Source organism: Spodoptera frugiperda, unplaced genomic scaffold (assembly GCF_023101765.2).
Source record: "Spodoptera frugiperda isolate SF20-4 unplaced genomic scaffold, AGI-APGP_CSIRO_Sfru_2.0 tig00001864_1, whole genome shotgun sequence".
NCBI classification, from domain to species: domain Eukaryota; kingdom Metazoa; phylum Arthropoda; class Insecta; order Lepidoptera; family Noctuidae; genus Spodoptera; species Spodoptera frugiperda.
In genome coordinates, this window is record NW_026095738.1 from 13919 (window position 1) to 138374 (window position 124456).

The following is a 124456-nucleotide window of genomic DNA, read 5'->3' on the forward strand; positions in this document are numbered from 1 at the left end:
ACATCTGACGTTTCCAATGTAGGTAAATATGTCAAAAAACATAAACATTGTTTACGAAGAATATTTGCTTTGTGTAATAGTTACAATTTGGGCCTTGTAATTTCCATTGGGATAATAAATCCCAAGCCATTGATTGGTGGTTTTCCATGATATATGTATTATGATAAAACCAGCAGAGATCCATAACTGGATATGCCAAACATACAATGTTAAACTTAAAGTTGAACCGAATCAAAATTCTTGAAAAATTCCACCTTTCTATGTGGTAGTTTTATAGACAAATGTCTAGAGCATAAAATGAATCTTAAATACTGAAAGGATTACCTTTTTCAGTATTAGTAAGTAATACCAAGTTTACAAAGATACTTTTGTACAGTAGGTACCGTAGTATTAAAGTATAGACATTTCCTATATTCTCGTAAGGCAAAGAATATCAACATAGCAGCATGTAGCCAGCAATTAACAATGTGTATGGCATGGCCCCTCTTTAGGAAAACAAATGGTGCTGTAATGTCATATTGAATAAAAATCTCCAGAATAGAAAACAATTCTTTGTTACCATGTGTTTTATCCTCACTCACACCTATGGAAAAAACACTTCAATGCATGAGTTTAGGACCAGTTCATAGATCTGTAGTTAAAAATAATAAGTAATAGCATAATAGTAATGCTCTTTAGGAATTATGTATAATTGTCTAAAGTACTACTTGATCTGGGATGTAAGATACTGGTAAACAATCATTTATCTACAGGTACGCATGGTAGTGCGGCACCTTAGCTTTAATAATTTTCCTTCAGGAGTAAAATTATTTTGCTTTTATGAGTATCTTGTGGTATATTTGTCGGAACAGGAATATCATTGAAGGTAATTCATACCAATAAACCAACTAAGTATGGTTGGGGGACTTATAGTCAAACTCCATAGTTCAGACAATTAATGTGATTTACCTGTGAAAGCGAAGATCTGGACCACAGCGACATGAGTAATACTGGAAGTTCTACAGAGGATTCCTTGAAGTTGTTGATCTTAATGTTTTAAACCCAGTTCAGTTTGGGCTTCTACTCACTCACGCACCATACTTGATATGAACTTTTCTTGGATGTGGTGACAGGCTTAAGTAATAAATTGTTATATTAGGTTGTTCTCCAATTTACATTCAGACTTACATTATATTTAAAAAATATATTATATATGTATATATAACACTCCCTTTTATGTTCCGAAGTTTGACCTTTATTTCTATATTAAGGGGTCTCATGGTATTAGGTTCTCATGGAACAATCTACATGATATGTCTGACTGTGTTATAAAGTACCATAATAGGTATGTTAAATACTTAAGCCGGCAGTAGCTATTGCTCCTAGGATCATTTAATATTTAAGATCCAATAGGATTAATATTTACAATCCCATTTCGATTCAGTAAAGCCCTTAGTTCCTTGTTTTTAAAAAAGTTGGGAAGAATTAGATTATAATACAGGGCAATTAAGCTTAACCTCTTGTCTGCGGGTATATGAGACAACAATAGAATACACATTGTGTCTCGCACTGATGAGTGCTTCACAACATATGACGGGTTAATCATTCAATAAGAATGACAGTGGCTTCTGTCCACATGCAACTTTAAGGGCAAATGACTAGCCAAAGGAACATCTTTATTCCCAATAAAATAGGCAGTGATAGCTCTGGAGCATAATTACAGATCAGAGTGAGACTGTGGAAATGGTTTCCATATTGATCAACTTCAGTGCCATGCCACGGTGAGCAATTCTGCAGGACTGCAGTTAGCTTTATGTTCTTCTGTGGCAACGAGAACTGATAATAAGTTCCAAACTGCTACTTCAATGGTCCCCGGCTTATCTCTCGTAAAAGCTCTAGGATTGCAGTAGGAAGTATTTGACTGAAACTGAATGTGACTTAAACCAACGGCTAACCTCTCGTGAAAGCTCTTGTGGTTTGCTTCATAGTCAAGTGACCAACGGCTAACCTCACGTGAAAGCTCTTGTGGTCAGTTTCATTGTCAAGGAACCAGCGGCTGACCTCTCGTGAAAGCTCTTGTGGTTCATTCTATAGTCGAGTAACCAACGGCCGACCTCTCGTGAAGGCTCTAATGGTCCGATCTATAGTAAACGTGTAACGCATGACTCACCTCTCGTAGGTGCTCTTATGTTACATTTCAAGTGTGTATATTAAATACACAATCAGTCTCATGGCTAGTGCTTCTGAAAGCTAGTATTGGAAAAGGCTTCCTTATTTGGTGTAGGTACCTACACGAAAAAACTTGCACAACTGATGACAATGAATGCGTCCTCTCGCCGGTCTCGCCCGTGGATTCGACTCCTGCACACGCTCCATCAACTTTTCTATCTGCTTACGGCTTTTTTGTCCCATTTGAGTGGGAAAATCATTAAATTTTATTGAAAATTTTTCAGGTACGAAGTGACAGCTCGTGCACAAAAAAGCACAATGATGTTGCCAGTGTGGTAAGAGATGACCACAGAGTATAAATATTTTTTATGAATGTGTTCATCTTTAAATATTGTGACAGCGTGCCCTAATAAGTGCGTACTACCTAGTATAATTAGCGAGGATGATGCTAGCAAATATTAAAATAAAAAGTCTGTCTGTCGGTCAGTCCTCTCGTTGCTCTATTTGCTCGTCCCAAAGTGTAGATCCCTATGGCGAAGAACGAGCAAGAAACTCAATAGGTTACTCTTTTACAATCAGGTTTACAATACAATACTTGGTTACATTGTTTCGGTGGTTCAATTATGTTGAGAACAATGTAACACCAATATTCAGTCAAAGAGATCGAAAAATATATGTTGTTAGACTACATGCTACCTATACAATTTTTTTTTGAGATAATTAACAAAAACTTTTTTTTATGTATGTTAATCGATATCTCCGGCAGTTATAGACCGATTTGAGAAATTCTTTTTGTGTTTGAAAGAGTACGATGTCAGTGTGGTCCCATATAATTTTTTTAAAGTCTGACCATAAATGTAGAAGATAATCCAGGGAACTCCTCAAAAATGGACAGAATGTGCTCTGCGTTTGAGTTTAAGTGATGTATATTAGCTTATCTTTCTGAGTAACCATAAAATTCAGGACAGATGGTAGCATATCTGGTATAGAATGATGGGTAGCTTGATGTGCTGTCTGATTTACATGTATATGTAGGTACCTAATCTGTTTGTGTTTGACAAATGCATATCTCTGGCAGTTATAGTCCAATTTGTGAAATTCTTTTTGTGTTTGAAAGAGTACGATGGCAGTGTGGTTCCATATAATTGTTTTTAAAGTCTGACCATAAATGTGGAAGATAATCCATTGAACTCCTTAAAAATGAGCAGAATGAGCTCTGCGTTTACGTTGAAGTGATGCATACTAGCTTATCTTTCTCAGTAGCCATAAAATTCAGGACAGATAGTAGCATATCTGGTATAGAATGATGGGTAGCTTGATGCGCAAGGAGTCGTTGCAAGGATCCGGCGAGTAGGGGTTGCTCGCCGCCCGACCAGATCCAGACCCGTGCGTGCGGCGCGTCGCGTTCCGCGCGCGCCTCAAAGAGCCATTAGACCACCACAGATGGAGCCCAGTAGGGCTGATGCCTGATCCAGAGCTGCGGACTACCTAGCGGGTTTACCGGGGCTCTGGTTCGAAAAGCAGGAGTAGGAACGGGGTGGTTTTTAGTCAGTAAGAGTCTGACACTCCCTCTCGCCTCGCCCAAGACGAGAGAAGTCATTGGATGATTTTCCACCCTCAAAAAAAAAAGCTTGATGTGCTGTCTGAGTTACATGACTGTATACCTATGTGGGTATCTAATCTGTTTGTGTGTTTGAAAACTGACTATGTATGTAGCTTATGAACAGGTTACTGTCAGCTGTCGGCTCAGCAGATCATAAGTAAGGGTATCAGGTTAATATACATTTGAAAATAATGTAATTATGCGTCAATATGGATAGATATTAATATTATTCATTTAAACGGCGCTGTCTCATATGAGCAGCGCGTTTAATAGGTCGACCCATACTCAAATAAGTTATTCACTAAAAATCAAGAAATAAAAAACATTTTTAACAAAAAAAAACCGACTTCAAAAAATAAATATTCCAAAACAAATTATTATGCACTAAAAAGTAAAAGAAATAATTGCGTATTTTTCAACAACTTAATAAATCAACTAACTTTACTAACTCATCACACACATTATAATGTAAGTAGGTACAATTATTGTTATTTTTGGAGTCGGTGTCAGCCTAGGAAACGCCAACAACTAGCACGGCACGGGCGGAGTGGTGGTTAAGTACCTACTTACAACTGGTGTAAAACTGTAATGTTTTGTTGTGAAAATAGGTAAATAACAAACCTATCTTAGTTGGCTGACACCGACTCCAGAAATAACAATAATTGTACCTACTTACATTATAATGTGTGTGATGAGTTAGTAAAGTTAGTTGATTTATTAAGTTGTTGAAAAATACGCAATTATTTCTTTTACTTTTTAGTGCATAATAATTTGTTTTTAACCCTACATCCAGTACCAACACATATTTTTATCGTGCAAATATTTTAATCGCCAAGAGGCCCCTGGTGGCTATTTGTATCCGCAATACTAAAATAAATCGAAATAAAGTATTTTCACAAACTATTCATACAACTTTCTCTTCAATCTACACAAATATTCTTCGCTCGTAAAACATAAATAGATTGGTTAAAGTTTCTTTTTTATCATGTGTAAATTACACTTGCGAAATAACTAAGATTCATATTTTCATTATTATAGATCTAAGATTATTTATTTATCTTTAAAAAAGTGTAATTTGTTTTTTTATTAATTAAATAATAAATTAAAGAATTAATGTCACATATAATTCTTATACACATTAGGGAACGAATGGCCTCACATAAAAACCCCAAAAATTACACCACCAAATAAATCGTATGTGCATATTAAATAATCATAATCGTCCACTAACCATTCATTTATAAACCTAATACCATAAAAAAGCACTCACCTTAATTTTTAAACGGACTAATTTAATAACTGACACACTGACACTAACTCAGAAACACTAATTATACATTTCAACCGCACTCACGATAAAATTTTTCACGTTAAAAACAAATACGTTAACACTGTAAGAACACTATTTATTTTTCAAAGATTTTTGTAATTTATCACACACACATAACACTATTTTAAGTTTTACTTTTTAGTTTCCACTGCGAGTGATATATTTTCGTAGTACCTCCGTGAGAAGCGACACGACCTCCTCCGCGCGCGGTCTGAAAGGAACTGACTATAGCTCGCGTGAATTTGTGTTTGTAGGTAGGTAGGTATCATCGCGAAATATGCCTGCATAAATAAATAGTGGACCGGCAGAAATATGATCATGAATACTCATTAAAATATGCAGTATCCATACATCATGGATGTTCTATACCGTATGCCCTGTTAAAGGAATAATGATGGAGTTTCTTGCTCGTTCTTCTCCATAGGACTCTACATTATGGAACGAGCCCCTAGCTTCACTGACGGACAGTCTTACGTAGTCATATTGTCACGCCCTTTATCCCCGAAGGGTTAGGCAGAGGTGCACATTACGGCACGTAATGCCACTGTATAATGTATATCCACTTTTCACCATTTGTGTTATAAGTCCCACGTAATAGGGGTGAGTGTATTGAAACCTATTGAGTCTGACGTAGTATTTTATTTATTAACTTTCCCAAAGTTTTATGGTATAGCTCAGTTGGCGTTAGTCAAACGAGATCACATCACCTGATGGTTAGCAATCGGCTGCGCCCATGGACACCCGCAACTCTAGAGGAGTTACCATTGTGTTGATGGCCCTTTAGGGGTTAAGATATTTGGGGATTGGGATAAGGGGTCCGGTAACCTCACTCACATGGTGAAACACAACACAATCGTGTATTGTTTGGTTGAAATAAATTCTTTGAAAAAAATATGCAAGATAGTATTTAACGTAGCCTAGCCGTATAATTTTTTCGTGTGTCACAAGTGCATTTACAAACATACAACTTCTTATACACCTTGGATAGTCCATCCGACTGCACGGTTAGCGCGGTGGCTGGGCAACCGCGCAACGTATAGCTGGTTCAATTCCCGCACGGAGCAACTCTTTGTTTGATCTACAAATTGTTGTTCCGGGTCTGAGTGTGATGTGTATGTGAAATTGTATATTTGTAAAACGCAGCCACGAACAGTAAATCCTAGTGTGGAGCAAGGATTAAAAAAATATCAAGGTAGGTTATAGGCTACAAAACATCACGCTACGATCAATAGGAGCCGAGCAGAGCGGGTGAAACCGCAAGAGATTAGCTATGTAATACAAGACATTGTTAAAGGGCCTAAATAAATAACCGAACTGATTCAAAAATCTCTGAATCAATCAATCAATAGATTTTTTAAAGAATGACAATACTGCTAATGTGTAGAATCAGTCAAGTAGCTTGATTTCAATACCTAACCATATGGTACTCAGTTCTTCAATGATTTTAAATAATCCGGAGCTGCGGACTACCCAGCGGATTTACCGGGGCTCCGGCTCGAAGAGCAGGAATAGAAATCTCGCGTCGCCCAAGGCGGTAGAAGTTATTGGATGGTTTTCCCCCTTAAAAAAACTGATCCCTATCAATAGGCTATTTTAAATAAGAACAACATACTTAGGTTATAGGTACACCTAATCTCATGACAAAATTTACATAATTTTAATTGAACAGCATGTATGGTCAAGCAAAGTAAAAGTTTATACAAAATTTCAGCTCAATCAGTTGAAGATATCTGCTCCAAAATGTAGTTGCAAAATTTCACTTCACACTACTAGCTTCCGCCCGCGACTCCGTCCGCGCGGATGTCGGCCTTCGCGTGGATGTTTTATTTCTCCATTTTGAGTAACTGTGACATTGACATCTTATAAAGATTTTTATTTCTACGTATTTTTCCAGGATAAAAAGTATCCTATTTTATGCCCAGGATAATAACAGACAGACAGACAAACAAACAAAAATTAATCCCATATTAGATAATATCCTATACCATCCACTTTACACACAGACACACATACACACAATGCAAGTTGAATAAAAGCTTGTTAGTCCGGTCAAATTAGACCAAAAAATTAGGGTGAAATTACATAAATTCGCAACAAGCTGAATTTTGGTACAATTGTTCAAAACACGATTATAAACAATAGCTGAAAGTTCCCCATCATTCCCGTGTGTGGAATTTTTTTTATTCAAGGTCAAATGTAAAAAAATGAGTTTTTCGCGATTTTCAGCAAAACGGTAAGTTTTATCAGAAAAATACCTCAGACTAAAATTGTAGATCATTAAATTATCTATAAAAAATATATCAATACTTTTTCTTCATTGTTTCAAAGTGGAAAAATGAGTGTCCCCCCGACACTCATTTTTCCACTTTGGAAGCGTCTAACTTTCAAACGGTTGATTTCGACGAAAAATGGTTTTAGGAACCTTAATGTCTTTTTTAAAGACCTATCCATAGACACCAATCACGGATATGTTAGCTGAAAAAAAAAATTTTTTGAATCAGTTCCATGTATGGAGTGCCCACCTTTAATTTTTAAATTTATTAATTTTTATTCAAAATTCGAATAGCGGTTATTCAAATACACCAACCTACAGAGTTTCAACTATGTAGACCCAACAGTTTCGGAAATAAATGGCTATGACCTACGGACGGATGGACAGACAGACATGATGAACCTATAAGGGTTCCGTTTTTTTGCCATTTGGCTACGGAACCCTAAAAACGCACTAAGTACACTACCGTGGCGTGGAAACGTGTGCATTTTATGACAATTGCAACTGTTACAACTTTTTACACTGCGATATCTCCGAAACGGTGTCTCGTGAGAAAAAAAGTATTGATATATTTTTTATAGATAATTTAATGATCTACAATTTTTTTAGTCTGAGGTATTTTTCTGATAAAACTTACCGTTTTGCTGAAAATCGCGAAAAACTCATTTTTTTGACATTTAAACTTGAATATTTTTTTTCCACACACGGGAATGATGGGGAACTTTCAGCTATTGTTTATAATCGTGTTTTGAACAATTGTACCAAAATTCAGCTTGTTGCGAATTTATGTAGCACCGAATGTCTAATTTGACCGGACTATGTGTAAATAAATAAATAAATTCTGTTGTTAATATCTGAACAACAAGGTTTATGAATAAAGAGCCGGCAGCCATCTTGCTTACATTATAACGCAGTCAGCCACACTTGGCACAATTAAACTTTTCACATTGGGCTACAGGTCAGCATGGACCGTTTAATGAACAAACTTCAGGAATCTTGTACATTGGCGTTGATTCAAGTTAACAACGTCTACTACGTGTCAAACTCTCTGTGACAGCAATAGCAATAGTATAGCAATTATATCTGTCACAATTATAACAATGTTGACTTTTCAAAGTAGTTAGTAAGTATAATTATGGTTTAATTGGAATAAATGATTTGACTTTGACTTTGAACATACGTTATCACGGTGTTCTATGAAATTGACGATGATATAACATATTCATTGCATCGCATCTGCATAGCATAGCCTATATTTGTTTATATTTTATTTTCATACAGTTGTGTATGGCCTCTTCATCAACAACATTGTGAGAGTCCACTCAGGACTACAGGGCTCCTCTACCGAAGAAAGGGTTTGTAATCCCCAGTTCTCCACCCTTAGCAATCGGCTTGGAGATTGCAGTTTAAAAGGATTAGGTTTATCAGAGACCGGTTCTGTCCGATCTTTGTTATTGTTGTCCCTCAGTCACTCTCACGATACCCGCAGGAAGGGATGGCAACAATATTGTATTATACTCTACCTAAACACATATTTAAAATAAGAAGAATTCTTTTAATTCGATATTGCAAGTATTTACTTCGTTTTGACAATGACAGAAACGATCTCAATGGCCATTATAATACGTAATAAGTGCCGGTAAGTTACACAAACTCATTTGGGCATCGCTGTTTGGAGTTAGTGAGAGGCTCTGTAGCTAGTTCACACATTCGACATGGTTCACGCTTGATTTCACTACAATTAATCGTCTCGAGAATGTTTTGAAACGGTAATTATAGTTGTAGCTTTAAGCTTTAGGTACCATCTAGTTCAGCTACCTTTTCGAGTTTGTCAGTGTTGACATTTCAAGTTCTTACACTCTTACTAAAATCTACAAACTTTTACCAGTCAAGGAGTAGTGTTTTGCGGAGATGTAAATCAAAATGACTAGAAAACCGAACGCTATTTTTCTCATTTTCAATTTCTTTTGCTTACATTCTTACGAAAATCTACAAAAACTAATCTTTGAATGCTCCTTAAACGGCTCTAAAATATGTAAAACTACCATCATTAACAGCCCGCTAACTGTATCAGGCCCCTACCGAACTGTATCTCCTCTATCTGTATCTTAATCTCCACGCTCTTGCCAGGCGGGTTGGAGATTGCCGTTTAAAAGTTTTTTTTTTCTATCAAATCAGGAATCTCTTATAACATCGGCAGGAAACACATTAAAAAACATACATTTACTTACCTACGTTACTCGAATAACACATAGATGTTTGCTGAAAATGATTTTTAAAAGGGTATTTAAGGTACATGTGGATGTGTGGTGAGCTGTATAGGAAACGGAAGACATAAAGTGCGGTGAGCGCGCGATACCACTGGTAATGTGATCGCGGAGGCTAGATGCGAACGCAGGCATTAATATATTCTGAATGAACCTCATGATAACAGTTTTGGTAACGGGTTCGACCTATTTTTTATGCAATGTGCTGATAATAATCCCCTAACGACTTACCTTTGCTTTTATGGGTACTCGTACTTTAACTTTTGTATGAAATGGGCAATGGGGCGGCTAAGGAGCAGACCTGATGGTGAGTAACCGCACATGGACTGCGAAGTACTGTTGTTTACGTTGGCTGGAGAGCGCAGACGACTCTTGCGATGTTGCGCAAGAGTAAGTGAAGTATTATTATAACTTTCGTGAGACTTACTAAATTAATTATTATGTTATCGGCTTACTCTCGTAACTGTTTGACGAGGAACTCGACTAGTTTCAAGCCATGCTAGAGGCTCATATTCATGAGCAGCATTCCGCGACACACGACGCGGCGATTGTCGCGCTGCTACTGGACAATCGCCGCGTGGCTGGCATGGCTTGAGACTAGTCGAGTTCCTCGTCAAACAGATTTCGTGAGTAAACCGATAACATAATAATTAGTTAAGTAAAGTAGTTTGCACGGCAAAGGCCTCCCTCCTACCGTCTACCGTTTAACGTCGTTTCATTCCTCTCTATGCAGAGATTTCGTGATTTCGTAATAATTAAGTTTCATTAAGCATTGCATTTTCAACCCTGAGCTCTGAGCGTTAAAGACTAAATTACATTGCATACATTCGTTAAAAAACCTCTCATGCCTACATTCTTGATCCTCAAAATATGGAAGTACGTGCTTCCATGATTTGAATTGTACGTAGAACTCATTACTTCCATGCCTCAAATTCAATGCAACTACCGCCACCTTTTAGCAAACTATAAAACTATAAGTTCTATATAATATAATGTAGATGGCGCTGTACATTTGAAATACCTATGGGTAAAATGTGTGCCAATGGAGGGTTAAAGTAAAAGCGCCCTCTAGCAGAAAAAGCAGTGGTAGTTTTATTAAAGCATATAGTTCATAATATATATGTTTATAACAATAGATGGAGCTATTCATAAAAAGAAATAAAGACTTAGGAACGATTTTCCTTTTATTTAGGCTTAGGTAATACTAAAAAAAGCGACCACTTTTTCATATTTGGTTGATAGTCATCCAGTGCTGGTAGTCAGCCGTAACTTGATCATATGATAGGTATTAAGGTAAAATCGGTTGCGAAATCAAGTCAGCAATGACTTTTTTATAATATTAAGGTACTTACATATTTCTACCTAATAAGTACTTGGTTTAATAAAGTCTATCTAGATCTAAAGTATTTTTTTCTTTGAATTTTGAGACCAACTGTCGTTATCTGGACCAAGACTTCTAGGGTATCATCATCAACAGCCCGTAAGACCACTGCTGCAATGCATCATGTAGGTACATTATACCATTTATTTATACCCACATACCTACTTAAAGTACTTTGTATAGTCATCTACTGTTATTAAACACGAGTTAGGAAACCACAGCATGGATGGCAAGGTGTCTCGGGTTCGATTCCTGTGTCGGGCAAAGTATTGCTGGAAATTTGCCCGGTGTGTGGCAATAGGCTCACCACCTATTTAGATATTACACGGAACTTACAACATAAATTGTGAAAAGTGAGTGTACATTATACAGTGCCATTACGTGCCATAATGTGCACCTCTGCCTATTCCTTCGGGGATAAAAGGCGTGACAATACATATGAGTTTTTTTAGAATCCCAGTGACCAAAAATCTTACTGAAGAGTTTGTTTGAACGCGCTCATCTCCGGAACCACTGGTTCGATTTCAATAATTCTTACATTGCATAGTACATTTATCGCGGAAGGCTATGATACCAATAGAAATCGAGCAGCGGGTGAAACCGCGCAGAAGTAGCTAGTATAAGATAAAAACTTTTACTTCACATCTTTTAAATTCAATACTGATACTTAGGTACAGGTGGATAGTTCAATAATCTGTTGAAAATCAGAACCTTGGATTCCCTGCTCAACAGTCGCGATTGCGAACAATTGACGAACGAGGGAGAGTCACGGAGCTTTAAATTATACTCGGCGAGCAAGAGGGTACTTAGCTCGGCACCCGACTAAAACCAGACCCGTGCGTGCGGCGCGTGGTGTTCTGCGCGCGCCTCAAAGAGCCATCAGGCCACCACAGATGGGGCCCAGTAAGGCTGATGCCTGATCCGGAGCTACGGACTACCTACAGGGTTTACCGGAGCTCCGGCTCGAATGGCAGAAGCAGGAACGAAGTGGTTTTTAGTCAGTAAGAGTGACACTCCGTCTCGCCTCGGCCAAGGCAGGAGACTGTATGATTTTCCTCCCGTAAAAGTCTTTTTTTATTAAAAAGAGGAGCTTTTTAGTGAAGCAAGTCATGGTCTACATTAACAGAATAGTAGGAGAATGTTAGCAACGAACTTATTAAAGTTTTCAATAACTACGCTGTAATTAACCTCAGGATGCTCGATGAAACGCAAAGTTTTCTGTAGTCATAAAACTTTATACGATAACGCGTGCTGGCAACATTTAAATTTGCATAGTTGTAAAGTGGCATTAACGCCGCCATGACAGCAGGGCTTATCGAATGCGGCCGGATGGTTTATAACTTCCGTTTCCGAGCAAAATGGCGGATTCACGTCTCTGCTTGGCAGTGTTAGCGTGGACGCTAGATTTTTGGCGGGCTTACAATTTTGGTGTAAAATATGATTATGTTTAGTACTTATTATTCATTCAATAAAATATGAATATTGGCATATCGTCTATACTTTCATGGTCATACTCGTACATTACGTACGCTTTCCAAAGGTCCGGGACCTGGTGGTCCCGTGCAAGGAAAAGAACATTTTTATCATAATAATACGTACGCCAGACAATGATAATCGAAGTCGCCATCCCCCATGACAAGAACCTCGTGAAAAATGAGAAGTATAAACAAATAAAATATCTTGACTTGGCTCACGAGGTTGTCGACATGTGGAATGTGGATTCGGCTACCATTGTGTCGATAGTCGTGTCGGCCAATAGGCTGATCCCTAAAAGCCTTAACATTTACATTAGGCGATTGGATCAAGGGCAAGGCAGTTCTTCTGGAAACGGCACGCATTGTAAGGAGGTTTTTGTCTCTGGAGCCTTAACCAAGACAAGTTCCCGCTATTGGTCGGCTCCTATTTGTATCATTTATTTATTAAGAAAGGTACAGGGTATAACTTATAATCTACAATTCTACAGAATAGTCCAATATTGCATTATTTACGGTTAAAGTTAAAATATTATAAAAAAAATTGAAATATGTATTATTTTATTTTGTAAGTAGTATTTTAGTATATATATATGGTTATCATAATAATATTTGATAATAAAACTCGCTTGGCTAGGCTAAAAAGAGTCTGATGCGGTGACAGCTGGAACTAACAAATCAATGGCAATATTGGCAATATTAGTTTACAAGTACATTCTATACCAACAGTACGTTAGATAGCCGCTTTTCATTAAAATTAAGAACTAATATTGCTTAATTAACTATTTAAAATTAAACAATACAAGTTGTTAATATGATACTAGATAGTGACCTCCACTACAAATAGATAGTATGGCTCTTTTTTGTGTGTGAGGGGTTAAAACTGTCGGCTGACCTACATATTATTTTAAAAAGCAATTTTATTTGAATATATTTACGGATTAAGATTTTTGTTATGGATAGAAATTTTCATGAGTTGGTAGAATAGCCCTCTATCCTATCTGATTTTTTATTGTCTATGACTATTGACTAGCAAACTAACAAACTAACCATAGACCAAACTGACGCTGACTAGAGATGGGTTGTAACAGGTTAAACACTATATCTGTTATAACTGTTACTGTTACATAAAAATAACAGATCCAAATATCTGTTACTAAATAACAGCCTGTTATTATTGTACGGACGATAAAACGTCTTCTTTATCTAGTACTCTTTAAAACCGAAAATCGTATAGAAAATAGATATAAAAGAGCATTTTTATTAAAAAACAAAATTTTCAAATAAAAAAAAAATATATAAATTGTAATTATTTTGAAACAACAAAATTTTCTCTATGGCAGTTTTAACTGAAATTGCCATAGAGAAAATAAAATAAATTATACGTATTTTTTAAAATGGTCACTGGTCAGGCCTTATAACACTTGACAGGTAATGCAACTAAATATAGAAGTCACTTTTTCCTTACTATTTGTTCTTGCAAGACCACCGACTATATTTTAGGACTAATAAATACTAGGTGCTTCTCTTTTAGCATCGTTTAATCGCTTTAGTAAGAGTGAGATGTAAACATGTTCCGAAATAAATAATAGGTGTGTCTCTTTTCGCAAAGGTCATTCATTAATGAGGAAAAGAGAGAGATTGAATACGCATGTACAACAAAGTAACAGCCGTACGTAGTAACCTATGGTATTGGTAACAACTAACAGTCGGTTTGTGTAAGGACTACTAAGGACTGTTACAATGAATAATAGTAAGTAATAGCCGTGGTAACAGGATTTGAGGGTCTGTTATTAAATTAACAGATAAAATATGTTGGCAGTAACAGTTGTTGTTAGTTATTTGTAGATATCTGTTACTTTTATCGGTTACGATAAATATGCCTCACTCCTAACGCTGACATTGACAGCGACACTAAAATAACGAGAGTGCGCATTGGAAAGTAATTTTTTAATTACATATTCGTATTTTGAATAGTAAACAATTGATTTTCTTCAATCATTTATTTTTAGTTCTAATAATTATTATAAAAAATGCCTCGCAAACCGTGTTACTGGACACGAAAACTAGAATTAGATTTGGTCGATTTTGTTCACCAAAGAGAATATATATGGCGGCCTGCTGGAAACACGAATCATCATATTCAGCAAAAATACAAAGCTTATGCTGAATTTGCAGCGATATTGGGACGTGGATTCACAGGTACACTTTTATATCTATATTTTTTATACTATATTTATTATTTTTATAGGATTTATATCTACAGATTTCTCGCCATGATGTACCATAAACATATTAGATCAAAATATCTATGAAAATGTGCTTAAAAATATTAAAAGAATTTAAAGCACATCTCATCGTCTAATTCCTACTCATCCTAAAGTGTTTTTACATTAATTGCCATAGATTTTGACATGCCTGCACATTTCGATGTTTTTCAAACTCAAATTATTTATTGCATTCATGTGTAGATTTACCTAGATGCTACATAATTAGGGGCATTTGTCTCAACATGGAACCTGGTTAGGGTATGGCAAACAACCATGTATTGCATTCTCATTGTATGCTGACATAAAAATGATATGTTTATGTTTTTTCTATTAACTTTTAAATCTCTATTCAAGATTAAGATCATCTTAGTTAGAATAATGCTTGTGAAGTGTGGGAAGAAGAAGAAGGTTTGTTGATAAAAATAAATTAAGATTGTAATTTGGATTATAACTTAAACCTTATGGGCGGAATAGCGTTTCAGGGTTAGGATTAGGTTAGGTTCATAATATTTGCTTTAGTTTAGTAATAATAAAATTCTAAATCAAATTCAATGTATATATTTCTAACAATCTATGTATATTTGATAAATTATTATATCCATCACACAATGACATAGTATTTCTCTTATTTTCAGCTCGTTCTGTCCGAGATCGGTGGGTGAACATTAGGAGTACCTTCAACCATAACCATAGAAGAGTTGAACGATCCAAACTTAAAGCAAAGACTGCTTCAGACATATATGTCCCGTGCTGGCCACTGTGGAAGCCATTACAGTTTCTCAAAGACGTTTGTAAGAAAGAAGATGGCAATTTTGAGGTAAATAGCTGGTTTTACAGTAATTATGTATAAATATTTACAGGGTTATCTGTAAACACTGGAATACTTAAACTTCATATGAAAATTAAATTAGGTAGTAAAAACTTAAAAACATTTTAAAAGAATGGTTTAACTACTGTTCATTCTGTTGTATTTCACAGAATAAATCTTGTTGGTACCAGAATTACCATCCATTTATTATTACAAAATTAGAGTTTTGCTAGCTAGGGAATTGATGGCAAATTCATGTTTAGAGATTCCAGTTAGTTTCAAGACTATTTTTTTTTTATTTATATCTGCCATCAGCAATCTAGTAATAATCAGATGGTTTATGGAGAGTAATAGGCATTTGTGGTGGCATTTCATTGCATAGTATGGTTCACCCAGTTGCAATATCTGCCAATGCTTCAGCCGTGTGATGTTGTCCCTCTTGGTAGGCCTCTTGCCAGTTCATTAGTGTGGTCTTATATTTCATATTTCCTAACTCTTTCTACATGGAGAACTAAGGGGGAGGCCTTTGTTCAGCAGTGGATGTCTCTCGGCTGATGATGATGATGATGAACTTTCTCTCCAACAGTTGGTTTCTTTAAGTACTTATGAATCTCAATATTTTTCCAAGACAATTTAATTAGAAGTGCATAAGAAGATTTATATTGTTTTTTTTTTCAGTTCTATGAGTCAACATCCAGTGACATGAAACAGCTGACAGAAAATGTAAACGTTAAAGAGGAACAACAATCTGAATTTGAGAATGACATGGTTCTTAATATCCGTCAGCGAAGCCAACGAACGGACAGACCTCGGCATAAAACAAGAATACTCAATAAATCAAATAGAAAAACGAAATGTAAACAAATAATTGATGACCTTCTGTTAGCTATGAAGCCTCTAGCATCGGATCCATTATTGGAACAAAGCTATTGGTTCTTTGGGAAGCATGTGACAGAACAACTAAATAGTATGAGAAGAATTGATGCTGAGAGTGCTGCGAATGAAATAGTAAATCTGTTAAATGAATGACAACAAGATTTCTAATCTCTGAGGACTTGTTGTGGCTTGGTTACTACAACCTCACGTCACGATTCGTTGTTTGTTTGTATCTTGAGGAGGAGCTGTGGTAAACTGACGACATTTTTTAAGGGTGGAAAATCATAAAATGACTTGGACAATGAAGCAAGTCGAAAGGAAGTGTCAGACTCTTACTGACTACAAACCACCCTGGTTCCTACTCTTGCTTTTCGTGCCAGAGCCCCGATAACCCGCAAGGCAGTCCACGGCTGTTTGATCTGTGGTGGTCTGATGGCTCTTTGAAGTGCGCACGGAACGCAACGCGTCGTGATTGATGATCTAGATTGTTGTTTTTAGGTTGTTTATGTCTGGTTCATCCAAAAATATTGTCTCAGCTGTTGTACAAAAACGAAATAATCTACTTACTAAGGAAGTTGGCTTGAAAATACAATAAATTGACTGAATAGAATAGCTAAGTTTATGTAGTATTAGCTCTTATTTTGTCAGTGTCTTTTTGACTAGTATTTTTTTTTAACTTATATTCCTGTAACTTGGCAATCTGTGAATATGTCACAATAGGCTATTTGGATGTCGGTTACATGGCTTTGTAATATCAGTAGGAATAATAATTTATATTATTCCCGTCATTTGCTGTCGAAAGTTTTTGACTAGTAACATAAAAGTTATTGTTTGAAAAGAGGTCAATCAAAGTCTTGGTTAGTGTTGTTAAAATTCTGTTATATTTTCTCGTAATCTCCGTAAAACAGTTTAATTCCTGCATATGGTGTATTTTGAGGAGAGTAGCTGGTTTTTTTGGGAGGAGATTTAAACATTAGTGAACATCGTTTTTGACAATCACTATTGACATAGTTACGACATAGGTAGTAGTAGTCCTTTAAAAACTTTGCCATTTGGTATTGAGAAACTGTTTACATTTAGTGTGTCAAATAAACGTCGATTAAAAGGGTCAAGTCGACTAGTTGACTGCATTCTACTGACAGATCGCCTCTTGCTGTCAAATGTTCAGTTACAACCGCAACACTGTGGCTGAACAATTGAGTTGCCGACTTGACCTTCATTTTATTTTAATTTTTTCGGGATTAACATGCTCTTCTGTGAGCTTGTTTAATAGTCTCAGTTCTCCATATGATTTATCGGCATCATGCACCATTTTGAAGTAGTCACACTTCACGATTTTCTCCTTATTTAATTAAAGGTACTACCTTTAATCAAATGAGGAGTATCATAAAGTGGAACTACAATGTGCCCTTTAAAATGCATCACCTCGTGACGACATTCTTTGTCTTGGCGTAAATAAGATGCTCTAGTTTCCACAGCTAGTTCGGTTATTGCACCGACATTAACCGGACTCTGATCACAAACAGTTTTCAGTTCAGTGGTTTGATGCTGTTCTTATTAAATCTTGAATATGTATTTTGCAAGAAGTTGTGATTAGTATTAAACAATGTTTTGAAAAATCGTAACATTTTTGGTCTGTACCACTCAACATAGCGGTGGCTTTAGCATTTTGCAATAAAATGGTTCGGTTATGTTGTTTGTTGATGACCTACTTTCTTCATTGGGTATGTAATTAGTATCTGAACCATATTCGCCATCCCAATCATAATTCTCGATCAGGATCCTGGAGGCATTCCATCTTCATATTCGCTTTCCTTATTCACACCCTTCATGATACACGCCGGTGCACAGTGTGATTTATGAAAATCTAGCGGGACAAAATTATTTTGCACCATTTTTAAGTGTTATTACGTAGTAAAATATATATGAATAAATAAAAAATAATAATTGATATTTTAACAATAGAAAGTATTTTCACAACTATACATCGAAAAGTAAATACAATAACCCTTCTTAATCAAACAAACTTTTTTGTTGAGCAATTTGAAATCTGGTCACGGCTTTTAGGTAAGTGGGTTCTGTAGATTTCGAAAAACAACTCCTTTTTTTATAAAGAGGGGGGGGGGAATGGGGGTTTTGAGGTGGGAAATTATTTCCCAGTATCTGGTATTTCAAAGCAAAATATAATTAAGTGGGAAATTATTTCCCATTATCTGGTACAGCTCTCGACTTTTGATATATTTTTAGAGATTGTCTAAGCTGAAATGACGCGCCCCACTACTTAATTAGTTTATTTAGATGTGTGAGTGCAAATATTAATGACGACACTTCATCTGTATGGGAGCGTCGATTGTTCAGTGAACTACGATCTGCACGTGAACAAGACGGTCGACTAGTCGGGCGATAAATCCGACCACGCTCGCTCTATGGAGCAGCGCCGTCATATTGTATGAAACAAAACGTCCTCTCCTCTAGAACGTTTAAGATACTAAACTAGGTGGGCAACAAATCTGAGAAAAACGGTTTTTAGCAAGTACGGTCTACAAAGAAATTCTAAAACTTAACCGAAATAATTTGTATACGTATTTTAATGTAATGCTTTATTTTAATAGGTTTCAGTATAGGCATATTAAAATAAAATAATAATTTGTGAATTATTTATTTACTTTACAATTATAAGTAATTACAGTTATGATAGAAATTAAAGTACATGTTTATAATTCTAAAAGTATCACTATTCACTCATCTCAACAGAGTCGCTTTCGTCTGAATCAGAGTCATTAACATTAATAATAAATTCATTATCCATATCAAAGTATCGCGAATATTGTTTTTCTGTGTCTTCAACATGTTTGCTGTGCCGACACGTGTTTGCTCACATTGTACGATCAATCATTTCAAGTCGTTCATTTATTAGTGCCATAATGGAAGTTAAATTTTGAGCAACATTTTTACTAGCCACGTAGTTTTTTAATATCCCCCATATTTTTTCAATGGGATTAAGTTCTGGGTGGTAAGGGGGTAATCGTAGAATTTCAAACCCTTTCGATTCAATTAGTTCATCGATAACAAATCTTTTGAATTTATTTTTGTTTTTCAAAATTAAATCGTAAAGCTGTATTTTTTTCATCGTTTCGTCAAACGGAATATTTTTTTCGGCAAGCCATGTTTGCATTTCATTCTTGTTTGAGTTCGAGTTAGGCGCTTTTTCTAGTAAAGCATTGTGGTAAGAAGCGTTATCCACAACGATGACAGAATTTTCTGGGAGATTAGGCAGCAATTGTGTGCTAAGCCACTTTTTATAATTATTCAGATTCATGTTGTCGTGATAATCTCCACTTGTTGAGTTTGCTTTATACACTAAGCTAGCATTTGGGACAAATCCTTCACACCCACCAGCGTGGACAATAATGACCCGCATACCTTTAGATATTTTTTTTGTACTGGTGATACTCCTTTCGCTAGTTTCCAGCACTTGTTCTGAATATGTGTTGTGTGAACGTAACTTTCATCCGTGAAAACGATATATCGGCCATCATCACGGTATTTTTTTAAGCGCCTCAAATATTGGAACCGCAGCATTTGTATGTCGTGCTTTTCGACTAGAGCTTTACGGTTGTCATCTATTTTTGACCACTCGTAGCCTGATTCCTTCAAAATAATGCGCAGTGTTTCTATACAACCAGTAAAGCCAATTCTTTCTATTAATATCTGTTTAAGCTTTCTTAATGTTGGTACTTCATTAAATTCTGTATGGAATGAAGCTATTGTTCTTCGAAGCACACCTATATCAAAATCATCCAGCTCTGACTTAGGACGCGCCCTTTTTGGTTTTGAGGGAGATTTAAAAATTTTCTGCGATACATCCGTTGACGTTCCAGCTTGTTTTTCTTCTTTTAAAATTTGCGTAATCGTGGATTCACTAACACCAACGGCTTGGGCAGTTCGCCACCTAGCATCAGTAAGTTTTTCCACTCCATTTTCCGCTTCAAATTTCATTCTTGCGTATACTTTTGCAATAATTTCTTTTGCCTGTAAAAAAATAAACAGCATTTATTTTATTTTTCAATTCAGTATATAACAAAAAAAAATCAGTCTCATATAATTTAGTAAAATAAATAAAAGAGTGTTACGTAACTTTATATGTTAAATATTTTTTTCAAGAAATATTTTATTTACCTGGCTCCGAAGATGTTTTTTTGTCGACATGCTGACGGTACTTTTGGGATCGAACGATGCGTGCTCCTACGTTTGAAGCCTAACCGGCAACTGAAAGACCAATTACGATTGCATGTTTAGGTGTATTGCGTCCATATTTGAAATTTGCTTGTGTGCGTAAATACGAAGGTGGGGCGCATCATTTCAGCTTAGAAAAACTCTACTACAAGTTCTATACATGTTAGTTGCTCCTACTTTGCTGGTTTCTTTTTTTATCGTATATAATAAAAAAACACAAACAATGTAACATGAGTGAATAAAGTTATAAAATGAAACAACAACGCCGAGAATAATATATAGATTTAATATAAACTGAAATTTATTTACTAGGAATAATAATATTATTGAGGTGGAACAGTATGAAAGGTTTTGAAGCAGTTCTTAGCACACAAAGCTACTTCACAGGTATTTTTGTTCATTAAACATTAAACATTGTATTTTTGTTCTCTGTTCTTTCTGTTTCGTACTACAAAATCGACACCTTTTGTAAGTATTAGTCTCTTCTGGCAGGTGTATGCACATTCAATAAATGAATTTCGTCTGGTACGCCAAACCTACCTCCTTTCTTATCTTTTTTAAAAAGTACACCTGTTTGTGCTTGACCTTTCCGTTTTGTGTGATTGTCTATTAGGGCACGTGCTAAGCGTAACCTAAATTCTCGGTGTCCGTGAAGGGTCGCAACATGTGTGTAGTTGTAGGTAATGAATGCATTTATTATTGATGCATCGAACAAATAAGAAGAAAAGTCTCATCCAGTATTTTCTTGATTTACGGCTTATTGGATACGATGATCTAAAATGATCGAATAGATCAACTCCGCCCATGCTAATTGTATAGGAAGCAATTGCTTTCGGGCAAAGAATGTCTACTCTAGAGCCGTCCTTTTGGATCCTCTTGTAGGTTGTGAATTGTGAAGATTGAAGAATTAGAAGATAGATATTAAAAGTCTCTCACGGTAGAAATATATAATTTATTTTTATATACAGAAGTCACAAGAGTTCAGCACAACACAAGTATAGTTTACAGAAGGAGTGAAATATTAGATGAGAACGGATAGATGAAAACGATAGTTAGGAAAACATATATAAAAGCGCGACGAAATTGAATCGGAGTAAAACTCTTTAATTAAATCCGAGTAAGTAGAAGTCTAACACAAACGCAACTCGCCGATGGCCTACGTGCGACGCTTGACACCTGTCACTTTTTATTTTCTTTTATTAAATCAAGTCAATTGACAGGAGTCGCAACTCCAAAGAGTTTAATAAGAATAGGTCGCCACATCACCCCTTCCAGAGACCGTCAAGGGCGGTAATAGTCGGGAAATTTAACACGGCGGCCTGACCGCGTCGCTTTGACGACGCCATCGCCAGGATCAGGCAAGTTCCGGTTATCCGTGTTTGGAGTGTTTTGATGAATGTTTGTGGTAGGTGGTGTGTATGGTGTGTCTGGGTCACGTAGTATGAAGGCCGGCTTAAGGCGGTCTATCGATACGGTAACCTCTTTACCGTTTACCACGATCTTGTATACCTTGTCCCCTCGCTCGATGACCTTGTGAGGGCCAGAGTATGCTGGTTTGAAACCACCAGCAGTGCAGTCCCTAAGGAAAACGTGTGATGAGGTAGGTAAATTTTTAAATATAAAAAACTTGTTTTTGTTGTGCCTGGCAGCTGGTGATGGTCGCAGTTGCCTAACCAAACTTCTGAGCCTGGACAAATAGTCTGCTGTGTCGACAGTCTCATCCGTCTGCGGGTCAAAAAATTCACCTGGAAGGCGCAGTGGTTGACCGTAGACTAGTTCGGCGACAGAGGCTTGTGCGTCTTCTTTATAAGCGCTGCGAACGCCTAGTAAGACTAGTGGAAGAGATTCCACCCAACTGACACTGGCGTGGCAGGTTATAGCAGCCTTGAGTTGACGGTGGAATCTCTCCACCAATCCGTTACAGGCTGGATGGTAGGCTGTGGTTTTGCGGTGTCGGAACCCAGCAATACCAGACAAACATTTAAAGAGCTCTGATTCGAACTGCCTACCTCTATCGGTTACGATATCGGATGGGCAGCCGAAACGGGCTATACACTAGGGTGGGTCACCAATGTATGGAGAAAAAAAAATGTTCTTTTTTTAAAAAGTAATAGCAATAAAAATGTGTATTATGGTAGTAGGAACTGCTGTAGAAAATTTCATGGTAATCAGATGGCATCTTCTGCCTCCGGATTGACCTCAAAGTTTTGAAAAATGGAAAAAAAAATGTAATTTTTAAACTTTTTATTTTATTTTATTCTTCTAATATAGGATTAATATAAATAATAAAACTTAATATTTAATCAATATTTTAATGAATTATTAACAAATCAACATAGAATAATAAGTTTTTTCAGTTATGAAGCAATTTTTACTTTACGCAAAAATCCTTTTTGCTATCAAATTTTGGCATAAGTTTACGAGATTCGATCTTGGCCTTTATGAATCCTTCACGAGCTGATTTTGAGCACAGAGTTCCTGAAGCTTCAGTTACAGTTTTAACTGACCTTTCAACGGCTTGGGTGTGACAAGGTAAGCGCAAAAAATCTATTTTGTTGTCTTCTCCTCGAGAAACAAGGGTTTCTAGTTCTTCGGTAGAGATTTGCATCAGGATAGGTGGTTCTGTAATTTTATTCTGCCAGTTAATAAGGTCGTAATAAACGTTTGCATCCATGTTTATTTCCGGGACCTGGAATAGCCTCAGTTTTTGGGGTTTGTCACGACGTGCTTTCAAAATACGACGTAGTGCCAATTCTCTTATATGTTTTTCATTATCTGATAACATTGTTAGTAGTAAGTTTTCAGGGTGGCCAAAGTAGCTGTTACGTTGTAGCACTGGATCAATTACAGATTTTAGGTCTGTCGTTAAGTAACGAGACCTCGAGATTAACGCCCATAAATGTTTTCCTCCATCTTTACAACTTGGATGACATTTAATGTCAAACCAAGTCGGAGCATATACTTTCACAACGTAAGTTGCTAAAGTGACAAGTTTATCAGATGGATTTGAAGACGCAACATAAAGGCGAAGAATTCTGTTAGCACGTGTCAGCCATCTAGCATGAGACATCTTTCCAGGTGATTTGTAAACTAAATCTTCAGGATATTCGCCAGATATAACAGCCGATGTTATTCTGTACAAATACAATTGGTCAGTACTGAGATCTTTCGTATCTACCGGTGGCATTTCACCTAGAATATTTCGAAATTTGACAACAGGTTTCTCTTCACAATTTTCTAAAGCTTTTCCGATCTCTCCAGCAAACGTTCTTGGGCCAGATGTCAAACCATCAACAAATGAAAATAAATGTCTAAATGGCAATTCATTCATATGCAGCAAACAAATCAACCACTGTAAAGGCCTGTTAAATCTTTTTTCTATTAATCGAATTATACCACCAAATTTTCCAACATTAACATTAGTACCATCACATCCAATAGCCACCAGTTGGTCCAGAAATACATTTTCAGTTAAAAGACAATTGTAGATTTCTCTTTCTATAAATTTTGCAGTTCCAGCCGTGGGAGTGATGTGGCCCAAATATATGCTACCTGGTTCTTTAATTAATGAAATGTGTTCCTCAACAATTATTGCCTTATATGATTTTCCAGCTTTTTTATTAATAATTAATGTTTTGTCTTTTCTTCCGTCAAAGTAAAGCGCAGGTATCTGACGAATATTCTGTTTCTCAATTATGTGTGTTCTACTTTTACTCCTCTCTCTTCTCAATTTATTTTTATCAATTATCGGCATGTTGTTTTCATGAAGAACAACAGAAGCTATAGCTGCAGCTGCTCTGTCTGAAACCCCATATCGATCGCAGGTTTGGGATAATGTGGAATAGTTCATCTCAGCAGGAGGCGTCGGTTTCGCCTTCAGTTTTCTTAATTTGGCTGGTTGAAAATCATCGTTGTCACTAGATGTATTACTTACAGATGATGTAATGCTACTGGTATCTGCATGAGCCATGGAAGCTGAGGTACTAGGAGCCATACGATTACTTTTTGATACCTCCCTTTTCTTCTGTCTTCTTAGACGTTTTTGATTTTTCCTCGTTGTTAAAACGTCTATGTTTCCTATTATCATATTTCTTGCAGTCCTTTGGTCAGTGAGAAAAATTTGCTCACTTAATGGAACTTTTTTTGCTTTAGGGCAAGTACATTTTGTAAAATCTGAGCACTTGCATGAAGAAATATCAAACAAACGTTTACTGGAAGCAAGAAAGTGTTCTAAACGCTTTTTAGGTATTTTAGGGTGTGATTTTAAAATGTCTTTGAATTTAATATGATAAGCTTTCAGCATTTGTTGCACTCTTACATTAGATAAAATAGGTAATGATGCTTTCCTCCATATGTTTTCAATTTTTGCAGTGACAATATCTGCAACTTCTTGAAAATTTGGTTCCTTTTTAGTATTTTTAGAGTTTTTTATTTCAAATCTTGTCCACTCGTAACATTTGATTACTTCTTCGTAGGTCGGAAGCATATTATCTTTCAAATCACTTGTATCACCAAATATTGAACACTTAAAAGATTTTCGAGTACGATTCATTTTGAAAGTCACAGAAACACACCTTGTTGTTTGATAAACCACAGCTCAATTAAACGACTAAACGAATCACTTGGCGGGTACTTAAACAAAGTTTTTATATAGAACTACTCACGAATGTTGACGTTTTCGGTGTCGTTTGTAATAGTAGACATCAGTATAATATAAACAAAAGTAATTTGGAGTGTTACAATGGTCTATTTATTATTTTAAGATTTATTTGAAACATCAGCCTTTAAATCAAAAATATCGAAACTTCAATCCTAATCCGGAGGCAGTTATACTATACCGATTGCAATAATATTTTATATACGTTATACCAACACCAAATGGCAACTAATTATTGCTATTAGAAATCAAATTTCGAAAAAAGTGTTTTTTGACCCACCCTACTATCCACCCACTCAGTAGAGCCTTTGCCACTGTTTCAGCAGTTATGTCTGCTATCGGTATTGCCTCAGGCCATCGCGTAAAGCGATCGACGGCGGTGAGACAATATCGGTATCCTTGACACAGAGGCAATGGACCTACGAGGTCAATGTGGATGAAGGCAAACCTTGATGAAGGTAGTTTGAAGTTGCCTATTGGAGCAGAGACGTGACGTGTGATTTTCGCACGTTGACATTCCATGCAGTAACGAACCCACTCGCGACAGTCCTTCTTAACTCCAGGCCAAACGTAGCGGTCTGCGACCAGCCTTGCAGATGCCTTGGAACCTGGGTGACTCAAGGAGTGCAGGCTTGTAAAGACTGACCTGCGCAATTCCTTGGGCACAAAAGGTCTCGGCGTTGAGGTGCTGACGTCGCAGTATAGTTGGCAAGTTGCACCTGGAATCTTAACTTGCTGCAGGCGTAAGGAAGTCTCACCAGCTAGGAGTTGCTTCAGTTCAGGGTCCTCAAGTTGAGCAGCGGCGATCCTCTCGGCGTGCACAGGTTGAGTAATCTCCTCCACGCGTGAAAGGGTGTCCGCCACGACATTGTTCTTCCCTGAAATGTGTCGAATGTCGGTTGTGAACTGGGCAATAAAGTCCAGGTGACGTGATTGCCGGGGAGAACTGTTTTCTTTACGAGAGTGGTAGGCATATGTGATAGGCTTGTGGTCAGTGTAAATGACGAAATGACGAGCCTCTAACATATGTCTAAAGTACTTAACACTCTCGTAAATGGCGAGCAACTCTCGGTCGTAAGGAGAGTACTTTACCTGTGCTGGAGTCAACTTGCGCGAGAAGAATGCGAGTGGCTCCCATGCTCCCTCGTTCAGCTGCTGCAGGACTGCTCCGATAGCTTTGTCTGACGCATCCGTGACCAACGCCATCTTTGCGTTGCAGTCGGGATGGGCCAGTAATGCTGCTTGACACAGGCTGTTCTTGCAGTTCTGAAAAGCTGTATCTTCAGCTGGTGTAAAATTCACAGGGTGTGAACCCTTTACTGAGCCAGTAAGAAGAGCGTTCAGGAGTGCTTGATGAGTAGCTGCCTCAGGAATGAACCTACGGTAAAAATTGAGCATCCCAAGGAATCTCCGCAGCTCTCTTACGGTCTTAGTAGCGGGAAAGTTTTGCACGGCTTCGACCTTGGAAGGCAGGGGCTTGGTACCCTTGGCTGAAATATGATAGCCTAAAAAATTTACCTCCGACACACCGAAGACACACTTTGAGCTGTTGATGACCATACCGTACTCCTTGAGCCTGGTGAAAAGCTGACGCAGGTGAACTTCGTGGGTCTTATGATCTTTTGAGAAGACCAGGAAGTCATCCAAATATGCGTACGTAAAGTCCAGACCCTGAGCATTTCATCCACGAAGCGCTGAAACGTCTGTGCGGCATTTCGAAGTCCGAAAGTCATGTACGGAAATTCGAAAAGACCGAACGGCGTTGTGATCGCAGTCTTCGGGATGTCGTCTGGATGGACTGGAATTTGGTTGTACGCTTTCACCAGGTCAATTTGTGAAAAGACAGTACAGCCAGACAGGCTGTGAGCGAAGTCATGAATATGTCGGATAGGGTACTGGTCTGCGATGGTCCGCGCGTTCAGCATCCTATAATCGCCGCAGGGGCGCCAACCGTCGTTTTTCTTAGGTGCTAGATGAAGGGGTGAAGACCAGGGCGATTCTGACGGACGACAAGTTCCACACTTGAGCATGGCGTCAAATTCATCCCTGGCGATTTTTAGTTTGTCAGGGGCCAGTCTGCGGGGTGAACAGGCTACTGGTGGTCCAGGAGTAGTGCGGATGTGATGTACTGTCTGGTGCTTGGGTGTGCGGTGTATGCCAGGTGGACGAGTGATGTCGGGAAATTCCCGTAGTATGTGTGTGTATGCGGAATCACCAAGACTTACTTTAACCGACGACACGTCATCAGAGCGACGCGCAGGCAAAGCCGGGGTGGAGAGTGTAGTATAGTTGTCGATGAGGCGTTGGTTCCTGCAATCGACAGCTAAATTATAAAAACATAAAAAATCCACGCCTATTATCGCCTTTGTTACGTCAGCAACAATAAATCGCCAGACAAAGTCACGGCGCAAACCTAAATTGAGCGTTATGTTAATAAAGCCGTATGTTTGTATCGGCGTTCCGTTAGCGGCACATAACTGGTAATCAGTCTTCTGTAATGGTCGTGAAATCGCCGATCGGGGGTAGACACAGAGGTTGCTGCCAGTGTCGACCAAAAACTGCACCTTGGACCTTTGATCGGTGACGAATAAGCGACCAGCACTTGGACAATCATCGGTCGCCATTACTGATTGCCCCGCACATTTCCCGAATTGGGATAGTCGCACGGCTTCACGCATTTCCTCGCTCGCTCCCCAAAGTTTTGATGGTACCAGCAGAGCGGGGACATTTTGTAGCTGGAAGCCGATCTGGTGTTGGACCTTGAATGCTGACGCGTACGACTACTGGATCTACCTCTTGGCCGGGACAATCGCTCCACTCTTTGCGCTAACATTGCCACTTGTTTTGTCAGCGCAGCAATCTCGGATTGCGCGCTGTTACCTGAAGGGTTTGGAGAGGTTGCAGTTGTAGTGATGGCTGCCGTAGACGCCACCTGTGTGCCGACGACGTCATGAATCCGGTCCGCCAACTCAGCCAGCTCAGCCAGATCTCTCTTCGACTGCGACGCCACAATGGCTTGAGTGCCAGCGGGGAGACGGCTCGTCCAGATGGTCCTCAGGAACTCCTCTGGAACACCTGGACCAGCCAGGTGGAGGAGGTGCCGGTAGAACTGCGACGGCTTCCTGTCGCCTAGCTCCTCGTGCATGAGAAGCTGCATCACCTTCTTCTCCCGCGACGCCGAAAGTCTGTTGATGAGCTCACTTTTAAGTTTGGTGTATTTTTCGGTCGCTGGAGGGTTGGCGATTATGTCTTCTACTTCGTCTGCATATTGTGGGTCTAGGTGCCCGATTATGTAGAAGAATTTTGTTTCGTCCACCTTGATATTAGCCAGGACGAACTGGGCCTCCATCTGGTGGAACCATAGACCAGGCTTCTCGGGATTGAAAGGAGGTACGCGTACTCCGACACGAAAATTTTCTGCTGCAAGCGCGCCGCCATCTTGCGTCGCGTGACCTTTTTCTCAGTCATCGTGTTCTTTCGGAGTCACCAATGTAGGTTGTGAATTGTGAAGATTGAAGAATTAGAAGATAGATATTAAAAGTCTCTCACGGTAGAAATATATAATTTATTTTTATATACAGAAGTCACAAGAGTTCAGCACAACACAAGTATAGTTTACAGAAGGAGTGAAATATTAGATGAGAACGGATAGATGAAAACGATAGTTAGGAAAACATATATAAAAGCGCGACGAAATTGAATCGGAGTAAAACTCTTTAATTAAATCCGAGTAAGTAGAAGTCTAACACAAACGCGACTCGCCGATGGCCTACGTGCGACCCTTGACACCTGTCACTTTTTATTTTCTTTTATTAAATTAGTCAATTGACAGGGGTCGCAACTCCAATGAGTTTAATAAGAATAGGTCGCCACACTCTTTACAAGCATTGTATCTAGTGGCTGATAGGCTGTCGTAAGTATAGCAACTTCTTTTGTGTCAAACCATTTAATGGCTGTGATTGGCTTTGCAGTAACAACTGCAAACTGATGTTTTTCCAATCGCAATGGTTTTGGTTGTTGTTTCTTTATTATATCAAGTAGATCTTTTCTATTGCATCGGGTTGTTGTACATTCGTCACAAAGTAAATTCGCCACGAAAAAAAGTATGTGTAAATTTGCCACAATTCTAATTTATACAATAAATTTCCAATATATTTATTTTGTTTATTGTAAATTCGTAACAAAGGTTCGCACCGATAGCAAAAAAAAAACAAACATGAAGTAGAATAAAATGGTGTATATTTTTGAGAATCACATCAACTTTAATAATTTACCTTACATCTACATAACAACAATCACAGTTCTCGAGTGAACGATTTGCCTAAAACCCTAAAACTTAACAATTATAAGATAAACAATAGAAAGACATTAAATCATAGCAATAATCATCTTTTTTTTTAATTTACCACAACATTTATAGAGAATCACAGATCTCGACTTACTGACTTGTCTACAACAATATAAATAAATATAATAACCTAACATCTACGTAAAAATCATACTTCTGAAGTGGCTGGTATGCCCGTAACATTACAAATAATAAGAAAAACAGTTAAAGTCTTTAATTAACCTAAAACCTAAATAAAAATCACAGATTTTAAATGGCTGATTAACGAACAACATTACAATTATAAGAAAAATAATTACATCACAGTTATAATCACTTTTTTCTTAATCTAAGTAAAAATCAAAGATTCTGAGTGGCTGACTATCTATAACTATATAAGAATAATAAGACTTATAAGTATATAAACTATGTAAAAAAATGTTACATGTTTTTAAAATGCTGCAAAACAGAAAGTTTTTTAAGAACTTCAGCCAAAGACATGTTATCGTAATTGTCCAAAATAGTTTTCAATTCTTTATCATATGCTATGGATCGACGTGTTCTCATCTTTAAGGATATATCAAATTTGAATTTTTTTAATTTCCAATCTATATATTAAGCCTCCTTTTTTAGTATATCAAGAAATTGAAGCATTTTAGGTTATCTTTTCCCCACTTTATTGTTCAAACGTTTATGCCACGCTTCTGCTAGGCTTATTGTCCTATGACGAGCCCCATGTACATTCCACATAAACTGTATACTTGTATTTTCTAACCACTGGGACACAAAATAATTATTAAATTTTGTAACTGCTTCGCTCTGTGGAGCATTTTCCATTATGTGCAACCAAGCGTCTTCAATGTCCTGTTCCTTTATATGTGCTAATGCAGCACACATGGCTAAGTGACTTTTCTCTTCTATGTCATTCAGTTGTAGGGCATGTGCTTTTCTGGCAAGAGCTTGTTTGAAATGAAAGTTACATCCTTGTAATTTAACATGAGGAAACACTTGTTTTATGACGTTTATCACGGCAATTTCAAAGTCGACGACCATTGTAAGCGGTATCCAGTTGGTTAAATTTTGCATTAGTGATATAAAAAGTCGTTTGTAAGACTTTTCCTCCTTATTAGGCATAAGAACGTAGATAAGAGGCACTATTTTCGAAAATTTGTCGTCACTGTTCACGTCTCCGTGTATACAATATAGTTGGTAAAATGGTGTACAGCAGCTTGCAAATGTGCCATCCAAGAAGAATGTTTCTAGATTTGGTATAAATTCACGAGCAGTCTCAGTGCAGAATATCGAGTCGCTGTGGCAAAAACACTGGTCCCAGTATTTGGCCGTTATAAATTCCCGCCCAAACGTTGACGGACCATCGGGTTTGGTGCCCAGGTTGTTGGCAGGCGTATGGGTTCGTCTGTGACCACACGTGAGCGTTCCTTCTGTTCCACATACCGTTCCTTGTGAATGTCGCCTCGCCTGTCCAGATGACATGCTCAATGAACCTACTCCGTTGCTGATGGTCCACTAGCCAACGGCAATAATTAAGAGGACGCTCACGTTCACCGGGAACCAACGCATGTACTTTATGTACCTTGTACGGGCGCATTATCTCCGAGTCACTTTTATCACCGTCATCATTGTTGTCGTCAGACATTACTCAAAACTCTTTATGAATGAAATATCTAACGGGATATACGTAGGTTGGTCAAAAAGTTCGCGGAATGGAGGGAAAAATTAAGAAATTAAACACAAAATATTTTTTCCTATTCAATACATATATTCTCTCTTGACTCTAATACATTTATCAGATCGGTGAATTCATTTATTAATACCCTCGAAAAAAAATGTTTTGTCTTTGTCGTCAAAATAGGTCGAAATTGCGGTTTTAACGTCTTCATTTCTACCGTTGAAGCTGTTTCTTCAATTTTGGACATAGATAATAATAGCACGGGGCTGAATCTGGCCTATAGGGAGGATATTTCAAGGTTTCAAAGCCCACTATTTGTGCAGCAGCCATCGCAACTTATGCCTTGTGCACGGGTGCATTGTCGTGTAAAAGAAGCACTTCTTTGGACAATTTTCCCCACCTTTTCTCCCTCACAGCGTGTCGCAGTCGTTCCAGCAATGTAGCGTAGTGTAAACGCCGGTACTGAGTTTCACGTTGAGTTTGACGGGGTGGAAGAATAATACGCGCTTGAGTTTGCAAAGCAGTAACTGAACTACTTATTTAATTTTCAATAACTTAAAATAAAATTTATTTCATTACAATTTACGCGCCAAAGCAGCCATCTTGTTTTTTTTTATTTTTTTGTTGTCATAGACAACTGTCAGCTGCCATTCGACCTGTTTGGTAACACAGGCATTTATTGCAGAATTAAAAAATTACAAAAATCTAAATAAGATGCGTGCGGGTTCACAATCAATGGGCGAGTGCCGCGGCGCGGGCGTCGTCGTCGCTCGCAGCTGATGTAGTCCGTGTCGTAAGCGTGTGTGCGTGAGACATCGGTGAACGCACACATGCTAGGCGTTAACACGTAGTTACCTCCAGTTATGTTGACACCCTTTTCTTTGTAGTCAATAAGAAGGATTGCCTCTGTATCCCAGAAAACAGTGGCTATGAGTTTCCAGCCGACGAAGACACATTGAATTTCTTGGGGGTGGTGTACCCTTTTTGTGCCACTGCATCGAGTCGTATTTGGACTCAGACTCATAATGATGAACCCAAGTTTCATCTCTTTCCGCGCGCGCCTCAAAGAGCCATCAGACCACCACAGATGGGGCCCAGTAGGGCTGATGCCTGATCCGGAGCTGCGGACTACCTAGCGGGTTTACCGGGGCTCCGGCTCGAAAAGCAGGAGAAGGAACGGGGTGGTTTTTAGTCAGTAAGAGTCTGACACTCCCTCTCGCCTCGCCCAAGGCGGGAGAAGTCATTGGATGATTTTCCCCCTCAAAAAAAAAAAAAAAAGTTTCATCTCTTGTCATATTTCGGCCTAAAACTTCATCCATGTTTTCACCACAGGTTTTCAAAAACTCGCGACAACACTCAACTCGCCGTTGCTTTTGGTTTGGCGTGAGCATTCTTGCGCACACCTTTGACATGCCAAGATAGTCGTGTAGGATGTTCAAAATGCTTGTAGCTGATACTCCGATCATTTCTGCAAGCTGCCTCGTCTTCAAACGGGCATCTTCCAATATATTTTTTTCTAGTTTTTCGACGTTTTCCACCGTGGTCGACTCGACAGGGCGTCCTGGCCTAGGATCGTCTTCAATCGAATGCCCGCCTTGCTTGAAGAAGTTGTGCCAGTTGTAAATCATGGTTTTACAAGGGCAAGCGTCCCCATAAACAGAAAACATCTCTTTCCAAAAATTTGAGAAGGTTTTCCTTGCTTGGTAAGGAACTTTATGACTGCACGAAATTCAATTTTCACAAAGTTTCAAATTTTCTTCCGGATTGACTTGTTGATTGACATGTATCTCAGTGAATAATTACCAGTTTTTAATAAAATTTCATATTTATACCTTCAATGAGTGCAAGTTACCTTTTCCCCCTCCGTACCCCCCATTCCGCGAACTTTTTGACCCACCCTCGTAGATGTACGTGCGCGCGTCATGACGTCTCGCTAATCACTGAATCGATTTGAATTATAATTGTAAATACAATTAATTTTTTCTTATATTATTACCGCGTAGCATGGTGCAGATGACACATGTCAAAGTGCAAGCCGGTAACCTAAAATCTACTCACTATTGTTATGATAATCCTGTTTGACAGTATACGAAAAATCGGACACTCCTCTTGCTTCCTTTGCCTGCTACTGTTTTATTCGTGGTTAATTACGTTTCTCAGTTCTTTTATCTTTAATAAATTAATTAATAGAGAATCAAACTAAATGCATGAACGTGTGAAGGCTTCTTAGTAGTGAAGCAAAACGGACTAAATTGATACCTACTATCGCTACCTAACGGTACTTGACGTTAGGGATAAAACTATCTCCGTGTCACTTATACGGCATGTTGGTATGTTACTTAAAGTAAGCAAAATGTTTTGATTTGTAGTTCGTTTAGAAAGATGATTTAATGATTAGATAATAATTAAATGATTAAATAATAAATCAGAATACTGAAGTGAAAAAGCTTAAAAACAAAAAACTAACTTACGTAAAATAATAAAACAAAATGTTAGCAGTGCAGGCATAATGCATGTTTATCATTATTGTCACCTCTGTTTTATTTTAGGCGTGTCGGCTTGGCGCTTGAAGTTTGCGTATGTAGTAGTGTAGGGCTTGCCCACGCACACATAGCCTGTACCGCTGTGCCTACTACGTGCTACAAAGTATTGCGCGGTCGAGTTAGTTGACCCGTGGCTTCGCAGCTGATTGAATTAATTTACATTGCGTTTTGAAAAATAATTACTGAATATGGTTTTTTATTGCGATTCTATTTCTTTGTATCAAAGGCTAGTGACCTAAAAAATCCGGAAAAAAAAGTGTAAAAAATTGATTGTTTTTCGCGTTTTTTTTTTGGTGCCTTCGTATCAGTAATCACCAGCACTATCGCCTGTTTTTGTTTTTGGGAGCGTTTCCCTTACACCCAGTATGTTTGCTGTTTTCAATATTCTGTATCATTTGTAACACTTGAAGTTTTCTGTATTGTGTTTTTAAAGCTTTTATCACTCCTTGGTCCATGGGCTGTAAAAGTGACATTGGGCGGTAAAAACACAAGCTTTATGCATTTTAGATTGGAGACTATAGGGTGAGCGGGACAGTTGTCTACTAGGAGAAGAATTTTATTTCCTCGAGACTTTAATTGAATTTATGTGGCCATTTCTCCTTTTTGTACGGGTGAGATGGCCATATCAAATGTTCTCTAACTAACTTTAAAATAAAAGAGTAAAAAAAAAAAATATGCTGTAGATTTAACGAAAAATGCTTTGAAATAATATACTGATGACTTGTTGTAGAAGAACCGATGAAGAGGTTTTGATGTCTAGTCATGTGCATGGTTGCCCCAGTTGCTTATTTTTCAACATTTCCATTCTCAAAGAATGTTCTCTTTTCATATGCAATGTTTCTAACATCAACTTCTTTCTCTCTAAATCTGCATACTGGATTTTTTTTTTAAATATAATTTTTTCAACGCTTCAGCCGATCTTGGTTTTATAATTTTTCTTTGCTTGTGACATAATAAATATCAAAGCTAAGTACATACAGACATAGTATAAAGAGGGGGAAGTAGGTTATCTCTACCCCAATCCGTGATATAATTGCCTACTCTGCCGTCCTTACGTAAAGTGCAATAACTAGATTTTAGCTCATTTCTAGAAAAACGCGGGAAATGTTTATTTTTTTGTTTTGTTTGTGTCTCCGACACGTTATATGCTATCGTTTCAAAAGGTTTATTGTAAGATAGCTAGAAACGTAAATAATAATTTGTAGTACCTAATTTTTGTAAATCGTTTTAGTTAATTATAAAAAAGGCAATACATACTGTTTGCTTAGTATAATTCATATGTTAAATAAATGGTTACTAGTCAATACCGCAATAAGTAGCCCTCTTGTTGCACTTATGGTTAGGAAATCAAGATAATGCATTTTTGTGTAGCAATTAATATTTATTTTATAAAATTTGCCCTAACAAAAAGTGCAACAAGAAGGTTACTTAATGCGGTTTTTATTAGTGAGCAGAAAGTTCTAAACGTCAAATGACCTAGAAAATTTTGACTACTTACTATGTAGTCAAAATTTTAAAACTTGGAAGGATCTCAAGAAAACTTGTATTTAGTTGGAGTTGATTTAATAAAAGACAAAGAGTATTAATATTAAATGGTTTTATTAAAAAAAATAAAACTAAATCAGTGGGTATTGCTTCGCTACCTTCTTTAAAAAACAACAAACACTTATCAAAAATATAATCATCAGTTAAATCTTCAGACTAGTTTCATTTTAAGGCACAATTTGAGATCAATGTTTTCATCAGTCTAACGATACAAGGAACTAAAAAAATATAATTATTAATAAATATTTTCAGTCAAGTTTTAAATCTAAGGACGATTCAGGTAAGTTATACCAAAAGTCCTTCCTGTTTTCAGGCATCAAAGGTACTAATTCTGCTATAATCTTATCTTTACGTTCTTTTGTTATTCCTCTCGGTCTACTCTTATTTGCAATATTGGGAAAGCATCTGTTTCGAACTATTTTCACTTGGAGAAAATCTAGTTCTTTCCGATCAGACACATGACTTTCTTTGTACTTAATTGTAAATGCACCTCTTTCGGCTCTGACTGCCATAATGTCTTTAAGATAGACTCTGGGTACCATATTGCGGACTCTGCTGAGACGAATAATCTTCATAACAGTAAAAATCTGTTACTGACATCACTTTTACAGTGCATCTTTTTGAATTGGCCAATTTTACAACATTCACAAAGTCATCAAAATCATATACTTTATTTTCTTTTTTAATACCATTTCCACTTAGTGGTGAAAATTGTCAGCCGACATGAAAGTATGACCGGGTTCAAAATATTTTATTGTAATTGATTCAGCAGCGATCAGATTACTATTCACTATATTTATTAAGAAACACATGAAGGCCCAGTTATTGTTTTGGGCAGCGCAGTTGTCTGCCCATACAACGAGATTTTTATATCACGTTTATGCATGAAAAAGGATCGAAATGAAGACATAATATCCGCCTGACTTCGACCGCTGACAGATTCGTTCCATAACACGGCATACGGAATATTCACACCCTTAGAACCTCCCAGTGGTACGAAACTTTCGTTGAATGCGATTATTCTCGGACAAAATATTGCAGTTTTAAACTGATCCATTCGTGGCAACATAATATTTTTTTATAGATCAACAGAGAAGTATATGCAGTCTAAATAAGTAATGCCCAAATACTCAAACGCTACTCAATTTTAAGACGCTCTCAAATGAAGGTTCTGTCACTATCAATTCTTTATAAAATGACAGAGATGCACGATATTTAAGTACAACTTAAAATTGAGTAGCGTTTGAGTATTCTGGCGTTAGGCTTTGTTCTTTGTCTCGTTGATATTCTTCTCTGGACTCTGTGTATCGGGACTTATGTTTATTAATTATATTGAATACACTGCTCACAGTCTTCTTGAGAACATTCTCTATATAATTTAAAAAGAGCACATTACTCTAAATGTTCATTTCTTTTACAACCTTTCGATATGTTTCCATTCATTCACGTTACTCTGACCCAACAAGCGTTTTAGAAAACAATTGGATAAAAATCTTACATTATTATAGCGGCTATGTAGCAGAGACCAACACTCATTATAATTGTCTGAAGAGACAGTAATATGTCTAACAAGTTGTTCTGCTTCTCTCGATAACAAGCCCTTTAAATAATGCATTTTTTCTAAACAACTATTATTGTGAATTAATGAGGTGAACAAATCTTTGAATGTAGTCCATTCCGCATAATTTCCGGAAAACTTTCAAATATTTATCTTAAGTAGGGTCAGGTGGCCAACAGTGAAACACAAAAAGTTTAGACGCTCAGAAGTCCATTCTATGTGACTGTAACAAAGATCTTTTTTGATAGATTACTTTGTGTCAAATATACTTTAAATCTGTATATCAAATTGAGCATTAAACTTATTAGAATAGAGAGAATTCATATTTTTTTTAAATTCGGGAAATGGTTCACTGTGTACAAACCTAAGTACACACTGAACCGGGGGGTAGGTCTACAGTGAACCATAGTGTATACAGTGAACCACCGCATATAAGTAGTATTTTGATGTTTAAAAAAATAATAAAAATTGACAATATGAAATGAACTTTATTCACCAAAGTGTCTAACACTATAAGGGTATACAAAGTAGGCGTTATAAAAGTATAAAGTGTCATATTTTTATTTATTTCTTCTTATTTAGATTTTTGTAGTCAACATTAGTTTTATTTATAACAATATCAAATAAAATTATAACAATCAACGAGTTTTTTAGACTTGAGCAAGTTCTAATAATTATTATAAAACTTACTCTATGAGATCCATCGTAAAATAAACTTAATTTTAAACAGTCTTCAATTATTTTAATCAATATAAAACTTTTTATTCTAAAAGAAAATAATTAACAAAAAACTAAAGCAATGCTGAGGGTGACAAAATCAATATGGAAAGTTCAATAGTGCTAGGTTAACTGCAAATTTATATGTTGTTTGGCGACGGCTACTACCATCGATTTTGGGGGTAGGCAATATAAATTTAATATCATTCTTCGTGACCCTGGCCATATCTGGTTCAAGAGGCTCAGCGAATTTGTAGTAAACTTTGCTCTTCAATTTTAAATAGGAGACATAATAGTCATAGCCTGGTTCATTAGACTCTTCTAGAATTTTTCCAACATAATAATATTTCTTCTTCTTTTCTGTTTCTATTAAAATAATAACAAAATCACCCACATTCGGGTTTCTTAGTAGAGGTTGCGAAATAACTTCATCGTCCAGTATCATTTCATCGTCTTCACTGTCACTAATAAAGTAGGTCCCTCCAGAAGAAGAGCCGCTCATATTAAAAGTTTCTTCAGTACTACTGGTATCATAATTTGTTATTTTTTCTACTTTTACTGGTTTTCTTACTTTTTGTATTTTATTCGGTTTTTTTTCTTTGAACAGGTCACTTTTCTTTACTTTCTTCACTTGTTTATTTCTCTTTTCTGCTATTCTATCCTTTTCAGGGGTATCAGTAGCTATCATGCTTTTCCCCAAAGGCCTGCGTCTTTTGTTCTGTCGAGGTCCTGCTTTCAGAGGATCTCTTAACATTTTTGGTGTTATAAAACATTTTACATCTTTAAAAGTTGAGGCTTGGGGTCCCAAGATTTCTTTTGGAATTTGTTGGGATAGCACTTCTTTAATGTTTGCATCCGCTTCCGGTTGTGGATTATTATTAACAATGGTTATCACCGATGAAGCTCGAACTTCAATGGCTTCTTCAATTTCTTGTGATGGTATTGATAATAAAATTGAAGGTGAGATTGGCTCATTTATTTCGTCTTCTATGTCTGTTGTAGAATTGTTTTCCTTGTCTGGTTCTGGTCTGTCAGTGACTGAGCTCGGCAAAAAATCCTCTTCTGTAAAAACGGAATTGTCATATGGAAAGATCCCACATTTCTTAAAGGCGTTGGTGATATTTATTGGCGTCATTGCCTTCAGATATGCCTCTCCTACACACTTAGCTATGTGGTAGATAGTAAGTGTTTGGCCTGGATTTTGAAGCAGCCACGAATCGACCGCGGCGTTATAATAAGTTTTAAAGGGTCCATTTAGGCCAACGTCTAAGGGCTGAAGTTTTGCAGTAGTGTGCGGTGGGACAGTAAGAATTGTAACTCCAGAAGATTTAGCAAGGTCAAGAGCTTCCAGTGAAAGGTGGCTTTCGTGATTATCAAGTATTAACAGGGCGGGATTTTGTTTTGATGCACAGGTGTGTTTTACAAAATGCTGCATAACTTCTACGAATATCTCTGCATTCATCCAGCCAGTAGACGCAGCTAGACCAAGTGTGCCAGGAGGCGCATCATGAAGCATATGCGATTTAAAGTTTTTCCTGGGAAAAACCATGGCTGGAGGCAAAGCCTGGCCGGATGCGGAAACTATACAGCACGTGGTTACTAATACGCCCCTTTCACCACTTGTAACTTTACAAACATTGCTTCTCTTTGGTGCTAAGACTTTCTGCGGGCGTTGCACCGTTGTAGTTGAAGTTTCGTCGAGATTGTAAAGACGAGTTCCGTTCCCAAATCCTGGGTATCGCTCCATGGCTATTTTTAAGTTCGCAAAAAATCGATTTATTGAACGCGGTAGCCCGTGCCAAGCTGCATGCTTCGGGCTTTCTTAAGCTTAACTCACTGTGTCGTTTTTTAAAAGACCTCAACCAATCAACTCCAGCTATTTTGTTTTTCACCCAAGAGGGCGGAACCTTAAGGTTATTGGCCGTCGCCACTTGATATGCCAATTGCCGAGTGTCTTTTGCAGTAAGCCCATAGAACATAAGGGCGCATTCGCTGATATAGTTTTTTAAAATTGTTTCCTGTTCATGTGTGAACACCGCATTCACTTCGTAATTTGGAACAAATCCTGCTTCGTCATTTAATTCGTGCCTTTTCACATATCTTCTGAGTGTAGAATATTTTAAATTACATTCAACCGCAGCCTTGTGAATGCTCCTACCATCTTTTACAAGTTGGATAGCTTTCTGCATATCTTGTGCACTATGTCCCCCAATTTTTCTTTCTAGCTTCTTTGTTCGACCCATTCTGAAACAAAGTAAAGGTAATTAGCAACCAAAAATACTTCAATAGCATAGGTACACAGTGAACCGTAGTTTTGGTCCACTGTGTACTACTTACGTTTTTATACTTTTAAGGTTATATTTTTAAGTAATCGGTTCAATACAAAGTAATATCAGTATTTCTAAACGTTGCATAAATAGTTCCTTTGCAAGTGTGTATTAAGTAGTAAATTCAAAACAACAACGAGAATGTTCTAGAAAAAAAAAATGTACTTACATGCCTTTCAACTTTTTTTGGCGCGAAACACAAAACACCTCACAGCGCGACTGTTTTCGGCGGAAGCGCGCCGTCGAACTGGGGAATAACTATCGTGGCTACAAACAGGTTTAAACATGTTCGTAGCACGGAATGGCAACGTCGCGTTTACGAGATATGAGTGGTGGGTCACTGTGTCCCACTGGTTCACTGTTGGCCACCTGACCCTAATCTAACATTTGAAACTGCATGGTCTACCTACATGACTTTTTAAGTTTTTATCTGACTGGTTATGGCTAAATGTGTTTAGTATTTCTTTCAGTTGCGCTTTATATATTATATACATTTCCTCGGTGGAGTCATAGACATCGTTACAAAAATATTTGTCGGAATCGTCTTGACCCTCATTTAACAATATGCTCCTATGTGTAGACATAAATTCTTTCTACAAATTTTCTAGAGCTTCTAACCTAGTCTCCACATAAGGCCTAGAAATTCTGTCTTTAGGAGTTTTTTTGAAATTAGTTGAGCTTTTTCAATGCGTATTCTATTATTATGCTGCAATTTATATAAAGCCTCCATTTTGACTTTAACCAGTCAGATGCTACAAATTAAACTTTAAAAACTCAACTTTTAATGAAAGTCTACCAAAGTCAAATAAAATGTTTCCTGACGAAAGTTTTCTACGTTGCAAAGATAACACATAAAAGTACTCACGATTTTGTGTTCTACACCTCACTGAATCGGCCACTTCACACTCACTCACTGCGTCACCGTCAGCGTCAGCTGTTGACAGCAGGTGGAAACTCCGCAATCACTGGTGAACTAGACCACCTGCCCAGTGCCTCACTAAGCGGTAATGTCTAGCTTGCTCCACTCCTCACTCCGTGGTACTCGAGCTTCACCCTGCGCCGCCTCTATGGTCTGGTACTTCGATCACGCCCTGCGCCACCTGGTACTGGTCCGCTCCCTGCACCAACTGGTGCTGTTCCACGTCAACTCCACTGCTGCAGCACTCACTTCAAACACACCAGCTTGGGTGTGCGAAAAAATATGTGCTGTAGATTTAACGAAAAATGGGAGGAGGAAAAAGAGGTTTTAATGTCTAATCATGTGCATGGTTGCCCCATAATCAATGTATTACGCAGAACTTGTTGTTAGGCCTCATACGCACTGGCGACCATAGACGCGGCCAGGCCGCCGCGGCCATGGTCGCCGTTGCGTAGGCAAGCGCGACATGTGGACGGCCGAAAAATTTGCAGTCGACTTCCAAGGGTGTGTCAAGATGGACGTGCAGAAGATAATCACGCTAACTGTGCTTGTGTATTTACTACGAAAACGAAAACGGAAGATTTCACGTAAAAGACAGTTTTGGGTGCATCCATTACTTTGCGAGAGAAAGACTAAAGGATTATATTATACTTATTTTTTGGATTTAAAAATGTATGAGAAGAGATTCTTTAATTACATGAGAATGTCAACGAATACTTTTAACCTGTTACTGAATACAATAAAACCAAAAATTACTGGAACTGGTAACAACTATCGGAAATGCATTCCAGCAGAAGAAAAATTAGTAATAACAATAAGGTAAGCTTTTTCTTTTTTAAATACAGAATGTTTAAAAAATACGTGATATATTTTAAAGGGTGTTTCGGAATGGAGTATTGTGTACAGGAAAAATAAAAATAATGTGATAGGGCCTTTTTTTACTTAAACTGCTAAATGGATTTTTTTGTAAATTTGAATTATACAAGACTCGTTTCTGAATCGCCCTAAACCACCACTGTTGTGTTTTTCACAACAACCTGTAAAATTCATTGACCAAGGTTTTGCCACTTTAAAAAATTTATGAACTATTGTTCAGTAGTATTCTATTTTACGACTTTGAAAAGGAGAGGAAAAGGGCTTGCTTATAACATGTTTTTAAATATTAAAAAACTGAAGTAGATAGTCAAATTATTTGTATTTTCATAACTTAAAAAATGGCAATTGTGAACAATTAATCATTGAAATTGGGAAATAGGTCTATCATTTCTGAATTTTGAGAAATATCAGAATAATGAGTATGATTATCGCTGTAATTTGAATCATCTGATATCCTGTTGGTAGTAGAATAACCTGAATAACTCGGTCGATTAGGGTCATATTCTTGGTCGTTAAGAGTATTGAAATTACTTGAATAGTTTATGCGCGCTGTTGTAGGTGTACAGTTCGGTTGGTATTTTTCTATAATTTCCAATGATTTCCATTTTCGCTTTGGTCTTCATTGCAGCAGGGATTGTTTGAAATCTTTCGAGGAGGGATAAAAGAAAGTCTGTCACAATTTGAATCATTCTGTGTAGTCGCTATGGTCTTTTGCAGAACTGAAATTAGAGGGTCTGTATCGGATTCTTCGTTTGGCATTTTTTTCTTCCTTTTTGTTCTAAGCGACTTTGATGCAGACTGTTGAGTCTCAAGATCAGAAGATCTTGCACTTTTATTTTCTTGACTTGCCTCTTCGAGACTATTTTCTGTTGCGTTTGTGTCCAGCACTGATTTCAAAAACAGTAATTGGTTGAAATAGGTGTATTGTGATTTACGTTTTGCAGCAGAACCACTTTTGACATCTTTAAGACGGCGCAGCTCTCTTGTGAAACAGTCTCTAAGGTTTTTCCATCTTTTTTGGAGAGTAATGCCTGTAAATCAATAAATAAATGTATTACATATTACAAAACTAATATTATGTTTATTAATGTGAATTTTATTTTCAGGTATTTGGCTACTGGGTGTTCTTTATCTCATATAAGTCATGAATACCGTATAGGGCTTCCTACAGTATCGGAAATAGTATTTGATGTTTGTGAAGCAATATGGGAGATATTAAAACCAATTGTGATGCCACAATTGACCAGAGATAAGTGGATTCAAACGGCTGAAGGTTTTCAAAAATACGCCCAATTTCCTAATTGCATTGGAGCCATCGACGGCAAGCACATTAGAGTTATCAAACCACAACATTCGGGATCTCTTTATTACAATTACAAGAATTATTTTTCAATCGTGTTACTTGCAATATGTGATGTAAATTATAAATTTCTTTACGTAGATATTGGAGCATACGGCAAATGCAGTGATTCGTCAATTTACAAAGACTCTGTATTTTATCATAGGCTTTTAAATAATGATCTCGATATTCCGAGCAATAACCCCATCAAAGAAAATGGCCAATCAATGCCGTTCGTTTTAGTGGGTGATGAGGCGTTTTCACTATCGGAACATATGATGCGACCGTATGCTGGGAGAAACTTGAATAATGTAAAGACTAATTTTAATTATCGACTATCCCGTGCCCGCCGCTATATTGAATGTACATTTGGAATATTAGCCAATAAATGGCAGATTCTTCACCGACCCCTAAACGTCAAGAAAGAATTTGCAGTTGTGATTATAAAAGCTCTATGTGTGCTTCATAATTTTGTGCGAGAAAGAGACGGATATGATTTCAAGGACACGTTAACTGTACCAGAGACTTTATTTGAAATACCTGCATGTTTACCTAATAGAGCAAATAGAACATCAACCGAATATCGAGATATATTCGCAAACTACTTCAGTACCGACGGTCGCTTGCCCTGGCACAATTTGTAAATATATGGGAGCGTACCTACGACGGCTGGTCAGTTTGTGCGTTGAGGCACTTTCTCGCCGCGAGCCGCCATTGCGCGCCGTAAACAAAATGGCGTCAAACGCACATGCTGTATGAGTAATCTTTTCAAAAAGTTATTCCAATCATTACGAAAACCTGGGAAATTTTAGCAAATAATTGTCAAAACTCATGTGCAAAGCGAAAAATAGTAGAAATAAAATAGTTATACTTTTGACAATTACCTATTTGCTAAAATTTCTTAGATTTTGAATGAACGGAACAACTTTAAAAAAAACACTCATGTCACATCGACACCAGCAATTTATACTGCGCTAACTCAAAAAGCGTACTTTACAGTAGAGGCGTTTAAAGGGAAAAACGTGATAACTTTTACATTAATTAAGATACTTTTTTGAAATTTGGTATGCTTAATATTTAATTTATTCATTGTAATATCTCATATTTATATTTCCTTAATTATTTCTATTTTTTGATTTAGCGCAAGTTAGGCGTATATAAACGTAATTCATCAAAAAAAATACATCTTATACACGTCTAACTTATGTTAGCGTAGTGTAGTACGGGACGTCGTAGTGCATGATCAATCATCTGATGCATATTTCAATATTTTTATAAAGAACATGTACTTACTTACAAAAAGAATAGTCAGCGTACCATTAATAAACTAATTAATACGTTAACACATAAGTATTTACTATGTAAAAGTCGCTAAGTCGTTCATTTTACAAACGAACAAGTATACACACGAACGCACTAAACTACGCTAACTATGAGTTAGCGCAGTGTTGCACAGATTTTGACCAAAGTGATCCCCGCGCACACTCCGCTAATAATAGTTGGCGTAATATAAATCGAGTGATTTCAAAAAGTACCTTTACTTAGCGTTTTATAAGATTTGTAACTTTCTTATTTTTGCATATTTCTTCTCAATTTTTTTATGACGTATGTAAACACACATTTTAAGCAACTTGGCATAAAAAAAGATTTTTCCAAATTTCGAGTTAGCGTAGTATAAATTGCTGGTGTCGACATATACGTGTCGAATGCTACTACAGCACCTGCTGCGTTTATTGTAGTTCATCGCATTATTAATTTACTTAGGCATAATAAAATAAAATAAAATACTAACCAAGTTCTGCTTTTTCTTTATCTTCCATGGATTCACCGCCAAATATATCGACCAGTTCAAGCCACAACTGCCGCTTAACATCTTTATTGGAGTAATCATTTGATTCTAAATCCCATAAACCTCTTCTATTTTCAACTTCAATTATGAACCTTTCCGTGTCGAAATTGGCCATTGTAAAATAATCACTCTGTAGCTAGCTACACGTCTGGTCGCCGCGGCCGATGCGGTAGCACTGATGAATTTTAATACAGAAGTGATGTTCTCGACGGCCACGATTGGTCGCTGGTCGCGTGGCATCAAATTGGACGCCGCGGCCAACGGTGGCCGCTGGTCGCTGGCCGCTAAGTGCGTAGGGGCTATATAGCGATTGCTATAAAAGTCCAGAATTCACTGGTCGCCGCGGCCAGGTCGCGGCGACCATGGTCGCCAGTGCGTAGGAGGCCTTAAACGGAATGATAACTGCAGCAGCATACTTGATTGCGAACTTTTCTTTCGGTTTTTTCCTGCATTCTGTACTCTTGTCCATATTTGTTACACTGAACACATCTAGGACCTTTGTTGAACTTCTTTTTCCCATTCTTGATTTGAGAACCATGATCAGATGTAAACAATAGAGAAAGCAGAGTTAGTGTTTTCTTATGGATAAAGGTGGTAATAAAACAATGAATATAACATTATTAATATTTTTAATTACACATTTTTTTGCTTATTTTTCCACATTTCCATTCTCAAAGAATGTTCTCTTTTCATATGCAATGTTTCTAACATCAACTTCTTTCTCTCTAAATCTGCATTCTGTTTTTTTTTTGAAATATATTTTTTTCTACGCTTCAACCGATGTTGGTTTTATAATTTTTCTTTGCTTGAATGCTGACATAATAAATATCAAAGCTAAGTTCATACAGACTAGTCTAAGGGTATGTACGCACTATGTGGATAGCCGGAGTGCGGGTAACCATAAAAAATTGTATTTATACGAACTGTCATGCGACTGCCGCTTAACCGTTGCGGTCGCTCGCAGCACTGCGGCCCGACTGAGGGTCATCCGGACGGTTGCTATACCCACTACGCGGTTAGTAGTTTTACCTACCAAAAAAAAAAACATAAATGGCTGGAGTGTAGACAAGTAGGCCGACATCGGCAATTTGTAATTCGAATACCATTCCTTTCTAGTCCTGGGTATAATCTGTGTATGTCACGCAGCAAACGGCGGAACCTAGCAGCGTCTGTGGGTAGGCTTTTTAAAATATTTTGCCGGTACATGTACTCGCCCATGTACCACTTTAACCTCCGCTGACTCCTATACGTGCGACATTGGCATTTTAGTTCCAGCCATTGCCGCTCTATGGTATTCGTGTGAACCACGCACCGAACATTATTTGTACCTGGTACTGGGACCCAAAGCTGGGATCCACGGGGATATTGACAGTCCCTGCCGTAAATTGGCGGCTATGGTTGACACTGGAATGTCCACGCATACCCAGTCTTAAGTGCACGCCCATGTATGATCGGTGCTGGTCAGACATAATGAACTCATGTCTAACGTTGTCTTTAATGATTCTATCTAATGTTGCCCTATTTTTATTTGGTATAAGCTCTACGTGAATTTTTTTTGTGAGTCGACTTATGCAACCTAGCGACCACGTTTGTCGCTGCAACAATCGGCCCCTGTGGTACTTATTGGTAAAAAGGTTAGTTTCGTCGACCTCTACTATGTCTTGGGTTAACTTTTTTCTTCCAGGTATGATTTATATTCGACCTCAAGTTGCGGTTTCACTTCCATGGGTGCGTTTTTATAACCAACACAAACGTCACACTGATCTTTTCCTCGATACAAAGAACCCAATATTAAACTGTGTATTGAATATGTATAGATATGCAACATGGTGCAGTTGGTAAATTACTTTCCCTTCTTAAGACCTCATAGTTTCTGTGCATTTCTGATATAAGCCGATGATAATGAAATCCGAAAAATCATATACCTACTTTGCTTTTTGGAGCTGGTTTTCGACCTGATGATGGAAATTATCTGCAGGCATAAATGTATGCCCAGGTTTGAAATATTTGATTGTGATTTTAGTTGCTCTAATTAATTGGCTATTTATAATCTGTACCAGAAAAGTGAAAAATGCCCAATTTTTATTTTGGCTAGTGTAGTTGTCTGTCCAAACAATGATTTAATTGCAATCACATTTACTTTCGAAACAAAATCTGTATGTACTAACAATATCTTTCTGTTTTCTGCTAGATACTGCTTCATGCCAAACCGCTGCGAAAAGTTTTTCTTTACTAGAGCCCAAAGGCACAAAACTTTTGTTAAACGCTATAAGTGTCGGACAAAACATTACAAGTTTAACCCTTAATTATTTAGCAGAGATTAGAGAGAGAGAGAGACAGAGAGTTCTTTTATTTTATAAATGATATTATATATATTTTATAGATGTTCCCCATTAGGTGCAGATGGGGGTGATGGGGTGTAGACCTGGCTGAATATGTTTATATCATTGTATAAAGTTCTGTAAAAAAATGGTCCCCCATATGTTTTTGTACACACGGACAATTTGTGGGCAATCAACCTCTATTTTTTGTTTCTGCTCTTTACAATTCCTTTTATTTTTTGTACTGGTTCAGATCCAACAAATGAGCTTATAAGAGTTACATGTTTATTATCATTCCAGCGTACAATAACTGAAGTCTGACTCAACGCTATAACTATTTGTGCTCCAAACCCAAGAGAAGATTCTTGCTCGGTAAACTTATGTGAACGAAAGGTATCTTCGCCTGCATATAAAACGAAATCATATATCATTCCACTTACACCAGCACGTACATAATTTTTAAAGCCCCATTTATTGGGCTTATCTTTCATGTACTGCTTTCTGTTTCCTGCCTTCCTGCCCTTGTAGGGAATCATCATTTCGTCTATACTAAATTTGTTCTCATTTTTGCTAGCCAAATCTTTCTGCACATGTGGAATCCTAAATGGAAAAGTCAATAATTGCTCCCAAACACTCGGAGAGTTCTCTCGGGCTACAAGAGCAATACAACGTGCCAAACTTGAAGCCACGGATGATCTCGCACCTCGAGGAACTCTCTTTAAAACTGGGATTGAGTTTTTGAATTTGGATAAAGTTTGCCAAAGTTGTAAATTCTGAACAGGGATTGGGGAAGGAGCTGAGGCTGACACTGGGGAAGGAGCCACATTTTTGTGTTTATGTACCTTGTCCAGAAGTATCCTCAGGCCCCGTTCACCCTTAAAAAAACGTGCTTGAGAGCAAAGAGTCCCATTCAGGAATGCGGCAGGTTGACTGGCGCTCTGACCGGCGTAGCTGCTGCTTCCAACATCACAAGGCATATAGCCTGGACTATAAAAGTATACTTAAGATAAAAAAGATATAAAAAATGCTTAAAAAGATAAAAACACTATTTACACAACACGACATTGACATAATCCGTCAAAATATTTAGCACTAAAAAAGGAAAATATAATGGCCATCTTGTGGCCAGTACTCCTTGAGGCGCCGCTACGCCGCGCAGAGCCGCGGCTCGCCGCGCAGCGCGATGCGATGACCAGGATGTTGGCTTTTTCAAGTGTTTTAGGTATTCTCCTTGGTAAAATAAATCGACTATTGTTCTTTGTTCTCTGGTTATAAATTGATGCTTGAACTCATCTGATAAATTAGAATTATTCGGAATATTAATTCAAATTCAAATTCATTTATTCATTGTAGATCAATCTAATATTTCTGACTTTTTGATATGTATTTTATTGTGTCTCCAGCAGTGGGATTGTTGGGCTCGCTGTCATTGCAGCGGTAAGTCCCCTCTTTGAGGAGTGGCTAGAGAGGCACCATGGCGTCCTCACCTACAGCCTGACGCAGGTGCTTGCCGGACATGGGAGTTTCGGTAGGTGCCTGTTTTTGATTGGGCGGGAGGAAACGCCCGGGTGTCATCACTGCGAAGGCCGCCCGGAGGACACGGTGGAACACACGGTTGCGGTCTACCCTGCGTGGGCTGTACACCGCCGTGCCCTCAGGGAAGTGATCGGCGACGGCGACCTCTCGCGTCCGGCTTTGGTTCAGGCCATGGTGCGGAGCGAGGGGGACTGGGATGCCGTCTCCTCTCTCTGCGAAGCAGTTATGCTAGCTAAGGAGGAGGCGGGACGCGTGAGGGAACGAACTTCCTCACGCCCCAGCCGACGCGAAGGACACTCCGGGCGTCGGGGATCGCGTGACGATCTCCGGCCACCGTAAGTGCGGGTCTGTGGACGGCGAGCAAGGGTAGCTCGCCGCCCGACCAGAACCAGACCCGTGCGTGCGGCGCGTTGCGTTCCGCGCGCGCCTCAAAGAGCCATCAGACCACCACAGATGGGGCCCAGTAGGGCTGATGCTTAATCCGGAGCTGCGGACTACCTAGCGGGTTTACCGGCGCTCCGGCTCGACAAGCAGGAGTAGGAACGGGTTCTCGCTTTGCCCTGGCGAGAGAAGTCATTGGATGATTTTACCCCCTGAAAAAAAAAGCAGTGGGATTGTGTAATATATTATTAAGGCTGATAAATACCATTGTGTTAGAAATAAAATAAGGTCGTTATAGGAAAGTAAAACTTTTATTTTAAAAAGTTGACCAAATAAATATTCTTCAACAAAACAAAAAACAGAACAAATTTGTGTTAACCAAAGATGGAACTTACAAATTATCTCAATTTAAAATGAAGTAACACAGCCAGCAAGGAACTTTAATTATATTTATGAAAACAAAGAAAATGTATTTCACATAAACAATAATTATGTAATTCGCAATTAAGTACGTACTCGTACTCATGACGTACCAAGGAACCCGGATGTTCTTTAACGACGACAGGTTTTGAATAAATCGGTTCCACAAACATTCGATATCGTTTGGGACCGCATCATCCCAATCGATTTTACAAAGCCATAACTTCTGAAGCAATATTTTTGCTATAATAATTCTGTACCTCAGAGGTATACAACATTAACTGGTAAATCAAAAAAATTACAGGACAGGCAAAAATGCGCGGAACGAAACTTTGAATGCAATTTTGACATAGTAGCTTTAAAGCTATTGCAACAAACTCAACATTATTTTTTATTATTATTTGATGGAATTATATTGTATTACATAACATTATACTAAAGTGATTTTTTATCTGATTTTGTGGACTTGAGGTTTTAAACCTCGAAACATATACTAACTAAGGTGTTTTAAGAGAGCATTAAAATATACTTTTGTTTACCTCTAAATAAACCTTGGGGATGTTATTGGAATTCGGCATTCAGAAACATTATGTCTTTTGTCAGTATGTAGCGTAATGGAATTATAAAAGAATTTCTGAGGGGTTTACTAGCAAAATGAAACAAAAGTTTCTTCACAAAACTAAAATCAAAATACAATTTATTTTAAATAACCAAAACAGCTACTCGTACGCTTCAGGTAAATCCGGGACATCTGCACATGGAAGATTCCTGTAAGTAATAGTCATGGAACATGGCTGGTATCCACTGCAACGATTTTTGAGTCTCGAAATAGGCTTTTGTGTTTCTCGAATACCTAGGTTTCGGCGTGGGTACAGAAAATCCTCTCCGTTTATTTCGTATGAAACTAACTTCTTCGAATGTTTCCTTGAAAACGAACCTTCGGGCTTTTCCAGGAAAAGCTGTACTTATCTCTGTAATCCTAAAACAAAAGTTTCTACATTAGCTACGTACAATACGTACATATACCTAAGGTAAGGTAACCAAATAAGGCCTACCTTATTTTTATTACCGCCTAGCTCGTAGGTTTAAAATGACAATGGGCTGATAATTTCAAAATTTTATATTTATTTATTAAACTTTGTAATAATGGAATCAAAATGGCTTTAGAAACAAAAATTACAATTTTGTAAACACAAATAACTAAAGTGTCACTTTGGCCTTATTAGGAACCCTATGTCTTAATAAGGCCTCAATAAAAACTAGTAAGTATTCAACTTCTTAATTATAATAAAACTTTGTCAATGCTTGTAGTAAATGTAATGAGATCTTATTAATTAATTTTGGTCATTATACATCAGGCTAAACGTAATACCCAAGTAACATCTTTGAAGTCATCGGTACCCCAGCATCAGTCAAACGAATGAGAATAACTTCTTGTTCTGTAGCCAATTTAGCGACCGACCTAGCTTTCGTGTAGTCGAACCACTCTTTAGATGGTGCGTACTTCTTTGGAATTTTGTTTGGGAATTGTCTTTATTGTCTTTTTTTATCTTCCAGGACTAGAAAATTTTCTGCTGCAAATACCCATTCCCCGTAGTTCTCGCGCCCTTTTAACTTAGGCACGTTTACAAGGTAATTCGATGTCATTCTTGCAAACTACCACTTATTCGTAGAATAACACAATATTCACTGTTTTGGAATACTTTAACTGTACTGGACTTTACTGATTATCGGATAAAAAATTAATTAATGCTGGGCCCATAACCTATAATGAAACGCAGTTTTGACGCAGAGCAAGTGAAGTTTATTAAAAAAGTAATGTTGAGAACGATTACACAGATTATAACAATCTTACTTTAGTTCCTAGAAAAATCACTAGAGAGCGGTAAATGTTCAATGGGTTGCAATTTTGAAACACAAAACAACAGTATTTAACGATCATTTTAAAATCAGTCTCACAGATTAATTCGTTATAATTAAATCCGATACTTAAATTATACAAGTAACAATTCCACGCTAAGATCAATGGTGATTTCACCCTCTACGTATTGTTCAATAACATGGTTTATTTTTTCTTCGGTTTGGCAAGTATCTTCTTTCCTTTTAATTATAAAATTGTTAAATAGTGAGTACTTGGCTTACATTTGATTTTTTTTATTTATAATTGAATGCCAATTTTCCACCATGTTCGTTGTTCTATGTTATCTGTTATAACAACACCATTTATTTGCAAGGTATGCATTTTCTTTTAGCCAGGTGTCTACAAAATAATCATTAAATTGGGTTAATTTTTTATCTTTCTGACAACGAGACATAACATATATCCAGCCATCATCGGTTGCTTGTGGTGGTAAATATAATTTTATAATTAATATAACAATTTAAATATAATTATTATATTATCTAAATTCATAACATTTGATTGATGACTACCTTCCCAAGCAGCACACAAGCGTTGGTATCATCCATAAAACAGCCTATTTAAAACTTATAATTCTTTAAGAGACTTACAAGAGTGTCAAAAAATTATTTTCTCTTTACAAGAGGGGATTATCAGTTATTATACAGCTCAATCTTTATAAAGACTGTATTATGGAATCGGTTTAAGCTTAGGGTGTCTTAATAGAATACCAAAATTCTATAATAACACTTGAAGTATTGTGTGACACTTCAAGTAGTGTTTTATCTTTAAAGCTGTATAAAGGCTGTATTTTGTATGAGATAACTTCCCCATTACAGCTCTAAGTGTTATCATTGTCTCACCCGATACATTTTTCTGTACAATGGTACACTTCAACACCGTTACCGAACTTCGTTTTAATGGCGTAATTGTAGACCATTGTAACTACATTAGTTTTATAATTTCTGTCAGAGAAGGTACTATAATACTAAAAATGTAAATACCAGCTACAATACAGCTTTAGTCTTTTTTAGTGACTCGAATCTTGAACTTCTTTTTAATGGCTTAATTGTAGACTATTATAAATACACTAGTTTTATAATTTCTGTTTGTGAGAATATAATAACACTAAAAAAATAAATACTAGCCACAGGTACAGCTTTAGTCTTTTTAACTGACAGCTGTCAGCACAGTTCTTTAGCAGATTCATTTAGTGAAAGCTAGCAGTGAAACTAAATTAAAATCAATAAGTATGTGGAAAAAAAGGAAAAGATCTGGTGCAATGAAAAGGAAAATTGAAAGGGAATATTTAAATATTTGTAATTTCCAACCAAGCAACAGCGACAGCGGTGAATCATTACTTATTGACGAAGGAAAAGATGTATTCACGAGTCAGACAACCTTCAGTCAAGTGTCAGTTCCATCAACGTCCAACGAGGGTTCCGTAACAAAAACTATAAATATTTTTACAGATAATCACGAAAGTTGTGTGGAAAGCGTGAATTCAGTTCAAGTTTCGGAAATTTCAAATGATGTTTCTTCATGCAGCATCAGCAGCACAAGTAATTCGAATGATGAGGACGACGAATTTAGTAAAAATCTTTTATTTCGTCAGCAAATAAAAGAATGGGCTATAGAAAAAAATATATCTCAAGCAGCTCTGAATGAACTCAGTAAAATTGTAAATAACAGATTTCCGGGATTATTACCAAACGACGCTAGAACAATTTTAGGCACCGTCAGACAAATAAATATCAAAACAGTGGGAACAGGCGAATACTGGCATAACGGTCTTACTGTGCCTCTGAAAAATTTGCTGGAACATTGGACAAATTTCCCAACTGAAGTTACTTTAAATTTCAATTTCGATGGCCTTCCCATATTCAAAAGCTCCAATAAAGAGTTTTGGCCGATTTTGTGCAGTGTATTTGAAAGACCTGATGTTGAGCCTATTGTGATTGGTATCTATTTCGGTATTGGAAAACCAAATCCAATTGAACAATATTTAGAGGATTTCGTAAACGAGATGGAATATCTAATAAAAAATGGACTATATATTGGACAAGCAAAAAATAAAGTGTCTATTAGATTAAGATGTTTTATATGTGACTCTCCAGCGCGAGCGTACATTAAAGGTAACTTCAAAATGAAATAAAAAAAATCAATTTGTAATCGACCAATGTTTTCTAGAATCTTATGGTCACCAAAAACATTAACATATAGATACAAATACAGTGCAATAAGTTTTTTCTATTTTGTTTGCTTTTCTTCTTTCCTTTCAACTACTGTTAGTTGAGGTAGACTTTCGGCAATTTCTTTTGTGTAAATTGTGTGATAACTTAAAAAATATTTTATTTAATATTTTCAGGTGTATGCAACTTTAACGCCAAGCACGGCTGTTTAAAATGCGTTACTGTTGGAGAATATTCGCATACATCTCACACAGTGACCTTTCCTGATTCTAATTGCCGCCCTAGAACTGATCAAGAGTTTCGTGCAAAAAAGTATGGACCTCACCACAAAAAAGACTCTCCTCTGCTGCGACTATCTGTAGATATGATAGAAGACTTTCCAGTGGCAGATTCTCTACACCTTGTGGACTTAGGAATAACAAAGCGACTATTAGTGGGTTGGCGCAACGGTAACTTTGGGAAGTACGTAACCAAATGGAGTGCCAAAGATGCCGAAACTGTTTCCAATTTTCTAACGAAACGCAAATTGCCATCTGAAATTCATAGGTCGGTGAGAGGACTAGACTGCATTTCTCATTGGAAAGCATCGGAATATAGATCTTTCTTGCTTTATTTGAGTATCATAATACTTCCAGATGTATTACCAAATGACGCACTAACTCATTTTCTGGCATTTTTTTGCGGAATTACAATATGTTCGAGTGAGAACTACAGTAATTTTCTTCCGTTGGCAAAAGAGCTTCTTCAGTGTGTTTTTGTGGACCATTTTAAAGACTTTTACGGCGAGGATTATATGACTAGCAACGTTCACAACGTAGTACACATCACGGATGAGGTGCAACGATTTGGCCCACTTCCTACATTTAGCGCGTACCCTTTTGAGAACAAGCTTTTTTCAATTAAAAGGATGCTGAGACAGGGTAACAATCCTCTTGCTCAGGTGGCGAAAAGATGTAGTGAAGTTTCAAAAATAACAAAGAACAGAGAAAATCAACAACTTGAAAATCGTGAACCTTTTGTAACCACGAATAGCAGGAACCTAACTGTACTGCATCTCAAAGAATATATAATTTCAACAAAATCTAAAGATAAATATTTTTTATGTAATAGTAACGACGTTTTGGAGGTAAAAAAAATAAGTGTTGTTAGCAGTGAAATAAAAATATATTGTTATAAAATTTGGGATTTGGTAGAAGTTTTCGAAAAACCAGTGAAATCATCGTACTTGAATATATTCAAAGCTAAATTACCTGCTAGGCGGACAGACACTATTGTTGGTCCCCAAGACATAAAAATGAAATTGGTGTGTACTGAACACAATAATCACTTATACTTCGTACCTCTTTTGCATACAGTATAAAAATAAAAAATAAAATTTGTAATCAACATAATGGTTTATTATTTATATCCGTTCAAACAGAAACAGTTTTTACAGGAAAATCTTAGCTACGCCATTACTAACTAGTAAAGCTACTCATTTAACAAGGTCTAATTTAACAGCTTGGCATAAACTGAAAAGACATGCTTATAAACTAAGTTTTAATTTTTTTAAGGACAATCACAGCCACGAGATTGCGTGTATCGTTTAATTATAAGTTTTGTCTTAAGGACAATTACAGCCGCGAGATTTCGTGTTTCGCTTAAATTATAAGATACCTAAGTAAAATCTTAAGGAGGATCAAAGTTACAAGCATTCGTGTTTTGCTTAAATATAAGTAAATCTTAAAGACGATCACAGCCACGAGATTTCGTGTTTCGCTAAATTATAAATATCTTATGGACAACCAAAGTAAGACATGGCTATCTTCTTCGATAACTACTTCTTATTCTTCGATATCTCCATCTTCCTTTTCGTTATCGTCATCTTCGTTTATTTCGTCTTCGTCGTCGGCATCACTTGCACCCATTTCCTCTTTGTCGTTTACATTTTTTTCATTTTCAACTTTATTTTGATTCATAATTTGGTTTAATTCATCGTTCTTAATAACATCTTTTTTCTTATCATCAGTTTCAATTTGGTTCATGACTTGATCCGATTTGTTGTTTGTCAAATTTTTCTTTTTCAGTATCGTCTTTTTAGTTTCATCTTTGTTCTTTTCTTTTTTTTCTTTTCCATCAGCTTTATTTTGGTTCCTGACTTGATTTTCATGATCTGATTTTAATTTTTTAGATTGTAGTGCAACTTTTTTCGTTCCGTTATTGTCTATTACATCTTTTTCATTTTCATCAGTTTTATTTTGGTCAATGACTTTTTTCCTTGATCTGATTTATTTTTAGTTAGACCTTTATTTTCTTGTGTTACTTTTTTTGTTCGTCTTCGTTTTGTTGAAGCTCTTTCATTTTTACTGAGCTTCCTCTTTAAAGAATTTTTTAAAACAATTTTAAAAAAGTTTTCATTATTTTCTTCGGTATATGTTTTATCCCACAAACGTATCAACTCATAGAAAAATTTCAGGATGTTTTTATATCCTTTCAAACCAATTTTTACATCTTCACTATTCCTACTGCCACCTGTCCATGAGCATTTACAGAGAAAGTCTCGGGAAAAAAACATATCCAATACTTTATAACCGCATGTTGCTCCATTTCCTTCAGAACTTGAGCAAACAAAAGAAAATTGCTTTAATAATTTATTTTTTTGAGTTTTATCAGAGAGTAACAATTCCATTTTTTCTAGTTCTCGTATGGAGTCGATTGGTTTTATTTCGAATGTTTCCCTCTCGAATAAATCTGCCTTGGCCAATGGAACGACATCTGTACTCATTTTATTTTGGGTTTTGGAAAATCCATCTTCTATTTGAATGGAAAGACTTGCCACTTTATGAAAAAGTTTTTTTGGTTGTCTATCAGTACCTTTATAGTGTCAGACATATTATTTTGATTGTTTAAAATTAATTGGAGGCTTTTTTGAATCTGATTTAATTCGGTAGTTTTCTGAGTTTGATTGTCGACTGATATTGATGCCAACTCAGACTCATCTACATAATAAACAACATTCTCGGTAGCAGCAGTTACTTCAGCCGGAGGTAATGGTGTGGACATTGTTACGACAGATGAAGTTGAAGGTTCCTCTGATTGTGAGAATGCCTGGAACCATTAAAAAGACAAATTATCGCCGATGTCATGAAAACCATCTAGAAAGACGCGTACGGCGTAAGTACAAATTTTATTACGCAAATATTATTGAGCGTGCGTCAAAATTTGGAGATATAGCGTGCTTACAGACGAACGACAAACCAGCGATACTGCATCATCTTTCTTATCTGATCGACGCGTAATTAGTATTTAAACAGAGAATCGTTTGCTGTCACCCTCTGAGCTTGATACCTACTTGCAACGCGATTTGAGTTCCAAAAGCGATTGAGTTGAATGAAACATGTTGAAATAATAGAAGAGAGAGAGAGATAAGACCGGTACAAAGTCAAAAGTGTCAAGCTTGGCGTCCACTTGACTGTACTGTATGTACAGTCACGAGCAATAATATGTATACAACAAAGAACTTTGTCACATTAAAGCTTCACATCAGTGTCACAGAAGTCATTCAATATTGAAATATGACATAGTCCTATGTTGTATACATATTATTGCTAGTGACTGTACATCAATTTAAATGGGTAGGTACGTAGAAAAAAAGCGCCACGTACATTATGTAAGGCGATTTTAAGATTGTTGTTATTTAAGTAGATTTTTTTTATCGTTGATTTTAGGTTGGTTTTTAATTAAAAAAATACTTGGTACTTACCAACAACTGGCCTGCTAAGGCGTTAAAATTGGTGTTATTAATTGTTGTTATGTTACTTTCTGTCACATTATCAATCTCTGTGTCGCTATTTTGAACCATAATATCTAGTTCTCTGGCTGCTTCTTCGTATGATGATAATATCCTTTTTACATTACATTTTGACGCAGACCAGTTATTAAGGGGTATGGAGTTTTCGTTTCTCACTAATTTGTTAACATCCAATCTTTTTCTAGGCCACCGTAAGACTCCTTTTGATTCCCATGAACTTGGGATTATACAAAGCTTTTTTTGTCCTTTCTCTAACGTCTCTATGATTTTAAATGGCATGTTTTTCTGAAAAATATAAAAAGTAAGTAAAACAAAAAGTATAATACCTACACAACACACTTATAGTACTACCCGGTTCAAATGCTATTATACCTGTCCCTCTTACTCTCCGGGCATGATAGAATTGAGTGAAAGAATTAGAGTAGGGCTTCAGCCCCTGATTCACGAACCGTCGGAAACGGAATCGGATTCGAATTCTGTGCTTTGTTTTTGTCTATTCTATAATGAGTGACAGAGACAGGGCATACATTCCGCTGTCGGGAGCGTTTCCGACGGTTCGTGAATCAGGGGGCAGGTTTCATGTTATGCTCCGCGCGCGCCGTGTCTGTACACACGCTGTATGCATGAGTGACGCTCCATTCAAAAAGGTCGTGTCCTAATAGCATTAAAACCGGATAGTACTTCGAAATTCTTCACAAAGTTTTCTTAGTGTTATAATCAAAACTAACATTTTTGTCAAATCACACCAACGTAATACTCGATACTTTTGGAAATTCTTACACTTATTACCTATGTATAATTATCATTTACGTTTATGTAACTTTCAATTATGAGCTTTAGATGAGTTGATAATTTATAATGACATAATTTATGTACTGTATTTCAACTACAACTCACTATAACGTACTATAACTGTCAAAAAATGGCTCTGCTCGCCAATATACACAGACACACTAACGTCGCGAGCGGCAGCGCAGCAGCGGAGCGTGCGTGTGGCGGGCGCGGGCTATATTACCTTAATAAATGCAAATTACGTATGTACGCGTGGCCGGCGGGCGGCGCGGGGTGCGTCTCGTAGCCACGCATGAGTCGCATGACTGGCGCACCGATATCACCGATAAATTTTGTCAGTGTTGTGCGTGCGACGACGCATAGGTACGGGCGCGCTCACATACAAACCGTTTGCGGTGCCTATCTATGCCTATGTATAAAGTCAGCGTATGTACTCATTTGTTTCTACTATGCCGCTACTTTGTTAATACGACTGCGTTCCAGAAGAAGCGCTTAGCATTGGACCGTTATAAAATGAAGAAAGTGGTGCAAAGGTGGTAGTGGCGGCGTCACTGGAACCTCAGGAACTTTAAAGTTGATACAGGATCTCAAGACTACAAGCGCTAAATATCTAAATTAATGTAAGAGGAAATCCCTGTATATTCAAGACTGACACAAAAAAGTCAAACTTATGAATTCGTATGGCTGACAGATGACAGCGTTACTTTCCTTTTCAACTACGTCCCTTTACGATTTATTTATTTATATATTTCATCCGTGTTGGACTTTCCCTATAGGTACTTCGTTTTTTTAAGATATTTTTTTCGCGCCATTCGCACGAATGAGTGATAATTAGATTCAAAGTAGTACCTATCAGTCGTAGTCAAGTAGTACCTAAATAGTACATACTTAATAGTAATCAAAAGTAGTAGGCCAAAACTAGTATAAGGAGTAATTTTCAGATTTTCTAAATGAAGGTTGACTATGACAAGGCTTTCGGAAAATTGATCACTACGTTCCTATTTTGAATTTTTTTCTGCAATTATTCAATCTATTTTTTATTAGGTACTAACTTTGAAAGCTGTTGACAAACTATAAATATACTACTATCCTACTAATATTATAAATGCGAAAGTTTGGATGTTAGGATGTTTGTTACTCAATCACGCATTAACCACTCGACGGATTAGGATGAAACTTGGCACACGTATAGGTTAGGTCCAGGAATAGTATGTAGGATAGTTTTTACCACGGCAAAATATCTCATTCCCACGGAAGAATCGATAAGGTCGTGAGTGGAACCGCGGGGCAGAAAGCTAGTAAAAAATTAGAAGTTTGTAATCTTAAAAAAAAGTACAAAACCTCAATGACAACAAGGTAGAAGGTGTCGTTTTAATCAAAGTCGTCTTAAGCTCAGGGTTTTTTAATTTTGGTACGTATCTCTAAATAGTATTATAAGTGGTGTGATAGAAACTGATATGCAGCCGAAATAATACAAATATTCTATTATAAAACTGATTAAGAACTAATCGCTGCATTGTAGAATTCATATCTTATGTAGTACAGCCTATAAGACTATACAACACTGTCAATACTCTTTAGGCTGTTCTAAATTCTCGCCATTTTGTAATTAAATAAAGACAAAAATAAAATAACAATAAAGGGATTTTAGTCATTATTTGGCCACAGCCACATCCAAATCATGATTATAAGATAAAACTGTGTTATTTTTGTCCTCTGGTTAGTTATTTCAATTACATTTTCTTATTCTAACCTCAAAAACAAACGCACTCACTTACCTTTTTTGATGTTTTCTGTAATGTTTGCTTGATTATTTTGCCGGCCCGTGAAAATTTAGTTAAAATATATGCATAGGTTCACAATAAATATGAATCGGCACTTGAAGTTCACCTCATGTATTAGCCAAGTGCCACCACTAAAAATTCCAATACTTTACACAATAACAACAGCAACTGAAATGGTTGCCATTTGTCACAATAAGTTCCGGAGGGAAAAATAAATTACAATTAAGTACTTTATTTTTGTATTCATCTAAAATTCTCTTCAAAAACCGATTTTGAACTATTATCTTTACACGGTATTTACAAGAGGTCAACTGTAATCTATTGGTTTCCTCCGATACCACACAACAGCTCTAATGCAGCTGTTAAGCAGCTTATCTTGTTCTTGTACAGTTATTATACAGCTGTACTAACGCGATAAGCTGTATAATTTGGGCCCTTTTTACGATTATAACGGCTGTATAAGCGCTTATTCAGCCTTTGTACAGCCTGACTGTACAGCTTTTAGTTTAAAAGGAAACTCAAATACAACTCTTATGCAGCCTGTCTGTGCTAGTTGGGGGTTAACTTTTTTCTTCCAGGTATGATTTATATTCGACCTCAAGTTGCGGTTTCACTTCCATGGGTGCGTTTTTATAACCAACACAAACGTCACACTGATCTTTTCCTCGATACAAAGAACCCAATATTAAACTGTGTATTGAATATGTATAGATATGCAACATGGTGCAGTTGGTAAATTACTTTCCCTTCTTAAGACCTCATAGTCTCTGTGCATTTCTGATATAAGCCGATGATAATGAAATCCGAAAAATCATATACCTACTTTGCTTTTTGGAGCTGGTTTTCGACCTGATGATGGAAATTATCTGCAGGCATAAATGTATGCCCAGGTTTGAAATATTTGATTGTGATTTTAGTTGCTCTAATTAATTGGCTATTTATAATCTGTACCAGAAAAGTGAAAAATGCCCAATTTTTATTTTGGCTAGTGTAGTTGTCTGTCCAAACAATGATTTAATTGCAATCACATTTACTTTCGAAACAAAATCTGTATGTACTAACAATATCTTTCTGTTTTCTGCTAGATACTGCTTCATGCCAAACCGCTGCGAAAAGTTTTTCTTTACTAGAGCCCAAAGGCACAAAACTTTTGTTAAACGCTATAAGTGTCGGACAAAACATTACAAGTTTAACCTTTAATTCGCACCCCAAGGGGAACAAAGGCGTAAGATGAATTCACTAACTTTACAGGAGATCAAAAAAACTGTTTAACCAGGTATATCTATTACGTTTTTGACACTATGCAATTTTGTTATATACCAAAAAATAGCAAAAAAATCAAGCTTTCATTTAGTATCTACTTTGAATATGGGAAGTTAAATGTTTTAGAGATATTAATTAAAAAAATACAGACTTTTTCGTTATTTGATTGCGACTTACAATTAGAAGTTATAACTTTTACTGCCGTCACCCTTTTAAACATAGATATTTTACTTTATTTAAATTCAGTTGCACCTTTTATCAAGTTAAAACAGTATTTATATACTGAGCGTAACTATCATTTACGACTTTTTTAATTTTATCCTTTTTATAAAGCAATTAAATAAGTCGTTGATACAGCTTTGTTTTCTAAATAATAAATCTAATGATGTGAATTTAAAACATTATACATACTTTTTGCCAATATATATTTTCTAAATGTAAACGATATAAACGCTTAGGGTGAAAATATTATTATTTCGTTGGTGTAATGAAACAGCTTTTGTACTTTAATGGTATATATTTAAAATAATCAATAGCGAAATTATATAAATGAAACTTTTTTACCAAGGTTTTTAATAGTTACATAATTTTGTTTTTATAAAATAAGTAACATGATCCATAAAATTTATAAAAAAATTAAAAAAGAACTAAAAAACATTAATTACACCTCTTTATAGACATTTTTTTCTAATAAAAAAAAAAGAAAATAGATACATAAACATGTAAGTATTTTTTTTAAATCAACTAAGAATTAACAGAATATACTTAGAGTTTATCAAAATTAACAAAACACTTAGTCTTCGTCCGAATTATCGCTAGGCAATAAATTACGTGCGTCATTTTCAAGCACCAAATTTCTATAGAAATTTTGATAATGCAAAGGAATTGCATTTAAGTCACAAAGACTATTCAAATCTTTGAACAACGCATTGGACACAGGTAACAAACAGTCATAAGCTGCCTTCAGTTCAGAACCAGTTCTATTTAATTTACTTTTTCGCGTTTTAGAAGAACAATAAGTAGTGTCTAATACAAAATAATCGTTTTGCTCCAAATCATATTTATATAATAGCTTACCGGACGCTTCGGGAGTAGTTCTAACTTCTTTCATCTTTGAGTAGTATACTTTTTCACCTCTTGAATTTGTCAGCCAATTTTTACTTGAATTTGCCATCAATTTAAAATCATAAAAACTATTCTGAGGCATTTCAGTGGTAACAAATTTTTTATTAACTTTGGCGTTCATGATAATTTCATACAGTTGGTCCGGTGTATACACGATTTTATTTTTTAAATTTTTTTCTACACAAGCGTGCATAGAGTCCCCCTCATTCTGCGTGTGTCCTGTTTGTAAAAATCTGTGAGTTATATCTAAGTTTAGAGTACGAGATACATAAATGTACATCGCAAATACAAAGCGGTTTCTGTTTTGACCTGAGCAATTATCTGAATATAATGATATAAATTTAATACCACGATCAGCTTCCTTTTTAAAAAAGTCAAAAAGACAGCTAGAAATTTCGTTAGCTCCTCTCTTAGCTATCTGTGCGTGCCACAAATAGCAATATCCTTGTAAAGATAGTAAATTATAAATGGTAAAATTGTAGACGGGATATTTCCTTTTATAGTGAAATATTCCGACGTTAGACTGCGGCAAATTTAATACTTTCTCTAAGTCAAATACAGCGACAGTTTTCGTTTTAGGGTCCGATGAAGATTTTTCATCATTTTTAATTTTGCGCACTAGAGATTTATTCTTCAAATGATTTTCATAATTTTCCTGCAAGTCTTTTTTATGATTATTATCAGCATTTTCGTATATACTACATATTTGACACAAGTCCTTTTTCGGTTTAAAAAAAGACAGGTTAAATTTACTATTAAAAATATTGCTATATTGGTACAAGCTCGCCGTTTTTACACCATGTAAATTTTCCGATGCCCAACATAAGTACAATCTATGCATTTTTGCTAAACTTAGATCAGAAGCGAGATATTGTCGACTAGTTTGTTTTCGCAAATAATGGGACTCAATGCACGGAAATGACTTTATATGTTGTATAACTCCTTGCTCCGTTTCATCACTGGTTTTAAGAGGACGGCTAGCATGCTTGCCGCGTAAATCGGTTATTTGTAGGTTGTTTGTAAATTTATTCATCGCCGAATATACAGATTTCTCTGATATACCTAGAGTATTTATAAACATCACTTTGCAGACTCTAACTTTTGTAACTTCGCTGTCCCTCTTTAATGGCAAGTAATAAAGTAGTGTACGTGATCTATCCCGCTTTCTTTGCACTTTTATAACTTTGGGTTCTTCAACTTCTAAATATTTTAAAATGAAAAGCCATTGCTTTTCATGGTTTCCTATAGCCCAGTAATATTGAAATAGCTCAGAACGAATATCTTCTGTGAATTGTGTGGAGCATTGCATCTTACAGTTACAAGCACTACCCAGTTCTTTACGTGGCTGAACTTTTTTGTTGTTGACACTTACATATTCAAGACCATTGTTTTTTAATTTTTTGTTTTTAGGTTTAGCCCAATTATCTAAGTTACGTTCCCTCTTTCTTGGTTTAGATTTACTTTCTGACGTCAGTACAGCATGACATGAGTTTGTTTCTCTTTCTACCGATTGACTAGTCCCAATAACAGTAGTTGTAGTGCTACAAGTATTTGTAGTGGTGTCATCAGTTAATAGGTTGCTCGTATTTAGATTTGGAAAAGTGTTTCCAGGATCAGAACTTGTGCCCGGTTGTGAAAAACTTTGCTGGTATATATTTTGTATGTCTTCAATGTCAGTTGTTGCTACAGAGAGTTGATTACTTGGTACAGAAAGATCCATATAAACTTTGATGTTGTCATCATTTACATTATGAATTTCGTGAGTGTTTTCAATTAAAATAGCTTCTGCGTTGGTCTCATATCGAATAGTATCATCACAATTATCTACTAGTAAAGAATAAATGCCATCAAACTCACGATCAGGGCTATTATTAGTTTTTTCATTTTCTATATTATGCTTATAAACAATAGACGGAGATGCAATAAAATCGATTTGACGGCTAAATTCGGGAGTACTAAATTGAAAGAGATTTTGTGGTCTAGATGAAGGAGTAACGCAATCAGCTGTTATCGCTGTTGTTACATCTCGCACCAACGCAGACGAAGCTGAAGTATTAAAGCTACGTACTGGACTAGAAAACCGACTTGAATTTTCTGTAGGTATATAGGTATACTCAGACACTGCTGGAGAGAAAGGTTCTTCATTTTCATCAGCTGACACAATTTCTCGGTAGCTCGTAGTTTTACTACTAGTTCTTAAAAACTGGTTCTTTCTTATTTGAATTGAATGCGACGCATGTAGTTTGTCATCTGAAAATTTAATATAACATAAGACCTAGTTAAACTATACAATAAAAAATATCCAGGGACAATTCACATAGGATATTATCAGGTACCAAAGTAAGCTATTAATAAGCTAGTGTTCTAGTAACCAGATAGAGAGATCAGAGAGAACTGAATATACATACGGTCTTTATTTATAAGAAAATACAATAATATTTACAATAAACAATTAAACTACTTTAAATAATCAGACATTCTATTTACAGAGTTATAAAAAGAATATCTGATTGAGATCGCAGCCCTTAGGGAAGGTGCCCAAAATACATACATATTATTATAATTATAAATTACATCCAGACACAGAACAAAATGTTTATGCTCATCACACAAATATTTGTCCAAGGCGGGATTCGAACCCGCGACCTCACGTTTTGCAGTAGGTTCATCACCCACACACGCCACGGAAGCAGTCTAATAATACTATTACTATTTATTTACTACTAGCTACTGCCGCGCGGCTTCACCCGCTGCTCAGCTCCTATTGATCGTAGCGTAATGTTTTGTAGCCTATAGCCTTCCTCGATAAATAGACTATCTAACAGTGAAAGAATTATTCAAATCGGTTCAGTAGTTTCTGAGATTAGCGCGTTTAAACAAACAAACAAACAAACAAACAAACAAACAAAACAAACTCTTCAGCTTTATAATATTAGTATAGATATTATATATAAAATATATAATATATACAGGGTGTCCCTGAAATCGACGTCCAACAGGCACTAGATGATCAGCAAGGTTCCAACTGTTATTAGAAAAATATAAAAAAATCTAGGTCCTACAGTTTTTTAAATACAATGACTTATGTGTTATCCACGAAAAAGTACACCTTGTGCCAATCTCTTGTTGCTGCAAATCTTTATTTTTTCGTCTGCAGTCTTCCTTACATTATCCTGAATAGTGCTCCAGTAATATGGAATCATAAATTCTTAGCCAACTGCTTTAGATTGGAAAACATTGTTAGTTTTAGAGGAACCAAATACTCTGAATAAATTTTTCACCTTACTTTAAGTGACTGTACTGAATAAATTATGTATTGCGCTAGTAGTGGCAAATTTCACCAAAGTTGGCGCATTTAATAAGGATTCTAAAATGGTATAGCACTTTGCACATAATTTTTTAAATTCGACACAAAAAAAGATTTTTCAACGGAACTCGGTTTCGATGAATTTATTTGAACTTACTAATATTTCTTCTAGTGTACTCAAATCATATGTAGGTACGTTACAACCTCGTATGCAATAGACAACACTTTGCACGCGATTTGTTATCATCATGTAAATCAGTAAGGATCTCTTGTCAAACAATATTGTCTGTCTACTCACGATTTCGCTTGCAGCTTTCGTTGGCAATATTAATAGACTCTAGTAAAGAGGAAATGATGTTGTGTATCATGTTTCACTAAATAATATTGAATGATTGCAATATGATGTTCATAGTGCATCAAACACATTATGAAATGTGTAGTAAAATCAAAAGGAACGGACGCGGCAGATTCATGTATACAGCATATCGACGCGGTAGTGGTATGGTGTACATGAGCCCTTACGCACAAATACTCGTCCATCAAAAAAAAAAAAAAAAGAAATGGGTGAATCGTCCGATTAAGTTACGTGTTCATGCCTTGTGATCAAATGCGGGATGAAGCATCAAATATTCTTTAGTTTGTCGAGAAAGAGTTATTTGCACCGTTACAAGGAATTGCAGGTAAAGCAAAAAATAATTTAAAAAAGAAATAATCAACACGGCGCAAAAAAGCCAGTGCTAAAATGCCGAAGTTCGGGTGCGATGGCTCGAGATGCACAACACCAGTTCTTCTAGCAATATTATTGCCGACGAATGCTGCAAGCGAAATCACGGGTAAACAGACAATGTTGTTTGACAAGAGATCCTCGCTGATTTTCAACATGATGATAACAAATAGCGTGCAAAGTACTGTCTAGTGCATACGAGGTTATAACGTATGATTTGAGTACACTAGAAGAATTTTTAGTAAGTTCAAATAAATTCATCGAAACGGAGTTTCGTTGAAAAATCTTTTTTTGTGTCGAATTTAAGAAATAATGTGCAAAGTGCTATACCATTTTAGAATCCTTATTAAATGCGCCAACTTTGGTGAAATTTGCCACTACTAGCGCCATACATAATTTAATCAGTACAGTCACTTAAAGTAAGGTGAAAATTTTATTCAGAGTATTTGGTTCCTCTAAAACTAACAATGTTTTCCAATCTAAAACAGTTGGCTAAGAATTTATGATTCCGTATTACTGGAGCACTATTCAGGATAATGTAAGGAAGACTGCAGACGAAAAAATAAAGATTTGTAGCAACAAGAGTCAAAAGACTGGCACAGGGTGTACTTTTGCGTGGATAACACATAAGTCACTGTAATTTAAAAACTGTAGGACTTAGAATTTTTTTTATATTTTTCTGATAACATTTGGAACCTTGCCGACCATCTGGTGCCTGTTGGACGTCGACTTCAGGGACACCCTGTATATAGTATAGATAGTTTATTAAAGGGAAAGATTTGTGTGTTCGTTTGTTAGTTTGTTTGCAATTGATAAACACAGAAACTACTGAACCAATTTCAGAATTACTTACGATGAAGAGATTACTGGTCATATCTACTCATTACATTACTGCCTGACGTGAAACCACTCATAGCACAAGCGATTTAGCTTATTTGGGGAGGTTTACAGGATTTCTTGCATTGTTTACAATGCTAGTAATGCTCCCTCGTTTCTCCTACACCCATGGGAATAAAGCGTGACGTTACGTACCTACCTATTTATGACAGACAGTAAACGTTCAAGAAGCAAAAAGAGAACGGAATCATTATAAAATACCAACCTGAACTTGCTACCTCGGTCTCTTCGATATTCCGTTGGTTGTTTGTGTTACGAGGAAAAAGTTCGTCATTTCTATTTGCTGTGTGAGATTCATTATGTTCACAACCTGAAACTGTAATTAATACTTAGATCCACATTTATTTAAAAAAATTAAAGGCGCCTTGCCGTATAGAGGTACCCAGGTAGATTAGCTAGACATGGCCTCCCTAGAAAACACACAACTTACCACCCATACCTACTTATTAAAAATTTAAAAAAAGTAGATATAAATACTTACCTACCTACCTACTACTATTAAAGATTTTTTGGATAACTGTTTAAGAACATACCTATGCACTGGTAGACAGCCGCTATTCTACTAAATATTACTTAATTATTTGTTTCTGTCAACGAATACAACAAACACAACAATAATTACTAAGTAGGTATAATGTCTCGATCTCGAACTAGGCGTTGAAATGGTGTATAGCACTGTGCTATCACAGCGGGGCCGTAGATATTCAACACCGAGTTCGATAACTTACTTACCTAAAATTTTGCACAGCGGCTGTCTTATAGGTAAGTAGGTAGAGCTTGTCTAACTTGAAATGACGTGCGCCACTATCGTGAATTAACGAATACAAACGAATTTCAAATATGTACGCGACATACGTGTATACACAATTATAAATAGTCAATCATTTGATGCTCGCACAATGACAAAATGTTGTTAATTAGCACTTACAGATTTATCTAAAATAATTCAAAACTAGCACGCGTCATTTCAAATTAGACAAGCTCTACCTACTACCCTTTCTACAATCTCACCTTTGTTTTCCTGTTTATTTGATTTGATTAGACAATAACTTATGAAAATGTAGATACTTACATACAAAATCAAGCATTTTCTTTGACCGACCTCGACGTCCAGACATCGTGGAAACAATTTTTAAACACTCTAAATTCCTATTTCAATGAATAATGCGGAAATGCAATCAATACGTGCTGTTATCACCGCGCGGCGCGTCCGTAATGAGAAGTAAACAAACACACGCTTCTCCTGCGCACCTTACGCATGCGCAGTATAGACGAATAAATTCACGTTTCAACTGGTTGATTGGCGCGTTCGCGATTACTTCCAGCTTATGAAATTATTTACGAACGGAAAAAGGGCGTAATAATGATTACTTCAGAAAAAGTCAGTAGTGTGCAGACTTAATTTCGAAAATTCTCTTTTTAATTTTTAATTATGAAGTCGAAGTTAGATGTAAGTATTCTTAATCTTAAAAATTGCGTCAGTATTTGATGTAATCGCAATTAAATCTTTTTACTTTTGATTATTTCCTGTCATCATAGGATGTAATCCGTAATACTATAAACCACTTGGCTTTTCATTAAATTAAAAAAGTCATAACAAGAGATATATGTATATAATTTTTCATTTGACTCAGGGGTAAAAAGCGTAAAGGTGAATATTTTTTTATTGGCGGCATTTTACTTGTGTAAATTGATTTATTGCTATTTTTATTTAAAAAAATTGTGGCGACCTATTATTATTAAACTCTTTGGAGTTGCGACTCCTGTCAATTGACTTGATTTAATAAAAGAAAATAAAAAGTGACAGGTGTCGAGAGTCGCACGTAGGCCATCAGCGAGTTGCGTTTGTGTTAGACTTCTACTTACTCGGATTTAATTAAAGAGTTTTACTCCGATTCAATTTCGTCGCGCTTTTATATATGTTTTCCTAACTATCGTTTCCATCTATCCGTTCTCATCGTTCATATTCAATGTTGGTGAAGTACTAAATCATTTTTTTGTCATAAATATTCATTTTTAGGTCCGATTTGCATGAAAAATATTGAGCTTATGCATCTTTATTCACACTATCCAAATCTGTACAAAAAAAATATTGTCGTAATGCCACTTACGCCTTTATGGATCTGGGGGTGCGAATTTAGCAGAGATTAGAGAGAGAGAGAGACAGAGAGTTCTTTTATTTTATAAATGATATTATATATATTTTATAGATGTTCCCCATTAGGTGCAGATGGGGGGTGATGGGGTGTAGACCTGGCTGAATATATTTATATCATTGTATAAAGTTCTGTAAAAAAATGGTCCCCCATATGTTTATTGTACACACGGACAATTTGTGGGCAATCAACCTCTATTTTTTGTTTCTGCTCTTTACAATTCCTTTTATTTTTTGTACTGGTTCAGATCCAACAAATGAGCTTATAAGAGTTACATGTTTATTATCATTCCAGCGTACAATAACTGAAGTCTGAGTCAACGCTATAACTATTTGTGCTCCAAACCCAAGAGAAGATTCTTGCTCGGTAAACTTATGTGAACGAAAGGTATCTTCGCCTGCATATAAAACGAAATCATATATCATTCCACTTACACCAGCACGTACATAATTTTTAAAGCCCCATTTATTGGGCTTATCTTTCATGTACTGCTTTCTGTTTCCTGCCTTCCTGCCCTTGTAGGGAATCATCATTTCGTCTATACTAAATTTGTTCTCATTTTTGCTAGCCAAATCTTTCTGCACATGTGGAATCCTAAATGGAAAAGTCAATAATTGCTCCCAAACACTAGGAGAGTTCTCTCGGACTACTAGAGCAATACAACGTGCCAGACTTGAAGCCCAACGGATGCTCTCGCACCTCGAGGAACTCTCTTTAAAACTGGGATTGAGTTTTTGAATTTGGATAAAGTTTGCCAAAGTTGTAAATTCTGAACAGGGATTGGGGAAGGAGCTGAGGCTGACACTGGGGAAGGAGCCACATTTTTGTGTTTATGTACCTTGTCCAGAAGTATCCTCAGGCCCCGTTCACCCTTAAAAAAACGTGCTTGAGAGCAAAGAGTCCCATTCAGGAATGCGGCAGGTTGACTGGCGCTCTGACCGGCGTAGCTGCTGCTTCCAACATCACAAGGCATATAGCCTGGACTATAAAAGTATACTTAAGATAAAAAAGATATAAAAAATGCTTAAAAAGATAAAAACACTATTTACACAACACGACATTGACATAATCCGTCAAAATATTTAGCACTAAAAAAGGAAAATATAATGGCCATCTTGTGGCCAGTACTCCTTGAGGCGCCGCTACGCCGCGCAGAGCCGCGGCTCGCCGCGCAGCGCGATGCGATGACCAGGATGTTAGCTTTTTCAAGTGTTTTAGGTATTCTCCTTGGTAAAAAAAATCGACTATTGTTCTTTGTTCTCTGGTTATAAATTGATGCTTGAACTCATCTGATAAATTAGAATTATTCGGAATATTAATTCAAATTCAAATTCATTTATTCATTGTAGATCAATCTAATATTTCTGACTTTTTGATATGTATTTTATTGTGTCTCCAGCAGTGGGATTGTTGGGCTCGCTGTCATTGCAGCGGTAAGTCCCCTCTTTGAGGAGTGGCTAGAGAGGCACCATGGCGTCCTCACCTACAGCCTGACGCAGGTGCTTGCCGGACATGGGAGTTTCGGTAGGTGCCTGTTTTTGATTGGGCGGGAGGAAACGCCCGGGTGTCATCACTGCGAAGGCCGCCCGGAGGACACGGTGGAACACACGGTTGCGGTCTACCCTGCGTGGGCTGTACACCGCCGTGCCCTCAGGGAAGTGATCGGCGACGGCGACCTCTCGCGTCCGGCTTTGGTTCAGGCCATGGTGCGGAGCGAGGGGGACTGGGATGCCGTCTCCTCTCTCTGCGAAGCAGTTATGCTAGCTAAGGAGGAGGCGGGACGCGTGAGGGAACGAACTTCCTCACGCCCCAGCCGACGCGAAGGACACTCCGGGCGTCGGGGATCGCGTGACGATCTCCGGCCACCGTAAGTGCGGGTCTGTGGACGGCGAGCAAGGGTAGCTCGCCGCCCGACCAGAACCAGACCCGTGCGTGCGGCGCGTTGCGTTCCGCGCGCGCCTCAAAGAGCCATCAGACCACCACAGATGGGGCCCAGTAGGGCTGATGCTTAATCCGGAGCTGCGGACTACCTAGCGGGTTTACCGGCGCTCCGGCTCGACAAGCAGGAGTAGGAACGGGTTCTCGCTTTGCCCTGGCGAGAGAAGTCATTGGATGATTTTACCCCCTGAAAAAAAAAAGCAGTGGGATTGTGTAATATATTATTAAGGCTGATAAATACCATTGTGTTAGAAATAAAATAAGGTCGTTATAGGAAAGTAAAACTTTTATTTTAAAAAGTTGACCAAATAAATATTCTTCAACAAAACAAAAAACAGAACAAATTTGTGTTAACCAAAGATGGAACTTACAAATTATCTCAATTTAAAATGAAGTAACACAGCCAGCAAGGAACTTTAATTATATTTATGAAAACAAAGAAAATGTATTTCACATAAACAATTATTATGTAATTCGCAATTAAGTACGTACTCGTACTCATGACGTAACGAGGAACCCGGATGTTCTTTAACGACGACAGGTTTTGAATAAATCGGTTCCACAAACATTCGATATCGTTTGGGACCGCATCATCCCAATCGATTTTACAAAGCCATAACTTCTGAAGCAATATTTTTGCTATAATAATTCTGTACCTCAGAGGTATACAACATTAACTGGTAAATCAAAAAAATTACAGGACAGGCAAAAATGCGCGGAACGAAACTTTGAATGCAATTTTGACATAGTAGCTTTAAAGCTATTGCAACAAACTCAACATTATTTTTTATTATTATTTGATGGAATTATATTGTATTACATAACATTATACTAAAGTGATTTTTTATCTGATTTTGTGGACTTGAGGTTTTAAACCTCGAAACATATACTAACTAAGGTGTTTTAAGAGAGCATTAAAATATACTTTTGTTTACCTCTAAATAAACCTTGGGGATGTTATTGGAATTCGGCATTCAGAAACATTATGTCTCTTGTCAGTATGTAGCGTAATGGAATTATAAAAGAATTTCTGAGGGGTTTACTAGCAAAATGAAACAAAAGTTTCTTCACAAAACTAAAATCAAAATACAATTTATTTTAAATAACCAAAACAGCTACTCGTACGCTTCAGGTAAATCCGGGACATCTGCACATGGAAGATTCCTGTAAGTAATAGTCATGGAACATGGCTGGTATCCACTGCAACGATTTTTGAGTCTCGAAATAGGCTTTTGTGTTTCTCGAATACCTAGGTTTCGGCGTGGGTACAGAAAATCCTCTCCGTTTATTTCGTATGAAACTAACTTCTTCGAATGTTTCCTTGAAAACGAACCTTCGGGCTTTTCCAGGAAAAGCTGTACTTATCTCTGTAATCCTAAAACAAAAGTTTCTACATTAGCTACGTACAATACGTACATATACCTAAGGTAAGGTAACCAAATAAGGCCTACCTTATTTTTATTACCGCCTAGCTCGTAGGTTTAAAATGACAATGGGCTGATAATTTCAAAATTTTATATTTATTTATTAAACTTTGTAATAATGGAATCAAAATGGCTTTAGAAACAAAAATTACAATTTTGTAAACACAAATAACTAAAGTGTCACTTTGGCCTTATTAGGAACCCTATGTCTTAATAAGGCCTCAATAAAAACTAGTAAGTATTCAACTTCTTAATTATAATAAAACTTTGTCAATGCTTGTAGTAAATGTAATGAGATCTTATTAATTAATTTTGGTCATTATACATCAGGCTAAACGTAATACCCAAGTAACATCTTTGAAGTCATCGGTACCCCAGCATCAGTCAAACGAATGAGAATAACTTCTTGTTCTGTAGCCAATTTAGCGACCGACCTAGCTTTCGTGTAGTCGAACCACTCTTTAGATGGTGCGTACTTCTTTGGAATTTTGTTTGGGAATTGTCTTTATTGTCTTTTTTTATCTTCCAGGACTAGAAAATTTTCTGCTGCAAATACCCATTCCCCGTAGTTCTCGCGCCCTTTTAACTTAGGCACGTTTACAAGGTAATTCGATGTCATTCTTGCAAACTACCACTTATTCGTAGAATAACACAATATTCACTGTTTTGGAATACTTTAACTGTACTGGACTTTACTGATTATCGGATAAAAAATTAATTAATGCTGGGCCCATAACCTATAATGAAACGCAGTTTTGACGCAGAGCAAGTGAAGTTTATTAAAAAAGTAATGTTGAGAACGATTACACAGATTATAACAATCTTACTTTAGTTCCTAGAAAAATCACTAGAGAGCGGTAAATGTTCAATGGGTTGCAATTTTGAAACACAAAACAACAGTATTTAACGATCATTTTAAAATCAGTCTCACAGATTAATTCGTTATAATTAAATCCGATACTTAAATTATACAAGTAACAATTCCACGCTAAGATCAATGGTGATTTCACCCTCTACGTATTGTTCAATAACATGGTTTATTTTTTCTTCGGTTTGGCAAGTATCTTCTTTCCTTTTAATTATAAAATTGTTAAATAGTGAGTACTTGGCTTACATTTGATTTTTTTATTTATAATTGAATGCCAATTTTCCACCATGTTCGTTGTTCTATGTTATCTGTTATAACAACACCATTTATTTGCAAGGTATGCATTTTCTTTTAGCCAGGTGTCTACAAAATAATCATTAAATTGGGTTAATTTTTTATCTTTCGGACAACGAGACATAACATATATCCAGCCATCATCGGTTGCTTGTGGTGGTAAATATAATTTTATAATTAATATAACAATTTAAATATAATTATTATATTATCTAAATTCATAACATTTGATTGATGACTACCTTATAACTTATACGAGTTTGATTGTAGTCAAATAAAATGCATTGGCGTCAGTAATATGCTATTATACTAACTGTCATGGTCGTGAAAGATAATCTCGGAATTTGTCAGGTACCTATATAATAGTTTAGTATGTTGTTCATCATCATCATCAGCCTATAGCAGTCCACTGCTGGACATAGGCCTCCCCAATTGTTCGCCACTTTGCTCTATCACTAGCGACTCGCATCCAGCTCCTGCCAGCCATCCTGCGCAGATCGTCACTCCACCTCGCCTGGGGGCGTCCTACACTACGTTTACCGAGACGCGGTCTCCACTCCAGGACCGTATGTTGTTACCTCTTTCCAATTCACTAACTGTTCAGAAAACAGCCATTCAAATATATACGAATATAATTATTAAAAAAAGCAAGAAAATAATATACAATTATTTTTGTAAACATTATAATTCAGGTATGTTTGACATATAAATTTATTCAAAACTAGCAGGCCCGGCAAACTTCGTATCGCCTTAAACATTTTTCTCTCACCCTTTAAACCTTCCCTAGACTTTAACAAATAATTCAAGACCAAAATTAGCCAAATCGCTCGAGCCGTTCTCGAGTTTTAGCGAGACTAACAAAGTGCAATAAATTTTTATATATAGAGATAATAATGTTTACAAAAAATGTTTAACATTACTCCAACAGAAACAAGGTTTCCTATTACAATAATGATACAATTACAGTGATAAAAATATACCAGAACTAAAATATTAATAACGGTATAAAACAGTAATTTGGAAATGCATTATTTGATAGTGGACCGCCCGATCTAGGTTTAATTTAAAAACCTGTGTTTCAGGCCATCACTTTACAGTCCAGTTTCATTGCGGCAGTAAAATACAAAGTTAGACTATTATAAAACAAAAATATATTCTATTATAATAAATATCTGCGACAACTAAGCTTATGGTACAATAATACCTAAAACTATATATATGAAATAATACAAAAATAAAGACATATTCTATTATAATAAATAGCTGCTACAACTAAGCTTATGGTACAGTAATACCTAAAACTATATCTATGAAATAATAATACAAAAATAAAGACCAGATAACATTATGACAAAATTTCTAGAAGTTGTTCTGTGTCCGTGTAATTTAGTGTTACTAGATATTCTGACAACATCTTACTACATTTTTTATAGTTTATACTATAGAAACTTAGTACTTTGTTAAGCCTATTATATAGGAAAGGTCCTAAGAACACGTAAAAACGCTTAGCAAAGGCATGTCTGGTTTGAGGCTTTATGCAAACTAAGTCCTTTCCTCTCTTGTTCGAGGGTAGAGGGTCAAAAGGAAGTGCAGTATGCTGGTGTAGCACTATGTTTAAAATAAATAATTGCCGCACTGTATAGTCTAAGATCCCACATAAGAACGACCTTCACCGATCTGTCAACCAGGTGAAAATTATATTTTAAAGATTAAAATATGTTTGTGAATGTATATTAATAAGGTTGCCATTATAAAAATGGTCATGGCTATGATTAATTAAAATTATAAAAAAGTATTTTTTTTCAAAATTGACTGTCTTGTCGGCCAAACTACTCATAGTCTAATTGAAAGTATACTACATCTGCTATATGCAGTCGATCGGTTGCCTACCTTTTTCTGGTCCCTTTAATCTGGTAGCCAGGTACAAACAGGTAAATTGATATCAGTGATTGCGCTCATCTGTTTACCAACATATGTTTATATAAAAATGTAGGTAAAAATATAGCGTGTAGAGTAGTATAAGTTTGCCTAAAAAAATCTGATCATAAATAACGGTAGCTAGGCTTTGAAGTTTCAAAAATTGGAGCATGGAAATGTGTGTGACAGAGAAGCGTTGCTCGTACTGTTCTATACGATAAAGAAGGACGCAGCATGGCAGCTGCGCGGTACCGGCCGGTAAAATATGAGAGAGTGCGCATGCTTCGTATTTGTAGTATAGACAAGGAGGAAAATAGTATACTATAGAGAATCATTTTGGAGCGTAATAAAGAAAAATAGGAAAAGCGTAATAAGAAGTCGTTCTCAGAATAAAAAAAAATGGAAAACATTTTTCAAAAATAAATTTACTAACACGAGTATAGTTTGAAAATTATAAATCTTTATTATCAAAAAATATTTGCATAAAAAGTAATTAAATGCCAATGTCATAATTTTAAATTATTCCGGATCGGAATAGTCGGAAGTTATATCGCCGTCTTCTAAGTCGGAAGAAGTTTCTTCATTTGCATTATCCGTTATTTGCAAAATATCATCTATTTTTAAGGGCGTTTGATCTCCATCAAATCCCTTTGGTTTTAAATGACCATCGAAAACCAACCATAATTTTCTGGACGTAAATTTATGCAATTAGAATCAGTTGCATTCAACCACATTGAATTAACAAAAATTGTGCGTAAAATTTTTTGTTTAAGTGATTCCCAACATGGTGGTATGGTATTTGAGTCAAAACTTTTGACTTTTTTAAGGAATTTCTCACTATCTTCTTTTGCCGAAAAATTCTTCAGGAAAACTTGATATCTTGCTTGATTTACTTTGGTACAATGTTTGATACCATACATAGCCACCGTAAATTATTGAACAACATTAGTCCAGTCAAATAAGGTTAAATTAGGTAAGAATCTCGGAATGCGAAATACCCAGCTGTAATTTTGTATATACTTGTATATTGACCCCCTAAAACTTGTCTCAAAACCTACATATGGTAGGGTGTAAGCAACCCTTAAAATTCAGGGTCAAAGGGCCCAAAAATCGTTTTTTTTGCAGTTTTTTCGAAATATCTCATTTCCTATGGGTTTTTGGTAGTTGTATTCAATAGCAATATTGTGGCATACAAAATTCTCTACAACTTTTGTATAAACTTTTTTTTTTATACGGTGAACCGTTTTCGAGATAGAGGGCGGAGAGCGCGCGGTCACTGCATCTCTTCAAAAAATTTTTTTTTCGTCTCACCTATCCGTGATGGTTGTCTATGGATAGGACATTAAAAATACGTCATGGTTCCTAAAACCATTTTTCGTCAAAATCAATCGTTTGAAAGATAGACGCTTCCAAAGTGGAAAAATGAGGTCTATAGAATGTGTCCTGCCCTCTAACTTTTAAAATAAGTGAGTAAGAAAACTAAAAAAATAACTAAAAAATTGATAAAAAGAATTGAGAAAGTGGAAAATTAAGTGTGTTTTTATTAAAAATGTATCAATTCTTAAAAACTAATTATGATATCTCGTTCAAACCAATTTTCGTTGAAAGTTTTCATTAAAATCTACAGCATATAATATTTTGTTTAGTTTTCTTACTAACTTATTTTAAAAGTTAGGGGTAGGACACATTCGATAGACCTCATTTTTCCACTTTGGAAGCGTCTATCTTTCAAACGATTGATTTTGACGAAAAATAGTTTTAGGAACCATGACGTATTTTTTAATGCCCTATCCATAGACAACCATCACGGATAGGTGAGACGAAAAAAAAAATTTTTTGATGAGATCTCGAAAACGGTTCACCGTATAAAAAAAAAGTTGTAGAGAATTTTGTATGCCACAATATTGCTATTGAATACAACTACCAAAAACCCATAGGAAATGAGATATTTCGAAAAAACTGCAAAAAAAACGATTTTTGGGCCCTTTGACCCTGAATTTTAAGGGTTGCTTACACCCTACCATATGTAGGTTTTGAGATAAGTTTTAGGGGGTCAATATACAAGTATAGGTATACAAAATTACAGCTGGGTATCTCGAATTCCGAGGTGAATTCCTAAATTGACTGGACTACATCCATTTTTTCGCTAAGAAAAATGTCAGCTTCGTCACTTAATGAAGCAAAATATATTTGGTATGTCGCGTTCTTTGAAAAAATTTTGAACGGTCTTACTTTTCCTCTATTGTAAAACGCAGCCGTATAATCAGATCCTGTGTACGCATGGAAAGCAGGTAGACTTAGACACAGATGAAGTCCTAATTTCAATGCTAGTTCCCTGCAATTGATGTCCTGATTTTTTTTTTCTTTGTCCCTGAACTAGCAAGCCAAATTTCAGAATCAGGGATTTTATGTATGTTTCCTAGTAGAATTATGAGAACATCTGTATCAACGGATTTTATTAAAATTCTTGAACCTGGTGCTGCTTTGTAAGCGTGAAAAATTATTCGTGTATCCGCCTCTTCGTGATGACACTCATAACTATTTTCGGCTGTTTTTATAACGCAATTTTGGTCACTTATATAAGAATAACAGTGTTCTTCTACAGTCAACAAAATTTTTTTGTTCCCAATTATTGTTGCCAAATGATCGTTTTCCCAGTAGTTAGCTAAAAACTGCTCCAATTTTTGAAACTTCAAAGCCTAGCTACCGTTATTTATGATCAGATTTTCTTAGGCAACCTTATACTACTCGCTATATTTTTACCTACATTTTTATATGTAAACAGATGTTGGTAAACAGATGAGCGCAATCACTGACATCAATTTACCTGTTTGTACCTGGCTACCAGATCGACACCAGCAATTTATACTACGCTAACTCGAAATTTGGAAAAATCTTTTTTTATGCCAAGTTGCTTAAAATGTGTGTTTACATACGTCATAAAAAAATTGAGAAGAAATATGCAAAAATAAGAAAGTTACAAATCTTATAAAACGCTAAGTAAAGGTACTTTTTGAAATCACTCGATTTATATTACGCCAACTATTATTAGCGGAGTGTGCGCGGGGATCACTTTGGTCAAAATCTGTGCAACACTGCGCTAACTCATAGTTAGCGTAGTTTAGTGCGTTCGTGTGTATACTTGTTCGTTTGTAAAATGAACGACTTAGCGACTTTTACATAGTAAATACTTATGTGTTAACGTATTAATTAGTTTATTAATGGTACGCTGACTATTCTTTTTGTAAGTAAGTACATGTTCTTTATAAAAATATTGAAATATGCATCAGATGATTGATCATGCACTACGACGTCCCGTACTACACTACGCTAACATAAGTTAGACGTGTATAAGATGTATTTTTTTTTGATGAATTACGTTTATATACGGCTAACTTGCGCTAAATCAAAAAATAGAAATAATTAAGGAAATATAAATATGAGATATTACAATGAATAAATTAAATATTAAGCATACCAAATTTCAAAAAAGTATCTTAATTAATGTAAAAGTTATCACGTTTTTCCCTTTAAACGCCTCTACTGTAAAGTACGCTTTTTGAGTTAGCGCAGTATAAATTGCTGGTGTCGAGATAAAAGGGACCAGAAAAAGGTAGGCAACCGATCGACTGCATATAGCAAATGTAGTATACTTTCAATTAGACTATGAGTCGTTTGGCCGACAAGACAGTCAATTTTGAAAAAAAAACTTTTTTTATAATTATAATTAATCATAGCCATGACCATTTTTATAATGGCAACCTTATTAATATACATTCACAAACATATTTTAATCTTTAAAATATAATTTTCACCTGGTTGACAGATCGATGAAGGTCGTTCTTATGTGGGATCCTCTACTAGTAAGCACATTGCATGCTGTGTAAAGCTGGTGCGTAGGAAATAGAAAAGGGTGGGGTAGGTATTCAGATTTGTGTCAATCGTAACACCTAGATATTTTACTTGGTCAGCTTTGGCTAAAGTGGGGCAAGAGCATGCATTGTCAGCATACGTGCAGTTAATATGTGCGTGAATGTTTAGGTTACTAAGCGGTATGTTAGTATTTCTCATCGTAAATAAAATCTAATTTTCTTTATGTGTATTTAATGTTAGCAGATTTTTCTGGAGCAACTTAGATACAATATTAAAACCTTTTTGAGCATTATCATATACCTCAGCTCTTGACTTACCAGAAAAAAATGTGCTAGAGCAGTGCATCTTTTAATATGCTTTCTATTTAAAGTCAATTTAGTAATACCTAACTCATTGGCTTTACTCCATAAACTTTTGGAAAAATGGAAATAACATCCATTGATTGGGGTTTCAGGAAAGATGTTTGTTGCAGCCACTTCATAATCCAATATAAATGATTTAGGGTTCCAGGTCAGTAATTGGCTTTTTAATCATTGAATTTTTTTGTTATGGATGCTGTAGAATTTTGTTTATTTTTGCGCACAATTTTCCGCCAACACTTTTTTATAGGGCCAAAAATGCCGACATCACAGGGCTGTAATATGTGCATTGGGCATTCGGATATAAGCAGAATATTAATATTCGCTTTTCCTGACAAAACGGTAATTGTATTTGATTCTGAACCAGCCAATCGTAAAACTTTTGTATGTATATAAGACAATTATTCTATTTTTATGGAATTTACGACAAATTAAACCATGCGTTGCTCTGTAAATGAAAGTTTTTTTATTTTAGTATTTTACAATGAATAATCACAACATAACATTACTGTATTGGTAAAACTTTACCTGTAAATGAAAGAAACGACATTTAAAGTTATATTGTCGCTCTTATTCCACTAATTAGTTTATAACAAAATAAATTAAATTCAATTCTTTGACAAATAAAAAATCATGACGTCTCCCGTCTCCACCGACACTATCGTCAGCGCCACCTATCGTCTCAACATGTAACCATTATTTCCTTTACATCTCCCCCTTAAATTGAAAATTCCTCTGGAAATTTTCACTTTTCCAATATCCCTTTATTTATTCTGGTATGGGCACAGGAGTCAGTTTAGTAATATGAAACAGATTTGATTCCTTCTTCTTGTGGCCTGTATTAATCTTGTATATTGATTGTGATACTTTTTCTTCTATTTTAAATGGACCAATCCTTAACTCATCCAATTTTCTTCTATTTAATTTGTGTCCATTTTCAACATATACCATATCACCTACTTCGAAATTATATTTTATTCTCTTCTTATTTACTATTGTTTTATTGTACTCATGTGATTTTATTGATCTCTCTATTGCAGTTTTTCTATCTCTCATCCAGTCACTTGTTTGTTTTTCCAGTTTTAGTTCATTGGGTATTAGTGAGACATCGGTGCCATCCATTAGGTATCTTGGTGCAAAACCTGTTATTGAATGTTCTGTATTGTTATATTTGTCTACACAATTATGAGCAATACTCGTCCATGTTGTAGTATTTGGTTTTTCATTTAGCTTGCATCTTATTTTATTTACCAGTGTTTGGTTAAGCCTCTCGTTGAGTCCATTGGAAAAAGGTGAGTTTACTGCAGTGAAAATTAGTGTGATAGATTTTTTTTGTAAAAATGTTTTAAATTCTTGTGAATTTATCCCGGGGTACTGATCAGTGAGTACTATACCAATTTCATGACAATTCGGTACATTATTTAAAAGTTTTATGAAGTCTTTAGCACTCTGTGTCTTTGAATTTACTATATAAGCGTATCGAGTAAAATGATCGACTAAGAGGTGCAGATATTTCTTAGTTGACCTAGAACCTCCGAATCCCCCAATTGTGTCTATTGAGACAATTTCCAATGGTTTTGTAGCAGGACCTAGGTACGACATTAAACCATATTTTAACTGTCCTCTTGTCTTATTCTTTATACATATATCGCATAATTTACATGTTTTTGTTATGTTTTTAGTTAAATTCCTTGCTGTGTATAGTTTTCCTATTTTCTTTTGCATTTGTTTTATGCCTATGTGACACATATTTTCATGAATTAATTTTACAAATTTTATACTAAATTCTTCTGATAGTATTATTTTTTCTTGTTTCTTTATCTTTTTGAAATATATATTGTCTTTATAAATCAACTTGTTTTTGTATTTTTTTATATCTTCATTATTTTTTTGATCTGTCAATATGTCACTCAATGTTATTAAGTTAATTATCTTTAACTGTTCATGTATCTCTTTATTTGGTTCTATTACTGGGTTTCTGCTTAAACAATCAGCTTCTACATTATCCTTTCCTGGTGTATATTTTATAGTGAAGTCGTATTGTGATAAATAGTAAGACAGTTCTCCCAACTCTTCATCGGTTCTAGATTTGATATTTAAGTTTGCCAAAGGTTTGTGGTCAGAGAATACTGTGAAACGTTTGCCTATCAACCAGTATTGCCAGTATTTTATAGCTTCTTTAATAGCTAAGCATTCCAAGTATATTGCCTTCTTTTTCTTCTGGGCTTCATTTAATTTTTTTGAGAAATATGCCACAGGTTTTTCCTTTCCGTCAGGTTGAATTTGTTTAAACACAGCTCCAATTCCTGCAATTGATGCATCTGTGTATATATTTATTGGCAGGTCTTGGTCAAAAATTTCTAAAATGGGTTGTGAGCACAGCAACTGTTTTATCTTCTCAAAAGCTTTTTGACAATCATTTGACCAAATAAACCGTTGGTTTTTTCTCAGTAAATTATGTAGTGGCTCTAAAATAGTTGAACTGTTAGGTATAAACTCACGGTAGAAGTTGATTTTTCCTAAAAGCTGTCGAATATTTTTCTGATTTCTTGGTGTTGGAAACTCTTTTATTGAAATTAAGTTGTCTCTCAATGGTCTTACAGTGTTATTTTCTATTACATGTCCTAAATATTTTACAGAATTAGTTGCAAATCGACACTTGGTGAACTTTAGCCGGAATCCTTCTTCTTGAATTGCTTCTAAAAGCTGTGATAAATGATTTATGTGATCTGCATATGATTTTGAATAAATTAAAATGTCATCTATAAAATTTACAGCGAAGTCTTTTAATTTGTACTTCTTTAGTATGTTGCTTAAAATCCTTTGGAATATTGCAGGTGAGGTTTTTAAACCGAAGGGCAAGCATGTCCACTGGTAATGGCCTTCCTGGGTGACAAAAGCAGTTTTCTTTCTATCTTCTACTCGCAATGGAATAGACCAGAACGCTGAGTTGATGTCTAATGTAGAAAAGTACTTACAGTTTCTTGTTTTGGTTACTAAGTCCTCAATCAAAGGGAATGGTTGAGCCTGAGGTACCACTATTTTGTTTAGGTCCCTGAAATCAATACATAATCTTGTTTTTCTATTGTCTTCTTTTTTGAAAGCCAAGGTTACTGGTGCTGCAAATGGGCTGTAAGATTGTTCTATAAGGTCTCTTTCTAGCAATTTACTCACTTGTTCTTCTATCTCCAGTTTATCTTCTAATGAGCATCTGTAGGGTCTTTTATGACAGTATGTATCCACAAGTAGATCAATGTGTGCTTCATAGTTTTTTACAGTTCCAATATCATATTTGTCTTTTGCAAAGCTTGATTTGTATTTACTTATGAGTTTATTTATATCAGATTTTTGTTCATTATTCAGATGACTCAGATCCATGTTAAATTCTTCATCTTTTACATGTTCATTAAAATTTACAATATTCAAATCTTCTTTGTTAGTGCTTGTTTTCATATAATTTTCAAAATGCTGTCCTCCTTCTGTTTTCTTTTCTTGAGGCTTCTGTGTGATTTCTAAATTTTCATATTGTATCAATTTAAACTCTTTTATTATATCAAGTCCAATTAGAAAATCATATTTAAAGTTTTCTCCCTCTACAACGTAAACACCAATTTGCTTCTCTATATTAAAGATCTTAATTTTTATTATTGTAAATCCTTTTGTGTTTTTGACACCATTAATTGTTATTAGGTTTGCATTTTTGTATACATTATGGCCTTGTTTTTTTAATCTTAATAACTTAGAATTGATTAAGGATACGTTGGAACCAGAATCATATATACCTAATATATCTAATTTGTCCTCCAATGTTAGTTTTACCTCAATTAATGGTGTGATTACTCGTTTTTTGGCTCATTGTCACTTAATCCCACATCTAGCACTGTATTGTTCACATTCCTTCTATAGTTTCCCTTGTAGTTATAATCTTTATTTTCATCAGATTGTTTATTGAACCAACATTTTTCTTCGGCGTGAAAACGGTTCCCTTTATTTAATTTTTCGCATATTTTGCAGGGCATTTTCTCACTTTTCAATTGACTGTCAGATGAATTTCTTTTAAATTTGCTATTATAATTTTTTCCTGTTTGTTCATGTTTACCAATTTCCTTAAAAAGATTTGCAGTTGAAGTTATAACTTCCTTATCCATTTTGTACATTATATAATCAGGTAGACCCATAATGGTGAGATTAATCAATGTTTGTGTGTCAATTTTGCTATTTATTTCTAATAGTAATCTTTCTTTTTTAATGGCATATTCAAGTAATGACCCTCCTTGGTATTTATAAGTAAAAGCATATTTAATTTGTGACCAACCTTTACTTCCATATGTCTCACAAAAATCTGTTTTCCATAATTCCCATCCTGCATTGATAGTATGTTTTATCAACATACTTGTGTACCAATCTAAGCACTGTTTTTCAAGCAAATACTTTAAAATCTCAATCTTCTCTGTATCTTTTAATATCTCAAAACGGGTGCATTCCTTCTCAAATTCATCCATCCATTGATTAACACTTGATGTTTTTCCTGAAAACTTCTCAATTAAGAATCTTTCCGCTATTTTTCCTAACTTTTTGTATTCACCTCTCACACTGACATTATTCCCAGGATGCTCCGCTTCAGGTGTAATTTCATCTAGGTATTGATCACCAAATTGTACATTTTCACCTTCATCCAAGTAACATTTTTTTAAGTCTTCTGTTAAGGGGATCCATATTTTCCGTGATTGATGCCTTTTCTTCAGAGAGTTCTTGATTTTGGTGAAATAGTCTGTAGCAGTTATGGCTATGTGTTTACTTACAGGCTTCAAATCATCCGGTATATCAAATAATCGTCCATCTGGAGTTTCGATTGACGTTATGCAAATTAAATTAGTTTTTCCATCAGATCCTCCTAATATTGTGAAGGTGAATCGTAATTTTTCCATTATTCTTCACTAAAAATGTCGTTTTATAAGACAATTATTCTATTTTTATGGAATTTACGACAAATTAAACCATGCGTTGCTCTGTAAATGAAAGTTTTTTTATTTTAGTATTTTACAATGAATAATCACAACATAACATTACTGTATTGGTAAAACTTTACCTGTAAATGAAAGAAACGACATTTAAAGTTATATTGTCGCTCTTATTCCACTAATTAGTTTATAACAAAATAAATTAAATTCAATTCTTTGACAAATAAAAAATCATGACGTCTCCCGTCTCCACCGACACTATCGTCAGCGCCACCTATCGTCTCAACATGTAACCATTATTTCCTTTACATGTATATAAAAAAAGTGTTGGACACCATCCATCCACTGTCTGATCGCCCCATAAACCAGGTATCTGGAAAATTTTGTATCACAGCCGGAGGCATTCGTTTGTAAGGGTATATGACAAATGGAGGAACATCCCTCCCATCTGCTGCAAAATTACATAAAACTGTAAGTGATTCTTTTTCTTTCCCACCCAAAATCTCGTAAGTGTTTCTGTAATTTTTGGGCCCTAATATTGTTCCGGTTTTCGGGCAGGTCGTTACACCTGTTTCATCGGCATTAAATATGCGACTGGGGTCGTCTTTTATATTCAATGCTTGTTCTTCTGTTAAAAACTCTTCGAGTTCCTTGAACCAAGCTCTGATAACTTGTTCAGTAACTGCGGCTCTGCCTTTGGATATAATCTCCGCATTCCTTTTTGTAATTTCAGGATGCCTTTTTAAGAATAAACTAAGCCACCTTTTCCCTGGTCTATTCCCGGTAAACTTATTTTTCCTATTATTAATGGTCATAAAATTTTCAACTGTATCGAACACTTCTTCTGGGTGTATTGGAAAACCTAATTTAGCTTTATTTATAATCCAGTCAGAAATCTTAGCTTCTTCATCTACAGTAAGCTCGGACTGGGGGCCCATTTTTCTTTGCAAAGGTACCTTGTTTGTGATTTTATTATGTAAAGTCGATTTTGGTATCTTGTACACATTGCTTGCTTTATTGATATTTAGTTCTCCATTAGCCATTGACTTAAGAGCTGCTTCAAGTGCTTGTTGACTGTATTGAAACCTATTGTACTTGTTTTTGTGATCCATAGTAATTTAAATGGACAAGAGAAAAATGAACAATTTTAAACGATTGCAATATTATTTTACTACCTGTAGGTAAGTAGGTAGGTAGAAATAGGTACCTAAAATTTCTTGAGAAATCTGTCTTAAAATATGAAGTGTGCATTCACTGGATTTTATGTACCAGTAAATAAACATACCTGTCCCAATACTGGCCAAAAAATCGGAAATCTATTTAAGAAATAGCTCTTAAAATACCTTATAGCATTAGCGTAAGTTATGTTTTTCAACCAAAACGTGTTTTCTACGATTAACCAGTGAATGAACACCCGTTCATTCACGAAATTTGAACGATTTTTTGATCCAATCCTGGGACACTTTGTAATTTAATATAACTGACAAAAATCGCAAATAAATGGATTTGAAACACAATATTTAACTCATCAAAAATACCGTTATTTACATTACAATGTCAAATCAAAAAAGATTCCACTTACCTCAGTCCTAAACTCTAGCCCGAACAAATAAAAATTTTACTATCGACATACGGAGAAATACGGAGCCGTGTAGTAGCGAGAACGTAAATTTTATGTATTTTTGTGAATATATGGATGATTGTGATATTTTCTTGTAAAATATGGACTTAACTTTGAAATATGGAAAAATATGGAAAATAAAACTTGTAAATGTAAATGTAAATAGTCTAAATATGAGAATCGACGTAAAAAAACACATTCTAGGCCGAAAATCGCGTAAATCGCGGGGGGTAATCCCTCCCCCGCAAACCCCCTCCCGATTGTCGGAAATGCATACTTTTGAAGATATTCAAGATTGAAGATTTTAAGGTTAGGTATCATAACATCGTACATTTTAGGTATTTTTATGTTAAAACTTAGGGGTTTTAAAGGATGGGGTCACTATCGACCTCTCAGACCACCCCCCAAAGTAGTAAATATATATTTAAAAATGGAAAAAAAATGTCGAAGAGTGCTCTACGATTGTATAAAAATATTTGTATATGATGTAGTTTTCTGGTTGGTTGAATGAAATGAAACACTAAAATAAGAATAAAAAATATTTATTCATTTATATTATATACATTTTTAACCGCAGTTAATAATTCTTCAAAGGGATCTTTTAAATTAATTCTAATATTTCTTCTCCAGGGGTATTCCGCCAGCCAGTGTGTGAAATCAGATTTATTATGTTGCTGACGGAATACTTTTTAAGGGGACGCCATTGACTTTCTATACTTTGGGTGTAGGTCCCATCTGGTGCCACAAATCTATTAATAGGATCACTATGATTAACTCTTTTGTGAATATATCCATGTTCAGGAAGGCATTGGTACGCTCTCCAAAAATCAGTATGAATAAATAGAGCCCTCCTGAACATGTTTTTTTATTAGTGGCACCAATGCTTCAGACGTACGTTCATTGTCAGGACACACTTCTAGCCGCAGGTCGTCACTCCCATCTTCGATCATGCCAATAACCCAATGGCCTTCTATATGGCGTCCCCTATTATACTTGCGTCTCCCAAACTTTAATTCATCAATTTGGACAATTTTATTTGGTCCTCCAATTTTCCTGTCAGCAGTGACATGTTCTAGCATGTAGATTACTACCACCTCTCTGCAGTAGCTATACCAGTCAGCAATTGTTTTGAATGATAAAACTGGCTGGTCCTCTTCCGATAATTGCTTCCGCACCCATTCATATGAATGACCTTCACTGAAGGCATACATAATGCGGTAAATGGTTGTGAGGCTCATAGCCCTAGCCACAACTTGTCGGTATTCAAGTGATGAGAGCAAATGCCATTCCATGCGATGTGGCGCATGCAGTTTTTCATAAACAATGTAGGAATTGTTCATGACGATGTCCAATAAATCAAAGAAAAGCCGCAGATAATTAATATTTGATTTTGGATTTCCTATCAACTTCGTATGTGACCTTCTTTTTAGTGCTCTTCGCCGTTTTTTCTTTAGCAGTATCAAACAAATCTTTTGTTACTTTCAGGCCTATATAATTCACCGCTTTCCTTCTCGGTTTGTTTTTAATAATAGCGAAATTAGGAGTGGGTATTTGTTTGTGGAATGGTGATTTCCCAGCACATTTTTTCAGTTCTGATAAAGGTAAATTATCTTCCCCATCATCAATTTGACCTTCACTGGACTTAGAGAGTAACGGAAGTTTTCTGAGATTCTCATTTCTATTTTCTTCGTCTGATTCCGATGATGAAGTGTAAATGTTACAAAACTTCGTGACTTTTTTATTTTTTTGGGGATAATCGGTATCATCATAAAAATCCTCATTTCCAGATAAATCTGACGTACTTGATTCCAGACGCGGTGTTAAAAGCTGCTTATTTAAGCCAGAGGTGGTAGAGACAGGTGAACAAAACTTCTGGCTGAGTTATAGTAGACGTAGAACGTTTCCAGCTGAGTTCCGCAGTTCTCTTTCAAGAAATGTAACCATCCAGAAGCCCATAGGCTAGTCGTTCCCGAAATTTTTGCTGGCTTATTTTTTTGCCTTCGTGTACTGTTTTATAAAGAATAAATGCATTTATTGAAGCAGATTCTACTAGAAAGTAGAATAAACGCATCCACCATTTATTGGAACGACGCGCGACGTCCTAATTTATAATGAGAACGAAACTGATCAAATTTATCAACCCCACCCATTCTCTTGGTGTACTGCGCAATAGCAAGAGGGCAATTTATAAGGGCCTTATTGCCGTCTTTTTGTGTTCGTGGTACTAAAAATCATTGTCGATACAATGATTTTTGGGTCAAATCCAGTTGTTAGAATACTTACAGGTTTCGTATCTTTCCATTGCGCATAGCCTATGTTGCCTGAAGTAATTTCGACTCGTCCATTTGTACTCGTGTTTCTGCATATAGTTTTTTTTACTTTGTTATCTTGGGGAGGCCTGCCGATCAGTCCTTACAGTCCTAGTGTTAAAAATACCTTGATTGTAAAGGTCGCGCATCAATGCTACTGATGTAAAAAAATATCGAAGGTTACATGGCAACCGTTATGTTTTATAGCTTCTGAGAGACGAAAGACTATATTAGGACCTAAGCTGACCTCCACGACTCTTTCAGTTTTGCCTGAGTATACTTCGAATTCATATAAATAACCTGTCAAAGCGTCGGCCCTAGCCCAAATCTTGTAGCCTCTCTTCACTGGTTTCATAGGCATATATTGCTTCAGTGATGATCGACCTTTAGACCATACATTCGTCGATTGATTGCGATTTTGATAGCGAGCACTCTTTTGAAAAACAATCATTCAAAAAATCTATTAAAGGTCGTAACTTGAACAGTTTATCATAACGTGGTTCTTCTCGGCTTGGCGCCTTGGTATTATCATTGACGTGAAGACACTCCATAAATTTTTTGTATCTTTTCAGTGGCATGACATCCGCTATAAGCTGAACATAATACATCTGGTTGGTAGACCAATATTGCGTCTCTTCTTGTAGCGGATGTGACATCAGCATGAAAATGCCTAAAAGAGCTTTTGTTACGCAGTAAGAAACTTAACTGTTTTAAAAAATAAACTTTATTTATTACAATAAGATTTACAAGTTTTGACTATGCTAAGGAGATATGTCACAGTTGAATTATGGAGATGAACTGACTGTGTTTTGCTTATGAGCTAGTTTTTATATTGTTACAATCGTGATATAGACAAATAGTACATTAGTAAATGCATAACATCAATAAATGTGTTAACTATCTAATGAGTGTAGACAAAGTAAATTAGTATATTATCTAAAGTAACTAACAATTATAAATGATCGTAGACGAATGTAAAGAAAGTAAATGAGTTGTTTATCTAAAGTGGGAAACATAACAAAGTAATAATTATAAATGAGTGTAAATAAAGCAAATGGGTTATTTATCTAAAGTGTATCTAATATAGTATAGCTAAAGTACTGAGGAAAGCTTACAACGTAACACCTCCTCCCTTAGAATAAAGATTGGGCGTTAGCGCCTGATCTTTGAGTATGAGGCGACGATGGGGCTTCGTTGTCTTCGTCGTCGGTAACGCATGATGTGGTGTAGTCCAAGTTTCTCATCGGGATGGCTACTTGCGTAAGTAGTTCGGCGCCTTGAAAAGTTGTCGAAGCAGTTGTTAAAAATTTGAAAAATCATGGGACTGGAATTCTAGGTCAGAAGGAGTGAGTAAGTTCAGTCACCTCACTGCTGTCTATGTTTTGGAAAACCGCACGTCTCCTGATGTTTTCCCTTCGAATAAATTTCCCTAAAAAATTGCTAGTATTTAATCTCTCATGAGCAATTTGTAAATACTCCGCAGCATCAGGTCTGTCTTCTATTGTTGGGTGGAATTTATTCAAAAGAGCACATGCAATTTTAAAATATTCTTGTCAGAAGAGTTTGTAATCTCTTTTAATGCGACCGTTTACAACTTCAACTACCCATCTACACATAGTTACACATCTAGACTTATTTGCTTGATCAATTGTCAATTGAAATTCATTTTCCAATAATGACTCAGGCATGTAAGTTTTATAATTATAGCTTTCCAACTCGGGGATCACGTCTCTAAATCCCCTATCCAATATAAAGACGTCCCCCTGCCGTAAAAATGAGCGCATTGGACCACTTTCATTACGAAATAGATCACTCATGATTGTTGAGTCATTTTTTGTTGCTTCATACGGTCCAGTGCACTCTAAAATATGTATATCCATCACAACATGTAATTAAAAATGGTTTAACCAAATTAGCGTACTTGTGTAGACTATATGTTTGCTTCTGGTATTTGTAGTTACTACTACTCTGTATATAAACATATGTACCATCACATATGATAAATAGACCTTCAGGAATAGTCCTGTTACGTGAGGCCACATTTTGTACATTAGTATGAGTAAGACCTAAATGCATAATCATAAATCTAATTCTTCACATTCCTAGCCCAATTCTCAGTTTTTCTTATTCTCTTCTTTGGTTTCCCTGTGATTCTGTCTTCTTGTAATCTTGAACTTTGAAGTCCCTCTTGTAAAACATCTTCCAAATTGGTTAAAGAGCTAGCACTATTCTGATCAGCTTCTGAGGGGCCGTTCAAGTATTACGTAAGCAGATTTATTGCAATTATTTACCCCCCCATCCCCCTTGTCAGCAAAAGTAAGCAAAGCTCTTACCCCCTCCCCCCATGCTTACGTAAACATTTGTCAATTAATGTATTGTTTTTTTAATTTTATAATGTTATAATTATAATTTGAAAAATAAGAAAATAGATTTAGGATAGAGATTATATTTTACTGAAACGGTATTCAACATAGAGTAAAGGACAAAAATATTATATCTTACTAACATAACAAACTTATTTTAAATTTTTGGTACATATATTAAATTCAAATTAACAGTCTTCAGTCCATGAAACCCGAATCCATGATTCTAAGTTTTCGATGACATTGGATTGCTTCGATTGCTGCTCAGTGTTGTGAGTCTGCTCGCTTTCATCCGATTTTGGAATGTCTACGTCATTCTCATCGAGCCATTCAACATCATGGTGCTCTAAATTTTGAATAATGCACATCAGTTCATTAGCACGACGAGCAGCGACTCTTACAGGTCTAACTTTCCTATCAGTGTGCGTGTTTACTTTCTTATGGATCTTTTCGATGTGACGATTTAGTGACTTGACGGAAGCATGATAAAGACCACACGTTTTGCATGTTCGACTTGATAGCCTCAATTGTACCGTCGGACAAAAATAATCGTATGGCATTTGCAGGAAATCTTTGAGTGAAGCACTTAAGCGTAGAGCTAAATTGACTGGAAGATTAAGAAATTGCCCTCCTTCATCTAAAACCAAGTCATCAACTGTTTGTTTTACTTTTACAGGTGGTGGAAGAAACCTGTTGTCTAGTAATCTAAATAGTCCACTTCTTGGACGACAGCATTCTGTATTTCTACATTTTACAATTTGGAGCAAGTATTGGCTTTCACGCACATGTTCTGAATACCATTTAATGTCTGGAAAATCAGGAAGATCTTGTTCACCTGCCCCAACATATTTTGCATTAACATTATAGCCATCAATTTCCATTGAACTCCATACTTCAGCTAATACTTTTCCTGCAAATTCGAAATTAGATCTTTCTAAATGTTCATCAATTGTAACGCCACGTTCATCCAAATGAGACCCAAAATGGTCATGAGGCAATATTAAACCAGCCAGTTCCCGACTAAGAGGAGCCATTCTGCGCTCTACTCTGTTATACGCACTTCTTCCGGGAGCATTGGTAGCTAAAAACAATGCATCGAGATCATGTCGCTTAAAGTGTTGTATAGCAAACCCTATGACTTTTTGATAACGCGGATTTTCATCTGGCCCTCCATCAACCGTCATGATTACCACTGGTTTTACTAGTCCATGGTCAGTTTTAGCTAATGGTCGAAACTCTTCAAGTTCGAGAAGCGTCTCGAAATCCTGAGCATGAGTATTAGCAGTAGATGAACTATGCTTTCCACTTCGAATAGCGATGTATGTTGGTCCAGAATATCCAACGGCTTGCGGTTGTCCTAGCATATTGGAAGTGATTTTGATACCAGCATAAACAGATGGTATTAATTTATGACGCTCAGCGATTACCCAATCGTGATCAGGCAATTTGATTCTATATTCCATGTGCATTAGAAGAGGTGCTTGCTTATTTGCCGCAGTTACGCCAATAGGGACTCGAGCTTTATCATCTTGAGATATGAAAAATACTTGATCTGGTCCTAGTATGGATGCTATGTTCTCTAAATAATGGATTGATGTTTCAGCGAACTTGCTATCTAAGTGGCTCTTGTGGTGATCAGTTTGAGCCCGAATGAGCTTAACAGGGACTGTCGATACATGTCTTCGTCCCTCTGCAGAATTAGATTTTCTGGGAATCAAACGAAGATATGTCCCACTGCGACTAATGTCAAATCCCATTTTACGTAATTCTTGTGTGAGTTCATCAAGAGTTTTTACGCTGCGAATTGATTCCGTTCGTCTTCTATCATCTGCTGCACTCCCAAATAAAGCTATATCCGCGATTGTTTTCAATAGTAAAGGTTGATTGCTTTCAAGATTAGGACGTCCCACTGAATCCCTCAGAGATAGTCTTTTTTTCATTTCTGGATTTTCATGACAAATATCTTCTAACTTTCTTTTCATACCATCCCTGTGTTTCTTCTGGGCAACTGCGTTTTGAACCTTCCTGTTTAAAGACTGTTTTGCTGTTTTTATTTCCTCGCGCAACTTAATGATCTGTTTATCAACTTCAGCACGGATTGACATAGTATCTCTGGCAGAATACAAAGCATTCAAATTTTTTTCGAGTAGAGCAATCTTATTTTTCATAGCTTCCTGAGAAGGTTTTGGTCTCTGTTTATCTGTATTTTTATTAATTTCGCATTGCTGTTGTGATTCATTACCGGTTTTTATTTTATCTTCTTCCTGTTTTTTAATATTTGAAGCTGGCTGTGTAATTTGTGTTTTTTCTGCAGGTTTACAGGTTGCCTAAAAATAAAAACTTTCTATGGGTTCTGCTAAAGATTCTCTTATTAAGCTACATAAATACAAAGTATGGCAATAAATATGGTAAATACAAAACCCTATGGCTTTAAATCTAATATCTTTAAACGAGCAAATCGTTCCGGTCACAAAATACAGGGTGTTATAGTCTATTCAAGTAGGTATTTAAAATAATATAAACAATCTTGATATGTCTTTTTATTGAAATATGCAATTATAAAATCAGATATCTGTAAAGGTGCGTACAGACATCGCGAGGCTTGCGCCGCGAATGGTTCGTCTCGCATACATCAACCTGAGGCATGCTACGGCACATGTATACGTGCGAACCATTCGCGGCGCACGCCTCACGATGTTTGTACGCACCTTTATGTATTTACAGAAAAGCAATTTTTTAATATTGGTTGAGTTTTTAAATGAATCACAACAGATTTTACACAGTTTACAATTTTAAACCACATATTTCAATAAAAAGACATATAAAGATTGTTTACATTCTGTTAAATACCTATTTGAATAGAGTATAGTTTTCTGTAGGTATATAATATATATGTATAAAACTGACATCCTGTATTTTGTGACCAATTGACGGAATCAATTATAAGAAATAAATCTATATAATGAATATTACCTCTATACTTTAAGATAGGCCATAATATTTTCTAATTAGCAAAGAGAAACTTTTTGGCGATTTCTAATATTTCTAGTAGGTACCTAAAATGATTTCGTCACTCACCTTAGAAAAAAAATGTAGTAAATTGGATTTATTCTTAGTCGCTGCTTGCAATTCTTCTTCGATTCTCTTAGATACAATAATATCTAGTTCCTTGTCGGATTTTGCTTGTAATTTATAATTTCGCCACACTTCGTTAACTAACTTTTGTACATTTTGTACTTTCGTACTTGTATGAGATTTTTTAAAACTTTCAAACAATTTTTGGTATAACTTGGATTTGTCTATTTGAAATGACATCTTATTTAAACATTAAACTTTGGATAATGGAATGAATGGTAACACAAATGTTAACTTGCTTTACTATGCTTACAATACGTCTACTCGCTATAGCAGCCAAACGAAACAATACACTGATAGAGGAAATTTAGACAAGTGAACAGCGCGCGGTAATTCCCTTACTCGGTTCTAAAGCGAGTAGGGGAATTACCGCGCACTGTTCACTAAATGTATGTATTACTTGCGGGAATCCCCGAAAATGCTTTTCGTTTTCAAGCAAAGACAATGTGTGGGTTGCCATTCGTGTAAAAAAGAAAATAACTACCGATGACGTAATCATCATCTAGACTCCCCTACCCCCATGTCATCCAAAATAAGCAAAGCAAAGACCCCCCGCCCCCCATAGTGCTTACGTAATAATTGAACGGCCCCTGACGGACAATATTCTGACCCTGAATCTTGGTAATCAGAACCAAAGAGCGCTGTAACAAAACTTTCATTGAAGTAAACATTTCCACACCAAAATAAACTGAGTAATTATTAATTTTCTAGGTACTTACATAGCATATTAGTTTCCACGTCTTCTGCGCTTTCCAAATCTTCCATAGTGAATAGTTTTATAGATTTTCAATACAATCCACAAGATAAGATGCCGATCTTTGTTCATACAAGTGTCTTAAAACTTTACGCGCGGTATACGGAAAAAAAATTGACATTTCGATGACAGCAGTCAACCTAACCCGCCAAAATAGGGGGTGTTGCCAGGATGCAAAAATGGCCTAAGCTGGTTAGGCCACTTTTACACTGTAACGTAGGCAAAAACAATGCATGCAAAAATAATGTTAACGACGCCATCTTCTAACTAAGGGTGAAACTAGAGATAGGCCGGTTTAACATTAAAATTTATCAAGTTTCGAATGAATTGCAATAGATAAGTACGATTATGAAAAATTGTGGGTTAGGCCACTTTTGAGCTGACGGCCTCAATTATCAATTACTCTTATTTTAATCATAAACTTAAGAAGTAAATAACAAGGAATAAATAAACATCTAAACCTTTATCGCAAGTTTCACAAATTTAGTTATTCACAAGTTATTCAACATTGAATAATCTCAGTGTCAACAATGTTATTTTAAAATGAATAAAGTCTTAGTAGGTTTTGGTAAATGCTTAAAATAATGATCAAATTATTCGTATCTTACACGAACCTTAAGTGTAAACACAAAAACTAAACAAATATCTGAAGTTTTAACGTAACCTACGTAACCTTCGCCGCCCGACCAGAACCAGACCCGTGCGTGCGGCGCGTTGCGTTCCGCGCGCGCCTCAAAGAGCCATCAGACCACCACAGATGGGGCCCAGTAGGGCTGATGCTTAATCCGGAGCTGCGGACAACCTAGCGGGTTTACCGGGGCTCCGGCTCGACAAGCAGGAGTAGGAACGGGGTGGTTTTTAGTCAGTAAGAGTCTGACACTCCCTCTCGCTTTGCCCTGGCGAGAGAAGTCATTGGATGATTTTCCCCCCTTAAAAAAAAAAAAAAAAACCTACGTAACCTACGTTGTCACAGCATTAGTTTTTCTGTCTCATAATATTTAATCGAGTACTACATATAGTAGGTAAGAAGGTAGTTAATATATCTAATGAGATTTGAATATTGATGACTAATGAGAAAAGCTAATGTTACAAATAAAAACCTTAACAACGTAGATTCAAATATGTCAAATCAAAATAAACGTGAAACGAATAAGACGCTTGCCTTCGGCTGCTGCCAGTAATTTTAGGATTTGGTAATATATGTTTGATCTTTTAGCTGTACCCCTGCTGTATCAGGTTCCAGAGGCTCACAAAATGTTTGGCATGCTCTACTTTTCAGTCTTTAACCCACTTGTTCCTGAAACATCAATATACCTCGGATCTCATTGAATTTCATTTAGTATTATTATAATGTAATATATTACTTGAAAAAAATAATGAAAAAAATATAACATGTTTGGAAAACCGGGAAAATGGCGTCCTTTTAAAAGAACGTTAGCAAAATGTGCTACTATAACAGTCATGGTAAAAGTTATACAAAAATTAGAGTTTTACAAGCTTTTATTTAGGAATATGAAAGTTTTCAAAGCAAAATTTGGGATGCAATGTTACATCACATTTGGGGCAATAGAATTTAGCTTTCTTATGACATATAAAACAGCGAAGTTGGTTCTCTCTATATCTAATTATATGGTCTTTACCATCAAAACGTGAGGTTTCACGGTAATTCTGAGAGACTCGGGTTGCTCTGCGTTCAGTATTTTTCTTATAAGTTTCAAGAAGACTTACCGCAACGCTTCTGCGGAAATGAAGAAAATCGTATTCGCCTTTATTGTTTTTATAAATTTGCCACGAATTATGTAAAGCCATATCTATAACGTGACAAATCAATGAGAAGTACCTTTTCTTTCCTCTTATTGATGTTCTGTACAGACCAATATTTTGATCAGACCTGTCTACACCTCCCATGTTCTCATTGTATTGCAGCGAGCAGCGAGCTCCAATACCTGCAATTCTGTTTGTTTACATGTCCATTTAGGTGGAAATGGGCTTCGTCAGAGAATAAGATGTTGTCAAAATTACTGAATCGAGTTAACATTGTTTCGGCATATGACTTACGCAATTTTAAATCATTAGGGTTTAGTTCTTGCACTAGCTGGATCTTATATGGATGTAATTTCAAATCTAATTTCAAAATACGGCGTAATGATGTGCGGGATAATCCTAATTCAGCCGAACGTTTGCGTGTCGATAAACCTGGATCACGTCGAACAGAAGCGGAAACTTGCTGCACGTTCTCTTCGCTCCGAGAAGTCCGCGGGCCGCCGGTTTGTTTCACATTTAGTGTAGATCCCGTCTCTTCGAACTTCTTCACCCATTTCTTTATTAAAGGAGCACTTGGACACTGACTTAAGTCGTGTAAACGATATTCAACGCGAAATAAGCGTCTCACAGTAATGAGCGAAAAGTTGTTTAAATAAAACTGTTTCACGCAGTAAGCGCGTTGCGGCCCCGTGAAGCGATCCATTGCGACTAAATTTCCAAGAAGCGAGCTAGTGCCCCCGCCCGCGCCCGCGCCCCGCGCGGCAATAGTTTGCGCGGTAAGTTACATTTAAATGTTAACGAATTCTTGGCCCACCCTGTATATTAAATATTATGGTGAAATTATTACTTATAATAAATGCCTGCCTGCATCTTTGGATCGCGCTGCTGCCGCGCGCGATCGGAGCGCGATGGATCGTCCGGTGTGGACCCGGCTATTGAAACACACTTTTTCAGAAGACATTGTTTAGTCACACTTTTTTCAGAAGACATTTCTTCAGTGAGTTGTTTGAATGGCTTCAGGATTTTTATTATTTCTGGCAGTGTCTGCCATTCGCCTTAGGTAAGATTTTCTACTGGATTGTGCAGGATCCCAAGAGACGCTTCTATAGTTTCTTGAAGTGAATAAATCCTCTCAATCATATTCAGGGTACCTACTATTCCATATTGTTACTACGTCCATTTTGAGCTTTAAGGGTTTTTGATTAGGTCTCAGCTGGTCTTGCATTGCAATCAATTTATTGTTAGCTATGGGACTTTTGTGAAAATGTTAATAATAATATATTTATTTGCATAACACATGGTATAAAAGGTCTTACACACAAAAATTAGATCAAACATGTTTAGCTTAATAATAAAGCATGCAAAATTGTTAATCACAAGCAAGTGCAAGTTGCAAGCGTTGGAGTTGTAACGTTAGTATTCTAAGTACTCCTTAATACTACAGAAATTATTTTCATTCAACCACAATCTACAATAGCTTTTATTTTTTTTATCAGCGCCTCGAGTTCACTTTTATGGAGTCCTGTACGCACCACTAAATTGAGAGTGTGCGCGATACACGGCAATGCGCAAAATTGGTCAAACGAATAGCAGCCTTCATATTTGCTGCGTTATCTGTGACGTAGACAAATATTTTATCCTGTATGTCCCAATAGCAGAACAACTTGTACGACTAATTTTTTATGTATTCGGCCGTGTGCCGCTCATGACATTGAAAGTAGCCAAGTAATGCAGACTTCATGTCCCAATTTATCAAGTAATGGGCTGTTACGGCTTGGTAGGACGTTGTTGCCCTAGAATAGGAATAGGCTGTCATCATCTGAAGGAGGAGGGCCTCCACCTAAAAATAATAAGTTTAACTTGTTTACAATTGTCTCTTTTGGACGAGAATGTAAATTTCACTCTCCAGTATTGATAGGCAGCTTTTAAAGCACCTTTAAATGGAAAAACACAACACTAATATGATATTTTATAAGTAACTGTTCATTGGCTTCTTCTTTTTTCAATTCGACTCGCAAACTGTCGAAGCTTTCCTGGCAAACCTCAATAGGCCTATTTAGGTAAAACTGTACTTTACCGGACGCCGAAATAATGGGTTTTTGGGGTATCAATCACAGCAACCAGTAATCCAGTCGGTCTGATTATTTGGTAGTGTTAATTTCCAAAATGAAAAAAATACTTTCTTATATTCGTCAAAATCCTTGAATTTTTTTCAGCTTCATTATTTTTGAGCGAATCTTTTCCTGGAATTAAATATGTGTTGCTGTCTGGTGTTGATTGTAGAACTCTAATTTATAATCAGTTTTAGCCCATTCATATCCGGTTGTCCAATCACATAACTGCAATTAAGGTCGTGTCGCAAATGTTTCTTCTGTCGCTTGTTGTGACCAGCTAGTAACTATTTCCTCTGCCACCACTAAGAATCGAGCCAACGCAAAATGTGATATTATAAAAATCTAGCGGGACAACATTATTTTGTACCATTTTTCAGTGTTATTAGCGAGGTAAAATATAAATGATAAATAAAAAAATATAATTAATAGTTTTAGCGGTAAAAAGAGAATGCCGATTAACATATAACTTAATAGATAGGTACTTACCACCTAGTCGGATTCAATAGTTTCACGATAATTGTCCTTGTCTGCCATAAATTAATTCATTTCCATAAACCATGACATGGGTGGTTTATAAACGTCTGCTGCACCAGCTCCGGACCGCTTCGAATTGTTGATTTTTCTTACTTCGGCTTGATACACAGATCTTAGGTTTTTAATTTTAGTTTTAAATATTTTTATTGTTAAACTTGAATCATTCATGTCATTTAATAAAGCCTCATAAGCATTATTACGTGCAATATTATTTTTATATAAAGGAGAATGTGTGTTCCACAGACATTCGTAACTTCTATAGTGTGACACAAAAAGCAAAGTTTTTTCTTCTCCCCAACGCGACATATTGCGGATTTAATTTTCTTGTAACACAGTCGTCCGCCGCAGATCGAAACAGAATCGATGATAGCATGCTAATAAGCAAACCTGTTCAGACGTGCTCGGAGCACACACCCCCCCCCCCCACCCGCGCCTCAGGTAGCATGCTCGAAAATCAAACCTTGTTGTTTGATTTCTGCGGGCGTCGCTACTCGCTGGCTGGCTAGTACCTACCGACGCGACAATGAAACGCGAGAGAAACGAAATACGGAGCCGTGTAGCCGTAAATATTATGTATTTTTGTGAATATATGGATGATTGTGATATTTTCTTGTAAAATATGGACTTGACTTTGAAATATGGAAAATAAAACTTACCTAGTTTTTCACAGTCTAAATATGAGAATCGACGTAAAAAACACATTCTAGGCCGAAAATCACATAAATTAAAAATATGTATTTACATATTAATCCGGACCCTATTTATAACAATTGAGGTGTTCCAATATTAACAGAATAATATTATGAACCATTTTAATTTAATCAAATGCAAACCTTATTTCCTTAGATTTTTATTACCATAAAAGACACATTCTTATGAGTTAAACTTAATCTAAACAAAAAACCATGTTTTTGCATTTAAACATTAACAGGAACAATATTTAATCCTCGCAAGTAATACTAGACCTGTATATTTATATAAAATATAAATATAGATTAATCTTCATATTCATCAAAAAAGTTGTCTAAGAATGGAGCTGGGGCATGAATATCATTATACCGGCCCCAGCTTAGATACCAAACCACGGTCATCACGTGTGCGCAGCACCCCACAGTTCGCCTACCTACACGGCAGGAGCAGCAGTATCCCACTATGGCATCGAGTGTGTCGGTAACTTCCTCATTGTTACTTATTAACAAATAAACATAATATATTACTAATATGTCTCGATCGAATTCTTCCTCTTAATAAATAATTGTTCAGTCCTAAGATTAAGGGAACATCTTCGTCGACTTCTTGATTTATTTCTACGATGTATGTACCAGAATGCCGAACATGTTCACCATAATATGATACTGCTTGCTTAATCTGATATGTCCCTAAAGCAAATATTTTTAGTTGTTCAATTGACAGTTTAGGGAAACTATTTAATTGAGGGTGATTGCCATCAATCCTTTGAAAATTAACACTTCTTCTGTTCATATTCTCTCGATTAACAAAATCTGACAAGTGGTTCGGCAATAAAAGTCTATAGCTTTTGCTATTGATGCATACAAGGCAGCATCTGGATGATCATCTATGACAACATGGTATTTATTTATTAGAGCACAAGCTATCCGCAAATCTTCCTTCAAATGTGGAGCAGATCTATTATTAAAGACATGTCGAAATAGCCTGTAGTCTCGTTTAATCCTACCATTAACAATCTCCACCACCCATCGACACATAGTTACAAATCTAGACCGATTTGCCTGAATAGTTGTTAGTTGAAACTCATTCTCCAACACCGATTCAGGCATAGAGAGATGAACTACTTGCAACTGGCTCATCTTCGTTAGTCAATTCATTTTCGGTAACTGCGCTGGGTAAATACAGCTCTTCTGGAAAAATGTGTGGGTTAAAGGGATAAATTCCAGATTTCTCAAAACCACTCGTTATATTTCTGACAGAGGCTGCAATTTCGTAGGCTCTTCCAAAAAGCTGGGCAACTTGATATAGGCCTATAGTTCTGCCAGTTTGGTTCTTAATCCATGTTGACATCTCGCGGTCATAATACGCCTGAAGTGGACCGAAAAATGATAAATCGGTTGGTTGCATTCGGTGAGTGCAATGGGGAGGAAAACAGAGCATTACCACGCCGTTGGCCTTAGCAAATTCAAGAGCATCCAAATTTTTATGACTGGAATGACCGTCAAGAATTAGTAATACCTTATTAGCTAAAGAAGCATTCACAAAAGCAACAAAATGGCGCATCCACTTAAAAAATAAGTCACCGGTCATGTATCCAGAAGGGTGGCACAGATCTAAACTGCCTGGTGGAATTCCGTCGAAGTATTCGGCCTTGTAGTTTTTCCTTGAGATAATTAGTGCAGGTGGAACGTAATTTCCAATAGCATTAGCACAGGCAATAACTGTGAAATGTTTACCACGTTCAGCACTAGTAACGGCACCAACTTGTTTTTTCCCTTTAGATGCAAACACTTTAGGTGGCTTTTGTGTTAAGTCCAGACTCGTCCATATTGTAAATTCTATGTGGTTGGATCCCATTATCAGCGACTGTTTTTGCCAAAAGGGAAAAAAACTTCATTACTTGAGGTTTATTGAAAGCCCTCACTCTTGCAGCTGAAGTTGGCTCTGGAGCTCTGAGAGAGGTATTTGGGTTCTAAACCCTTTCAGCCAATCCCAGCCAGCTATTTTTTTATTCTTATCAAATCTGTGATCCAGTCCCAATTTTTCTGCAATTTCAAACGCTAATTTTCTTATTTCGGTTGTATTAATGAAGTATGAATAATGCTATTATTAATGAAGTTTAATAATAGCATTTCCCTTATAGCCAAAGGTATAGAGAGGCGTTCCACTCCATGGCAGTTTAGAAATAAGCAGTGGTTGGCAACAATACTGTCATCCGAGTCATCAGATTCTGATTCAGATTCACCAGAATCTCTGATTTTTTTTCTAATAGCTCATTTACCCCGGATTTAATTTTATGATCCGACGAAATCAATAGTCTATTCAGTAAATCTCAATTAGTATTGAAGGATCGGATCAGGTTCGCTTCAATGAAATAAAGATTGCCAAGAAATAAATTGATTTTAATGTGTTCGCTTCGATGGCTCGGCGGCAAGTGCCGCCGTCTTACAATTACAAACTTGACATCTGTCAAAATAATTGACAACATTAATCAAATAAATTGATACAAACTAAAATGACATATCGATATGTCATTTTAGTTTGTATCAATTAATTACAATACTATAATAATCACAATATGCACTCTCTTATATACAATTGTAGGTTAAGTGTCTTACAGTATGAATTCTCGAAGATTTTCTTGTAAAAAGTTCCCTGAATTTTTTATTGTGTTTATTGCGTGCCTCTTGAGCTTCTTCAGACATTTGACCTATTGGTAAAACACATGCAGAAATTATATCTTTCCCGTGAAATAAAATTTTATGTACGCTTACTGGCATTGGGTACCACGAGTACTCTTTAGAATACAACTTTAAATTATAGAATTTGTCATTTTAATTGGCGTTGTAAAGAAGGTGAATTAGATATTATAGACTATATAATTTTCCCGATGCTTAGTTATTAAATGAGAAGTTTGCGTACGTGGCAAAAAAAAGTTATATAATTTAAATTAAAACAAATGTTTTTATGTATCTATCATTTTTTATTTTTGTAATGTTTGTATTTGTTATAATATTCTTGCGCAGCACTTTTAAATTCATCATCACCATTGTACGTAAATTTTCCAGATAAAATTGGATTAACCAGCTGTATAAAATTACATTTATTGTGGTGTTCATGAAATATTTTTTTAATTCTTCTAAGGAAGAATTCTAAGGAAGATTATGCGTAATGCGGGTAAAAAGGAAATCAACCATTACATATGCTGTTAATATAATAGTCTGTTTATATTTTTTATCTGGTAGACCTGTTTTAAAGATGCATCTATTATATTTTGTATTTCATGAAAGCTATTTTCTAGTTCTTCACTAGGATAACATAACCATATTTTATTATATCCTTGGCTTTTATGAATGAACTTCTATTTTGGTCTCCCTTATCGATTAGGCCTTGCCTATACTTTTTACAATTCTTTACAATCTTTTTTAGACATTTAGTCAGGATGAGTCCTGACTAAATGTCCACAGACGTAATTTCTCTGACCTGCATCGGTTTCATTATTAATGCTAAAAATGTCTTCATTCAGTTCAATTGTGTTTTTGTTAGTTTCTAAAGAGGGAGGGTCAGAAACGGTACAATCTTTTTCTGTAAAGGAGAACTCAAGGGTTTGGAGACACTTGTTTGAGTCTTCTTAACAGTTTGCTTTTCCTGAATGGGGCGAGTTATAATTATTTAATAATAACGCTTTGTATGCCCCCTCAAATGCCTTTGTGTTCGGAGAAGTATTTCTTGCCCCATAACTTCTGACATTCCCAAAAAAGTTTTCTATTGGGTCCTGATTTAAATTTCTTGTTAAAAGGCAATCAAAACCATATCTTTGGGAAACAATATGCCAAATAGCTTCCATACCTTCAATTGTTTTTATCAAATTAGCAACAGATGGAATAAGGAAAACATTTTACTATATCTAAATTTTACAGTTTGTAGGATAAATTTAGCTTGCCTCCACAACTCATGATGAGGCGAGTGCCTTTTAATAGGCCCTTTATATTTTTTCCCATTGGAAATACAAAAACTGTTAACATTCAAGGAATCAACTAAGTTGTCCAACAACACAGTAATTTCTATTAATTCTTTACACTCATCTGGTAAATCGCTTCTAGCTGTCAAATGTTCGGTAGTCACAGCGACGCTGTGGCTAAATAGTTGTGTTGCAGATTTGACTCTCATTTTATTTTTTTTCTCTGGATTAATATTCGATGGTCCCAATTAAGAAAGTCGTATCTTCAAAATGACCACTTTTCAGTAGAGCAGTTTGAAATTTGTTTTCTCGCCCAAAAAGAAAGTAGAAATCGCAGAAACTTTAAACTTAGAATATATCTTAAATATATGTATCTTTATTTTATGCAATATATAAAATTAAATAAATACTTGTATTTTAAGAGGAAATGCACTTGCGACATTATTTATCTAAAAAAAATACTGAACGACTGTCGGTTATGACAGATTCGACATTTTTAATTGGGTTTCTATTAATGAACTTGGTTGGAAGTGGCACATGCGACGTTTTTTAATGTTAAATTGTGAATTAAAAATGTTGAATATGGGTTAGGAGGTTCGGTCAAAATAATAAAAATATATAAAAATCGAACATGTATTAATCAACAAACATAATGTTATACATATTTGTTTATGTGACATAAAAAAACACCTAAAAATTAACTACTTACAACAATATTCGGTAGGTTGGTATAAAGATTACGCCTATTTAAAGCTTTATTTGGCTAAATTATTATTAAAACTATTAAAAAAAGAGTATTCTTACACATTAAAATAATGACCATTCCGTTAGAACTATAGATTAAAATTAGTCATGTGACATCTTTTAGATGTATCTAAAAACTAAAAACTAAATTTGGCACTTCAATCTTTCCATCTATCATAAATATAGGATTAATCAGTCTTACAGTTTCATCTTGGTTAAGTGCTTAATAGCTTAGGTAACAAAATCACGTTTTATAATAATAACATAAACATTTTTATAATAGTATCATAAAAGCTTGTACCAAAATATAAAATAAGGAAAAAAAAGTACAGAGATCTGAACTCTATGTGCAATATATTACAGGTTAGTATAATATATTATACTAACCTGTTTATGCTAACTAATAACTATTAGTCAATATCACTATCATCATCATCACTGGCTTGCCTTGTGACTCTCCTGTCTTTGGGGGGCACATGTGGCAAGTTTTTATAGAACGTATGATATTTTTTTGGAGAATTGCACATAGAGTTCAGATCTCTGTACTTTTCGTACGGAATGGGGATGCTTTCATCGTTATAAGCCTGGTGGAGTTCAAAATGCGTCCTTGTGCGTTGGCTATTTCTTTTCCCTGTCCTTAAAACAATTAAAAGCTTAGGTTCCTCACCCAGATCGTACTTATATTCTATGCGATCATAGACGCTTTTATTCACTTTCACTTCACGTATTTGACTCCATCTCATCACCTGATTAGTTTCATCCTTTGTCCAGTTTTTGTTATTCAACAGTCCTTTAAAATTAAAAAAATCTTCCTTGTTCATTTCTTTCACCGCATACGGTTCTCCTTCTGTCTTTGACCAACGCACAAGAACATTCCATTCATCAGGTACATAAATATTTTTATGTTCACTTTTTTCAGAGCACGATCTTTTTTCGGTAGATGAAAAGCAAGATTGAAATTTGCATTCACGATATCACGGTACTGGCGTTTATTTGCCTTGTTTGTATATTTACCTGGATACCATTAACACCATTCCTCATACAACCGGAACATCTGCGCAGTACTAGTTATATTATTTAAATATAACTTTTTGGAGTCTTTTCGCGTGTAATGTGATTCAACACGATCGATCGAGTTCACATGGTCTTTCACGCTCTGTACCATCATGTCATCGATAACTCTAGGCCTGTGTTCATATTTGCCCCGTTTGTCTTCAGCTACAGCGATTTCTCCATCATACTTTTTCCACGTCGTAGTTACTATTTTCACCAGAGGATATCGTACTTAAAAACATCTTTCTACAAACCCTTTTAGGTTCTTTCTCTGAGTTTGGTAGGTAGTAGACAAAAGTGTTTTCTCGCTTGTGCTTGGTTTCTTCTGTAGTGTTACGTCCTTTAGGAACTTTTTTAGAATATTTGATCACAAACTCCGAGTGTTTTTTACGATCGCCCAGTTTCCAGAACTTTGTAAAAATCTTCTCTCTTTGGTTTGCATCTATATTTTCTGTACACTTGTAGCGGCAAGTTTTTCCACAAGTTTCACCTAGTGACTTTTCTGCTATTTGTTTTCCTTTGTAATTTTCATAAGCTTTTCCTTCATTCTTCAATTTTTTCCGTTGTATTATAGTCCAATTTTCTTTGTGCTTTTGTCTTTTCTTGCCAATATCAATTTTGTAAGTTTTTTTTCTAGAAACTTTGTGTGTAGAAGGTGTTAAAACAGTAGAAGCATCTGTCATCGTTGAAGGTGTTGGGAGATTATGATAAACGTCATCAATGCTCATCATGCAGTCTTCTACACATATGGGGCAAAAGCGAGATTCACAGTTTTGGTTATGAGGACGAACTGGGGATGGGACTGGTGTTACATCGATGGGTATAGTGGCTGGAACCATTTCGGCAATATCGGTCTTCTCGGCAAAATTTGCCTTTTCAGAGGTCCTTGGTACATAATCAATCGTTTCAGTCATTTCGTTATTTTCAGGGGGTTTCGGTATATTGCCAGTTGCTTCGACCTCAGCAGTAGTGGTAAAATGTTCACCAAAAGATGGTGGAGATAAATGCTGATCACTAACATCATCACCCATCAAATCTTGCAGTTGAATTAGTTCATTTTCAAAGTTGGCTGGTACTGGAGAAGAAACTCGATCTAAAAATAAATTGAAATTATGTTAATAGGTAGGTAATTTTATTATAACTTTCGTGAGATATACTAAATTAATTATTATGTTATCAGTTTACTCACGTAACTGTTTGACGAGGAACTCGACTATGAGTTTCACTGAATGTAAACATCGATCGTGGCGGTTTCAAGCTATAGAGGCTCATATTCATGAGCAGCATTCCGGAACTGCTGCTGCGTAGGTGTTGGGCGAACGAGCCAACATCGTCGCGCGCGCCGGAAACTGCGCGTGATTCCAGTCAGAGGGCGTGATGGGCGCAAAACTCATGTCGCGGAATGCTGCTCATGAATATGAGCCTCTAGCATGGCTTGAAACTAGTCGAGTTCCTCGTCAAACCATTACGTGAGTAAGCCGATAACATAATAATTAATAGGTTAAAAGACCAAACACATTGTGCATTCCTAAAATATTGATACGTAATCGATGCTATGAATTTTTGAAAGATCATTAGAGATACATTCGTCAAAAAAACAAATCGTGTAACCATTTGAAAAAGTCGGTAGTGTCAAATAGAAACTACCATTTAATATTAGTTCCGTTTAAAAATGTCGTATGTGTTACAACCGACAAAACAACAGATTTAGCAAACATTTAATAATGTCGAATGTGACACTACCAACAAACAGACCTACTTAACATCCATCTAAGAAAGTAGGAAGTGGCACTTCCGACAATCTTGTAATGTTCGAGTTCAGTTAAAAATGTCGGATCTACCATTACCTACATTTTTATAGGGTACGGTGTTCATTTATTTAGAAAAGCATTGGTAATTGAAAATCGTAAATAACCCATTACTGCTTTGCATAAGAACTGTACATTATTTTAATATAAAAATAATTATTATACTACTTACCAGGTTCCACGTCGTATAATGCCACATCGTACATTCTTAAACGGACGCGCGATCATTATCGACAATTTTGATACTGAAAAAACTGTCAAAATAAATGAATTTTAATAAAATAAAATATTCACATTTTAGAACTCATTACACCTAATTTAATGATGTAATAAAGTGAAAATCGATAAAATGTCACTATCGACTTTCTTAATTGGGACCATCGATATGTTCTTCGGTCAATTTGTCGTATAATCTGAGTTCACCATATGACTTATCAGCAGCATACACTTTTTGGAAGTACTCCCACTGACAGACCGTATTAATTATTATAAGACCCGACCTTTGAGCATATTTTATGACATCAGTTATCATATTTTGAACTCTACTTTGTTTAGACCGGTTGTATAATAATATGCTACAGGCTGTTTGAAGTTTTGTTTGATTCCTTTGACCATAAAAACTAAAACGTGGTCAGCAATTTTTTTATGATTATTCACGGCAAGGCCTTCCAAAACATCTTGCTGGGCATTATAATTTACCTGAGGTGTCAAGGACATTTCGTCAAATATCAGAGAACACAACCGGTCGTTGTCGTCTTTTTCCGACATAGTTAATTTTATTCTTTTGAACACTATAGGGACAATCTCTTGGTGTATTTTGACTGTGCTCAACAGACGCTTCATACACTTTTTTGATGGCAAAGTGAACAGTCTATTTAATACACTATACGCCTTAGGTATTTTTTATACAATGATAAAGAAAGTACTTTTCTGGAAGTGGCAGCTTCGTGAGTCGAAGTTTAGGGGCCATAATAGGGGGTCAGGTCGGGGGACTTCGGGCTGGCCACGGTATGGGTCCCACCTCTTCCAATCCATTTATTGGGGTAATAATGTCTAGCCACTCTCTGACACTTCTTCGGTAGTGTGCAGGGCAACCGTCATGTTGATACCACATATCTCGGATTAAACTGAGAGGTAAATCATCCAGTAAATCGGTTAAATCATTTCTTAAAAAGTTTTCATAATGTTCCCCATTTAAATTGTTAGGCAGAATATATGGCCTAATCAAATGGTTTGAGATTATTCCCATCCAGACATTCAAACTGTACCGTCTTTGTGATCCCTTTGATCGCTTCTTATTGGGATTTCTGTTTTCTTTCGGAGCCCAATAATGAGCGTTGTAATAATTGGTGATGCGGTCTTTATCATCATTTTGACTCATCTGTCCATAAGATGTGTCTAAAAAACGCTGGGTTATCTAAATCTGCATTGAGCATGAATCTGCAGAAATCAAACCTCCTCACAGGATCTCCTTCTTCGATAACATGTACCGGCGCACACAGGCGAAAAATCAATAAAAGTCGGACAAAACCTAAACATTCATAATAAAATTATTCTAGAAAGTGGGCAAATTGCATATTTTGCTAAGATTTTTAGAGGAGCAAAGTCCCTTCCACCATGTTACGGGACTAATATCATCCACTTAAGAAAAACAAATTGTATGACAAGGGCACGGACCAAGAGTCCGTGGAGAACAAATGTAAATAAACATAAAAAATATCATCCACTTTTTCCCAAATGAAGCGCTTTCTCCAAAATCCATCCCTGGCTTTGTAATTATGTAGCTAAATCTATGACTACATCAGAATTATGATTTTGAGCCATAATTTCAATAAATTCCATGGCCTCCAGATCTTCATTTTCGTTTAATGTCAACCCGTATGTTTTGGGGTCCAAAAGGTAAGCCGCTAAATGTATTGGTTTTATACAGTCTTTTGTTCTTTTGTCCACTGAATTCAAAATGGTTTGTTTGTCCTCATTGCTTATGATTGTTATGTTGGGTAACATAAATTCCAATTTTGATTTCACATCTTTGCAATTATATTACATTCATTTGCTTCTAGTTTAAAGATAGGCTCAGAAACTGGTTCCAAAATAGCAATGCAATCTTCTATCATCTAGAAGAGTAGATTTGGTCTCTGCAGGAATCACTGTGGCTTCGTGAATGGCCAGGGCCATTAGGGCTGCTTTTGTTTCCTTTAAACTTTTTAAGCAAGCTACATGGCTACCCCATAGTGTTTTTACCGGTAATTTTAAAAACTTTACAGTTTTCTTTTCTTTTATAATTTTATTTAGTAGTGAATTAGAAAGCTGGCTCTTTTTTATTGTTTTTACAACATCCGTAGCTAATTCAATAAATAATTGCTGCTTTGCTGTTTAGCTACTATTTACGAATTAAGTCAATACCGGCTGCTATACAGCAAGGCGCGCACATCAATCTAAATGATTTTATAAATTTTAAAATAAAAACAAACAACAAAAGAAACCGTAGAAAGTACAAAAAACCGATGAATAATTGCAACGCTAGGGTGTTCAAAATCACACACCGAATACATGGTTGTGTGTCGATGTCGGTAAGAGACGTCGACAGCGTTCAACCGATATCGACAAAATCGAAACTTAACATATGTTAAGTTTAATCGTTTTTACATTTACGTATGGTCAGCATCATAAATAGCTATAAAGTTTACAAGCCTTTAATGGATGGATGCACTTATAATGCTGAATATAGCTTGCAAAAAAATATGTAATACAAAAAATAGTACCTATTATCAACTCAAACTCAATCGTAATTTCAAATTATAAGATAATATAATAGGGTATATATCATAATTCTGGCAACTGGACACTTCTGCGAGGTACATTTCTGCGGCAGATACTAGCTTGAGTCAACTTGCACTACCAAACACTTTCGCGATTGGACATTTCCACGCCAAGACACTTGCACGATTAGACGTTTCCGTGCCAAAGACGCTAGCGCGATTGGCTCTTTACGTGTGTGCCATTTTCGTGTTAGACACATAAGCGTTCAAATGTCCAATCGCGCTAGTGTCTTAGCGCGGAAATGTCCAATCACGGAAGTGTTTTGTAGCACAAGTCGACTCGTGTTAGTGTCTGCCACAGAAATGTAGAAGGTAATAAGCTAGTTTAGTCTGATCACTAATGTTGGGTAGTCCCTGGTCCGGCCGATCTGCATCTTGCAATTGGTTTTCAGCAGCCCTATTTTTATTCTTCTTCTTCGTTGTGGAATTACGTACACGTTTGGCTTTGTTTCTTTTTGTGGAATGACGCATGACATTTTTGAAAAAGTCCACACAATTTGGTTTAGTAAACGTTTCATCATATTGATGCACTACTTTAAGAAACAAATCGATTGTTTTTGAAAAAGCTTTGAAGCAATGTTTAGGTTCCCCCTTTGAACCTCCTCCCCAGGAACAGCACGTCATAAGTTTGCGGTCGAACATGGAATCCACTAATGCATACGCATTATTTTGAGCAGATTTTTTATGTCTACATATTATAGAAAGTTGTTCAAAATATTTAGATACCATTAAAGGACATTTCAGTTGTTCCTCAAAATTAGTTAATTCGTCTATATTCGTGATTATTTTGAAATGCGATGGCTGTTCCTGTCGTTCTTGTTGAAATGGTCCCTGTGACCTCGTGAAGTATTCATCTAATTTGGTGTTTATTTTAGCAAGGCCTTTAAGAATGTTTTGTTGGTTTTCGAAAAGAACTTTTTGATTTTGTTGAATAGCTGACATCATTTCGATGAAATATCCTATTTCTTGAGGAACCTGTATAGTTTCGGTAACGGTGCTTGATGGATTTGTAAATTGAAGATCATGTTCTGGTAAAATTTCATCTGCCGATCCTATGGATTGTTCGGGGGTGACCGTTTGTGTTGGTTGTGTTCCCTCATGGTCGCCCTTAGCAGTAAGCAACGCGCGACCTCGCTATTCCATCCCATTTTTGGCTTTCCTGGCATTCTTCGCTAAAGGCGGTGTGTGCCAGATCGCAGCCGGTCCGTTTGGCGGCCTTGCAGTTTACGCAGGTTGGTTCTTTGCCACTTGCATGGTCACGGCAGTCTCTTCCGTTGTGCTCGCCGCTGCAGTAACTGCAGAGCTCCTTGGCGATTTTGCATATGGACTTGTTGTGTCCGTATGCAAGGCATTTAGTGCACTGAACTAGGGGGGACTGGTCCGATATCGGGCATCTCTTGATGCCGATATGAATCTTTTCTACCTGCGTGAGGCACTGCCAGAGCTTCGGGGAGAGTTCTAAGACGGGATGGCACTCGTGAGGGTTCCATGCGCACCTCCTGTATCTCATTTTGAGGACCTGCTCGCCCACAGCGATGTTCTGCAGAAGGCGCTTATTTTGCGCCTTCAGCAGATCAACAATTTCGTCATCGCTGTAGCTTGACAGCACACCCCGAATGCAAACCAAGGGGTTTTGGGGTTTAGGCCAGCTGCTTGTTTTTACTTGGTCTTTGACCAGATTGAGGTCCGTTTTGCTCGCGCACCTCAGGATCACCTTCTGGTTCCGAGCTTTGCGGACCGTATCGACTCGGGCCCCCCTGGTTTTTAGGTCCAGGGCGACCCTGATCCTCTCGATCACATTGTCCCCAGTGTGTCTGGGGTCAGTCGACGAGACGATCAAGGTGTGATTTGGTTGAAGCGGTTTGGGGGGCTTTGGTGTACTGGCGACCTGGGCAAAGGTTTTGGGACCCTGCTGTTGTTGGGTCGGTTTTTCCACTTTACCCAGGTCTGCCACCCCTTTCTGTATGTTCTATGTTTAGTTTTATCGGTTGTTGCGGTGGTGGTGGTGGGATGGGCGTAGGTTTAACTTTTACTTCCGCTAGCAGTTTCTGGAGCTTGTCTACTTCCATCTCAAATTTCGCCGATGTTAATAGGTCGGATTCCGACACCTGGCTAATAGGGGTATCCTTTGGCCGGTTGAGGTCTTTTTTTACCTGTTCGAGAACCTTTCGGAGCACGTCTAGTTGGTTTGAGATGTTCGAAATTTTCCTCTCGATTTTTAAAAGGCCTTCGCCCATGGAATCCCATTTGGGATCCCCCGGTGTGCCCACTGCGCACAACCAGGTCTTCTCGTGCTCCTTGATGTTGTTGAGGTTCAATTGCCTGACCTCTTCCTTGACCTCCTTTATTCCCTTGAATGCCTCAAGGGTTTCGTGGCCCAGCCATTCCCTAATTCCTGGTAAGGTCCATCTCCACCCCTGTGCCTCTTCTCGGAGTTCGGTAAAGCATGCTTCTCCTTTCGGGTCGGGCAACTTGTCCCGCCGACGAAGCAACAGAGCTTTCCTCATCCGAGAGGGAGGGAGACCCCGCACTGTTCCCAATCTTGAATTGTTAGCTCCGAGATCCTGCTGCGATCTTCCGACTCGGGTATCATTGATGGTGTCTCCGGGATTATGATGTTGGGGCGGGTGGGCTTAACTGAGTCGGTTGCTCCCGACTCCGATGCTGCCTTTGTTACCTTTGGCGGCTCCGATGAACGCGCCGCTTTTTCTGATGCGACCGATCTCGCCACGGTGGTCTTAAGGACCTTTTCCCTTAGGGACTTGGTCGCCTTGCTGGTGGTTTCCGTGGGTGTTAGGGGAAGGGATAAGGAGTTCCCTCGGGCTTACCTGATGTTGAGCTTTGAAGTCTCCAGGCTGGTGTGTCTTCCTCGGGCAGGCTTCGGAGTCTCCATTCGGGGCTAGGATGGTCGGTTTGACGTCACGCCTCGTGTCTCAGGACATGCGGTGCTAAATTGAGGTTAGATTTCCGCACCAACTCCACGTGTTAAGGCGATCCAAGCGATCCAGATGTCAATGGATTCGTCTCCGCAGCCTCTCTCAGGATTGTTGTAGGTGAGTCGACTCCACAACCCCTTGTTGAACTATTGAGCCTCAAAGTCCCGGTCTTCCTGTGACGCAATCCGATGAGTCAGGAACTTGCCCACATGAATCCTGGTGAATTGGCGATTCTGGATTCCACTGGTCACTATTTAGCGCACTTATCTCAACGCGTTAAATTTTGGAGAATTTTTTACGTGGAGCTGATATTGTATGTGCCGTGTTCGAGCGGTTGCTCTAGCGGTTACTCTCGAGCTTGTTGCAGGGTACTGACTAATTGCATCAACTTTGGGGTGATCTCTGGGACGAAGTTCTTAGATTGAAGAATCTTCCTAAAATCATGGGATGTGTCATCTGGCGTTCTCAGTTCTCTACCAAAGGTTAAGTATGCCGGCGTGGATCCAGTTGATAGGCTGCTCGCGGTATTCATCGCAAACCTAATACTTGGGCGGTGCTCCGGCCATTCTCTATGCTTATCCTTGACTAGGATGGCTAACTGAGGATTTAAATCCCTGTTCTTCCTCTCCACTGGGTTCGTCTCTGGGTGATATGCAGGTGTGAAGGCATAGTTGATGTTCATTGTGAAAGCAACCTGTTACTTGACGGCACTGACGAATTGGGGTCCATTGTCACTGATCATACGGCGAGAAAAACCGTAGCGAAAGAACACTTCGTTGATCAGAGACATGGCGCAATTTTCTGCAGTGGCCTGTTGTAAGGCGAAGAGTTCCACCTATCGCGTTGCCACATCTTCCACGATGAAAATCCAGGTTTTACCATCCAGAGAGGTTGGTAGTGGACCAAACAAATCAAAGGAAATGATTACGAGCCTTTGATTCATTACAGTTGTTTGGAGCAATCCCGCAGGCTTTTGATTCGATGATTTGTAACACTGACACTCCAGGCAATTCTTTGTGTAACTCTCAATGTATTTTCTCATGCGAGTCCAGTAATACCTTGTTGAGATTCGGCGGTAGGTTTTACCTGGACCGTAATGACCGGCCAAGGGATTGTCGTGATAAGCTGACAATATAGGATCCTTACTAAAAGAAGTCTCGTCTAAATTCTAGATTTGTTCAGGTTTTTCTCGCAAATGAAATTTGTTTAGGGTATCCTCCAATAAGTCAAAATAAGGATATATTATATCCTGATATATGATATGGTCTACATACATTTTTCCTAGAAAACTCGACAGGCTGAGGCTTCTTGACTGATAAGCCGTGACTTTTCTAAAACATGTAAATTATTTACCAGCGACTCTTCGACTTCATGTGATAAAATTGTATTTCTAAGTTCTCTCTCTCTTCAGTTAAGGTTTCATTTTTGACTAACCGAGTTGTCTATTGAAGTTACTCTGTAGAGTACGCAGTTTTGTTCTTTTTACGAACATAATTTCGAGGCAACGCCTCCCATGTGATTATTATAATGCTTTATAAGTTCTGGACAGTCCAAGCTTTTATTTCCTTGCTGTACCTCTTTATTTTTCCTACAGGGTAAGCATCACCTTACGTACTGATAAGACTGACCACCTTATTGTCGTACCATTTAACTATTGCTATCTTATTGGTATTTCCTTTTTAAAGATTTATCACTCATCAGTAGTTTGTTACAACCTTTTAGCCTGTTTTGGCATATAGTGCCTAAACTAAATATACCACATTCGTCTCTAAGGTATATTGCCAAATCCAGAGTCGAGAAATAATTGTCAAAATACACGACGCAGGCTCTCGTCTGTATTGTCCTGCATAAAGCAACGACAACTTTAGTTCCTAAGGTTAAGGTTTCTTCGGCTTGTGAAAACTAGATATATCTAATTGTGTCTTCACCTCCATAAAGTAGAAAGTCATATACAATTCCCGACATGCCTGCTCGGACAAAGTGTTTGAAACCCCATTTATTTGATAACACGTACGACTCTTGAACAAGAAACATCTAGCTCCGCGTAAAAATTGCTATAAATAGTATATTTTTGAGCTAATCGCGTGTGATCGTTAAAAAGTGAAAGTTAAATACTCAACGCATCAGCGACCGTGTGGGCAAATCTGGAACTCAACAGGATCAGGAATAAAGAGCCAGACTCCTGGTACTCAGCAATAAAACCCAGAAAGGTCAGTGTAATCACCTCGTTCCGGCGAAACTGAACATTGGTATAGCCGCATCACAACCTGCAGGCACTACTAAGGGCAAAGAGACTCTCTGTCCCTAAACAAACATCAAAACAAATAATACCATATGTTTCGGTAACAATATCAACAATTACAAATCGCCGCATCACCAAACGCACGAACGTGACCTTCATTCAGGCACGCGCCGTCAGCACGTTCGTAGATATCAACATATTAATCAAAGGCGATAACAATTGACTACTGCAAAACTGCTGACACATCAAATTCCGTTGCACACAAGAATTGCGGCGCTAAGGGCTAAATATCCGACCCATTGACATAGACCGTAAAAACTGGTCGTCAACAATTGGGAAAGGCAACATCTGTTTGGCCCCGTGCGAGGAGGAGCGGACTTCACACTCAACGAACGAAACATCAGGACCAATCACACCAGTGGTTCTACACACGTCGGGCCGTGCGCGCTACATCACCACACCCCGACCACTGCAGGACATCAGCGGACCAGTCGGATAGTATCATACTTCATAGATTAACAATACTAACAATAATCCCTAGAAAATAAACTAACATAATCTATAAAATACTAATATTATACAACACTGTAACAAAGCAAACATTCTGTTAGACTAGACTGCATACACATTCCCCCTCTTTTTTTTTTTTGTGTTTTACACAAAGACTAAAAAAAAAAAAAATGTCTACCACTAGCAGCTCACGCGGTAAACGCTCAGCCGCCATCACAATCACATCACCATCTCCTGTAAAAAAAACAGTGACGAGCATTCCGCGGTCCGGGTGTGCGTCACTGACGCGTACGCCAAATCATTTGATGGCCATGGCAGGGACGTCATCCATGAACGACGGATCTACGACTCGCTCACCTTCCAGCCAAGCTGCAGAAGCAATAAAAAAGGTAGAAATCTGGGAACAGGCGGACATCCTATCAGACGACGAAGCCTGGGAAATCGGATCTCAGGATGCGTCAGACTTGCAAGGAAGAAAGAGCATGCTAACCACAGGCAGACAACGCTCGGGCATTACCATGGACCTGGCTAACAAATATGCCAACGAACAGCTGCAGCGGGGCAAAACAGCGCTGGAATCTGCCGGGAACATGAAGCGAGAATTTAAAGTAACGGCAATAGAGTGTCTTCAGTCCCTTTACGAAACTTGTCTCGCTCTTTCAGATTCCAGGTCACGACACATGCTAAACCTGGAGAAGGAAAGGTCTCGTCATGCACGGGAAATTATTGCAATCGAGAGGGCCCACAACAAAAAAATTGCTGAGGTAACAAAAGAACTGACCTCAGAAATAGCATTGGCCCGAAACGATTTAACAGAGAGCCTCAAAGAAATAAAGGCTATCCGTGCTTGGCTGGGCTATGAGACAATGGAACCGTACAAGAGGATAGAAGACATCGAAAGAACAACAAAAGAGATTAATGCAACTGTGACGAAACTAAACCTAAGTCACAAATCGCCACAGAAATCTCAATCAGACCTCAAATCTCTTGAAGAAAAACAGGCTAAGTTGCTCACGACAGTACAAACATTGTCACAGCAACTAGACGAACTGCGCAGATGTCAACACAAGGCCATAGAAAATACCACCACCCTCCAGATAGTAAGCCAAGAGATTAATGATAAGTTAGGTTCTCGTGAGCAAAATGTTCCAGCAGAAATAACAAACCAAAGCCAGCAAAAAATTGAGGAAGACATAGTCGAACTTAAAAAAACTATGAACATCATAGCGGAACACATTAAGGACGCCCCCACACTATCGGCACAAGCTCCTCAATTAGAACAAAATCTTCAGCCTATCACCGAGCGCCTGGATGCAGTATCGTCAGAACTGCGGACAATGAGGCAGCTCAAAGAGCGAACGCCTCCCCCACCTGCACACAGCGTATGTACGGAAATGGCATTGGTAGACATTGTCAAACAAATCCGTCAACCTACGTATGCGCAGGTGGCATCCAAACCACCTGTCCACAGACCAAACCACACCCTTATAATCAGTTCAACCGACCCCAAAAACACAGGGGACAATGTAATTGAAAAGATAAGGGTTGCTCTGGACTGTAAAAAAACCGGAGCAAAAGTGGAAAAGGTGAGAAAGGCTAAGAACCAAAAGATAGTTATCAGCTGTAGCACCAAAGAAGACATGAAGTTGGTCCAAAGCCAGGTCCAAAAAAAGGACGACCTCAAAGTGGAAGTTGCCAAAGCAAGTAACCCACTGCTCAGAATAGCGGATGTGCTGTCCTACCATACTGACGCAGAGCTAGTAGAACTTATTCTTGCCCAAAACAAACATCTTCTGGGTGACGTCAGTATGCAAGACAACATCATAAGGGTGAAGTACAGAAAAAAGGCACGAAACCCACATGAGTGTCACCCTGTATTGGAATTGTCACCGGGTACTCACAAGCGATTCCTGGAGGCCGGTAAAATTTATGTGGGATTGCAGAGGAGACCAGTGTTCGACCAGTCCCCACTGGTCCAATGCAACAAATGCCTGGAATACGGTCACACAAAAGCCGTTTGCCAGGCTAAAGAACATCTCTGTAGCCACTGTGGAGACCCACATACTTGGGAGAAATGCCCAAATAGGCTTTCGAACAAACCGCCGACGTGCAGGAATTGCTTGAGGGCGCAGGGAGTTGGGCCGGAGACAACGCATAATGCCTTCAGCGAAGTCTGTCGAGAACGTCAAAAATGGGATGCTATAGCACGCTCCCGCATATCATACTGCTAAAGTTGACCAGACGAATCAGGACGCAACCCCCTCAAAGGTGAACAACGGCAAAATGCGTATCATCCAAGCAAACCTGCATCGCTCCAGGCTAGCCACCATAGAATTGCTACAAGTTGCGGAGAAAAAAGGTATATCCGTAGCACTGGTTCAGGAACCTTACGTAGGGAACACTGGTGAAATGCAAGAATACCCTGGCACAAGAATAATTCAGTGTACTATAAATCGACAAAAGCCAGTAAAAGCGGCCGTAATCGTCTTCTCAGACCAGTTGAGGACTATACATGATCCTCAGCTTGTAACAGAAACTGAAGTAGCAATACTGTTGGTCTCAGGTGGCCTGCGGCTTGGAGTGATATCGGTTTACCTTGAGGGGGACCAAGACATACATCTCAATTTAATCCGATTAAAGGAGTCCATACCTAAACTGACCACAAAAAATATCATCGTAGCTGGAGACGTGAACGCCTGGAGCCCGTGGTGGGGCAGCGCCTCGGAGAACCAGAGGGGAGCAGATTATAATTCGTTCCTAAACGAAATGGACCTCCACATCCTCAACACAGGGGACACGCCAACTTTCGAAGCACTCAGAGGGGACCGACTTTTCACAAGCATAGTGGACGTTACAGCTTGCAGTACATCTTTGCTAGCAAAAGTTCAGAACTGGATGGTAGATAGAGGCCTCACAACCTCTGACCACAATGCCATAACATTTGACTTGCAGCTGGAAAAGGCATTGGAACCCCCGAAACCCATAACAACAAGAGTCTACAACACCAAAAACGCAAACTGGACAAAATTTAGATCACACCTGCGAGATTCTCTAGAGAAGAAACAAATAACTCCAGAAAGTATCATGAGTGTTCAGTCATCTGAAGAGCTGGAAACCGTGATTACGACCTACATTAATGCTATCACGGAGGTATGCGATGCCACCCTAGCCAAAAATAAGCCGAGGAAAGGGAAATCAAAACCCCCGTGGTGGACGAGCTCTTTAGAGGATCTCAAAACTGACGTGCTTCGAAAAAAAAGGAGGATAAGGAACGCAGCTCCCTCTCGCAAACAGTTCGTCATTGAGGAATACTTGCGGGCAAAAGAAACATACACGTCAAAAGCCGATGACGAACAAACGAAGAGTTGGAAGGAGTTCTGCTCGACTCAAAAGAGGGAAAGCATGTGGGACGGGATATACAGGGTCATCAGGAAAACAACTAAATGTAGAGAAAACACCCTGCTTAGAAATTCTGAGGGTCAAACACTGAACCCGGACAAGTCAGCGGAATTGTTGGCTAAAACTTTTTACCCTGATGACACTACCACCACGGATGATCCCGGCCATGCTGACCTTCGTGCACTAACGGCTGGAAGATGTCTAGGTGAGATGGAGGAGCTGTCGGAAAGCGACCCTCACTTTACACAGGCAGAACTGGATTTGATTCTCAATGAGATCAATCCTAAAAAAGCCCCCGGCGCCGACGGTCTGACAGCTGATATCTGCGCAGAAGCTATTTATTGTCGACGGGAGGTGTTTCTTGCCATAGCGAACTCTTGCTTAGAGCGGGCATACTTCCCAAAGCAATGGAAATCTGCGCATGTTATAATTCTCCGAAAACCAGGCAAAGATGATTACACTAATCCAAAGTCCTACAGACCAATTGGACTTCTGTCTGTGTTTGGAAAAATAGTTGAGAAACTGATGATAGGCAGAATCCAATGGCACATCCTTCCAACTCTTCACAAAAACCAGTATGGATTTCTGCCTCAACGCGGAACGGAAGACGCACTGTATGATCTGGTCAACCGCATAAAAACAGAGATGGATGAAAAAAAGATAGTCGTTCTGGTGTCACTAGACATAGAGGGCGCCTTTGACAACGCCTGGTGGCCGGCCCTGAAACATCAACTTATAGCCAGGAAGTGTCCGAAAAACCTGTATGCCATGGTGAACTCCTACCTCAGCGAACGGAGAGTCAAAGTCAACTTCGCCGGAGCCAGCAGCGAAAAGGGGACAAATAAGGGCTGTGTTCAAGGGTCCGTAGGTGGACCCACTTTTTGGAACCTTATCCTCGATTCGTTGCTACACAGACTAACAGGTGAAGGAGTTTATTGCCAGGCATTTGCGGACGACGTCGTTCTCTTATTCTCGAACCATAGGGTGAGCGCACTGGAGCAATCGGTAAATGGTGCCTTGGAAATAGTTGCAGCATGGGGGGTCAGCAACAAGCTTAGGTTCGGGGCAAGCAAAACCAACGCTATGCTGCTGACAAAAAGGCTTGTTTTTGAGCCCCCAGAACTGTTCATGACGGGCACCAGAATAAACCTCGTAGATGAGGTAAAGCTCTTGGGCCTCACCATAGACAGAAAACTCACCTTCAGGTCACACATATCCGCAACGTGTAAAAAAGCTGCGGATATTTACAAACAGCTGGCACGCGCAGCAAAAGTGACGTGGGGTCTTAATGGCGAGATAACGAGAACAATCTACGTAGCGGTCATTGAGCCGATTGTACTTTACGCCGCAAACGTGTGGGCCCCAGTGACGGAGCTACAGTTGATTAAAAAACAGTTAAATGCTCTTCAAAGGGGATTTGCACAAAAAATCTGCAGAGCGTATCGTACAGTGTCGCTCACATCAGCAACAGTCTTGTCGGGTACTCTCCCACTCGACTTGAGAGTCCAGGAGTGTGCCAGTTTGTATCTAACTAAAAGAGGATTATCTCTGGACTATTTACCACCTCAAAAGGAGCTCGAAAGGCAGGTTAACTACCTAGATCAACCACATCCCTCAAAACTAATATCTATCAACTATGAGCTTCTGGAGAGCGATGACTCTGGAACTCCTCTCGTCCAAGGAATTACCGGCCCTCAGATATACACAGATGGAAGCAGAATTGAGGGAGGCGTCGGTTCTGCCTTGACCTGGTGGGAGGACGGTCGTGAGTCGGTGTTCTCCACTTTTAGCCTGGACCCTTCCTGCACGGTTTTCCAATCCGAACTATACGCTTTGAACAGAGCTGCCAAAATGGTTCTTGACAGCAGGGCAACTAGAGTAAACATCATGAGTGACTCTAGGTCATCACTCGACATCTTAAAGAACCCCAAAGTTACCCATCGTTTGGCCAAAGAAATAAAGCAGTGTGTGGAGACCGTGGAGGAACAGGGAAGAGAAATCCGGTTCTACTGGCTGAGGGCCCATGTCGGAACGGCCGGGAATGAGAGGGCAGACGAATTAGCTAAAATTGCTGCCAAAAAGAAAAATAACACCACGGCAGACTACTGTATGGTACCCATGTCCTACGTCAAAAAGAAAATCAGAGACGAAACCATCCGAAAGTGGCAGGACAGGTATACCACCTCCACTACTGGGCAGGTCACTAAGACGTTTCTCCCGGATGTCAATGAGGCATATCGTTTAGTGAGATCGACAAAGTTAACACCTGCCCAAGTACAAGCGTTGACTGGACATGGAGGAATCGCTGAGTACCTGCATCGATTCAAATTAAAAGAAAATGCAGGTTGCGAATGCGACTTAACCATCAGTGAGTCAGTATGGCACATTATTCTCGACTGTCCCCGTTTTCTGGCCGCCAGATCCGGCTTGGAAACTCAAATAGATACAAATCTGGATACCTCCAATCTGAGTGCCATTCTAGCTGATAAAGTCAAAAGACCGCACTTCCTGAGCTACATAGACACTATCTTTAGCAGGGCAGCTGAAAGAAACAGCACATTAAACAATAGACACCAAATAGCCACCTTGGAGAATCAACTAACAACTGCCACGGCAGTACCCGAGACCCCTCGTACTAATGAGCCGCTCATAATCAATGAGAGGCAAATACTCCTACATGGAGAACGCGGCACCAAAGGAATACGGTTGCGAGGTGTAGCCCTATTCATGAACACCAGCAGCGAAAGACTAGGGATAGCCTTCTGCGAAAAAAGGAATAGCAAATGGCTCACTATTTCACCGGGCCTAGCCTCCTGATCAATGGCAGCACATCCAGAACAAGCATGCGACGTAAAGTCTATGACGCACTACCAGACATGAAACTGTTGGGTCGAAGCTGTCGATTGTTGCGAACACGCAATAAAACAATCGCAATGTTTTCCAGCGTCGACTCTATAACTTGTTTTGCACAAGCATGTGAGGTGCTGTCAGGCGTGGGTGAGTGGGGAGACGTAGAAGGCATACACTCCAGAATAATTAGCGTAGACGCTGCAGTGGTGGCTTATGAGAAAGGGAAAACGGCAGACCTTATGGGCTGTATTAGGGCCTCGGAACATCATGAGGTCATCGTGTACGAGGACAGGGGGGAAGATTTAAGCTTCCTCAAGAGGTCAGTTCCGCGCCAGCCAAGGGTGGATTCTCCAAGCGGCTCAGAGCGTTTACAGCAACAATATTTGCAACAGAGCGCTCTGCAACAACAACAGCGGGCCACCGAAAGGGAAAATAAAAAACTACAGTCCCGAGGCAGAATGTGGGCAATAACAACAGCCATATGCTCAGTAACCGGACTCATTGCGTCACCTTTCAGGAAAAATGCATCCAAGTCCACTCAAGGATCGGAGAGCTGTCCCACTCAGATACAGTCTGCTCATTCTAGGTCATCCCCAACAAGAGCGGCTATGGGCCACGTTTGTCCACCGAAGCTTCGACAAGCCGCCACTCCCAGAGACCATCTCATAAACGCTTTTCTCGAGTTTGTCGCAGTAATAGAAGCAACTAAGCAGGTTAACTTGCGGAATTGCGAAGCCATCCTGCAGACTTATCTGCAAGGTAACGAGCTGATACTGGACGATAGACTCGAAGCAGCAGAAGCAGTCATATACGACAATAATACATCGAGAGTGCTGAGAGGAACCTCTATAAGTCGTAGTATGGCAGCTTACAACGCCACTGCAGGATTTGTGTCTCTGGACGAGAAGGAATCAAATCGATGCGGAGTAGTGAAGTTTAAAACTCCCCCCAACGATTCCCTAGTGGTGGTTGCCAAGTGTACCAGGATTATGCTAGACGATGGGATATTAGAAATGGCAAAATCCATATCGGAATCCGGACCGGACGGCATAACCTTTGAGAGCTGGTGCACTCCGAGATTTCACTGGACGAACGGGGTCCCTGGATGCGGTAAAACGACTTGGATAGTGGATCAGTTTGATGCGGACAAAGATTTAATTGTCACCACAACAACTGAAGCAGCAAATGACCTCAGAGGCAAACTATCTTGTCGATTTGGGGGACTACTAGCCAAATCTAGGGTTAGAACAATGGCGTCCATCTTAGTAAACGGCTTGAAGGGGCGAGGGGCTGCACTCGACTAATGGTAGACGAGGCTCTTATGAACCACTTTGGAGCCGTGGTGATGGCCGCCCGAATCTTTAGCCAAGGAGGTCCTGCTAATTGGTGACATAAATCTTCCGTTCATAGATCGTGACAACCTCTTCCCTCTCCACTACGGCCGCCCTACACATATCACCCATAAGTCAGGAGTTGCTGTGTACCCACAGGAATCCAATGGACGTGGCCTATGCTCTCAACACAGTTTACAGTGGCATATACTCGTCCAGGTCGGGCGTGAGATCCCTCGAGACAAAAAGATTTCTCGGGAGTGATGATCCCAAAATCACTCCCC

The 124456-nt window shown here is 37.2% G+C and overlaps 11 protein-coding genes, 1 non-coding gene and 1 pseudogene across 12 annotated transcripts; 4 read left to right on the plus strand and 9 right to left on the minus strand.

Moving 5' to 3' along the window:
* The first annotated feature begins 14373 nt into the window (after positions 1 to 14373).
* Positions 14374 to 18648, plus strand: LOC118271179 (uncharacterized). The gene is made up of 3 exons (XM_050707689.1): positions 14374 to 14675; positions 15379 to 15560; positions 16230 to 18648. The coding sequence occupies exons 1-3, from the start codon at positions 14507 to 14509 to the stop codon at positions 16578 to 16580; spliced, it is 702 nt and encodes a 233-aa protein (XP_050563646.1). The 5' UTR covers positions 14374 to 14506; the 3' UTR covers positions 16581 to 18648.
* An 18804-nt stretch (positions 18649 to 37452) lies between these two features.
* LOC126913021 (uncharacterized) lies at positions 37453 to 40395 on the minus strand. The gene is made up of 2 exons (XM_050707692.1): positions 40197 to 40395; positions 37453 to 39944 (listed from the first exon to the last, which is right to left on the minus strand). The coding sequence occupies exon 2, from the start codon at positions 39445 to 39447 to the stop codon at positions 37801 to 37803; it is 1647 nt and encodes a 548-aa protein (XP_050563649.1). The 5' UTR covers positions 39448 to 39944; positions 40197 to 40395; the 3' UTR covers positions 37453 to 37800.
* A 768-nt stretch (positions 40396 to 41163) lies between these two features.
* Positions 41164 to 44908, plus strand: LOC118280373 (uncharacterized). The gene is made up of 2 exons (XM_035600371.2): positions 41164 to 41765; positions 42929 to 44908. The coding sequence occupies exons 1-2, from the start codon at positions 41413 to 41415 to the stop codon at positions 43803 to 43805; spliced, it is 1230 nt and encodes a 409-aa protein (XP_035456264.2). The 5' UTR covers positions 41164 to 41412; the 3' UTR covers positions 43806 to 44908.
* A 4883-nt stretch (positions 44909 to 49791) lies between these two features.
* Positions 49792 to 55151, plus strand: LOC126913016 (uncharacterized). The gene is made up of 2 exons (XM_050707686.1): positions 49792 to 53703; positions 53937 to 55151. Exons 1-2 carry the CDS (start codon positions 52821 to 52823, stop codon positions 55118 to 55120), a joined length of 2067 nt encoding a protein of 688 aa, XP_050563643.1. The 5' UTR covers positions 49792 to 52820; the 3' UTR covers positions 55121 to 55151.
* A 181-nt stretch (positions 55152 to 55332) lies between these two features.
* Positions 55333 to 60384, minus strand: LOC118270949 (uncharacterized). The gene is given in 3 exon segments (XM_035586773.2): positions 55333 to 56556; positions 56559 to 56847; positions 57503 to 60384. Coding segments are annotated over 3 exon segments (1206 nt in total). The 5' UTR covers positions 57830 to 60384; the 3' UTR covers positions 55333 to 55966.
* A 2382-nt stretch (positions 60385 to 62766) lies between these two features.
* Positions 62767 to 69165, minus strand: LOC118277261 (uncharacterized). Its single transcript, XM_050707681.1, has 4 exons — positions 68515 to 69165; positions 67648 to 67758; positions 64511 to 64764; positions 62767 to 62835 (listed from the first exon to the last, which is right to left on the minus strand). The coding sequence occupies exons 1-4, from the start codon at positions 68558 to 68560 to the stop codon at positions 62767 to 62769; spliced, it is 480 nt and encodes a 159-aa protein (XP_050563638.1). The 5' UTR covers positions 68561 to 69165.
* Positions 69166 to 74283: 5118 nt separating this feature from the next.
* On the minus strand, positions 74284 to 80110 carry LOC126913014 (uncharacterized). The gene is made up of 3 exons (XM_050707683.1): positions 80003 to 80110; positions 78368 to 78738; positions 74284 to 76969 (listed from the first exon to the last, which is right to left on the minus strand). The coding sequence occupies exons 1-3, from the start codon at positions 80108 to 80110 to the stop codon at positions 76696 to 76698; spliced, it is 753 nt and encodes a 250-aa protein (XP_050563640.1). The 3' UTR covers positions 74284 to 76695.
* Positions 80111 to 86346: 6236 nt separating this feature from the next.
* LOC126913020 (uncharacterized) lies at positions 86347 to 90450 on the minus strand (annotated as a pseudogene).
* Positions 90451 to 91592: 1142 nt separating this feature from the next.
* LOC126913019 (uncharacterized) lies at positions 91593 to 95174 on the minus strand. The gene is made up of 2 exons (XM_050707690.1): positions 94604 to 95174; positions 91593 to 93852 (listed from the first exon to the last, which is right to left on the minus strand). The coding sequence occupies exons 1-2, from the start codon at positions 94838 to 94840 to the stop codon at positions 91714 to 91716; spliced, it is 2376 nt and encodes a 791-aa protein (XP_050563647.1). The 5' UTR covers positions 94841 to 95174; the 3' UTR covers positions 91593 to 91713.
* Positions 95175 to 101617: 6443 nt separating this feature from the next.
* Positions 101618 to 102373, minus strand: LOC126913015 (uncharacterized). Its single transcript, XM_050707684.1, has one exon. The coding sequence runs from the start codon at positions 102371 to 102373 to the stop codon at positions 101618 to 101620; it is 756 nt and encodes a 251-aa protein (XP_050563641.1).
* A 2723-nt stretch (positions 102374 to 105096) lies between these two features.
* LOC118270912 (uncharacterized) lies at positions 105097 to 108586 on the minus strand. Its single transcript, XR_007707619.1, has 2 exons — positions 108255 to 108586; positions 105097 to 107367 (listed from the first exon to the last, which is right to left on the minus strand). It is a non-coding gene; the product is annotated as an uncharacterized LOC118270912 (transcript).
* A 1235-nt stretch (positions 108587 to 109821) lies between these two features.
* LOC126913018 (uncharacterized) lies at positions 109822 to 111995 on the minus strand. Its single transcript, XM_050707688.1, has one exon. The coding sequence runs from the start codon at positions 111847 to 111849 to the stop codon at positions 111190 to 111192; it is 660 nt and encodes a 219-aa protein (XP_050563645.1). The 5' UTR covers positions 111850 to 111995; the 3' UTR covers positions 109822 to 111189.
* A 1992-nt stretch (positions 111996 to 113987) lies between these two features.
* LOC126913017 (uncharacterized) lies at positions 113988 to 118823 on the plus strand. The gene has a single exon (XM_050707687.1). The coding sequence runs from the start codon at positions 116763 to 116765 to the stop codon at positions 118821 to 118823; it is 2061 nt and encodes a 686-aa protein (XP_050563644.1). The 5' UTR covers positions 113988 to 116762.
* The last annotated feature ends 5633 nt before the right edge of the window (positions 118824 to 124456 follow it).

Coding starts and splice junctions, on each gene's coding strand:
- LOC118271179 (XM_050707689.1), top strand. CDS start 14,507: ATGCCTCGCAAACCGTGTTACTGGACACGAAAACTAGAATTAGATTTG. Junction 14,676..15,378: donor ATTGGGACGTGGATTCACAG/GTACACTTTTAT, acceptor TCTTATTTTCAG/CTCGTTCTGTCCGAGATCGG. Junction 15,561..16,229: donor AAGAAGATGGCAATTTTGAG/GTAAATAGCTGG, acceptor TTTTTTTTTCAG/TTCTATGAGTCAACATCCAG.
- LOC126913021 (XM_050707692.1), bottom strand. CDS start 39,447: ATGGAGCGATACCCAGGATTTGGGAACGGAACTCGTCTTTACAATCTC.
- LOC118280373 (XM_035600371.2), top strand. CDS start 41,413: ATGTGGACGGCCGAAAAATTTGCAGTCGACTTCCAAGGGTGTGTCAAG. Junction 41,766..42,928: donor AAATTAGTAATAACAATAAG/GTAAGCTTTTTC, acceptor TTTTATTTTCAG/GTATTTGGCTACTGGGTGTT.
- LOC126913016 (XM_050707686.1), top strand. CDS start 52,821: ATGTGGAAAAAAAGGAAAAGATCTGGTGCAATGAAAAGGAAAATTGAA. Junction 53,704..53,936: donor AGCGCGAGCGTACATTAAAG/GTAACTTCAAAA, acceptor TAATATTTTCAG/GTGTATGCAACTTTAACGCC.
- LOC118277261 (XM_050707681.1), bottom strand. CDS start 68,560: ATGTCTGGACGTCGAGGTCGGTCAAAGAAAATGCTTGATTTTGTAT. Junction 64,765..67,647: donor GACCGAGGTAGCAAGTTCAG/GTTGGTATTTTA, acceptor TTAAATTTTCAG/ATGACAAACTACATGCGTCG. Junction 62,836..64,510: donor CAGCGATAACAGCTGATTGC/GTTACTCCTTCA, acceptor CATTATATTCAG/ATAATTGCTCAGGTCAAAAC.
- LOC126913014 (XM_050707683.1), bottom strand. CDS start 80,110: ATGAGAAATACTAACATACCGCTTAGTAACCTAAACATTCACGCACAT. Junction 78,739..80,002: donor CTTTAGCCAAAGCTGACCAA/GTAAAATATCTA, acceptor AACGGTAGCTAG/GCTTTGAAGTTTCAAAAATT. Junction 76,970..78,367: donor ACATCAATTGCAGGGAACTA/GCATTGAAATTA, acceptor TGTTCAATAATT/TACGGTGGCTATGTATGGTA.
- LOC126913019 (XM_050707690.1), bottom strand. CDS start 94,840: ATGTCATTTCAAATAGACAAATCCAAGTTATACCAAAAATTGTTTGAA. Junction 93,853..94,603: donor TACTACATTTTTTTTCTAAG/GTGAGTGACGAA, acceptor TTTTATTTTTAG/GCAACCTGTAAACCTGCAGA.
- LOC126913015 (XM_050707684.1), bottom strand. CDS start 102,373: ATGGGATCCAACCACATAGAATTTACAATATGGACGAGTCTGGACTTA.
- LOC126913018 (XM_050707688.1), bottom strand. CDS start 111,849: ATGATGTCAGCTATTCAACAAAATCAAAAAGTTCTTTTCGAAAACCAA.
- LOC126913017 (XM_050707687.1), top strand. CDS start 116,763: ATGTCTACCACTAGCAGCTCACGCGGTAAACGCTCAGCCGCCATCACA.